Source organism: Muntiacus reevesi, chromosome 4 (genome assembly GCF_963930625.1).
Source record: "Muntiacus reevesi chromosome 4, mMunRee1.1, whole genome shotgun sequence".
NCBI classification, from domain to species: Eukaryota; Metazoa; Chordata; class Mammalia; order Artiodactyla; family Cervidae; genus Muntiacus; species Muntiacus reevesi.
The window spans coordinates 153,973,953-154,118,131 of NC_089252.1; the positions used below are offsets into that span (position 1 = coordinate 153,973,953).

The window sequence follows — 144,179 nt, forward strand, 5'->3', positions numbered from 1 at the left end:
CAGTTGGATGGCAACTGCGAGTCCAGGAGGGCATCCAGTATGCTGAGGTAATCAGACCTGGGAGGACAGTGTTCTTTTTTAAATTTATTTTTAATTGAAGGATAATTACAATATTGTGTTGGCATCAACATGGATCAGCCATAGGTATACATATGTCCCCTCCTTCCTGAGCCTCCCTCTCTCCTCCCACTCCACCCACCCCACGCTTATGGGTTGTCACAGACCCCCGGTTTGAGTTCCCTGAGTCATAACAGCAAATTCCCACCGGCTCTCTATTTTACAGATGTTAGTGCATATATTTCCATGCTACTCTCTCCATTCAGCCCACCCTCTGAAACTGTTCTTTTCTTAACAACGTTCAGGGCATATGCAAGCTCCTTATTTAAAAAGAAGAAAAAAGGTGCTATGAGTGTTTTCTTGATTGTTTTTTTGAAGCAGTTACTGTAGAGGCCTGGGAGTCGAGAAGAGCGCATCCGCAATCAAACCAGGGTTAGAGTCCTAGCTTTATCCTTTTCTAATTATGTAACAGAGGCAATCACCTAACCTCTCTTGAGCCTCAGTTTCTTTTCCTCCGGAGTAAGGGCAACAATCCTTGGTAGAGCATTCGTGTGCACAAAACCAAGCGGCTTGAGCACCTAGCAATGGCGTTCGCTGGTGGCTCCCGCCTGCCCCCGGGGATCCTTCGGGCCGAGACTCGCCAGGCCCGGAGAGCGGCTCTACCTGGAGCCCGCGGCCGCGCACTCTGGTCCGGAGCCGAGCTGACCTCCGAACGCCGGCCCACCTGGGACCAGGCTTCGGGCGGGATGGCAGAAGACAACCCCGGCACAGGGGCTCGGGGGACGCCCAAGGGAGGCGGGCGGCTCGGGGCAGAGAGGCGGCGGCGGCGGCCACCCCCACGCCGCCGCCGGCGAACTCCCCGCGAGTGCTGGGCCGCGCTGGCCGCGTTTGAAGTCTCCGGCGCGGCCGCGGGTTGGCTGGCGCGGGTCACGTGGCCCAGGCAGGAGTTTCCCCGACAGCTGGAGGCTGCGTGGGATCCGGCGGCGGCTCCCGAGCTCGGCGGTGCGGCCTTCCCCACCCCCTCCCTCCCTCCTCCCCCGCCCGCTTCCGCCCGGCTTATTATCCTCCTTATTGACAAACAGCGGCTGCGGCGGCGACTCTCGGCGTGCGTTTGTAGCCAAGTCATGGGAGACAAGAAGAGCCCCACCAGGTAACAGCGCCCGGGCCCCCGGGCCCGGACTGTGCGGGCGGCGGGGCCCTTGCGCCGGGCTTCGGGCGGCCGCCTCGCTCGCCGCCGGGGCAGCGGGGCGAGAACGGGGGCGGTGCCGCCGCTGAGCGAGCGCTGCCGCGTGAAGGGCCGGCGCCGGCCGCCCCACAATGGAGCCGCGATGGCGGCGGCCGCGGGTGTCCAGCGGCGGCCGCTGCTGCTGCGGCCGTGCTCGCGCCCCCGCCTGCCTGACTCCCCTCCCCCGCCGAGCGGGAGCCCGGCGCGCCGGGGACCGGCGGGGCGGGGGTCGCGGCCCGGGGCCGGGGGCGGGGCGGGGGCGGCCGCGGGGCCCGGGCGCGGCCCGCTGGTGACCCCGCGCCGCGTCGTGTCCGGGTTGTGTCCTGCAGGCCGAAGCGGCAGCCGAAGCCGTCCTCGGATGAGGGTTACTGGGACTGTAGCGTCTGCACCTTCCGGAACAGCGCCGAGGCCTTCAAGTGCATGATGTGCGATGTGCGGAAGGGCACCTCCACCCGGTGAGTCCCGGGCCTGCCCCGCGCGCCGCCGGCCCCCGGGGTCCCGGCGCCGAGGTCGCCCCTGCGGCCGCCGCCCCCTCCCAGGATACTGGCAGACCCGGCGGGCCGAGGCGAGACTGAGGTGGTGGCCGCGATAGGAACTGGGTCAGATTGATCACGACCCGAGCGATGCTTTGCGGTGAGGGTAATTGAAGAGGCTGTAATATTTTTGCTGCCAGGAGAGAATAAATTATTTAAGAGAGGCATTAGCTCTACCGCGATTTAATTCGTGTCGCTGGGTGTAATGCCACCCCCCCCCCCCATCCGCACCACATTTTCTGGATGAAATAATGCTGGCTGCATTGTTGTTAGTGTGTAGGAATCGGAGAAAAACCATGAAAACCTCTTTAGGAGCAAACGATGTTAATTTAATTTCGTTCCTGAAAAAAAGTATCTGATTAGAGGATACACAATAGATTAACCTTCCTTTTTTAATATAGACTCTGGAAAGGTCAAATCAGGGGTTTGTGTAGTGTTTTAAATCTCAGTTCTTTAATGTTTTATAAATAAATAGTTGGAGGTGAGCCCAGTCACAGGGACACATTTTTCCTGAAAGTATCCGAATATCTTTAGTTTGATTAAATGGCAATTTATTTTACTATACAAATGAGATAAAATGATCTCTGCCTATTTTCAGTCTTTATTTCATTCTCAGCTTACAGTATGATAACAGTCTTTTAAAAAACCACTTAAGTGTATTAAGTGGATAAAGAAGATCATTCAGGAGATTCAAAGTCAGTGACATTCTTGAACTGCCAGCACTTTTAGTTGCTGTGATTTGTGGCCTGATATTTAGATGGCATATATTTTTGATTAAAGTTTCTTGGAAAGTGAATTATCACGAGTGTACTAATGCAATATGCTGTTGCTTTTGAAAAGGGCTGTATGATGTTAACCTTAGGGGAATATATTCGGTAGAAGTTATTCTAAAAACGAGATATCTTGATTCTAATTAAATTTTAAATGTAGAGACACAAATGGTTTTAAAAATCTTGAAATTTTAAGATTTGCTTATTGAAGCTAGCTGCTTTGGACATACCTGTCTTTTTGTAAACCATAATATGCTTTTTGTATAGTCTCATTAAATTCAATAAATTGTTAAATATTTTCCTGATATCTTTTAAAAAACAAACTTTAGAACAACTACTAAATTCAAGGGAATGTAACAGAACATATGAAAAAGGAAAAAGCCCCATTTGCTGAAATGAACGTGGTAGCTATTTTTGGACCCGTGATTTAAGTATTTGGAAAAGCAAAGTATCTTTATACCTTTTGGTTTATATAAGGTTTGATTTGGTTTAGATTATGTTTGTTTATCAATGTCGTACTTTTTAAAATGCTCAATAAGCAATGTTAAGAAAAGGCAGGAACTTTAATGTGGAGACAGTTACAATCTTAATCTCTGGTACGGTATTGTTGGTTTGTGTTGTTCCCTCTCTATGTTCTTGTGGCCATTAGAGAAATACTGAAACTAGAAGAGCCTATATGTTTATTTGCAGGGACAGCAAGGAAGGGGGGAAGCTGGTGGCCTACTCCACAGCCAGTCTTGGGGTTAGAGGAACCCTGAGAAATAGAGTAGGTGGTGGCAGCTCAGAAGAGAAGAAACAGGCCGAATACCTGGCACCTGGAAGAAGAAGGAATATAGTGCACAGGGGAGTTGGCCCAGGACAGAGAAGTGGGCCTAGTTTAAAAGAGGTTTGAGGCCCACGTTGGGGGCCCCTGACATTTTTTACCAGTACATCTGAGCTCTTATAGATCCAATTTTTAGTGGTGGAAACATTTCTTGAGAAGGACTCAGAGAAGCATTGTCATTTGGATTGAAACTGAAGAGGCTCTGGGCAACTCACCAGAAGTCTAAGGGACACTCTGTTCCTAAAAGTAAGTGTTCTACACTACGACCCTCTCAGCTTCTTCCTTCCTCTCTCTGAATTTGTCTCTTCTCTTTTGATTTTGGCCCTAAGTTAAACCTAAGAGCTCTAATTTCTCTGTTATTTGTTACTTTTCTCCCACTGTTTCTGAAATGCAGAGTGGACTCCATGTTTGGAGAGAACAATGGAACAGGGCATTGTTAATAGGGCAGATATTGATTGCACCACGAAATATTTGCCTCTCTGGTAATGTTAGAAAAACAGAATTAAAGGACTACATAATACTTGGAGGAGCAGAAGTTTCAGTAGTTGGAAGAAATAATTCTTTACAACTGACATGTTAATTAGCAGTTAGGGTAATTTCAAGAATGACGTTGTCGATTACCAAGGCAGGGACTGGATGGCTGCAGAGCAGAAGGAGGCAGTTTGCTGATGGCTCGTTTGTGAGACTGACAGACGGGACTTCAGTCCCTGGGGTCAGACTGATCTTTGAACTGATTCTGTCTCAGTTGCCACATGTGAGACCATGTCTAAGCCAATCCCAGACATTTGAAAAACTTTTCTTTTTAAACCTCCAGAGAAGATGGAGTCTGTGGTCTCCCTTTAAAGTCTTTCTGACAGTCTTTCTTGTTTAAAGGGTATCTAGTTCAAATCCTTTTATATTGCAACAGAAGATCTTTTCCTTTGACAATATCCCTGGTAAGTCATGTTTTTCTGCAGAGTAATTGTATGAAATAAAATGGGGTTATGTTCATAGCAGTGTTTCAAGATGAAATGCAATTTGAAGTAACTTCAATTCCTAAATTGTTAGCTTCTTTAAATGTATGCCATTTCCCCAATTGAATTGCAATTTTGTACTTAGTGGCCTTAATTAGTTTAAATTTGATTAATTTTTAAAAAAAAAACTAAAATCTAAAAAAAAAACTAAAATCTAAAAAAAAAAAACACTAAAATCTAAATAACTAGATAGTTCCAGTATGAAAATTTTATACATTGTGCTTTTGTAAGAGAATCAATGACAAATGTCAGTCTGACAGGAAAAATTGAAAAAGTTACAGTGACAATTATTATTAAAAGTACTACACATTTTCCTTCATCTTTATATTTCACATTATTTTAAGGCAATAGTGTCTCAGGTATAAGTCTAAGAAACTTTAAAAAAATCAAGAACAATTCTGAATTATCAGAGAAAAAGAAGTAATATAGTGTGTGTGAGGTAGTACAATCAATGTGTTGAGTTAGAGTGGTATCTTACTGCCACTTCATATAGGAATGGAAATTAATGTGTAATTCAGGTTGTAGATATTTGAAAATGAAAGTGATAGAGCTATTTGGTTTTGAACTGTGATCTAAATGAATACTTATAAAACACCTAGCCTAGATCAGGCTTTCAAATGTAATTTCAAGTACAATAGATAGTGTTATATTTTCTCAGGGTAAATTGTATGAGTTCCTCTGGGTTTCTAAGATGTTATAAGATTGATGAGAAAGATTTCATATATTAGCAAGAGTACTAGGTGTTATACTAGGAGTTTGACCATGAATTCTTATTTTTAACCACTTCAACATTCAGCAGTGTTTATTAAACATCTTATTTTGTACTAGGGTTGAGCTAGGTACTAGACTTACAGTGGTGAACAAAATAGATACTTGTTTCTTCTGTAAAATTTTATGATTTGCTGTCAGTTCAGAAACACTTTGAATTGTACCCAATTCTATACAGGAGGTAGTATTAGTAATTCTTTATGTCTGAGCAGAGGAGGTGAAATTTTCTTATTTAAAAAAATAGTGTTTATAATTAAATATAGCATTATGGTTAGGATTTGACCATTGGTAAAAAGAGTGATTTATTTTAGTTTCTATAAAATGGAAGTAAATGATATAAAATTCACATTTTTTTGAAGAAACCTTAAACCAGTTATCATCGATAAAAATCTTTTCAGTGTCATTGTTGTCATGCTTGCTTTCTGTCTTCTAATTTGAGGCTCGGCACAGGTTTCATCTAGACTCTTGTGTGAGAATGTGGAGAAAAAAATGGAGGACCATCTCAGGCAGTCTGTTTTTCAGAAATGCAGAGTTCTGAGCCTCCCGTACCTGAGGAGCCTTTCCCACGACCACACAGTTATTGTTCATAGACTTCTTATTCTAAGAGGTTGGCTTGTTTGTTTCCTCCTCTACATCTTGGGTTAGATAGTCACACGGGTTTGTTGTTTACAGAGGAATTTTAAAAGTGATTAGTGTTTGGATAGTGGTGGTTTTCAAAGTGTGAACCCCAAGAGTCCCTAAAGACTTCTTAGGGAGTCTGTAAGGTCCAAACAATTTTCATGATCATTCTAAGATGTTACTTGCCTTTTTTAGCATGTTGACACTTGAGGTGGTGGTGCAGAGTTAATGCTAGGTAACATTGTTGGCTTGGGGCTTTGCTGGTGGCTCAGTGGATAAGAATCCGCCTGCAGGAGACACGGGTTCAATCACTGATCCGGGAAGATTCCACGTGTTTCGGAACAGCTAAGCCCATACGCCACAACTACTGAGCCAGAGCTCTCTAGAGCCCAGGAGCCGCACCAAGAGAAGCCCCCACAATGAGAAGCCCCCTCTCGCCACAACTACAGAAAAACCTGCACAGCAGTGAGGACCCAGCACAGCCAAAAATAAAACAGATAAATAAAATTATAAAAAACCCAAACCTGCTAGCTCTTCCAGTGGCGCCACATTGCTGTGTTCATCGTAATCTTCACCACCATGCACATGTCGTAAGAATAATGCTAGTTTCACTTTAGAATATCCTTCACGAAGCAGTAAACAATGATTAGTTTTAGAAAGTCTTGTGTCTTTTAAAATATTCTGTCTGATGAACTGGGAAGTACAAGTAAAACATTCCTGCTGCATACCAAAATCATGTGGTTGATTCACGGGAAAGCATTTTTGTAGTTGTTTGAGTTTTGAGCAGAACTAGCTTTTCTGATAGAACATTATTTTTATTTGAGAGAATACCTGGCAAACTGTGGTTATTTAGACTTGGATACTCATTAGATATTTTCTCAAAAATGAATGTAGTCTGTCACTTCAAGGAAAACAGTTGATGGTATTTGTTGTCAGTGAAGAAAACTGAGCTTTCAAGTGAAAATTTTTGAAAACTTGTAACCTCTGTAGTGAGTTTAAGAGCTTCTTAGTACTTTAAAGATGAGATTGGATGGTTATATCCACAAATATAATTTCTGATACTTTATCATAAAGTTTGTTATCATTTGGAAGATTTGCATAACTCAGTAAATCAGTGTCTCCCAGTTACCAGTGTATCATGTTATAAAACCATACATAGATAATCCACTCCTAGTATAAAAGAGCCAGTGGATTTTAAGGGAACCCTATGAAAACTTCGTTGATGTGGTTCCAGATTTCATATGCAACTAACCTTTGAGAAACAACTCCTCGTTGTGTTTTTATGTATGTATCGAAGAATATCCACAATTATCTGAAAAGGCTATTAAAATATGCCTCCCTTTCTCAACTACAAATTTGTGGGAGTCAAGATTTTCTTCATATTCTTAAAAATACACATCGCGCCAAATTGAATGCAAGAGGAAATACCACAATCCAGAGGGCTTATGTGAGTACCACTAAAAATACACAAGTACACAAAGTTATATTTGTTTTGGGAAATATAGTTTTTTTTTTTTCATAAAAATATATTAAAATGAACTAGTATATATTTAAATTTTTCTGTTTTTATTTTCAGTGTAGTAACTTATTTCTTGGTTTAGATAAGAGCTAGATAAACAAAAGCTCTTTTAACTTTTGAGAGTATAATGAGATCTTGGGACCAAAATATTTATGCACTGCTGGCACAGAGTTTTGCTACCTTGGGTTTCTGTATGCAGTAAATGTCCTTCATCAAGCATTCTTTCCCTTTCTTTTATCCTTAGTTAAGTGACAGCTCTCAGATATAACCTAGTGACCCCTAGTGACCTGGTTGTTAAACTCAGAAGCCTAACCTCAGTCTTTTTCATGACACTTCAGCAGTATTTGATGTTGGCAGGCTTTCCTAAAAATGTAAGTTCCCCTTCCCTGACGTCTCTAACACTCCTTTTTCTTGGTTTTCCTAGTACATTTTGAAATTAACTTCTGCTTACCCAAAATTGACTTCTCTCTATTTTGTATGGGGCATAAACTTTATGGAACCTAAACTAGAAACTTTCGTTGTCTCAACTTTGATTTCAATTCATCATCCTCCCTCATGTCCAGTCTTTTGGCTCTTTCTCAAATCTGTCCTTTTTACAGTTTTTGTTGATATAATTAAGAAGCCAGTATCATTTCTCTCATGAGGTATTGGACAGATGGGTCTCTTCTCCAGAACACTGCTGATGTTATCTTCAGCACTTTTTTTTGAAACCTGTGGGATTATTTTGATTGCTCTGTATTAAAAACAAATTGAGATCTTTTTAGTGACTGCTGAGTAAAGATTGAGCTCTTGAGCATGGTGTTCAAGGCCATGACCACCTATGTCTAGATTGCCTTGCTAGCTTCAGTTCTTGCTATGTATCCCAGCCAGGCCTGTGCTGCTCGGCCCTCAAGCATTGCTCTCAGGCGGTGCTTCTAAAAAGAAGTCCTGGGGGATTGCAGCCATCCCTGCACCCACTCCCACTGTCATATTGATTCAGTGTATCTTTGTATGTGTATGTGTGTAGAATTAATTCTGCAGAACACAGTACTGTGTAATGTTTGCCCTCCCCAGCAAGGACTATCTTACTTTGCTGTCTCCGAAGCTAGTAAAGTACTTGGAACATTTGAGGCATTTAAACCTTGTCAGTTAATGTTCTTTTAAATTTGCTACTGTTTGCCACCTGGCATTGCTTTTCCAATAACTTTAGAGGTTATCTTTGTAAAAATATGATCGGATTATTTTGTCATAATTTGTTAATTTGTTAAGCATATATTAATTCTTTGTGCATTTTAAAAAATTTTTGCAATGTTGCCATATAGTAAAAGCACTATTTTTACAGTTGGATTAGTAGCTGAGATGAGTAATTCTGAGTATTTGTTTAAACATGGAAATAGTATTTTTATAATACAATATTTATTTCGAAGATCAGATAAAAACAAAGAGCTTAGCACATGTCTTATTTCTATTACCATATTTTATTTGTTCTTATACACATTCTTAAAAGCATGTATGTGTACAAGAGAAAATACAACTTTTATCTCAGTTTTAGTACATTTTTAGCTTTATCATTTTTTGTATTGACATATAACATATGTTTCATGTTTTAACATTATTTCAAGGATGGTATTATATATGAATACCTTAACATTTTTAAGGTTTAGTTTTGGAAAATTATGTGTTTATTATCTCACAACCTTTTATTTAGGTCTTGTTATTCACATTACTGAAATTTGCATAGTATAGAAGTACTTCTTGACTATTGACTATACTGAAGTCATAAAAGATAACAACATATTATAAAATATTTCTATTACTCGATTAAATTGTAAGTTCTCCGTTGAATATTCAAAGTTAAAATAGTTGATCTCAACAGCCTATCAGAAACTAAAATATACTGAACATAAATTTGCAATATTTGAGATTGTTTAATCGAAAAATAATTTACAATTCAGATTTTTGCATTTGTTTGAACTGTACTGAATTTAAAATTAACCAATGGAATGAATTAAATTTAATTATAATTAAAATGGCACTGATTTTTACCTTCTGATTGAGATAGCATTGTTTTATCTATCAACATGTTACTTTTAAAGATAAATCAGTTGTACAAATTAGCAGACACCAGTGTAACTATAGAAATCAGCTGTTTTTCAGCCACTAGGTCATGTCCAACTCTTGCGACCCCATGGACTGTAGCACACCAGCTTCCTCTGTCCTCCTCTGCCTCCCGGAGTTTGCTCAAATTCACGTCCATTGAGTCGGTGGTGCTATCTAACCATCTCATCCTCTCCCTCTTCTCCTTTCCTGATAGAAATTAGGCAGACATTAAAAAAAAAGAAATTTCTGTCATCCTGTGCTTCTTTACTATTTCTGATTTTTATGAGTCAAGCTAAAAGAACTAGTCATTGACATCTTTCTGTAATTTGTTACTTTGCGTGCCGTATTAACTGCTTCTTTAAGATCCGGCTCACACACACAGTCTGTGTGCCATTCCCCGAAGTCCATCCAAAGCTTGCCTGCCTTTGTGTCTTCGTTCGTACCTCTCATTGTGCTCTCTAATGAGCATTTCCTCCTAAACCCAGGATTGGTTTTGTCTTTCTCCTGAAGCTGAGTATTTGAAAAAGTTGGAATTCTGATACAGGTTAAGTCAATACTTGGAAAAGAAACCTTCTGTATACATGTATGAATTATTGGAAATAAATCATCAGAAGTGAACAAAATCTAGTTTCTGAAATCTTCATTTGCACAGCAAACATCCTCCTGTTGTTCGTTGGGCAACATGTGGTCATTGGATATGTACCATAAGCCAGAAGTGTTAGGCCTATAGAATTGTGGATGAGACACCAGTTCCAGCTTCTAAGAGTTTGAAATCTAGCAAAGAAGGTCAATAGTATTTGCTAATGAGTAAACAAAAGAAGGAATGTAAAATTTTACAATATTGTCCTAGTGTTTGGAGTTCTATATTCAAGTTGAGTATAAAAGCAGTTACTGTAGTGGCCAGTAGTAAAGTGCTTTTGGTACAAAGTGTGCTTTAACCTTGTGGCCCATTTCCAGTTTGATTACCTTTCTCCTAAGAAATTTCAGCCAAATGAAGCTGCCACTTCATTGTTGGGTAAAACCCTCTTTCTCTTTATATGTGTGTATATATATGTATGTGGGCATATATATATGCATATATGTATAAATATGTATGTTTTTTAAAAGGGACTGCTGTTTTTAACAAGATGTTTAAGGAGGAGAAGGGGTTGACAGAGGATGAGATGGTTGGATGGCATCACCAACTCAATGCACATGAATTTGAGTAAACTCCAGGAGATGGTGAAGGACAAGAAAACCTGGTGTGCTGCAGTCCACGGGGTCACAAAGAGTCAGACATGACTTGGTGACTGAACAGTGAACAGCAGGAGGATGTTTCCTATGTAATTGAAGATTTCAGAAGACTAAGATGATTACTATGAAGACTGTGACAAATTTACATAGGATGGATTGGATGAGGTTTATATATATTTTGTACTTATCACAGGAACCATCTGTTTTGTTTTTGAAAGTAAAATAATTATAACAGGACTGCATTATTAAACTTAATGTCTCTCTTCTCAGCTGTCTTATTGGTTATATTGGCAGTGATCTCCATTATGCCACTCAGTTTTTGTTTTTCTAGCTTGTTTGTTTTTCCTTTAAAAGTGTTGTTGAGAAAATTAAATGAGTTAATTTCTGTAAAGCCCTTATCATTGTGACTGGTACAAGTAAGTACTCACTAAATATTTTTAAAAGAAAAAAAAAAAAAGAATATTTATAACTTATTGCCACCAAATTAATTCTTAGTTATTATAGGTTGTTTCTGTGGGTAGGAATTCAATAAAAGCAATATCGTTAAAGTATTTATAATTCGTGTAGTGCTTTACTGTGTTCAGAACGCTTTTGTTTATTCTTCCATTTGCTCATGAAACCACCCTGCATTCAGGAGAGGGAGATGGTCATCTAATCATAGTTTTATTGCTAGAAGCCTAGTTTCTTTTTTTTTTTTTACTTCTAAATAAACCAAAGAAACACAGGTTTGTTTGACTCAACCTTCTGTCTCTGATAAAGAGGTTTATGAAACTACTTTATTTGGATGAAAGGTTTCTTTGCTATTCCTCTTTCCTTCGAGGTTAGATATCTGGCCAACATACTTTGGTACAAGGATTAGCATTCTTTGGGGTATCACATTTTCATTCATTGAAACCTGGTGTTTCTTTTTTTTAAAAGACACATTTTCCTTAAATAGTGATTTTAATAAGTTATAAAATATTATGTCATTGTGATTTTGAAAATAAATTATTCATTTAACAAATATTTACTGAACACTTAGCTGTGTTTTGTTTATTGGCTTTTATTCCTGCTAAAATCTCTACCTTTTGTTACATGATATATGATCTATGATTGATCAGTTTTAAAAGATTCAGTAGAGATTTCATTCTGTAATATTGTTATGGAAATTTACAGAATTACTGAGAATTTTAAGAGCTTCCATAGTGTTTAGTGATTTCCTGAGAGAGAGGCTGGTTTTTATTTCTTGACACCTTGATGGTAGAGGGCTTCCCAGGTGGCTCAGCAATTAAAGAGTCCATTTGTAATCCAAGAGACGCAGGAGACTGGGTTTGATCCCTGGGTCGGAAATGTCCCCGGAGGAGGAAATAGCAACCCACTTCAGTATCCTTGCCTGGAAAATCTCATGGACAGAGGAGCCTGGTGGGCTACAGTCCACGAGGTCAAAAAGAGCTGGACATGACCGAGCACTCATGCACCTAATGATAGAGAGAGAAGGTAGTCTTCAGAGGGAAGTTCTTGAGGGGTATGGGGCAGAGATGTTGGTATTAAAACTTTTGAAATTGTCAAGGCTATTATTGTTTCCAGATCCTTTTGTTTGACATTTTCAGCTCAGTTTAGAGGATTCTTGTTGCCCTGAAGTCTTAGTGAACTGCCAGGTAACACATAGCAATAAGCTGGGTGAGGTCTTGTCTTTGTGTTGGAACTCACGGCTCTAGCTTAGCTTCTTGACAGGTAAGAAAACAGGCCTGGAAAGTTTGTGACCTGTTCAAGATCAGTAGCTGGTTAGTGCCAGGTTCAAATGTTTGGATTTCTTTAAGTCTTTTTTATTACCTTGCTGTGGTAACTTTAAATTTGCTAGCAAGTAATTTCTTAAAGAGTTGTTCTTATAAATTTTCTATGCCTGTAGCTAGTATTGTATTCCTTGAAAACGTCTAACATTAAACCTACTACTTATAACTAATACAAGAACTTATGTTAAAATTTGGGCTAGCATTATACTGAATGAAGAACAAAATGACCATTGTTTTCCCTATTTTAGGTAATATTTTTGAAGTTAAAATGTTAAACTTCATTTTGATGTCTTTTATAATAATGGTTATTGTGCTATATATTCTGACTTCTTTGATACCATAGTATTTCTTAGGAGAAAAATCCTAGTAAATATTATTTACTAGTAAATATTTACTAGTAAATAATATTTACTCTTTTATTTGTGATACAAATACTAAGAATCTCTAATAGTATAACTAATAATAAATTTGAATGTCTGTGTGTGTATGATAAAAAAATTTGTACAGTTCTCTGATAATTTTTAGGCATGAGTTGAGAGTCACTTCATCTTTACATATTTTATAGTCTGATCAGGGCTCTTTTATACAGTATCATCCTTTATAGGATATGCTAATGATGATAAACCTACAACAGCTGCAAGTAGATAATATTCCATGCCAGAGAAATAGTTGCTCAGGAAGTAGAGCTCCATGTGTATTTTCAGAGTAGGCAGAAGTTGTTTTAGTCGTTTTTCAGCTTTTTCCATCCTTTTTCTTTATTTACTTTTTGTCTACCCAAGGCCCAGCATCTACTTGATAATAATAATTTATAGCCTGCTTTCTGAAATGTTCTGATTCCTTTATGTTCTTACTCCACCAGCAGTTATTCCTTTATTAGAGCTTTACTGTTTTAGGTAAATCTAAATAAAATAATACTTTCAAGTATGAGTGTAAATAACCTGAGCATGGGGGATAGAATTATTTTTTTTTCTTTAAGAGAATAGCTCTTTTTGATGATAAAAGTATTACATATTCATTGAAGATAGTAAAGTACAAGGAGGAAAATAGGAATGCCCACCCATTATGACATCTCTCCAGCCAGAGAGACGTCAGTACAGCATTGAATGCACAGCCATGCATTCTTTGAGCTGTACCGCTTGTTCAGGGCCAGCTCTGAGAAGCGTCCTTCCTGCAAGTTGCAGAAAATAGGGAGTAAGGAGGAGATGGGTTTACCGCTTAGAATCAAGTAACATGTTCCTTGGCGTAGAGAGAGCTGTTTTTTCCTTTAGAAGGGTGCAGAGGTTTTGACTTGTGCTCTTTCGAGTCCTGAGATCTCCTGAAGTTGTCTCAGTGGCTGCCAATAGAGCAAACGCGTGGGGCTTTGTGTTCCCCTAGTCCACTTCAGCCAGATCATCTGTGCTCTTCTACATTTTGTTGTTGTTCGGTTGCCCATTCATGTGTGACTCTTTGTGACCCCATGCATTGCAGCACACCAGGCCTCTCTGATCCTCACCATTCCTGAAGTTTACCCAAGTTCATGTCCATTGCCTCAGTGATGCCATCCAGCCATCTCATCCTCTGTCATCCCCTTCTCCTGCCTTCAGTCTTTCCCAGCATCAGGGACTTGTCCAATGAGTCAGCTGTTTGCATCAGATGACCAAAATACTGAAGCTTCAACTTCAGCATCAGTCCTTCCAATCAGTATTCAGGGTTGATTTCCCTTAGGATTGACTGACTTGATCTCCTTGCTGTTCAAGGGACTTTTGGGAATATTCTCCAGTACCACAATTTGAAGGCATCAATTCTTTGGCATTCTGCCTTCTTACAGTTCAGCTCTCACAACCGTACGTGACCACTGGGAAGACCATAGCCTTGACTTACACATTTTACTTATTAGGATTTCTCTTAATTTTTATTTCCTAAACTTGTTCTGCTATCAAAACTTTTTGAAAATCATTGCCCTGTTCATCCATTCTACCGCTCAAATTCTGTTCGGCACAGGCTGAATTAATTGTAACTAGGCTTCTTAGCCTCACATTTTAGAGGGAAGAGCTAATATTGACTTCTGTATAGTGGTGGGGGAATTTGAAGCTTTTCCCTTTGAAAAGCCTTTTTCTTCCTCCCTCCTTCCCTGTTCCTTTCCTTTTCGTTCACCCATCTTAGACATTTTTGTTCTTTCTTTCTTTATTTTTTTAAGACCAAGGCTGGTAAGGCCCAGAGCTCTGTAATCATTGATTAGATGCATAATGAGCAGGACAACTTACAGGTGAAAAATAATGTTAAGTTCATAATGTCATCAAGTTGTACTTTATGATAGAACTTAGTGAGACTGTTTCGTCATCTACATGAACACAGTTGTTAGATTTGCTCAGTGTGCTAGTTTTTTCATGCCTGTGGTTTTTCATGCCTGTGGTTCGCACAGTATTTTTTGCTTCCTTGGTAGTGTACATTTTAATTGTAATCTTGCCGTCTTCCACTTGTGTAGAGTTTCATTATACTTCTTTTTAGTGCAGGAAAATGTAGTTTTGTTTTTTTCAATTGTGTATTTGTTTTTAATTTTTATGTGTACTTATTATGATAATGAAAAACAAAACAAAGAAAAGAATGTTGATATTTATGAGTTGCTTGCGATTATGTGGTATAGTGGTGAAGAGTTTTGATTCTGTAACTCATCTTCTTGGACTTCGATATTAGTCTCCACTTATTGACTATGTGAACTCATGAAAGTGACTATGAACCTGTTTTTTCATTTGTAAAATGGAGATGATAATAACAACCAATGGTGGTTGTGAGGATTAAATGAGATAATTTTTGTAAAGTACTTGGCACAGTGCCTGGCATACAGTAAGTCCTCAGAAAATATTAGTTGAAATAGTTAAATACATGAGTGGTGATATCATAGTAGACTTGTATATAGGGGTATAACAATTTGTATTGTCAAATGTGTGGGTTCCAGTGGGGTGACTGACAAAATCCAGAACATAAGGGTAAGTGTCTTCTACTGAAAAATAATATTTCAGCAGATTGCCTCAGGGATGTTTTCTCCTCTTTACTCCTTCCATCTCTCCCTCTTTCTTCTCTTCCTTTTGTGTGTGTGCATGCACACGTGTGTGCGTGTGTGTGTGTGTGTGTGTGTGTGTGTGTGTGTGAAGCTGATGTGGACTGTCATAGAAACATTTGGGCCTCACCAGTAAAAGTTTTAACCTCCAGGAAGTACTTTGATAGTATAATAGTGGTAAGCAATTTATATAGACTTAAGAATTGAATAGTTAAAAACAACTTTTTTTAAAAAATAAAGAGTAAGTCTATTTTCATGTATTTGAGTGAACCTCAGGAGATAGTGGAGGACAGAGGAGCCTGAGTGCTGCAGTCCACGGGGTTGCACGGAGTCCGACATGACTTCGTGACCGCACAACAGCAACAAGTCTGTTTTCAAGGTTGGATTGTCAGACAGCTCGGTCATGGTCTTTATTAGGCCACTGTGTCTTCTTGTTTATTATATTACTTCCTGTGCTTCATACTCTCCTATTCACGACAGTTTCTTTTTTATTCTTTATGACTGCTCAAAGCATCATCTCTCTCAAGAAGCATTTCTTTATCCATTAGGCTAGAATGAATGTCCTTTCAATTAGTCTTAAAGTATGTTGTGCAACATGTGATGATCGTATTTACACAGTGTACTGAAAATATTTCATTGTGCTTCCCTGAACTGTATTTCCTTGAGAATAGTGCCACTGATACTGGAATCACATTTTAGTTTAAATCTCTAATATGCCATTTATGGTCTTATAACCATAGGACTCTGTGTTGATGATTAAATGTGATAATTGATATAAGAAACTTAACGTAATTTTTAGTTAATAACAATGATAATAATTGTAAATGACATTAATAAAAGATCCCAATGTCTGTCATTGTGTCTTGCGTGAAAGTGAAAGTCGCTTAGCGGTGTCCGACTCTTTGTGACCCCATGGACTACACAGTCCATGGAATTCTCCGGGCCAGAATACTGGAGTGGGTGGCCATTCCCTTCTCCAGGGGATCTTCCCACCCCAGGAATCGAACCCGGGTCTCCTGCATTGCAGGTAGATTCTTTACTATCTGCGCCACCAGGGGAGCCCATAGGTACTGACAATGCTTAACTGCAAAGGCTCTTCATCATTTTTCTGGTTCTGTCGTTCCTTTAAACTGCCACTTATTTTTAAGGAACATTTATATCATTTCATTTCATTTTTTGAACTTTTGAGTTGGGTAGAGTATTTACTTCATAAAAGAACTTGTGTCAACCTAAATTACTTTCATACTCAACTTTTTCAGCAGTTTAAAAATGTTTTCTTTTGCCATCAAAATAATGCATACTAGAAAGCAGAGCAGGCAGCATTTTATTCTGTTTAAGTCATACTTACTGTTTGTTGAATCTTAACTAGAGATAGAGAAACCATTTGGTGGGATTCATTGCAGTATGCTAGGCAAGAGATAGTAGTGGCCCAAACAAGGTTAGTGTCAATAGGAGAGAGAAATGAATGGATTCTAGATATGTTTAGGAGAAAATGTATAGGCCTTGATGGATGTTTGACTATGGTTGTGGAAGATAGGAAGTTGGGTTTTAGAGAGGAAATTTAGAGTATTTAGCGAGAAATTGAGGATAAATCCCAGGATTCTGGCTTAGTTATACAGCTAGGTAAATGGTGGTACTTTTCACTGAAAGGGCACAGAAGGAAGGACAGGTTTTGGGCAAGGTAATGTTCATTGGAAGGACTGATGCTGAAGCTGAAGCTCCAGTACTTTGGCCTCCTGAGGCGAAGAGCCAACTCATTGGAAAAGAACCTGATGCTGGGAAAGATTGAGGGCAAAAGGAGAAGGGGGCGGCAGAGGTGGAGACAGAAATAGTATCACTGACTCAATGGACATGAATTTGAGCAAACTTTGGGAGATAGTGAAGGACAGGGAAGACTGGCATGCTGCAGTTCATGGGGTGAGAAGGAGTCAGACGTGACTTGGCGACTGAACAGCAACAACTGGGTCACTTTTAGATTTGTTGAATTTCAAGCATCTGAGAGAAATATGAGAGGGTAGATATATGAGGCAGTTGGATATGTGGTGCTTAAGCTTAGGGAGGAAATCAGAGCTATTAATGTATGTTCAGTAGTCATCAGCATACATGACCAATTGAAGCCAGGAGAGTGAGACAGATCAAGGAGAGACTAGATTGAATAGCGTGAGAAAAGAGAACCTAGGATGAAACTGAGAAACATCATCACTTCCTTAAGGTAGAAGAAAAGCATCATATAAAGAAGAAGAAAGAAATGGAGGAGAAAGAAAAATTAAATGGGGAATAAAAAGCCCAGGAGAGAGTAATGTTATAGGGAGAGAAGGAAAAGAATGTTTTCAAAAGGAGAGGATGTGGTTGGCCATGGCAAAGGGCTTTTACTTTTGTCAGAATCTTAATTTTTCCTTTGCATTCTGTGTAATGTTTATTTTTAACAAGTGTTGCATTAACATTTGTATTTCAAGTTGTAACAAGAATTTAATCCTGCATAGTGCTTGGGCTAAGCTTTCCATGATAGTTTCAACAGTTCTGAATTATATCTATAGATTACATAAAGGAAATTGATGATGCTAGATCAAGAGACGAGTAAAATTACGTTACTCTTTCAAGGAATAATGCTCTAATTATCTAGTTAAATCTGTAACTAAGCCTCTGCATTTATAGGTAACTCCTGATTGTAGCTATAGAAATGAGTAGAATTAATTTAAAAATTGGGTCCATTGGACCCAATTGGGTCCAATATCAAAAATATTTTAAATGGTAAGTACATTAACTTGGAACACTTTTTTGGAAAATTACATTGTTAATTGTGGGGGAGCTTGTATAGTTTGAAGAAGTCCTTACCTTCTGTTTTTAGAAGGAATGAATGATAGTTTTAGATTAGCTTAGTAAGCAAATCACAATACTTTTCATACATTTCTACAGTTTGTTTGGTCTCTAAAGTGATAGCCATTGTATGATATGTTGATTTGATATGATCCATGATTCAGATTTTTTTTTTTTTTTTTTAGGCAAAATAATTTTGTGACCTTTTAATAGATGCCCTAGAGAAGGAAACAGCAACCCACTCAAATATTCTTGCCTGGGAATTCCCATGGACAGAGGAGCCTGGAGGGCTACAGTCTGTGGGGTCGAAAGAGAGTCAGACATGACTTAGGGACTAAACAGCAACAAGCAGATATGTGCCAGACAAGCTCTAATAAGCCCATTGGTGGGGTATCTCTTTTGAGAATGTACGTTCATTTCACTATGATTCAGATTTTATGAGTGCTGAATTAACAATATTTAGAATACAGTCAGTAGGTTGCAAACTATTCCTGTTGACCTCAGACTATTTGAGATTTATTGTTAGAAAAGTTTGCCATTGTTTTATAAAATCAATTTTACACTGAAAATATGCACTCATGTTTTAGAAATGGTTATTAAAAATTGATTTGAAAACAAATACAGGGCTTAGAATCTTCTCAGATTAATTTTAATATTATAGTCAGAAAAGGTGAGAAAAAAGGATGAAGTTGCAGAGTAAAGGTTAGACTTCTTTATCATGTTGACATAATTGTTGGCATTCAGAATAGTTAGCTGTTTGTTATTTTTGTGTATTTAACTTGGATACTGATTATAATTAGCATATGAAGGACTAAAGCTCCTGATGTTTTGAACTAGGATCAGGAAAATATTTCCTTAAACTAGAAACTATTAAGGATAGAAGAGTGAGTGAGTGAGTGGGTGAAAGTTGCTCAGTCCGATTCTTTGGGACCCCATAGACTATACAGTCCATGGAATTCTCCAGGCCAGACTACTGGAGTGGGCAGCCCTTCCCTTCTCCAGGGGATCTTCCCAACCCAGGGATCGAACAGGGGTCTCCTGCGTTGCAGGCAGATTCTTTACCAGCTGAGCCACAAGGGAAACCCAAGAATACTGGAGTGAGTAGTCTATCCCTTCTCCAGCAGATCTTCCTGACCCAGGAATCAAATTGGGGTCTCCTGCATTGTAGGCGGATTCTTTACCAACTGAGCTACCAGGGAATCCCCAAGAATAGAGGATGCTGGGACCCTGATGCTGGGGAAGATTGAAGGCAAAAGGAGAAAGGGGCAGCAGAGGATGAAATGGTTAGATAGCATCACTGACTCAGTGGACAGGAATTTGAGCACATTCCAGGAGATAGTGAAGGACAGAAGGGCCTGGCATGCTGCAGTTCATGGGGTTGCAAAGCATCAGACATGACTTAGTGATTGAACAACAACATATTAACTTTCTACAGAAGTACCTCTTTTTAAGATGTCATTTATAAAATGTGATGCTTAGTTAAAGGACTAGGGTGTTTGTCAAATTAGGAAGATCAAAATATTGTTGAAGATCAATTAGTGTGATTAAGGTATCCTTAGAAAGAATGACTAGAACATAAAATGATATAAAAAAAGCAAAACCACATAGCACTGGATAATTGGTCATGTTTAGCATAGTACAGGAGGTGGTAGGAAGTGAGAGATGTTATTTGGCACTTGCTAGAATGGCGCCTTATTCTGGAGTTCTAGTAATGTAGGCTTCTTTATATTAAGTTAACTGCATCTTAAACCTAAAAATTAAAAAACGTAGCTTGTAGATAACAGCATCCAGTGTTCAGGGCTGCTGCACACTTAGACTGTGCACCGTGCACTTCTTGGAGGCTTTGACTCTGTCTAGGTTTGTTGATGTGGGGAAGGAAACACACCTGGAAGATGACGTCTGATTTGTTAGCAGTTTGAGGAGGTTTGTAGGTATAATTCAGTTGTGTCTTATCTGCTTTAGCCTTAGGGTAAATTTTTGAACCTAAAACCCAAGAACCAAATTCAGAATTGGGCCTCCACCCATTGGCTCATATTTTCCTATGAGTTCCTTTTTAGGCACTGAATTGATACTCACTTTGCAACTTTTAGCTTAATGTTAATTACTTTGTAGCGCTTTCCTTATTAGTTACCTATTGGTGTATAACAAACTACCCCAAGATTTAGTGGTAGAAAACAGTCAGCATTTATTATACCTCCTCCCTCTCCCCTCGCAGTTTAGCAGGTGGTTCTGGCTCAGGATCGCTCAGGCCGGACTAAGGAGGGGTCCGTGTCCGAGCGCTCGTGGTTTTCAGGGGCCTTGGAGCGCCTGCTCCAGGTTACTCACGCAGCTCTTAGCAGGCCTCTGTCGGGACACTGCCTGTCACAGCATGGCAGCTTACTCACCCCAAAGCAGCACATCTGGTGAGAGTCATGGAAACAAGAGCCGCTGTCCTTTTATAATCTGATTTGGGGAGTGACATCCGTTACTTTGGCAGCTTCCCTGGTGGCTCAGATGGTAAAGAATCGGCTGCAATGCAGGAAACCTGGGTTCACGCCCTGGGTTGAGAAGACCCCCTGGAGAAAGAAATGGCTCCCCACTCCAGTATTCTTGCTTGGAGAATTCCATGGACAGAGGAGCTGGTGGGCTACAGTCCATGGGGTCACAAAGAGTCGGATATGACTGAGCGACTGACACTTTTCATTACTTCTGCGAAATTCTGTTCCTTAGAAGCAGGTCACTAAATTCAGCCCGTACTCAGGGGAGGAGGTCACAGAAGGGCATGCATGCCAGGAGGTGGGATCACTGTGGACCATCTGAAAGGCTGCCCACCACAGTGTCCTTTAAAGTTGAAAACCTTTTTTTTGTTGTTATAGAATTCATTATTGAAAGGAAAGTTCGTAGAGGAAACCCAGAATATAAAATGGATAAATAGAGAGCTGTTCTGTCCAGAGCAGGGGTTTTAGGAAGCTAGAGCTAACCTACTAGCATCCCTCCCCTTCAGCTTTTCTGAACAGTTTGAATATGAATATTAGTATGTTTACCATCTAATGTCCATCAGGAACATGAATATATACTATTTTCGTCAACCTTTCCTTTTAGAATTTGCTAGCAGTTGCAGTGCTAAGATTCTAGCTTATAACAATCAGGTTTTAGAACATGAAAAATGATTTGTGTAAATATTTCTGGCATTTTTAATAGTCTGGGGAGCTTTCTTTACTAGTAAATCTAATGGAATACCTGATTTTGTAATATTAGCAGATATAATTTATATATTGATAGGATAATGATAGTGATTTACTTAATAACTACTGCCTAGAATGTTTTCTTAACTATTTCCAAATTGTATGTATTTTTTAAAAAATCACAGGTATATCAATGATATTTGCACTTCAGCTTCAATGTTAATATGCTTTGTATCTCTTTCATGCTGCAAATCATGATTCCTAAGTGAAGTGAAAGTCACTCAGTCATGTCCGACTCTTTGGGAACACGTGGACTATACAGTCCATGGAATTCTCCAGGCCGGAATACTGGAGTAGGCAGCCTTTCCCTTCTCCAGGGGATCTTCCCAACCCAGGGATCGAACCCAGGTCTCCTGCATTGCAGGCAGATTCTTTACCAACTGAGCTATCAAGGAAGACCGATTCATGATTCCTAATGAATACCATAAATTACTTATTTTCTTTCTCTTGCAATATAAAGAATATAGTCTCAAAATAATAGTACAGTCATCCCTGTGTATCCATGGGGGATTGGTTCTGGGACCTTCTCGGTTACCAAAATCTGAATATGCCACAGTCCCTTATATGTAGGTTTAGGATTATAAACGGCATATTCCACAAACCTACACATCCTCTTGTATATTTTAAATAATCCTTAGGTTACTTATAATTCCTAATACAATATAAATGCTCTGTAAATAGTTGTTAGCATGAGAAATTCATGTTCTGCTTTTTGGAATTACTTGTAATTCCTAATACAATATAAATGCTCTGTAAATAGTTGTTAGCATGAGAAATTCATGTTTTGCTTTTTGGAACTTAGTGGAAATTTTTTCTCAATATTTTTGACGTGTAGTTGGTAGAATTGTGGATCCTGAATCCGTGATACAGAGAGTCAACTGTACCAAAGTTAATACAAACAATAAATCTCTAAACTTAGAATTTTTTTTAGTATTTCTTTGCAGATATATAAAATCATTTGAAAATAATTCCATTTCTGGGTGGATATGTTACAGTTTGATAAGATGGTTAGATTCCAGGCATGGTTTTAAAAATTTTTTAACTTAATCCTCATAACTGTTCTATGAAGTAGGTTCTGTTTTTACCCCTAATTTACAGATAAGTGTAGTTTTTTCATCTTGATTTTAGGTTATTTATGTTAACAAGAAAATGATGCTGTTTTTGTTTGTTTCTTTTTGAGTTCATTTGGAGCTAAAGGATAAAGCTGAAGGAAAGGAAAATTTAGTTAACAGATTATCTGATGAGCTCATTAAGGAATAAAGAAAGATGACAGTTTCCGTAAATAATATTATTTAATAAGTAAGTTTACATTTCACTTTTGACCTTGTTTTACTTAATTGAGCTACACACCTCCCCCCATACTTATGAACTATTATGATGTCACTTAAATATATGTATAATGTTAAATTTTATTACACTGCTAAAGGATTTCACATTCTGGATTTACCATGAACAACTTTCCACAACTATAGTACCTTACATTAGAATTGCAAATCTTATTTAAAAATTCAAACATGTACTTGGAATCACAAAACCAGTTGTAATTTAAGTTGATTCTAGCCAAAACATAATATCTAGCAGTAGTGGAAGTGAAAGTTAGCTAACTTATTTTTTTTTCTGAGCAGGTTTTTCAAAAGTTCAGATTGTTTTTTTAGAGTAGATTCTCATTAGTGAAATGCTTTATTAGGTTCTTAATTACTTGTTATCCTTTTTGTGGACTGGCATTATAATTATTGGAACTTACAAAGGATATTTTTGAGTAGAGTATTCTAATTTCTGCAATTTCTTTTCTAAGCTATTCTAATAAAACCCATTTTAGTTAGGCTTATGGCCTAATAACAGCAACAGATAGCTTTGAATGCTGGTCTCTTAAGTGACCTTTTAGGTTACCTTAAAATATTTTCAAGATATTTTAATTCTCAAATTGTTTTAAAAAGTGCATTTGATTTTATTTTAAATTCACAAGATCTTAGTCTAAATGAAGATTGTATGTGTTGCCATAAAGTAAAGTTGGAAATTATTATTTAGTTCTTAATGAAAAGTTTTATACTAGCTTTTATTGTAAGGATAAAATATTTGGGTTATTGCTCCTATATCAGTTGTGTCAATCCAAACACATAGGACTTTCATGCCATGTACTGCGTCACATTTCAGGAAATAACAAGTTAACTAGGAATCTAATTTAAACTAGATGATCCTTTTGGAATTTATCTCTATTTCAGTTAGAAATTGAGGTCTGTGTAGTGCCCCTCTTTGCCTGAATGAGTCATTTAAAAACTAATGCACTAATTGCTATTATTTTTTAAAACTCAGATTTATGTAAAATGGATATAGTTTATCCAAAACAATTTGTATCTTTAAGTGGGAATCTAGGAAAAATCTTGACATGGTGTCCACCTTTACTATATAAATATTACCTCATAACAAGATTAAAATGCTAGATTTTCACTAGCGCTACATTTTTTTTTCCCCAGTGGGTTTTGTCATACATTGATATGAATCAGCCATTAGTTACACGTATTCCCCACCCCTAGCGTTACATTTTAAGAATGTTTTTAAGAATTACATTTTGTTTGAGAGAGGGAGGTAGGAGGGGGGATTGGGATGGGGAATGCATGTAAATCCATGGCTGATTCATGTCAATGTATGACAAAAGCCACTACAATATTGTAAAGTAATTAGCCTCCAACTAATAAAAATAAATGGAAAAAAAAAAGAATTACATTTTGTTTTTGATGAATTAATGATTTTATATACCATCTTACCCTGTTTACTCTTAAAGTAGAAGCTATGTATTTAATTTTTTACATAGAAAGAAGAACCATGAAACCATATGTTTTTTGAAGGTAGGAAATAATTATTAAATAGCAGCATAATGAGAAAAGGAAGACTGTTATTGAAATTTGTCTGTATCTTCAATAGGAACTAGTGTTTGAAGTCATCACTACTATAGCACATCAAAATGAACATGTACCCGATGAATATGTACTGCTGCTGCTGCTAAGTCGCTTCAGTCGTGTCCGACTCGGTGCGGCCCAATAGACGGCAGCCCACCAGGCTCCGCCGTCCCTGGGATTCTCCAGGCAAGAACACTGGAGTGGGTTGCCATTTCCTTATCCAGTGCATGAAAGTGAAAAGTGAGAGTGAGGTCACTCAGTTGTGTCCAACTCTTAGCGACACCATGGACTGCAGCCTACCAGGCTCCTCCGTCCATGGGATTTTCCAGGCAAGAGTACTGGAGTGGGGTGCCATTGCCTTCTTCGAATATGTATTGAGTTAAAGGTAAAGGCAATCTTCATGTGTACCTGAAGATAAAGTTCTATTGAGGATATCCTTCTTTTGTTAGAAATAGTTTATTTTTTTTTTAATGACAGGTCCAATTTAAAAAGTATAACAGTTAATCGAAAATATTACTGTACTACTTTGTACAAGTGTTTACGTTAAAATAAGCATTATTATTTATCAGTGGCCTGGCATTCGTAAGGGCTTCATAGGTGGTAAAGTGGTAAAGAATCCGCCTGCCAATTCAGGGGATGCAGGTTTGATCCCTGGGTCAGGAAGATCCCCTGGAGAAAGAAATGGCAACCTACTCCAGTATTCTTGCCTGGAGAATCCCCATGAACAGAGGGCTACAGTCCATGGGGTCACAAAGAGTCAGACATGACTGAGCATAGCACAGTGGCATACTTACATATATGTATGTGGTTGGTTGGTTATAGGTGACAAATGGTTATTTTAAAGACTTATTGAGTGATGAATGGGAATTGCATTGATGCTTTATCTGAAGTGTTATAGAGTATTAATCCACTGTAGTGGCCTCTACACCCAAATTCAGCCTATGTTAATGACAGTGGCTAGTTAAGAAACAGTAGATTTTGATCAATTAATTATCCTTTACGGGTATTAAAAAATGATGGTAGTACTTTAGCGAGACAAAATAGTCTGATAGCTGATATTTTTATAAATTAAAATGTTGCTGTTGTTACAGTAGAGATTTTAAAATGAAGCTATTCAAATCATTTTCTTTTTCTTGTGTTTCTAATAGTGCCAGAAGTTTCTGTTGACTTTATGGTTAGTACATTGCTTCTGTATTTACTTTGGTGCATTCATGTATAGTTATCTAATTAATCTGCAGCCTTTTCCCCTGTAGTTCTTTATGTATTAATCTCAAATAAATTTAAATAATTTTCTTATTCTGATAGAGAAGAAAAAGCTGGATCACTTACCAGTAACTGGAGTTCTCCTATTGGGTAATCTCCACAGATCCACATTCCTTGAAGTTATTGTGAATGCCTCGTGGACCATGGGACTGTTGAAATTTCCAATTTCAGGAAGGTAAGCAAACACACTGAAGCATGTCTCTAGCATCTCCCAAATCCCCTTCCCTCAACTTTCTTACATATGCGTCTGTACTGCATGCCCCCTCAGTTCCAGTGGATGCCCGCCGGGAAGATTCCCATGCTGGACAGAAGGGCAAGAGAGGTGGATCTGTGAGGGAAAAGACCCAATAGGATAACTCAAGTTACTGGTAAGTAATCTAGTTTTCACAGAATTGAGATTTTTTTCGCCTATTTCTTCTCTTTAGGGGTTCATTTAATTGCAAAGAGAGGAAATGGTTTGGGTTAGTTTCTTTTTGTAAGTTTGATGTGGATTATAGTATTTATTGTATAGATGATAAATGCCTAGTCCTTAATGGACATGTGAATAAATGTGACATTAAAGTACATCATTTACATAATAGTTGTTTATAAAAATTATGTATTTACTACCTTTTGGTAAATAGTGTAAAGCATTTGGTAGCACTATTTGGTAAATAGTTTTAAAGCAATATGAGGAGCTGTGTGTTGAATTACTTTAGTTCTTTTATTTGTGATATTGCTTTTATTGAAGTAGATACTCATACTGTAAAATTTCTGCTTGTGTCTAATTTAGCCAAATTCTTTTGGCATTCTACTGAACAGCAAGAATAGTTTTACATTAACTGACTAACACTTCTTACTGATAGAATTTTCAGTGTACCTTAAATTTCATTGAACGTATGTTTGGAAATAATTTAAGGTATGTTGCAGTTATATTTACTACTTCATTGTTTATAATGGATAGCCTTATTAATGTGAAGGGCAGCACAGTTGGTTCAGTGTGAGCTCTGCCTCAGTTACTAACCCTGCTTATTTGTATAAATGTTAGAATAGCATAGAGTTCCTTGCTTCCCATTTCTCTCTTACTCATTCTGTATTGTTACCGGTTACCATTTCTAAAAGGCCACTTGCATCACATAAAGAGCCATAGTGATGCCACGCTCTTGCTGTTTTATAAAATTTCATCCATAGCTCAGTACTTAGGGCCTCTCATAATCCAGTCCTATCCTGTTTATCCAGCCTTAATTTCTTCAATTTGAAACTTTTGTTTTGGTGTTACCTTGGTATTTATGCTTTAGCTTGTACTTCTCCGTTTTCTTGAAATGACCTTGGAAAGATCCATTCTGCTTCTCTATATTTTAAAGTTGAAGTTAAGTCCTACCCCTTACGTATATCCTTTTATGCTGACATCTCTGTTCATCTGTTTCTTCAGTGAAAAAATGAGATTGCTATGAGGCTTGAATTAATGAATTCATGAAATGTACTTAGAATAGTGACTAGTGGCACATACTAACTTCTCTTATTAACTGTTATTTGACCATAGATTTATCTTAAATATTTTTGTGATTGTACGTATAATTCTTATCTGTATGACAGAGTTTAGTTTCAAATATTAGTATCAGGTTATACCAGTAGGTATTACTTCTGATATAAAACTCTTACTCTGACTTGTATGGTCTTTGACAGCAAGTATAGGCTTTTATTGGGCTTCCCTTGTGGCTCAGTTGATAAAGAATACACCTGGATTGGGAAGATCCCCTGGAGAAGGAAAAGGCTACCCACTCCAGTGTTTTGGCCTAGAGAATTCCATGGACTGTATAGTCCATTGGGTCACAAAGAGTTGGACACAACTAAGAGACTTTTTTTTTAATAGGCTTTTTTTGTCTGTAACCTTACTTCTTAAAGTTAGTGACTTGAGATTAAATTATACCCATTGAAAAGTTAGTTTTCATGTAGAATGACATATATACTTACCAGTTTTTTCATTTGTAAAGTAGGTTCATTTGGCTAATCAATCCTGTTTGTACTGTTTGTTTTTCTTAAGAACAACTTTCCTTCAAAGCTGATAGACATTGTAAACTTCTGTTGCACTTGAGAAAAGACAGTATAGTTTTGAGAGTGTTAATTAGATTGTATTCACTTTAAGACTGTGTGTTATTGGAAAACAATCTGGAAACTTAGTGGTTGATTTTTGAGGCCTGAATATCTTAGGAGATAATTGATTGATTTTTTTCCAGAAATGCTTGGATTTAAGATACCTGTCTGATGAAACAGTAAATAAAATCTGATTTCAAGGCCATTGAAGGAAGGAGATGCTCTATGACAGATTGGGTGTCACTTTTATTTTTTTGTGGTTGTCCCATGCACCGTGTGGGATCTTACTTCCCTGACAAGGGATCAAACCTGTGCCCCTGCACTGAAAGTGTGGAGTCTTCCCTGGGCCTCCAGTGAAGTCCCAAGTGTCACTTCTAAATAATCACCAGAGAACCACTTCAGGTCCAGTTAGATGAGCCAAACTGAAGAATGTTCAGTCGTTTGACATCAGTGTTTGATTTGAATCTGCCGACTGTTCAATCTCCTGGTTTTTCAGTGTGATTGTGGTATGGTGGTTATATTGAGAATGGCCTTATTCTTTAGAGGTGCATGCTGAAATACTTAGAAGTGAAATGTCATGATGAGTTCAGAAAAATCACATGTAGGTATCTGAATGTGGGTATATGTTATGTGTATGTAAAGAGAGATAAAGGGAGAGAGAAAGCAAATCTGGCAAGTTTTAACAGTTTTGGATCTAGGTGAAGGGTATAGTGGTATACATTGTACTTTAAGCTTTCCTGTGGCTCTGATATTTTTCAAAGAAAAGTTGTGTGTGGGGGAGAGTATTTTAAAAAGAACTTTATTGTGCTTCAGTTTCTCTAATTCTAAAATGACAATAATAGAACTTATTCTTCCCATGCCTTGATGCACGTAGGCACAGTGGGATAACATTTGGTAGAATAGCAGTCAGGAGAGCTTTTAAGAAGTAATTTTTTTTTTTACATTAAAAAAGAATTTTATAGTGGAGAACTTTTCAAAGAACATTTCACCTAAAAGTATATTAGATTAAAATATATCTGTTTCCTTTTTTATTATTCAGAGCACATTCCATTATAATGGAATAAAAGCAATCAAGAAACAGTAAATACATGTAGATATATAAATTAACCAATTGAAATCTTGAAAATGAAAATATCTAGTTATAAAATAATCATGGGCAAAACAGAAGATTAGACATAGATAAAGAGAGACATTGTTAGTTCCAAGATAAAACCAATAACTCATCCAGAACCAGAGCCCAGGGAGATAAAGAATGAAAAATAGAGAATAAAAACTGAGACACTTTAGGGCTAGATTGAAAAGCTTCAATGTAATGTCCAGAAGAGAGAATATGGAGAGTGCTAGAGAAACAGTATTGAAGGAAAATGACTAAGGATTTTCAAATATTAAAAAAAATAGTGGAAATTAAGAAATAACTAGAGTGGAATCAGAAAAATGTTGTATCCAAATTTGAAGGATGTAAGAAAATTGGCACTTAGGGGTAAATTTATAACCTTAAATGGCTGTGTTAGATTGAATAAAAGTAAGTGAGCCATATATACAACTCAAGAAACAAAAAATGGAAAAAGTAAAACCAAAGACAGGAGAAAAAAGAAAATAAAAATGGAATTAGATGAAATAGAAATAATCAACAATAGAAATGATAGCAATTATCTTTCAAATCATAGCTATTTCTCTTCAGCTGATTAAGTACCAGAAATACCAAGAAGCACATTATACAATAAAATTATAAAATGGGATATAATTACAAATAATAATTGTAATTTAAAAAATCACAAGAAATCACTATTAATTTATATGTGTATAAATTTTAAAAACTGGATGAAATTGTCTGTTTTCTAGGCAAAATATCATTTAGAAATTGACTGTACAAGAAAAAGATAGTCATAGAAAGTAAAAACCATTAAAAAATTGAAGCTGTAATAAATTTCCCCAAGAAGTTTTTTTAAAATATCAGCTTAATTGTGGTATATGACTATACCACCTACCCACTTAAAATGCACAATTTAATGGTTTTTAATATTGTTACATAATTGTTGAATCATTACCACAGTTAATTTTTAGAATATTTTCATCACCTCAGAAAGAAACTGTGTACCAATTAGCAATCAGTTCCAATTCTCTGAAACCCTCCAGCCTTAGACAATCACTAATCTACTCTCTGTTTCTATAGGTTTGCCTGTTCTAGATCTTTCACATAAATAGAATCGTTCAGTAAATGGCCTTTTGTGGTTTGCTTCTTTCATTTAGCATAATGTTTTTAAGGTCCAGCCATGTTGAAACATGTATCATATACCTCATTCCTTTTTATGGCCATGTAATATTTCATTGTGTAGATATAGCACATCAGTTGACGGATATTTGGATTTTTTCCCATTATGAATAGTCCTTATGCTGGCATTTGTGTATAATATTTTGTGTAAACATAGTTACATGTTTTCATTTCTCTTGGATGTATACCTAGGAGTAGAATTGTTGGGTCCTGTGGTAACCATGGAACAACAACAAATAGGAAAAGGAGTACGTCAAGGCTGTATATTGTCACCCTCCTTATTTAACTTATATGCAGAGTACATCATGAGAAACGCTGGGCTGGAGGAAGCACAAGCTGGAATCAAGACTGCCAGGAGAAATATCAATAACCTCAGATACACAGATGACACCACCTTTATGGCAGAAAGTGAACAGGAACTAAAAAGCCTTTTGATGCAAGTGAATGAGGAGCTTGAAAAAATTGGCTTAAAACTCAACATTCAGAAAACTAAGGTCATGGCATTTGGTCCCATCACTTCATGGCAAATAGATGGGGAAAGTGGAAACAGTGAGAGACTTAATTTTCTGGGGCTCCAAAATCCCTGCAGATGGTGACTGCAGCCATGAAATTAAAAGATGCTTGCTCCTTGGAAGAAAAGTTATGACCAACCTGGAGAGCATATTAAAAAGCGGAGACATTACTTTGCCAACAAAGGTCCATCTAGTCAAAGCTGTGGTTTTCCCAGTAGTCATGTATAGATGTGAGAGTTGGACTATAAAGAAAGCTGAGTGCTGAAGAATTGATACTTTTGAACTGTGGTGTTGAAGACTCTTGAGAGCCCCTTGGACTGCAAGGATTTCCAACCAGTCCATCCTAAAGGAGATCAGTCCTGAATATTCATTGGAAGGACTGATGTTGAAGCTGAAACTCTAATACTTTGGCTACCTGATGCAAAGAACTGACTCATTTGAGAAGACCCTGATGCTGGGAAAGATTGAAAGTGGGAGGAGAAGGGGGTGACAGAGGATGAGATGGTTGGATGGCATCACTGACTCAATGGACATGAGTTTGAGTAAACTCTGGGAGTTGATGATGGATAGGGAGGGCTGGTGTGCTGCAGTCCGTGGGGTCGCAAAGAGTTGGACATGACTGAGCAACTGAACTGAACTGAACTGAACTGTGGTAACCCTTGAAGCTTTTAAGGAACTGTCAGACTATTTTCCAGAGCTATTTTCTAGTTTTTCTACACCCTCATCAACATTTTCATTATATGTTTTTTTTTTAATTAAAGCATTCCTAATGGGTGTGAAGCAGTATCAGAAAGAATAGTTTTAATTGTGATTTTGTTATCATAATTTCAGACATACTTTTGGGGAACAGGTAATCCCAGTTTTATACAAACTGACCTAGTAATAGAAAAAGAGGGAGAGCTGTTCTGTTGTTTATCAGAGAAACTTATCCTGGAAACCTAAACTGAAAAGAATATGCAAGGGAAAATAATGGTACATTCAATCTCATTTATGAACAGAGGCAAAATTTTTAATTAGGATAAGAGTGTAAGCATAGCCCAATATTTGAAAATTATTAAGGTAAGATTTAGGGGAAAAGATCTTGAAAGATTTGGTAAAATTATGATAGAACTCAATACTCATTAGTTTTTTTTTTTTTTAAAGTAACGTTTAAACCATGATGAGAAATAAACATGTTTCTTCCAACAAAGGCTCTTTTTAAAACTTAACTGTCTAAATCTTAGAAACATTCCCATTAATATCAAGAACAGGACAAATATATCTCTACTAGTAAGATTAAAAAAAAAAAGGAAATAAAGTACAAAAGGTTGGAAAGGAAGAAAAATGAGATGAATGTATCCATAGGAAATTAAAAAATCAACAGACTAGGGACTTCCTTGTGGCTCAGTGGTGAAGACTCGACATTCCCAATGCAGGGGGCACAGGTTCAATCCCTGCTCGGTAAACTAGGATCCCACATGCCATGTGATGTGACCAAAACAAATAAAAAAATAAAATCAACAGAATAGGGAATGCCCTGGCAGTGCAGTGGTTAAGATTCAGCACTTTCATTGCTATGAGCCTGGGTTCCATCCCTGATCAGAGAACTCAGATCCCTTAAGTCATGTGGCTTGGTCAAAAAATCCCTCAAAAAACCATCAACAGACTAAATATATTCATAAGAGAATTCAGTGTTGCTGGATACAAGATCAACATTCAAATTGGCAGTAGCCAATTAGGAAATAAAAATACCTCTTTTACAGCAAATTCTATGAAGTATCCAAAGTTTTATTGAAGGACATAAAATTAGACATGAATAAAAGACAAGATATAATTAGTAGTGGGAAGTATAAATATTGCTAAAAAATTAACTTCTCTATGACTTACATGTAGTTTCAGGCAAAAACCTAATAGAATTTGTTTTCTTTTTTGGAGGAAATGATCTTCATATACAGAAGTAAAGAACCAAAACAGTTGTGAAAGAAGAAAAAGAATGAGGAGGAGGGAGTTGACTATTGAATATCTAGGTTAACCTTAAATTTTGGTATTTGGAATAGAATCCTACACAGTAATGAAAAATATTAAACTGCTACATACAACATGTGTGTGGCTTTCTTGGTGGCTCAGACAGTAAAGAATTCACCTGCAGTGTGGGAGACCTGGGTTTGATCTCTGGGTTGGGAAGATCCCCTGGAGGAGGACATGGCAACCCACTCCAGTATTCTTGCCTGAGAAATCCCATGGACAGAGGAGAAGTCCGTGAGGTCATGAAACATCGGCACACACAACATGAATCTTCCAGACTTAGTGTTGAGCAAAAGAAGTGGGACACAAAAGAGTTCATATAGTGTGGGTTCATTTTTAGGAAGCTCAAAAGCAGAACTGATCTATGATGATTGAGATCAGAATAGCAGTTCTCTTGGGAGCATGGTACTAACTGAGAAGGTGTATGAGGGAGATTCTGAGGCATTGTAAAAAGTTAGTATCTCAATCTGAGTTGGATCAGACAGGGGTTTACATAAAAATCAGGTTGTACACAGTACTTTTATTTAAAGTAGTATAGTCTTAATATACAAAAAAAACAGATTCATATAGCAGAATAGAGTTAAGAAATGGATCCATATATATTTGAGAAGTAGGTTGGTGCTCGAGATGGCATTTTCTGTCATCAGGGAACGGAAATGTGAATTGTTGAATTGGTTTTTCTATATAGGGGAAAACTAAATTTTTACTTCAGGCCATATGCAGAAATAAATTCCAGTTGAATTAAATACTAAACGTGATACCTGTTTTTTTAAAAAAGGAAAGTATAGACGAATATGTTTCTTCAGAATATGTGAGGCCTTTTTTAACAAGTCAGGAAAAAAAGAAGAAACCATCAAGGATGAAAAACCATCAAGGATTTGACTACCTCAAAAAAAGAAAGAAAAAACAACCTTAGGTTTAATGCAAGACCCCATAAACTCAAATAAAACATAATGTCACAACTGGGAGATATATATAATGTCTGTACATTATATATATCCAGTGGTTTTGTGTCCAGAATATGTAAAGATAAAAAGAGGTAAGATAGGTAATACAAATAAAATGAACAATGGCTAGTATGGCAATTCACAGCAAAGACTGGCAATAGTACTGAGATGATTAGTTTGTTTGTAGGGATTTTGTTTAAAAGTATTAGTTGCTCAGTCATGTTTGACTCTTTGTGACCCCATAGATTGTAGCCCGCTAGGGTCCTCTGTCTGTGGAATTCTCCAGGCAAGAATACCGGAGTGGGTAGCCATGCCCTTCTCCAGGGGATCTTCTCAACCCAGGGATTGAACCTGGGTCTCCTGCATTGTAGGTGAGTTCTTTATTGTCTGAGCCACCAGGGAAGTCCCATTTTTAGGGTAGATGCAGTTAAAAACATACGAGTCATCAGTGTTAACCCATTAAGTTGCAAGGCTTAGGATCAGGTAAGTGTTACACACATTAAAATAAGTGTTACACAATTAGAAATGTGCATACACGGTTATCCAACAATTTCTGTTTAAGATATTGTCTAGAGAAGCTTGCACATTTGCCCAGGGTGATTTGTGCAGGGATGTTCATTTGGGAAACAGTCTCAATGGCTGCAATAAGAGTCATGGATATATAGGATATAAAATAGTTATTTAATTAAGAAGTCCCTGAATCTATGATTAGGTTACAGACTTCCTTGGTGGCTCAGATGGTAAAGAGTCTGCGTGCAGTTCCATCCTTGGGTTTGGAAGATCCCCTGGAGAATGAAATGGTGACCAGCTGTAGTACTCTTATATGGAAAATCTCATGGACAGAGAAGCCTGTTGGGCTACAGTCCATGGGGTTGCAAAGAGTTGGACATGACTGAGCCACTACACTTTCACTTTTCACGATTAGGTTATTATCAGTGGTTTAATAATTTACTTATTTATGGCTGTGCTGGGTCTTCATTGCCAGGCACAGGCTTTCTCTAGTTATCGAGAGTTGGGGCTCCTCTTTGCTGTGGAGTTTGGGCTTCTCTCTTGGTGGCTTCTCTTGTCGCAGAGCACAGGCTCTAGAGCAGGGGCTCAGTAATTGTGGCTCGTGGGCTTCGTTGCCCCATGACATGTGGAATCTTCCCAGACCAGGGATCAAATCCGTGTCCTCTGCATTGGTAGGCTGCTGCTTCACTTCTGAGCCACCAGAGAAGTCCAGTGATTTTTTTTTTTAATACAATAAATAAGTGGTACTGTCTATAACCAGGATTGTTTTAAGCTTTTTATAAACATTAAATATTTTAGTCCTCTTGAGAACGTAGAAGTAGGTACTGTCATTGTCTCCACTTTTTAGATGAAATACTGAAGCATAGAGGAGTAAATAACCCTGCCTATGCACATGGGTAGTAAATAGCAGAGCTGGGATTCAAAGTTGCCTGGTTCCAGAGTCCACTATGCCATGCTGCCTTTTGATGTTTAAAAATACGGAGAGGCCTCCTAACTGTAAGGAAAAGTTAATCCCTTACATAAATGTAAGGGTAAGTCTCATTTACACCAAATTCATGGTAGTTGTTACCACTGAATGGGATTGGGAGGTGAGGGAGATCAGTGATGGTGATAAAAGGAAGCTAGCATAGGGAACTTTTCCTTCAAGATTATGTACATTACTATATAGCTTTTAAATACTTGCACTTACTGTAGATATGTGCTTATTCTGTAAAAGGAGATATTGAAAATATTGGCCTTTATTTTAATCTTTATTTTTCTTGATATTGGTTATATAGAAAAAGAAAAAAGCAGTGGCCCTAGCACAATGGCTATAATTTAGTCTAGTTCTGAGATAGTGAGCAGCAGATAAGTGGCAGACCCTGGATTAGAGTGCTGGAGATAGGATGGTTTCTTCCCCAATGGCTCAGCGGGTTCAATCCCTGGGCAGGTTCGATCCCTGGGTTGGGAAGATCCTCTGGAGGAGGAAATGACAACCTACTCCAGTATTCTTGCCTGGAAAATCCCATGGGCAGAGGAGCTTGGAAGGCTACAGTCCATGGAGTGAACAAAAGAGTCAGACATGACTGAGGGGCTGACACCTGATATCCTCTCTCTGTAAGGAGTTCAGAGTTGTACAAGGAAAGAGATAAGAAAAATAATTTTATTTCAGTATGTTATATCCAGATCTCTTCTTCTTCTTCCCTATTTCTCTATCCCCCATCCTTTCCCCTCCATATGCAGATAGGAGAAAGGGGAAATGTCTTGAGTTGGGGCAAGAGAAACGGGCAATGAAATATTGATTGTGATCCTACTTCCTATTCTTTTAAAAACTACCAGGGAGTAAAGTCTATAATGGTCAGTGATTGTGGCTTGTTCGCCATCTCCGGAACTTGGTATAATGCCCTGTGCGTAACAGGCCCCTGGATGTTGGAATGAAAAACTGATGCATTTGACATTTCACTCTCAAATGACCTAGCACCTCAACTCAAAGTTCTTACGCCATCTAGGGTATCTTTCATTGACTAATAAAGTTTAAAGCAATTTACCTGAGAACTTTATATGAAGTCTGTGTCAGATTGTTTTGTGCCAAGGAATTCTGACTTGAGAAATATTTTCATCTGTAGGAAATTTTGGATCTCTAAAATCTAGTATAATTTTCTTTGTGCTGAGTCCATGGACTATTTCCAGGTGGTATTAGTATTTATAATCTGAGAATTCTAGTGTCTTTTAAAATTTATCTTTTAAAGTAACTACCATTTTTCAGTCTCACCAACAATGAATGAGAATTCCTGTTGCGTCACATCTCTCCAGTGTTTGCTGTTATCGGTGTTCTGGATTTTGACCATTCAAAGAAGGGCAATCAAGTAATTTTGGTTTTAACTTTAGTAAGATCATGTTATTCCCTTATTTAGAACCTTCACATACTACTTCATTTCCCATCCTACTTAGAATAAAATCCCAAGTTATTTCCAGTTGTATGAGAGGAAGGCTTTGTATGATCTGGTCCTTGGCCACCTCTTTAAACTAGTTTTACCATTTTCTCTCTTTTTCATTGCAATTCAGAAATGTTGGTCACCCTAGTGTTCTTTGAACATGCCAGCCTTCTGCTTCAGGGCCTTTGCAGTTGGTCTTGCCTTTCCTGGAATGTTCCGCATCTAGATACCTTCAAGGCTTACTCCTGTATTTCACTGAAGACTCTGCTTAAGTATAACCTTGTCAGAGATGCTTCTCTGATTTTCCTGCCAAAAAATAGCACTTCCGTGCTTCTTCTTATACCCTGCTTTATTTTTCCTCTACTGCTACCTCATAATATATATGTGTATGCTTGTTTATAATAATATATATAAATTATATATACACATATATATGTAGCCTATCTTTATGAGAATGTATGTGTGCTTCATGAAGGGATATTTCTGTATACCTCTAGAGTAGAACCTGGTACACAGATGGTGTTTAATAAATATCTGTTGAGTGAATGAATGATTGTATTACATCAAAAAATGCTTTAATGTTAGTGATTTAGAATATTATGGTAGGACATAATCAGATACATAAGGAAGGCTTAAAACTTAATAATTAATAATTAAATTGTTTAATTTCACAACATGTAATCTATGCAAGGCTAGGAATTTTTTCTTCCTTGCTATATTCCCATGCCTAGAATGTTTCCTGGCAGTAATACACTTTTGATTAAGTATTTGCTGAATGAATGAGTTTATGTAGCATGTCTTTTAAATAAACTACCAAATTATGCTATATGTAAAAGCAGTGTTGAATAGAACTAAAAGTAGGCCACAGAGCTCCCAAATTGGGAGAAGGGTACGGGGATGAGCGATAGTACTACCTTGATTTAAATTTTTGGATCGAGCTTCACCATTTGCCAGCTACTCCAAGCCAGCACCGTTGCTTGTCAGGACCACTCTAATCCTGCACCATTTGTTCTTCAGTTCCGCATGTGTCATGTTTCATTCTCTATGTTTAAAATTTAAAAGTATTTCAGGATACTTACTGTACCTAAAATAAAACCGAGATTCTTTCTTTAACTTGAAGACCTGATGTGGCCTTTTTACCTCTTAATCTCATTTAATTCTTCCCTCTTGCTCTATATCCTTCAGCTTTTCCTTCCGTTGCTATAGGCCACCAACTTCTCTGCTGCATTTATACACTCAATGCTGACTTTCTGCCCATTATAACTTTTCTTTCACTATGTCATTGAAGCACCTTCTTTGTGTTATTTAAGTCTGAGTGTGTTGAATCTTGTGAGCAGTCTTCCTTGAAAACCTTATCTACCCCTGCTCATGTTAGAATTGCTTCTGATATTTGCATGGGGTGGGGAAGAACAAAACCACAGTTTGTAATTATGTATAGTGTTAGTCGCTCAGTTGCGTCCGACTCTTTGTGACCTCAGGAACCGTAGCCTGCCAGTCTCCTTTGTCCCTGGGATCCTCCAGGCAAGAATACTGAAGTGGATTGCCATTCCTGTCTCCATTATTATGTATATATGCTGACTTTTCTTTTTGTTGTTCACCTTTGTGTTCTTGGGCTTCCCTCGTGGCTCAGACCCTAAAGCGGTAAAGCGTCTGCCTGCGGGTGAGCTGGGTTTGATCCCTGGATTGGTAAGATCCCCTAGAGAAGGAAACAGCAACCTACTCCAGTATTCTTGCCTCAAGAATCCCATGGACAGAGGAGCCTGGTAGGTTACAGTCCATGGGGTCACAAAGAGTCAGTCATGACTGAGCTACTTTACTTCACATTGTGTTTTTAATGTTAAGTATGGTGCTTGGCACATAATAGGTGCTCAGTAAATATTTAATATGTGACTAACTGCATAACGAAAGATGGAATGTAAAAATGAGCATTAAAGGAAAAAAGACCCCAAAACTAGAAAAAAGATCATATGTGCTTATTAAAAAAACAGAAATCCATGACATAAGCTCAGCTGTTAAGCAAGACTCTGATAAATCACAAAACCCAACTACATGCTTGATGTTAGAAACAATTAGAACAAAATTTCTGAGGGAGTTGTAGGTAAATGTATAATCAAAACAAGATACTAGGCAAATAAAAACAAAAAATTGCCAAATGATATTACTAGACAAAGGTGAATTAAAAGTGAATGAACATTAGGTGGAAAAAGATGCATGTTGTAGTATGTATATACATACATACCTATCTTATCTCTCTCTCTATATATATATATACACACACATATATATAAAATCAAGCATATAGTTAGTAATATGAAGAGAACCACAAATCTTTATTTTTTGAAGGTGAAGCATTGAAATGTTTAAAGTAAAAATTTTAAATTCAAGAAGGAAGAGAAAGAAGTCTAACAGTAACAGGAGACTTTAAAACATCTTTCAGTTCTAGCCACGTCAGAGATAATAAAAATAAGATATGGAGATCTGAATTATGTAATTAATAAATCTCATATAATATATTTTGTTATTATAAAAAGAATAGCATATTTTTAATTCCCCATGGGACATTGTCAAAAATAAATACTAGAAAGAAAGTTTGGGGGGAAAAGTTATTAACTACATGCTCTACAATGAAATTTTAAGTTAATGGAGGAGTTAGAACCAGAAACCAACCACAAAATCTTCCCAACCTCAAAACAAAAACCTCAACTAACTGAGTTTAAAAATGTAAAAACATTCTCCTAAAAAATTTTAGATCAAAGGTCTAAAGGTACCGCAAACCAGCAATTGTGGTCTCTCTAGAAAATAATTACAATAAAAATTAAATACAAGGACTTCCCTGGCAGTTCAGCGGTTAAGACTGTACTCCCAATGCAGGGGGCGCAGGTTCAATCCCTAGTTGAGGAACAAAGATCCCTCATACCACGTGGTATGGCTTAAAAAAATAAACTACATAAATTTATTTTTAAAAATTAAATATATAAATATAGGACATGGGTAAAATTACTTCTAAAAGTTTCATTACTAAATGAAAATAAACAAGTTAACATTCAAAGAATTTATTAAAGGAGCAATAACGCAAACCTAAGGGAAGCTGGAAAAAAATAATAAAGCACGACATGGCAAGTAATAAGTGAGAAAACAGAGCAGGTAGTTAAGATAAATGCAGCCAACAACTGGTTCTTTGATTAACACAAAAATAAGACTAGCTAACTTTTTTTTTTTTGTAAGCAAAAGGATAAAGTACAAAAATTAAAATGTAGATTATGAAGAAGAAAACAAGCATAGATGTAAATAATACAAACATAAGAGAATGGTTGGCACAATAAATAAATTAGAAAGCATTGAGAAAACATCATCTTCTAGGAAAATATACATTATTCTATACTCAAAATTGATCCAAGAAGAGACTGAAAACCTAAACCTACCAAGCCCAAATGGTTTTACAAGTGGTTTCTTTAAAGCCTTCATGGAACAGATAATTTTACATATATTTAAATTGACCTAGAGAAAATAAGGAAGTATTGAGGCTTTCCTATTATTTTTATTTTTTAATTTTTTTCCCTATTATTAAAAAAAAAAAAACTTCAGCATAAGTCCTTCCAAAAAATATTCAGGACTGATTTTCTTTAGGATTGACTTGTTTGATCTTGTAGTCCAAGGGATTCTCAAGAATCTTCTCCAGCACCACAGTTTGAAAGCATCAGTTCTTCGGTGCTCAACCTTTTTTATGGTCCAGCTCTCTCTTTTATGGTCTCATCTCTCTGTACGTGACTACTGGAAAAATCATAACTTTTGACTATATGGGACCTTTGTCAGCAAAGTGATGTCTCTGCCTTTTAATGCACTGTCTAGATTTTTTCCATTGCTTTCCTTCTAAGAAGGAAACGTCTTTTAATTTTGAGCCTCAGTCACCATCCACAGTGATTTTGGAGTCCAAGAAAATAAAATCTATCACTGTTTCCACTTTCCCCCCTTCTCTTTGTCATAAAGTGATGGGACCGGATACCATGATCTTCGATTTTTTAGTGTTGAGTTTCAAGCCAGCTCATTCACCTTCGTCAGTAAGGTTTTTAGTTTCTCTTCACTTTCTGCCATAAGGGTGATGTCATTTGCATATCTGAGGTTGTTCATATTTCTCTCAGCTATCTTGATTCCAGATTATGTTTCATCCAGCCTGGCATTTCACATGATGTTACTCTGCATAGAAGTTAAATAAACAGGGTGAAGATATATAGCCTTGTACTCCTTTCTCAGTTTTGAACCAGTCAGTTGTTCCACGTCCAATTCTAACTGTTGAAGCAAAAGGCAAGGGAGTAAGGGAAAGGTATACCCAACTGAGTGGAGATTTCCAGAGAACAGAAACAGTGATAAGAAAGCCTTCTTTAGTGAACAATGAAAAGAAATAGAGGAAAACAATAGGATAGGAAAAACCTAGAGATCCCTTCAAGAAGATTGGAGATATCAAGGGAACATTTCATGCAAGAATGGGTATGATAAAAGAGAGAAATGACAAGGACCTGACAGACAGAAGAGGTGGTAAGAATACACAGAAGAACTCTACAAGAAAGGTTTTAATGATGCGGATAACCACGATGGTGTGGTCACTTACCGAGAACTGGACAACCTGGTGTGTAAAGTTAAGTGGGGCTTAGGAAGCATTATTGTGAACAAAATTGGGGGAGGTTATGGAATCCCAGCTGAGCTATTTAAAATCCTGAAACATAATGCTGTCAAAGTGCTTCAGGCAATATGCCAGCAAATTTGCAAAACTCAGCAGTCGCCACAGGACTGGAAAAGGTCAGTATTCATGACAGGCCATACAGTTACACCCATTTCACATGCTTCCAAGCTTGTGCTCAGAATCCTTCAATCCAGCATTCAGTAGTATGTGAACTGAGAACTTCCAGATAATTCAGTGTATCAGTAGATAAAAGAAGAAAAGCTCTGTGATTATCTCAATAGATCTTGAAATACAGTTAATAAAGTCAGACATGTATGCCTGGAAGCAGTCTTTAGTAATAACATAATTAAAATATGTACCTCACAATCATACTCAGGAAAGTGCTTCAGGGAGATATATTAGAAATTAAGTGATATTAATATTAGAAACAAGGCAAGGAAATTCTCATCACTATTATTTAACTTTGTTCTAGATGTGCTAACAGTTAAAGAAATTAGAGAAGCATGATATCGAAGTAATCCCAAACACTTTGGATAACATTCAAGTGCTTTGTTCTGGGCATTTCATTACCATGTTCAAGAGCTATCCACCTTGTTAAATTTTTAGCCACATTTCAGTTATTTCCACAAATGCAGTCACAGTGTTTTTGATTAGCTTATTTTAGTGGTTTTGCCATTAAAAAATCTCAAAAAATTTTGTTTGGAGCTCTAATGAGTAAAGTGAAAGCGGAGCTACTTTTGTTGCAGAGGGATTAGGGAGCACTGTAGTCACCTCTTCGTCATCCATGACTCCTCCATTAGCTTCTGGGAATGCTCTGTGCAACTGTAAGATTTACAACCCTATTCTGCTTCATGGAATTTTTTTGTGTCACAGTTGTTAATAGTGATATAAAACAATTTTTGTATAAAATATGACTACCGATTTGATAAGATCTTATTATTCTTGGCAATTTTCAGTCCTTCTTTGGTTATGGTAGATATTAAATTAGAAGCAGCTTGGGGCTTGGAGTTGTGATTGAGATGACTCAGGTTGCCCAGAGCAGTTATACAGAGAAGTGGTAACTGATGCCAAGATGGGGCACAATAAAAACACCAACTAGAATGAGGCAGCATTCTGGAACTGCCATTTCAGATGAAGGCAGATGTTCTAGAACATCTTAATGGCTCCAGGATACCATGCTGCATGAAGATCTAAAAGATGGTTCTGAGTAGAAAAGACAGAACAGCCTTGTGCCATGTGGGAAGTATGGGCTGTGGAAAGACAGATACTACATGATGTGGAATATATGTGGAATCTAAAAAAGTTGAACTCATAAAAGCAGGGTGAATGGTTGCTTCCAGGGGCTGAGGATGAAAGAAATGGGAAAATGTTGGTTAAATGGTACAAAGTATCAGTTATGCAGAATGAGTAAATTCTGGGGAATCTAATGAATTAGTCCTTGTGTTCAGTTCAGTTCAGTTGCTCAGTTGTGTCTGACTCTTTGCAACCCCATGGACTGCAGCATGCTGGACCTCCCTGTTCATCACCAGCTCCAAGAGCCTACTCAAACTCATGCCCATTAAGTCGGTGATGCCATCCAACCACTTCATCCTCTGTCATCCCCTTCTCCTTCCGCCTTCAGTCTTTCCCAGCATCAGAGTCCTTTCAAATGAGTCGGTTCTTTGCATCAGGTGGCCAAAGTATTGGAGTTTCAGCTTCAGCATCAGTCCTTCCAATGAATATTCAGGACTGATTTCCTTTAGGATGGACTGGTTGGATCTCCTTGCAGTCCAAGAGACTTTCAAGAATCTTCTCTAACATCACAGTTCAAAAGCGTCAGTTCTTCGGCCCTCAACTTTCTTTGTAGTCCAACTCTCACATCCATACATGATGACTGGAACAACCATAGCTTTGACTAGATGGGCTGCAGTCACCATCTGCAGTGATTTTGGATTAATCCAAGTTAATACATGGTTAACTATGGTAACCATGTACAGCATGGTTGCTGTAGTTAGTAATACTCTATACTGGAAAATTGTCAAAAGATTACATCTTTAATGTTCTCTACATCTTTAATGTTCTCACCACTGCAAAAAGGTGATATTATGTGATGGATATATTGTCTGTGTAACTGTTTCATAGTATATATGTATATCAAAACATTACATTGTACAGCTTAAATTATATATAGTTTTGTCAGTTGTGCTTTTTTTGGTTTATTTTTAATTGGAGGATAATTGCTTTACAATATCGTGTTGGATTCTGCCACACATTAGCTTGAATCAGCCATAGGTATACGTATGTCCCCTCCCATTTGAACCTCCCTTCTACCTCCCACCCTGTCCCACCCCTCTAAGGTTGTCACAGAGCACTGGATTTGAGCTTTTCTTCCAAGGAGCAGGTGTCTTTTAATTTCATGGCTGCAGTTACCATCTGCAGTCATTTTGGAGCCTAAGAAAATAAAGTCTCTCACTGTTTCCATTGTTTCCCCATCTATTGACAGGAAATCATGGGACCTGATGCCATGATCTTAGATTTCGGAATGTTGAGTTTTAAGCCAACCTTTTCACTCTCCTCTTTCACTTTTATCACGAGGCTCTTTTGTTGTTCTTCGCTTTTTGCCATAAGGGTGGTGTCATCTGCATATCTGAGGTTATTATTATTTCTTCCAGCAGTCTAGATTCCAGCTTGTGCTTTATCCAGCTTGGCATTTTGCATAATGTACTGTGTGTCCATCTAGTCAAGGTTATGGTTTTTCCAGTGGTCATGTATGGATGTGAGAGTTGGACTGCGAAGCAAGCTGAATGCCGAAAAATTGATGCTTTTGAACTGTGATATTGGAGAAGACTCTTACGAGTCCCTTGGACTGCAAGGAGATTCAACCAGTCCATCCTAAAGGAGATCAGTCCTGGGTGTTCACTGGAAGGACTGATGCTGAAGCTGAAACTCCAGTGCTTTGGCCACCTCATGCGAAGAGTTGACTCACTGGAAAAGGCCCTGATGCTGGGAGGGATTGGGGGCAGGAGGAGAAGGGGACGACAGAGGATGAGATGGTTGGATGGCATCACCGACTTGATGGGCATGAGTTTGAGTAAACTCCGGGAGCTGGTGATAGACAGGAAGGCCTGGCGTGTTGCGATTCCTGGGGTCGCAAAGAGTCGGACACGACTGAGCGACTGAACTGAACTGAACTGAACTGTGTATATAAGTTAAATAAGCAGGGTGACAATATACAGCCTTGACGTTCTCCTTTCCTAGTTTGGAACCAGTCTGTTGTTCCATGTCCAGTTCTAACTGTTGCTTCTTGACCTGGATACAGGTTTCTCAGGAGGGAAGTCAGGTGCTCTGGTATTCCATCTCTTGAAGAATTTTCCACAGTTTGTGCTTATTCACACAGTCAAAGGCTTTGGCGTAGTCAATAAAGCGGAAGTACATATTTTTCTGGAACTCTCTTTTTCAGTGATCAAACGGATGCTGGCAATTTCATCTCTGGTTCTTCTGGCTTTTCTAAATCCAGCTTGAACATCTGGAAGTTCACAGTTCATGTATTATTGAAGCCTGGCTTGGAGAACTTTGAGCATTACTTTGCTAGCGTGGGAGATGAGTGCAGCTGTGCTCAGAATGTGTTTAAACATTCTTTGGCATTGCCTTTCTTTGGGATTGGAATGAAAACTGACCTTTTCCAGTCCTGTGGCCACTGCTGAGTTTTCCAAATTTGCTGGTAAATCGAGTGCAGCACTTTCACAGCATCATCTTTTAGGATTTTAAAGAGCTCAACTGGAATTCCATCACCTCCACTAGGTTTGTTTATAGTGATGCTTCCTAAAGCCCAGTTGACTTCGCATTCCAGGATGTCTGGCTCTAGGTGAGTGATCACACCATCGTGGTTATCTGGGTCATGAAGATGTTATTTTTTTTTTTTTAATAGTTTTTCTGTGTATTCTTGCCACCTCTTCTTACTATCTTCTGCTTCTGTTAGGTCCATACCATTTCTGTTTGTTGTGTCCATCTTTGCATGAAATGTTCCCTTTGTATCTCTAATTTTCTTGACGTGATCTCTAGTCTTTCCCATTCTATTATTTTCCTCTACAATGTAAAATTGACATTGAAGTCGCTCAGTCGCGTCCGATTCTTTGCAACTGCATGGACTGTAGCCTACCAGGCTCCTCCATCCATGGAATTTTCCAGGCAAGAGTACTGGAGTGGGTTGCCATTTCTTTCTCCAGGAGATCTTCCCGACCAGGGATCGAACCGGGGTCTCCCGCATTGTATGCAGACACTTTAACGTCTGAGCCACCAAGGAAGTCCACAGTGTAAAATAATTACATGCAGTTTAGGGGGTCAAGCAGAGTGATATGGTAAGTCAGTGTGCATCCATGCACATGTTTTCATCTACCCAGCTAGTCTATGTCTTTTGGTTGGTACCTTTTATTCATTTACTTTTAAGGTAATCAATATGTATGATCCTATTATTACCACTTTCTTAATTGTTTTGGGTTTATTTTCTGTAGGTCTTTTCCTTCTCTTATGTTTCCTGCCTAGAGAGGTTCCTTTAGCATTTATTGTAAAGCTTGTTTGGTGGTGCTGAATTCTCTTTAACTTTTGCTTGTCTGTAAAGCTTTTTATTTCCCCATCAAATCTGAAAGAGAGTTCTGCTGGATAGAGTATTCTTGGTTGTAGGTCCTTCCCTTTCATCACTCTAAATACATCATTCCATTCCCTTTTGGCTTGTAGAGTTTCTGTTGAGAAATCAGCTGATAGCTTGATGGGAGTTCCCTTGTATGTTCTTTTTCCCTTGTTGCTTTTAATACTTTATCTCTGTCTTTAATTTTTGTCAGTTTGATTACTATGTGTCTCAGTATGTTCCTCTTTGGATTTAATTTCCTGGACTTGGTTGACTATTTCCTCTCCCATGTTCAGGAAATTTTCGGCTATAATTATCTCTTTAAATATTTTCTCAGATCCTTTCTCTCTTTCTTCCCCTTCTGGGAACCCTGTAATCTGAATGTTGATGCATTAATGTTGTCCCAGAGGTCTCTTAGGCTGTCTTCACTTCTTTTCGTTCTTTTTTCTATATTCTTGTCTGCAGCAGTGATTTCCACCAATCTGTCCTCCAGGTCATTTATCTCTTCTTCTGCCTCAGTTATTCTGCTATGGATTAATTCTGGTGTATTATTCATCTCTGTTTGTTTGTTCTTTAGTTCTTCTAGGTCTTTGATAGACATTTCTTGCATCTTCTCAATCTTTGCTTCCATTCTTTTTCCAAGATCCTGAATTATCTTCACTATCATTATTCTGAATTCTTTTTCTGGAAGATTGCCTATCTCCACTTCATTTAGTTGTTTTTCTTGGGTTTTATCTTGTCCTTTCATCTGGGACATAAATTTCTGCTTTTTCATGTTGATTAACTTTATGTAATATGGTTTTTGTTTTAATTGTGAGATTGTGCTGCTTCTTGCTTCTTCTCTCTGTCCTCTTACGGATGAAATTAGAGGCTTGTGTAAGTTTCTTGCTGGGAGGGACTGATGATAGGAAAAACTGAGTCTTGCTCCTGGTAATCTTGATTCCAGCTTGTACCTCATCCAACCCAGCGTTTCTCATGATGTACTCTGCATATAAGTTAAATAAGCAGGGTGACAGTATACAGCCTTGACGTACTCCTTCTCCTATTTGGAACCAGTCTCTTGTTCCATGTCCACTTCTAACTGTTGCTTCCTGACCTGCATACAGATTTCTTAAGAGGCAGGTCAGGTGGTGTGGTGTTCCTGTCTCTTTCAGAATTTTCCACAGTTTATTGTGATCCACACAGTCAAAAGCTTGGCATAGTCAATAAAGCAGAAATAGATGTTTCTCTCGAACTCTTTTGCTTTTTCGATGATCCAGCAGATATTGGCAATTTGATCTCTGGTTCCTCTGCCTTTTCTAAAATCAGCTTGAACATCTGGAAGTTCACGTTCACGTATTGTTGAAGCCTGGCTTGGAGAATTTTGAGCATTACTTTACTAGCGTGTGAGATGAGTGCAATTGTGCGGTAGCTTGAGCATTCTTTGGGATTGCCTTTCTTAGGGATTGGAATGAAAACTGACCTTTTCCAGTCCTGTGGCCATTGCTGAGTTTTCCAAATTTGCTGGCATATTGAGTGTAGCACTTTCACAGCATCATCTTTCAGGATTTGAAATAGCTCAACTGGAATTCCATTGCCTCCACTAGCTTTGTTCATAGTGATGCTTCCTAAGGCCCACTTGACTTCACATTCCAGGATGTCTGACTCTAGGTGAGTGATCACCTGTCATGATTACCTGGGTTGAGAAGATCTTTTTTGTATCATTCTTCTGTGTATTTTCCACCTCCTCTTACTATCTTCTGCTTCTGTTAGGTCCATACCATTTCTGTCTTTTTTGGGGGGTTTTTAATTGAAGTGTAATTAACATACAAGAACACACACAGGTCCTAAATGTTCAATTTGATTACATTTAGCTTCAAATATTAATGTGATAACTTAGTAAAATCTATGTTAAGAAAGCTCTTTAATAAAAAGTTAATGTTATTTTTGAAAACTGAGTTGATTTGTAGTCAGTGTTGACTTGTATTAACTTAGTGTCAATGTTTCTTCATAAATTTTACTTTTTTATGGCCTTGAGTACCAAAAATTTCTGTACATAGCTTCCATTTATTAGTACATATTACATGTTAACTAATTATTACATGTTAGCTAACTATTACATGTTAACTATTTATTTAACTATTTAACAATTTATAACTAACATATTACATGTTAGGGCTTCCCAGGTGGCTCAGATGGTAAAGTGTCTACCTGCAATGTGGGAGACCTGGGTTCGATCCCTAGGTCGGAAAGATCCCCTGGAGAAGGAAATGGCAACCCACTCCAGTACTCTTGCCTGGAATATTCTATGGATGGAGTAGCCTGGGAGGCTGCAATCCATGGGGCTGCAAAGCATCGGACACGACTGAACGCGTTCACTTTTCTTTCTTTCTTTCTTTCACATGTTAACTGGTATAATCTTGTGTAAGATTATTGAAGGTTGTTTTCTCATATTTCTTTTTATCATATTTGGCTTAATATACTTCTGTTCTTCCTTATACTTTTATCAGAAAGAGAAGATCTGCCATGATCATGTAGGCCTGCTAGTAGATCACTTCTTGTTGTTGTTTAGTTGCTGCTGCTGCTAAGTTGCTTCAGTTGTGTCCGACTCTATGCGACCCTGTGAACAGCAGCCCACCAGGCTCCCCTGTACATGGGATTCTCTAGGCAAGAATACTGGAGTGGGTTGCCATTTCCTTCTCCCATGTTCAGTTGCTAGGTCGTGTCCAACTGTTTGGCGACCCCATGAACTGTAGCCCTTCATGTACCTCTGTCCATGGAATTTCCCAGGTAAGAATACTAAAGTGGATAGCCATTTCCTCCTCCAAGGTATCTTTCCAACCCAGGGATCCAACCATTGTCTTCTGCGTTGGCAAGCAGATTCTTTACCGCTGAGCCACCAGGGAAGCCCCATAAGTTATTTATAAATTTGTTATTTCAAACATATGTTTGTGTTTTAGCTCTGTATCCTAAAGTAAGTTTTGGCAAGTGAATCAGATGGGGAACTATGGGATGAAAGGGAAAATTACAACTATTTCCTCAGCTGATCTGGAAAATAAATTTAACTTAATTCTCTTAGGATCATTAGAGAGAGAGAGAGAATCCTGAACTGTTGCCTTATTGTATTTGGAAAGAGAAGCTGAGATTTTACTTGTGTTTGGCTGAGAAATGCTGAGAGTAGAGGACATCTGTTTTTCCTAAATTAGGACTCTGTTCATCACTAGAAATCTCTCTGGTAGTCTTCTCCTCCCCTTTTTTACTTTAGGTAAGCCTCTTTTTTGTTGCATGTTTCTTTATGTTTGATGTCATCAAACCCCAAGTTCCCCTTTTCAGTTATTTTGAAACATATCATTATATCCATTCATTCTAAATTAATTTAACTCACTTCTGTACAACTTCCAGTGATCACTCCGAACTGTTTTGTAATATACTTTAGCTGGAAAAAAGTGAAAGTGTTAGTGCTCTGTTGTGTCTGACTTTCATTAACCCATGGATGTAGCCTGCCAGGCGTCCATGTCCATCGTCAATGCCCGTAGCTTGCTTAAACTCATGTCCATTGAATGGATGATGCCATCCAATCATCTCATCCTCTGTCGTCCCCTTATCCTCCAGCCTTCAGTTGTCCCCAGCATCAGGGTCTTTTCTAATGAGTCCGTTCTTCACACCAGGTGGCCAAAGTATTGGAGATTCAGCTTCAGCACAGTTCTTCCAATGAACATTCAGGACTGATTTCCTTTAGGATTGATTGGTTTAATCTCCTTACTGTCCAAGGAACTCTGAGGAGTCTTCTGTAACGCCACAGTTCAAAAGCATCAATTCTTTGGCGCTCAGCTTTCTTAATGGCCCAACTCTCACATCCATACATAACTACTGGAAAAACCATAGCTTTGACTAGATGGACATTTGTCAGCAATGTAATGTCTCTGCTTTTTAATATGCTGCCTAGCTTGGTCATAGCTTTTTTTCCAAGGAGCAAGAGTCTTTTAATTTCATGGCTGCAGTCACCATCTGCAGTGATTTTGGAGCCCAAATAAATAAAGTCTGTCACTGTTTCCATTGTTTTCCTCATCTGTTTGCCATGAAGTGATGGGACCAGATGTCATAATCTTAGGTTTTTGAATGTTGAGTTTCAAGCCAGCTTTTTCACTTTCCTCTTTCACTTTCATCAAGATGCTCTTTAGTTCTTCTTCACTTTCTGCCATAAGGGTAGTGTCATCTGCATATCTGAGGTTATTGATGTTTCTCCCAGCAATCTTGATCCAGCTTGTGCTTCATCCAGCCTGGCATTTCACATGATGTGCTCTGCATAGAAGTTAAATAAGCAGGCTGACAACATACAGCCTTGTGGTAAACAAAAAACAAAAAACCTGTTTCCCAATTTGGAACCAGTCTGTTGTTCCATGTCCAGTTCTAATTGTTGATTCGAGACTTGCATACAGATTTCTCAGAAGGTGAGGTACTCTGGTAGTCCCATCTCTTGAAGAATTTTCCACAGTTTGTTTTGATCCACATAGTCAAAGGCTTTGGTTTAGTCAATAAAGCGGAAGTAGATGTTTTCTTGGAACTCTTGCTTTTTCTATGATCCAATGGATGTTGGCAATTTCATCTCTGATTCTTCTGGCTTTTCTAAATCCAGCTTGAACATCTGGAAGTTCACAGTTCATGTATTATTGAAGCCTGGCTTGGAGAATTTTGAGCATTACTTTGCTAGCGTGGGAGATGAGTCCAATTGTGCTCAAAATGTGTTTGAACATTCTTTGGCATTGCCTTTCTTTGGGATTGGAATGAAAATTGACCTTTTTCAGTCCTGTGGCCACTGCTGAGTTTTCCAAACTTGCTGGTATATTGAGTGCAGCACTTTCACAGCGTCATCTTTTAGGATTTTAAGGAGCTCAACTGGAATTCTTTCACCTCCGCTAGCTTTGTCTGTGGTGATGGTTCTTAAGGCCCACTTGACTTTGGACTCCAGGATGTCTGGCTCTAGGTGAGTGATCACACCATCATCATTATCTGTGTCATTAGTATCTTTTTTGTATAGTTCTTCTGTGTATTTTTCCCACCTTTTCTTAATATCTTCTGCTTCTGTTAGGTCCATGCCGTTTCTTTCCTTAATTGTGCCCATCTTTGCATGAAATGTTCCCTTGGTATCTCTTAATTTTCTTGAATTGTTCTCTGGTCTTTCCCATCTTTTTGTTTTCCCCTATTTCTTTTCATTGATCACTGAGGAAGGCTTTCTTATCTCTCCTTGCTATTCTTTGGAACTCTGCATTCAGATGGATATATCTTTCCTTTTCTCCTTTGTCTTTTGCTTCCCTTCTTTTCTCACCTATTTTAAGCCCTCTTCAGACAACCATTTAGCATTTTTGCATTTCTTTTCCTTGAAAATGATTTTGATCACTGCCTCCTGTACAACGTCAGGACCTTACAGTGTATACCTCCGACCATAGTTCTTTAGGCACTCCATCTATCAGTCTATCAGCTCTAATCCCTTGAATCTACCTGTCACTTCCACTGACAAATTAAGGGATTTGATTTAAGTCAGGCCTGAATGGTCTAGTGGTTTTCCCTACTTTCTTCAATTTAAGTCTCAATCTGGCAATAAGGAGTTCATGATCTGAGCCACAGTCAGCTCCCAGTCTTGTTTTTGCTGACTGTGTAGAGCTTCTCCATCTTTGGCTGCAAAGAATATAATCAATCTGAAATCGGTATTGACCATCTGGTGATGTCCATGTGTATAGTGGTCTCTTGTGTTGTTGAAAGAGGGTGTTTGCTATGACCAATGCGTTCTCTTGGCAAAACTCTTTTAGCCTTTGCCCTGCTTCATTTTGTACTCCAAGGCCAAACTTGTCTGTTACTCCAGGTATCTTTTGACTTCCTACTTTTGCATTCCAGTCTCCTGTGTGAAAAGGACATCATTTTTGGGTGTTAGTTCCAGAAAGTCTTGTAGGTCATCATAGAACCATTCAGTTGCAGCTTCTTTGGCATTGGAGGTTAGGGCATAGACTTGGATTACTGTGATATTGCATGGTGGAGTAAAAGGATGTGCACTCATCTTCTCCTGTGAGAACTCCAGAATTGCAACTTCCTGCTGAACAACCATTAACAGGAGAATGTTGGATCCCACCACAAAAAAAAAAAAAAAAAGATAATCAAGATATATAGCCATTAATCCAAATTTTTGGAGAACTTTATGAAGGCTGGGTTAAATCTTCTATTAGCAGACAGAAAATAATAATCATTTGTTGATATCTTATGTCTCTGTGAAGAATTGATACATAATATAATCAAAGGGAAACGACTTAACAGTGATTAGTATTACTAGGTTCAGTGTTTTAAAAATCTTTCTGATTACAGGACACTATCTTTTGAAAGAATACTCTTTAAATTAGGAATCTCTGTGATTGTAGAGATCTTGAATTAAGTAGAACAAACAACCTGAAGAATATAACAAAAGTTGATTTTATGGCATTTATGTTAAAGAAAAGACAATTTTGATCAAATTTGTGATTAATGTTTTCAAAATTAAGTGTATGCACACATCTAATACATACATACACGTGTGTGAGTGTGTTAGTCATTTCAGTTGTGTCTGACTCTTTGTGATCCCATGGATTATAGCCTGCCAGGCTCCTGGGTACATGGGATTCTCCAGGCAAGCATGTTGGATTGGATTGCCATGCCCTCCTTCAGGGGGTCTTCCCAACCCAGGGATCGAACTCTGGTCTCTTGTGTTGCTGGTGGACTCTTTACCATCTGAGCCGTGAGGGCAGCACGTATATACATATCCAAGGCCAGATAATAAAGTTTAAGCACATCTCTGCTTTGTGGTGTCATCATGCTCTTATGCTTCAGTTATAAATGGTGACATCATTGTTCATTCCCCCCCTCTGTTTCAACACTTCCAAATAAAAATAGATTTCTGATTATTTTCTCTACATATGCTCTCGCATGTAGCCCATCTAGTCCCTGAAGCTCTATTTTAAACACTTCTGTAGTAACGATTTCTTAATGATTTCCTTTGCTTTCAGTCTAACCCCGAGCCTCTTGCATGGTCAGCAATGAGGATTCCAAAACAGTTTCAACTTTTAAACTTTATTTATATGTTGTTGTTGTTATTCAGTAGCTAAGTTGTTTCCCACTCTTTGTGAGCCATGGACTGCAGCACGCCAGGCTTCCCTGTCCTCCAATATGTCCTGGGGTTTGCTCAAGTTCATGTCCATTGAGTCAGTGGTGCTATCTATCCTTTTCATCATTCTGCCCTCTTCTTTTGCCTTCAGTCTTTTTCAGCATTGCTGTCTTTTCCAGTTGGCTCTTTGCATTGGGTGGCCAAAGTATTGGAGATTGAGCTTCAGCATCAGTCCTTCCATTGAATATTCAGGGTTGATTTCCTTTAGCATTGACTGGTTTGATCTCCTTGCTGTTCAAAGGAGTCTCAAGAGTCTTCTTCAGCACCACAATTTGAAAGCATCTATTATTTGCTTCAAAAGCCTTCTTTATGGTCCTACTCTCACGTCTGTCCATGACTACTGGAAAAACCATAGCTTTGACTATATGGACCTTTGTCAGCAAAGTGATTTCTTTGCTTTTTAATATTCTATCTAGGTTGGTCATAGCTTTCCTTCCAAGAAGCAGGTGTCTTCTAATTTCATGGCTAGTCACCAGCCATGGTAACTTTATTTATATAGCATTATATGAAGTTTCAAACATATAATAGAAAGAATATTATATGGATTGAACTTGATAGCTCCTTATTCTTTCAGAATAAAATCCAGACTCCAGACCACTGAATATATATCAGTCAGAACTGTCCATACCCTGGTTTCAACTTGCCTTTCCACCTTTATCTCTACACGTAAGGCTGAGTTTAAGTACTCTCTCCTTAGCAGGGCTTCCCTGACATGTTTTCTTTTCAACTCTGACTCTCCTAGCTGCAGGTATGCTCTTTTACTGTATCCTACTCATATTTTTTTCAACAAATATTTATTAAGGCTATACCAAGTTCTAGGCCATTATTGAATTCCTCCTGACAGTTTCTTCTACTAAATTGAGTCTCCATGGCATTAGGAACCACGTCATCTTCATCGTTTGGTCTCTTCTTCCATTTAGCGCCGTGTCTTGCATATAGGTGAAGCTTTGGCTTCTGTTTGCAGGTCTCCTCAGTGTCTAATTTCCGCCCTGACACAAGTGGGCCGAGGTGGCTTTTTGTTTAGGTTCGCTTGTTCCGTAGTGCTGTGGGGAGGGAGAGGCGCTGCAGACAAATGTCACTGGCCTGTGTGGGGAGCCCTCGCAGTGTTCCGGCCACATTAGGTTTGCCCCCGCTCACGGCGTGTGCGCTCTCCCCGTCTACACTGCTTAGGCTCCAGGCTGCTCTCCAGGGAGCGGGCCCTGCGTTGTGTGCACGTCCCAGGCCTAAGCTGCTCAGGTTCAGGTTCTCGGGTATTCCACAAAGGCGCAGACTCGGTTGGGCCTGCGTTTCGTGCCTTCCCCGTCCGAGCAGCTCAGGCCGCCAGGAGCTTGAGGAGAGCAGTCTCTTCAGGTGCAGCGTGACTTTTCCCGTCCCCCGTGAACCTCAGTTTCCGGACGCGCCAATCCAGTGCTCCTTGTGTCTCTTCTGGGGAGCTGATCTCTGACTGTGACCCTCCCGGTGGATGTCAACCATCCAGAGCCTCAGGAAGTCTTTGGTTAGAAACGGGAAGCCTGTTTGGTAGGGGATGCCGTCTCTGGGGCCGAGTTTGCCCCTTTGCGGCTCTGGCTGGCGCCCGCCTCCCCCCCTGCCTCTGGCGGGGGATGGCCCGGTCCACACCTTAACTCTTCTCTGGTATTGCTCCGTTCTTTGTTCTGCGAACGGGCAGGCTGTGCCTTAGGTTAGGGCTTTTTGCAGGTTAATGCTCTCTTGCTATCCCACAATTTAAATTGCTATCTCGCGTAAGCTCCCTCAGATTGCCCTCGGGGCATTCAGGTCAGGTTCTTACCCTAAGCAATGCCGCCCGCTCCTCTCCGTTCAGGTTCAGCCCCTACTTGCTGGTGGCGGATGCAAGCGTCTGGGGTACTTTTCTGCTGGGAGTTGCTTTTAGGCTTGTAATCTGTGGGTTTTATTTATTTTTCCTCCCGGTTAGGTTGCCCTCTGAGATTCGAAAACTTCCCCCAGACCTGCCGGTGAGAGGGTTTCCTGGTGTCTGGAAACTTCATCTATTAAGACTCCCTCCCCGGGACGGATCTCTGTCCCTAACTCTTTTGTCTCTCTTTTTATCTTTTATATTTTGTCCTACCTCCTTTCGAAGACAATGGGCTGCTTTTCTGGGTGCCTGATGTCCTCTGCTAGCGATCAGAAGTTGTTTTGTGGAGTTTACTCAGTGTTCAAATGTTCTTCCGACGGATTTGTGGGGGAGAAAGTGGTCTCCCCGCCCTATTCCTCCGCCATCTTAGCTCCTCTAGGTGAAGCTTTGAAGTCAGTAGTGATCTCAACAGTTGACCTTCAGTTATCTTCAAATAGATCATTACCTAATAAAATTATACACATGAAATTTAGGAAGTCCTTAGAATTAAAATTAAAAAGTTTTTAGGATTACAAATTTCTCTTTTAATTTTTTCTGTTTTTATTTTTAAAGTAAAATAGATTGTTAAAAGTGTGGAAAATATAGATAAGGACAAAAAAGAAGATTAAAATGATTTTTGAAACCTAGAGATAACAACCTAAAACATTTTTATCACTTTGATTTATTCTGTTCACTTGACTCAGTCTCTTCCCCACCCCCACCCCCTTCTGTGTTCCTCTTTCCCACACCAGAAACCACTGTCTTTTCACCAGGATTTTTGGTAAACAGATTTATATATTTCTGTGTAACAGAGTATTCCAAAACATTTGTTTCCTTACAGCTTTTGTGAGTCAGTAGTTTCGGAACAGCTTGGCTTGGTAGTTCTGGCCTTGGGTTTATCATGAGGTTGCAATTAAGATGTTGACTGAGGCGACAGTTGAAGGCTGGATCCGGCTGCCGCGTCGGCTCCCAAGATGGCGCACGCACACGGGCTCTCGTGGGCGGGAGGTCCCGGTGTCTCGCCGCGTGTCCTTCCCCACAGGCCCGGCGTGGATGTTCTGATGACGTAGCAGCTGGCTTCCCCAGTGTGAGTGATCAAGGGTGAGCCAGATGGAAGGCAAGTGTTGTTTATGACATAGCCTCGAAAGTCCCACTTATATCCATTTCTGCAGTGTCCTTCTGTTGGTGGAAATCAGCACTGTTCATCTTAGGAGGAGCCTGGGAAGGGTGTGAATGCCAAGAGGTGTGAAACTGTCTTGAAGGCCAGCGACAGTTGTCTAATCTAGCTCCAGAACTGTGAAACAGAGGGGAAATGAGGAAGCCAAATAGCTTTTAGTTTTTTCCAAATTGAGATTTTGTAGTGTAGAAGTGATTTTGATTTTTTTTTAAGATGACAAAGTATGAGAAACTTAAAGTCTTATAAAAGTATGTGTTCCTAAGTCATACTTTAGTTCTGCCTTCACATATCAGCTTTCAGATTTCTTATGTACTCAGTTATAGGTTGCTGAAATGATAGCAAGCAATGGCTTGCTCAGATATTTCTGAATGTTCAAACTGAACATATCTCCAAAGTTACAGATAGTTCCTTAAACTGTTTCTTGAACTCTCAAACTCTTGATCAACTTTGTCTCACTAAAATGCTAAAAGTTTGCATTTTTTCAAATTGAGGCAGTGGTGAATGTAATATTAATTAGCTTCCTGGTTATTTTTTAGTGAGAAAATCATCTCTAGGTGATCAACACTACCATATCTGACTTTTTCTTAAACTAAAAATTAAATTTATTATTTTGTATCCTAAATCACCATATTTCATGCTACTCAAGATTTTAAACATATTGCTCAGATATTTATATTACTTGAACAAGTCTCTAGAAGCCATAGAAATGATCATTTCTAATGTTATCAGTGTTTTAAAGAAATGTAAACACTTTTTACTGCAACAGTTCATATTGACGTGCACAATTCAATATATTCAATGTTTTCTTTGTATAGGAAAACCATTATGACCATTCTGATCACATTGAATCAAAACTGGGAAGTATATTTTTGTTTCTTTTTTTTTTTTTTGAAAATTTTTTCCATTTATTTTTATTCGTTGGAGGCTAATTTCTTTACAGTATTGTAGTGGTTTTTGCCCTACATTGACATGAATCAGCCATGGATTTACATGTGTTCCCCATCCCGATCCCCCCTCCCACCTCCCTAAAACTGGGAGGTGTATTTTTGATTGCCAGCTATATACTGAACAGTAAAGCAATGTGAAGGTTAGGCAATCAACTGCAACCTCTTTTGTAAGTTGGTATCTATACAAATGGGCTTCCCAGGTGGCGCTAGCAGTAAAGAACCTGCCTGCCAGTGCAGGAGACGTAAGAGACGTGGGTTCGACCCCTGGGTCAGGAAGCATGGTAACCCATTCCAGTATCCTTGCCTGGAGAATCCCATGGACAGAGGAGCCTGGTGGGCTATAGTCCAGAGGGTTGCAAAGAGTTGGACACGACTGAAGCGACATAGCATACACACATGCATCTATACAAATATCTGGTGTTCTATCAGTACTGACTCTGACCCACCTTTTGCAACTGATACTGTAGTTCACAGTTTTCAATATAGTGTCATTCTACTGGAAATAACTTTTTTGTAGCTTGGGATGTCAGTGATAAATCAAAATCATTGATCATTTCTCTTTCAAATAGATTGCTTATAATGACATAAGAACTGCTTGGTTTTTTTCACATTTATTTTTTTCCAACTGTAAAAGAAAAGTATCTGCTAGCATGCACATGTACAATACATAGTATTGTATGCTATTAACATTATATGATGTCCAACTATATCATATTACAAGAATTTTATGCCTTCTACTTTCCCTTTAAACATATCATCGACTTTGTGAATTTTTTAAAAAAGCTTCTAGTTTATGATATTTTTGATATTGAGTATAACTATGAATGCTACCTTTATAGTTTTAGACTTAGCTGTTTTTGATGACAGAGTTCATTGATTTCACACCAAAGAGCATATCTTGCCTTCATTTTGTAAAAGCTTACTTGTTTGCCAGAAAAAAATTACATTTAAAAAAATAATTCAGAAGCTTTAATGCTCATGCCACTATTTGAAAAAAGATTATACCATGATCATGTGAGATGACAGGATGCTAGTTTATTAAAAAACAATTTTCAGATATTTGTCAGGTATTTTTCCATTCACACTTTCCTTTTCCAGGTACTGGCGCATACACATGAAAACTTGTAGATTCATTTACCTTTCATAATGATTGATAGTCTGTATTCTCTTGAAGTGAATTCTGGTATTTCTGGAATTATTTTCACCTCTTTTTTTATGAGTTTGAATTACACATGACAAAATAATAAGGCTTTTGTGGAAATTTGTAATTGATCTTACCTTTTAAGTTTATAATTATACCAGGCTGCCTGTGGATACTTACTTAATAGATGACCGGGACCCTGGTGGTACACAAGCCAAACTTTGAAGGTGTTGCACTGAGTTGTTCCAGGAACAGGTGTTACAATGGCCACAGATCTGATTATTACATAAGTAACAGGTCTGGCTGGTAAAAAATAAAGGAGAGATAAAAATGAAAGTAGAAGTTATTAATGCCTTTGATGACTCTGAAAACCATTGTCTTAACCCACACCAGGCCAGGAAGCAGAGGAGAAGCAATAGAGCAAGGAGTAGGATAGAAAACACAAAATAAACTTCATAACAAGAGGAACTGATGGCGCAGAATAAAGGTGAACCCTACAGAGGAGTGAAAAGACATACCAGCTGGAACTTGTGAGAACATTAAGTGAAGAACAAATCAAGTATTTACTTGAGTAACTTCAAGCACAGGACAGCTTGTCCCATGCTGAAGGTGCTGTATCTGATAGATGATTTGTTATAGTCCAGTGGTGACCCAAGTCCACACCATAACCTCTGTGTAATATATAAAGATTCGGTGAATTCAGAGCTAGGTGTATCAAAGAGGCTGTTATCATCCAATATGGGTATCAGATTTTCTGTAATGAAGGATTATGTCACAATACCTGGAATATAATTGGTTTCAGTAAGTATATTATCTATTTGTGCATAATAAATTATCTCAACGTTTAGCTGCTTAAAAACACAAACATTAATTGCCTCACTGTTTCTATGGGTTAGGAATCTGGGGACAGCTTAGCTGGGGCTTCTGACTTCGGGTCTCTCATGGGCTGCAGTCATCTCAAGGCATCGGTGAGGGAGGAATTGCTTCCAGGCTTCCTTAGGTGGCTGTTGGCAGCCCTCCTTTCCTCACTGAGGGCTGAACCATCTTCTTTGTTGTGTGGACCACTTTATATAGAGGGACTCACAACAAGGCAGGAAGATGTGAACAAGATGGAAGATAGAGTCCTTTGGTATCCTCATTTTGGAAGTGGCATCAACCAATGTTGCTGTAATCTGTTTGTTAGAAGCACTTTACAAGATCCAGTCACCTCCAGGGACATGAGATAGGGCATGAATACCAGTGAGTGGGATTATTGGGGACATTTTAGAAGGCTGCCACAATAAAGATGTTCATGAATGAGTAGATGAATGAAGGAAAACTTAAGAAAAATAGCTTGTACTAGTAAGTTCTCTACAAATATGGATTACTAGAAGAGAATTTGAGCCATAAAACGATAATTAATCTCTGGATAAGACTTGTTTTAGCTTAAAATAGACATCTTGATCAATAAGTACACTAGGAGTTCATCAATATCATAAAAGAAAGACTTTGAAGATATAAGTGCTATTTCCTGCAGACTGTAACTCAACATCTTTTTCTTTAAGATTTTCTTATTTAGTTTTTTGACTGTGGTGGTCTTCATTGCTGTACTCAGGCTTTCTGTAGTTGCAGGGAGCGGGGTTGCCTTTTCATTCCGGTGCATGTTCTTCTCATTGTGGTGGCTTTTCTTGCTGCTGGGCTCAGGCTGTAGGTGTGCGGGCTTCAGGAGTGGCTGCGTGTGGGCTCGTGGTTGTGACTCATAGGCTTAGTTTTTCTCACCATCTTTTAAATGTTGTCAGTTTCTATGTTTACAAAAGGTAGTGACTTTTGATGTGTTTCAGTCATTGGTTCCCAGCTCTCCTGTACATTGGAATCCCTTTAGGAACTAGAAAACCAAACTAAAAAAGAATACCAGGGCTCTATCCCAGGTTCAATAAATCACAGCTCCTAAAGGTGGGGCCCAGACAAGGATATAGTGTCTTAAGAGCTCCTCAGGTGTTTGTAATTTGTCAGGGTTTGGGACCACTGAATTAAGTGGTTCTATTTTTTGGGGAGAGAGGGATTGTGTTGCATCCATAGATCAGATGAGAGGGATTGATATTTTAAAGAAATTGCTTATGTTTGGCTGTGCTGGGTCTTTGAGGCTGCGTGGGCTTTTCTCTAGTTGTGGTGAGCAGGGGCTATTCTGTAGTTGTGGTGTGAGGGCGTCTCATTGCGGTGGCTGCTCTTGTTGTGGAACCTGGGCTCTAGGGCATGCAGGCTTCAGTAGTTTCGGCTCCCGGACTCTAGAGCACAGGCTCAGTAGCTGTGACGCACAGGCTTAGTTGCTCTGCGGCATGTGGGGTCTTCTGGATGGGTGATCAAACGAACCTGTGTCTGCTGCATTGGCAGGCAGATTCTTCACCACTGAACCACCAGGGAACCCCTAAGTGGTTCTTAAAGGAAAGATTCGAGCATGCACCCTTTCTCAGGATTAGTGCAAATTGAGAAAGGAAATAATTTTATTAGCAAGCTTTCTTTATTCAGCATGTTAATTGCGTCTAGTATGTGCATAGCACATGTGGGGGATTAAAATACATATAAGTAGTTTAAAAATGGGACTAAGCATTACTTCGTGGTATATATGTATTTACTATGATTACCTGATAGTCCTCATGTGCTGTGGGGTTTTCGAGAGGGGAGACATGCACACAGGCTACAGTAAGAAGGCTCTTTGGAAGAGATGGGATCAGGTGCGTTAGAGAAGTACAAGGTGAAAGGCAGTAATTTGCTTCACTTGACAGATCTTAGAATCTGACTTGGAGAAATTTGACAGTTTAGCTAGCACTTTGATCTTACTCTGTAGTGGCTATATAAGAAAGGCAATGGAGGAGCTATGAAAATACCACGTTTCACTCCTGGAGAACTTTATCCAGTCGGTCTGAGTGGAGCCTAAGTATTGTAATTTGTAAAAGACTTCCTGTGTTGGCTACTGTGCAACTAGCGTTCAAAAACTGCTATAGGACCACCTAAGGTCCCTGGAAATTTTCGAGGAGGAGGGTTTCAATTCACCCATCTATTAAAAACACATTAGGGTGGCTTTTTATTTTGTTTTTTATGCTATAGGAAGAGGGCAAACAGCAGTGAACAAAATAAAACAGGAAAAAGTCCTTGTTTACACTTAGGGAGTGGACGGCAGCTTATTCTTTTCTGGTAGGGGAAGACAGGCCATAAACTAATAATACACGATGTGGTAAGTAAAAACAAATGTTTGGAGGGAAATAAAGCATGATGAGGGAAACAGGAATGGGCACAGAATGGGGAGAAGGGTCAGAGAAGAGAGTGCTGTTTTATGTCAGGTTAGGGGAGACTTCCCTGCTGGTGGGCATGTGAGCAGAGGCATGGAAGGAGGGAGGGAGTGAGTAGGCAGAGGAGGTCATAAGGGAAACCTCCAGACAGGCAGAGGCCAGTGAAGGTGGATGCCACATTGTGCAGAACGCATACCCATACCCATTTATGTATCGAAGCCTTAATCCCCAGCATGACTGTTTGGAGACAGGGCTTCTAGGAGGTCATGCAAGTTAAATAAGTTGTAAGTGAAGTGAAAGTCGCTCAGTCGTGTCCAACTCTTTGCCATCCCATGGACTATACAGTCCGTGGAATTCTCCAGGCCAGAGTACTGGAATGGGTAACTGCTCCCTTCTCCAGGTGATCTTCCCAATCCAGGAATCAAAGTCAGGTCTCCCACATTGCAGGCAGATTCTTTACTAGCTGAACCAGCAGGGAAGCCCAAGGTCATAAGTATGAGATCCTAATGGGATGGGATTGGTGACCTTTTAAGAAGAGGAAAAAGAAATCTCTCTCCCTGTTTGCCATGTGAGGAACAGCCCAGAGGCCTCTGCAAGCCAGGAGGGGGAGCACTCACCAGAAGCTGAATCCTGATAGACTTGATGTTGGACTTTCTGTCTCCAAAACTTTGAGAAAATAAATTTATGTTGTTTCAGCCACCCAGTCTCCAGTATTTGTTATGGGAGTCCTAGCCAACTAAGACAGCATATTAAAAAAGCAGAGACATTACTAAGCCAGCAAAGATCCGTATAGTCAAAGTATGGTTTTTTGAGTAGTCATGTATGGATGTGAGTATTGGAGCATAAAGAAAGCTGAGTGCTGAAGGATTGATGCTTTTGAACTGTGTTGTAGGAGACGACTCCTGAGAGTCCTTCGACTGCGAGGAGATCCAGCCAATCAATCCTAAAATAAGTCAGTCCTGAATGTTCATTGAAAGGACTGATGGCTGAAGTTGAACCTTCAATACTTTGGCCACCTGAAGTGAAGAACTGACTCATTAGAAAAGACCCTGATGCTGGGAAAGATTGAAGGCAGGAGGAGAAGGGGATGATAGAGGACAAGATGGTTGAATGACATCACCGACTCAATGGACTTGAGTTTGAGCAAGCTCTGGGAATTGGTGGTGGACAGGGAAGCCTGGAGTCCATGGGATTGCAAAGAGACAGACACAACTAAGTGACTAAACTGAACCAACCGAGACCCCAGGAGCAGAGGCTTCAGAGGGGAGAGTATAGGAGATGGAGTGGAGGAGGAACTCAGTCATGTAGGGCTGCAGTCCAGAATAAGGATTTTGGATTTTCTTGAAGGTTGCCATGTGTTCTTTTTGCCTGGGGAAGGAGTTTGGGTAGGGAGGAGGAATCCATTGAATTGTTTCAGGCATAGGAGTGGTATACTTTGATTTACACCTAGAAGGATCAGCTGGCTGCTTTGAGGGAGCATAGTCTTCCTTCCAGGGACATTAGTTATCTTCATAACTGTTGCACATGTGGGAACAGTGTGAAATCATCCAATTCCAGATATAGTTTGAAGGTAGAGTGGAAAGAAATTGCTTGTGAATTAGATGTGGGCGTGAGAGAAAATGGGGCATGAATACTGTGTCTTAAGTGTCTGGTCAGAGAAACTGAAAAAATGGAGTGCTATTAACTAAGATAGGAAGACTGTCAAAGAATGGAAGAATGGGAGGAGGGTGCGATTAAAATTATAAGTTATTTTGAGTTGCTGCTAAACATCCAAATGAAGTAGGTAGTTGGTTTGTAAGACTGGAGTTTAGAGGGGACATTGGGGCTGGTGATAGAAATTTTGGAGTATCATTGTATAGATCAGTAGTTTTCAACCTTGGATGCCGTTTATAATCAGCGTGGGAATTTTCAGAACATTTCTAAACCTGGTCCCACCCCTATATATTCTCATTTAATGTGGGAGTGGGGCTCAGGTATTCCTGTTCTAATTTCGCTAGTGGTTAGATTAAACATTTTTAAAACAACTTTTATTGAGGTATAATTGACACCCAATATACTACACACAAAGTATGCAGTTTGATAAGTTTTGGCACGTGAATACACCTGTGAAACCATCACTACAATTATGATAGTGAAACATATCCATCATCAGCAGAAGTTTCTTTATATCCTATTTCAGTTCTTTCCTACTATGCCTCCCTCCCATCTTCAGTCACTAGGCAACTGCTGATCTGCTTTCTGTGTAGTTTAGCTTGCATTTTCTGGGATTCTATAAATGAAATCTTAACAGTATATATACTCTTCTGTGTGTCTTCTTTAAGTATAACTGTTTTGAGTGTAACTCCTTTAGTATAATTCCTTTTTGTTACCGAGTAGTATTCCATTGTGTGAATTTCTTTTTTTATTCAGCTGTTAATGAACATTTGGGTTGTTTTCAGTTTGGGGCCACCACAAATAAAGCTACTGTGAACATTTGTGTACAAGTCTTTGTGTGGACATATATTTCCTTCTTTAGATAACTATCTTAGAATGGAATAGCTGGCTTGTATGGATCAGATTTCTTCATATATTTCAGCGTGAGGGATTTTGTGTATGCATGGATATATGTGTGTCTTTGAGGAAAACTTCATGCCCAGAAGTTTTTCAGACACTATTTTCATTATTAAAATTAATACTCAGTGTATTAATTTAAATTTAAATATCTAATTTTTTTCTTAAATGTTCATTTTGACAGATCTTATTCAATTTAGAAAATTTAGAAAAGTTTAACTTCTTTTTTCCTAGGTGCAGTTATTTTTAAAAAGCATCACAGGTTAATTTTTTTGTGGAGCCCAGGCTGAGAACCATGAGAACAGATAGTATTTAAAGCCAAGTATTGAATGAGATCACCTAGGATAGTCATTTTTCAAACTTTTGTTTGCAAGCAAATACACATATTCCTGGGGCAAATTCTGAGAATTTGTATTTCTGCAAGGCTCCCAGATGCTGATACCCTCAGCTGAGCCGCTGGGCCATACTTTGAATAGCCCATCCTAGAAGGTTAATGTAGACAGAAGAGATAACCTCAAGGCTGATTCCTGGCCCTTCCAAAGTTTAGAATTTGGAAAGAGGAGTAGAAAATGAGGCGGGGGAAAAAAAATGAGGCGGTATTCTAGAGGCATCTGAAGATGATTATAATTCTGTCAGGAGGTAAAGTGTGATAAACTCTAAAATATTGCTTGAAGAAATGGAGTGAAATTCGAGCTATAGTTGACTAATGGACATGGTAAAATGCTCATTGAAATTCTTTACTTGAAAGAAATGCTTTTGGTAGAGTGGTAGGGACAAAAGCCTGATTGATGACAGCCCATGAGAGAAGGGAGGAAATTAAGTACAGACAAATCATTTAATGCTTACTGTGGAAAAGAGAACAAAGAAATGGGGCAAGCGACTAGAAGGGGATGTGGAAGTAGGGATGGACTCTCTTTTTTTTTTCTTTTTCAGGTAGGAACTATCATAATGTATTTGTATGCTGACAGGAATAACTTAGTAGAGAAGGTAATATGGTTGGAGCAGGAGTGGTGTCCTGGGAGAAGAGATCTTGTTGGCAGATAGAGGCATGACCTTAATAGGATTATGGAGAGGGAAAATTAGACTCTCAAATAGCTTCTCTTGTCTTTCTGAAGTGAGAATCAAGGTCACTCCATGATAAATAAAGAGAACACAGTAAGTTTTGTTCAGCACTCTATCCTCAGTACTTAGAACGGTGATTTGAACATGTGAGGGCTTAGTTAATATTTGTTAACTGAATGAACGTAAGGAAGAGTGACCTTGGACTGGAGGGGAGGAGGCAAGGAGTCAAGTCAGGTAGTATAGAAGGTGGTTGGCTTAGGCCAGAGTGGTGCTTGTGGGAATGATGAGGAGAACTGTTCCAGTAATATTGGAAAAAAGAAGTGAAAGGAGTTGATTTTAATTTGACTAAGGGGATGGAAAAGTTGAGAATGACTTGTCTATAGCTCTGGAGCATGTCTTTAGTCTTTCAAGTGAAGTGGACTGTGATGTTCTTTAATTATGTGAGTGATTTTTCGAAGACTTAACTGCTGAACACTAGCATAGTTTTTATTAAGTTGATGCAGTCATCTTTCTTGTCTATACTTACCAGAGAATGTCTCAGTAGCTCCTGAGCAGTCAAGTCTCTCCTGCCACCACCTCTCAGGAATTTAGGGGGGGAATTTAGGGGAAAATTGTGTCCTGGGCCTCTGAGGAAATGTTTGATGTTGAAAATTAAATGTATATAAACCTTGGAATAAAAATTCTTCAAAATACTCAGCATGGATTCGTAAAATGATGAAGGATAATGTACATTGCATTCTATAAGCAAACTAAGGCAAGGGACAAGACAAAGTGCATCGAACCTGAGGTGTCAATTTAATTGGTTTGGTGTGAATACTTTGGATCAGCAGACAGAATTGTTTTCCTCACAGCCATACCTCAGGGTCAACTGGGAGATGCAAGCGTGAGCACTGAACAAGTGGGGGCTGCGGAGTCTCCACATTAACTTCAGTAGAAGTTAGTTTGCTCTCGAGATTGATTCAGGATGGTGGCTAGAAGGACATGTGTTCATCTCCTCCTGGGGGAGCACCAAAATCGCAACTGGCTGTTAAACAATCATCGACAGGAGGATGCTGGAACCCCCCCCAAAGAAGATACCCATGTCCAAAGATGAGGAAAAAGCCACAACGAGACAGGAGGAGGAGCACAATCACAATAAAATCAAATCACATTCCCACCAGGTGGGTGACCCAAGTGGAGCACAATAGTACCAAAGAAGTTCTCTTGCTTTTGGGAGGGTTCTGAGCCCCACATCATGCTTCCCAGCCTGGGGATCTGACAAAGGGACTGGGAATCCCCAGGGAGTCTGACTTTGAAGGCCAATGGCCTTTTATTACAGGACTTCCACAGGACTAGGGGGAATAGAGATTCCTCTCTTAGAGGGCACAGACAGAATCCTGTGTGCATCGAGTGTCCAGGGGAAGGAGCAGTGACTCTACAGGAGACTGAACCAGACCTACCGGCTAGTGTTGGAGGGTCTCCTGTGGATGCCTGGGTCACCGGTGACTCACCACTGGGATGGGGCGCTGGCAGCAGCAATCCTGGAGGGTGCTCCTCGGCATGAGCCCTCCTGGAGGGCTGACCCCTTCCCCAGAGCCACAGACCCCAGGACTGAGAGCCTCAGGCCAAACAACTAACAAGGAGGGCTGACAACCCCACCTGTCAGCAGATGATTGGATTCAAGTTTTACTGAGCATGGCCCTGCCTGCCAGACCAAGACCCAGCTTTCCCACCACTAGTCCCTCCCATCAGGAAACTTACACAAGCCTCCTAACCTCATCCACCAGAGGGCAGACAGAAGAAGCAAGAAGAACCACAATCCCACAGTGGCTAGAACAAAAACCACGTCATAGAAAGTTAATCAGATTGAAAAAGTAGCAGGTTATGTCTCAGATGAAGGGACAAGATAAAACCCCAGAAAAGCAATGAAGTAGAGATAAGCAACTGTCCAGAAAAAGAATTCAGAATAATGATAGTGAAGATGATCCAGGATCTTGGAGAAAGAATGGAGAAGATGCAAGAAATGCTTACCAAAGACCTAGAAGAACTAAAGAACAAACAAATAGATGAACAATACACTAGAAGGAATCAATAACAGAATAACTACAGCAGAAGAATGGATAAGTGACCTGGAGGACAGAATATAGAAAAAAGAAAGAAAATGAAGACATCCTAAGAGACCTCTGGGACAACATTAAATGTACCAACATTTGCATTTTAGGGGTCCCAGAAGGAGAAGAGAGAGAGAAAGGACCCAAGAAAATATTTGAAGAGATAATAGCTGAAAAGTTCCCTAACGTGGGAAAGGAAATAATCAACCAAGTCCAGGAATTCCACACAGAGAGTCCCAGGCAGGATAAACCCGAGGAGGAACACACTGAGACACATCATAATCAAACTGATGAAAACTAAAGACAGAGATAAAATATGAAAAGCAACAAGGGGAAGATGACAAATAACATACAAGGGTACAAGCCAGAAGGGAATGGCAAGATTATTTGAAATGATGAAAGGGAAGAACTTACAACCAAGAGTACTCTACTCAGCAGAACTCTCATTGAGGTTTGATGGAGAAATCAAAAGCTTTCCAGACAAGCAAAAGTTAAGAGAAATCAGTAGCACCGAATCAGCTTTACAGTAAATGCTAAGGGCACTTCTCTGGCAGGAAGCACAAGAGAAGGAACAGACCTACACAAAATAAACCCACAGCAGTTAAGATAATCACCTGAAGTGTAAATGGATTAAATACACCAACCAAGAGACATAGACTGGCTGGGGATGAAAACATGTGCATGTGTGCACTTCCACTTAGCACATCATTCTATTTGACCCCCCAAATTGTATGTAATTACTTTATATTGTTAGCTTAATCATGTTTCCATTATGGTTTGGAGTTGTAATCTTTTATTTTTTTGTCTGGCTATTGAGTGTGAAAACTGATAAACATCTTTTACTGTTGTGGTTATGTAACTATTATTTGCTTAATACTATTGTATCATGATTGGTCAACAAAAATTAGAATTCTATATCACTAAAACTATCATTTAATAGAAAAACCTATCTAAAATTCAGGTGCATATCAGAATCATCTTGAGATTTTTTGAGAAATACAAATGCCCAAGTATTGCTTTTTTTCTCCAAAGCTCCAGATGTGTTTCTAACGAGTATCTATGTTTAAAAACAATTGGACTATATGATGGTCTTTCGCTTTTATCTAGTATGTTTCACTTTTTCTGTTTCATATTCAGTGCTCCCTTTTCATTTAGTTTGTTTTCCAATTTCTCCATCTCTTTTTTCTTGTGTTCTTTCTCAATCCTTTATCAAGCATAGTAGAAAAGCTTTAGTATACATATGTAAATATAATAGCATACATAATATAAAGAGTATGTATAATATATATATTTTAGAAAATTTAGGAATTTTTGCCTAGCTAAAAAATTTATGACATTTTGATTCTACTTATTTGACTTAATATGAACAGAATGATAGATTTCTGATTTATATTTACTCAGAACTTTGATATAATTCCATGTATTTTGGTATCTAGTATTACTGCTGAAAGTTTAGAAAGTTTATTATCTTGGTAATTTTTGAAAAAGACAATTTGAATGAGGCTTGAAACCTCTAATCCAATTCTGAGAATATAAAGAAATACTATATCATAAAAAACCAGGAAATTAAATGTGATACAGTATTGTTAAAGTACAGATTTTGTTCAAATTACAAAAAATCTTACGCTAGTGTCCATTATTTATTTTCATACCTTATTCAAGATTCCACATTGTATTTAGTTGCATTGAGCATCTCCAGTACATGCAACAGATTCTGGTAAGTTCTTTTTAAATTTTTATTCTGGTACAAATATTTTCTAATTTTCCTTGTTGTATCTTCTTAGATATACCCATCATTTAAAAGTACACATTTAATTTTCACATATGGGACTTTAAGTTATCCTGGACATTAAATTTCTCATTTTGATATTGATTGCTCATTTAAATGCTTTCTTCTCTGCAGTCACCCTCTGTTTTTTCAGTCTCCTAACTTTATTGAGGCTTTCAGTGGCTAAATCAAAGATCTCTCTTGGTAAATGTCACATTGCACTTGAAAATATGTTGGTTATTCTCAAGTATCTTTTGATTCTGATTTTTAACAAAATTCCGTAGTGATAAGAGAACAGTCTGTATGATTTCAGTGTCTTGTTGTTGTTGTTCAGTCACCTAGTTGTGTTGACTTTAAAGAACACCAGGCTTTCCTGGCCTTCATCATCTCCTGGAGTTTGCCCAAGTTCACGTCCATTACATCGGTGATGCCATCCAGCCATCTCATCCTTTGTCACCCTCTTTTCCTTCTGCCTTCAATCTTTCCCAGCATCATGGTCTTTTCCAAGGAGTTGGCTGTTCTCATCAGGTAGCCAAAGTGTTGGAGCTTCAGCTTCAGCATCAGTCCTTTCAGTGATTATTCAGGGTTGATTTCCTTTAAAATTGACTGGTTTGATCTCCTTGTTGTCCAAGGAGTACCACAGTTTGAAAGCATCAATTCTTTGGCGCCCTACCTTCTTTATGGTCCACCTCTCACAACCATACATGACTACTGGAAAGACTATAGCCTTGACTATACAGACCTTTGTCGTCAAAGTGATGTCTTTGCTTTTTTAATAGACTGTCTAGGTTTGTAATAGCTTTCCTGTCAAGAAGCAATTGTCTACTAATTTCATGGCTGCAGTCACCATCCACAGTGGTTATAGAGCCCAAGAAGAGGAAATCTGTCACTGTTCTACCTTTTCCCCTTCTATTTGCCATGAAGTGTTGGGGCTGGATACCATGATCTTAGTTTTTTTAATACTGAGTTTTAAGCTGACCTTTTCACACTCCTCCTTCACATCAAGAGACTCTTTAGTTCCTCTTTGCTTTCTCCCATTAGAGTGATACCATCCACATATCTGAGGTTGTTGGTATTTCTCCCAACAGTCTTGATTCCAGCTTATAATTCATCCAGCCTGGCACTTCTCATGATGCACTCAGTGTATAAATTAAATAAACAGGGTGACAATAAACAGCCTTGTCATACTAGTTTGTCAGTCCTGAACCAGTCAGTTGTTCGCTACAGGATTCTTACTGTTGATTCTTGACCAGTACACAGGTTTCTCAGCAGACGGGTAAGGTGGTCTGGTGTTCCCATCTCTTTAGAGTTTTCCACAGTTTGTTATGTTCACACAGTCAAAGGCTTTAGCGTTGTCAACGAAACAGGTAGATTTTTTTCTGGGATTCCCTTGCTTTCTCTGTAATCCGGCAAATATTGGCAATATGATCTCTGATTTCTCTGCCTTTTCTAAACCCAGCTTGAACATCTGGAAGTTCTCTGTTCATGTAACGTTGAAGCCTAGCTTGCAGGAGTTTGAGCATAACCCTACTAGCATGGGAGATGATTGCAATTGTCTGGTGCTTTGAACATTCTTTAGTACTGCTCTTCTTGGGAATTGGGATGAGGATTGAACTTTTGCAGTCCTGTAGCCACTACTGGACCATGAAATTTTTGCACTTTGTTTTATGTCCCTGGATGCGTTCTAGTGTCTCCTAGTTGATACTCTATGGGAACTTAAACAGAATTTGTATTCTGCTGTTGTGTGAAAATTGTATAAATCTTAATTATGTTAAATTGATTCATGGTGCTTTTCACGTCTACTAAACCTTCTACTTTTCTGTCTATTCATCCTATTAATTTTTGAGAGTTTAATATTGAAACTCCAACTAAAAATCTTAATTTACTTAAAATGAATTGTAATATATAATGGAAATATATGTAACTTTGTTCTGTATTCTCTAGTCTCCTGTGTTATCATACTTACAATTTAAAAAATAAAGAAAAATATATAAAAGACGTTAGTTTGCTTTCAGTTTCTTTGTAAAGATTTTATTTGCATGATCTACTGTAGAAACAGTAACAGAAAACATTTGTATATCTCTAGGGTAGGTAGCATTTGAGTTTTGCTGAGAAGTTAGATAGTGCTGGTATTAGCAGAGTAGATTATTTCGTTGTTTGGAGGTGGGGAAAGCCACATAGAAAGGACTCTTTAATCCTTTGATTTAGTAGTCACTATTTATGCAGAGCAGTCATTCTTTAAACCTTTCATTCCGTTTTCATGAAAAAGGAAGTAAATGGCTCAGAAGGAAAATGGCATCAGCAAATTTTTCAAGAAAATGAATTCTTGGAAGTTGGCACCTAGTTAAATCACTATTTACAAAATTAATTTATAGTTGTATTTATGCATCATATTTAACAGGCTTTTATGATTACTACTGTTAAGAGATGTCTGTTGAGCATCTAATACTTGTAAGTTCTACTGTATATGTTTTTGTTGGGGATAGAAAAATAGGCAATATGTGATCTTTTGCCACGTAGGAATTAGAGCCCCATTGGTGAGGAGCTAGAACGCAGCCATAAAAGGACCAGCAGCATTGCAGAAGAGTGTAGAAGACCACAGAGCCGCTGCAGGGGCTCCACAGACATGTGACATACATTTCGTTTAAAAAGTTTCAGTAACCTGTTCTGTAAATGTCTTCTATGCACTAAATAGGGCTTCCCAGGCGGTGGTGCAAAATCCGCCTGCAGTGCAGGAGACGCACAGGGGTTATGGCTTCAATCCCTGGGTCAGGAAGATTCCCCTGGAGAAGAAAATGGCAACCCACTCTGGTATCTTTCCTGGGAAATCCCATGGACAGAGGAGCCTGGCAGGCTACAGTCCATGGAGCTGCATAGAGTCTGACATGACTGATCGACTAAGAAGCAGGATCATTGTGCACCAGATATTCACGTGCACGGAAGGAAGATGATAAAGCTTACTAATTTATTTTGCTTATTAGTTCACTTCTTCTTTTTTTTTTTTTTTTTTTTACAACTTCTAGAGTAGCAAATCCTTCATTTGTATTTCTCCAGCATAGTGAAAAGACTCACATGGCCCTAGCAACATTTTTTAGTCATCATTTTCCCTCTTCTACCTCTGCCCTCTCATAATAGTTTTGCTCCCAAGCTACACTCATCAAAACCTCTGTAGCCTCAAAAACTGATCTGTCAAAAATAAGATCTGCCCTAGAAAGCCTGGGGAAGGAAGATACATTGAGCAGGCCAGGCCACAGAATGGACTTCCCTGGGCCCTGGGAGGGGAAATCCAGGGAATTTCAACAGAGTACCTTACCCACCTTCATGCTTGTTATTCTGCATGGGCTTGGGCTCTCTGACTCCCAAGTTTTCGTATGACAATAATCCTGGATGAGTTTTTCTGCAGATTTAAGAATTGTTACATGAACAGTCTTTTAAGAACAGAAAGGGATATGGTTTCTCACACAAGTAGTCATTTAACCCAAAGGACTCTGTCATGAAATATTTTGCAATAGTGAACCTGAATCATCTTGTTTTGCAGTAGAACATGTGATAGTATTCTTTTTTCATCTTTGACATTTGGCACTGAAATTTATTTGTTATGATTGGTAAGTGGACAGCTGCTGAAGGGTCAGAATGTACACCTAGTCTAGAAGTGACAATGTTTGATGTTTTGGGAGCAAAGAAAATGGTTGGCCTCTTCAAAAAATTGTGAGCTGTCTGGCTTTCAGATTAAAAGTGTTTCGATGATGCAATGCAAGAAGTGGAAGCAAAGAGAAGCCAGAGTCTATTAGAGATGTATTTGAGATCAGGAGTCACTATTTACAAGGTAAATATGTTCCTAGGATTAGGCCTGACAAGCTGATGAGGAATTAGTTACATTAGTCTGTATCAGGTCTGTATACCTTCAAATAGAATAAAAATTCGGGTTTACTACTTTTTTTAAGTCTTATAAAATTTTTAATATTAATTGTTCCTTTGTTTTTTACTTCTGTAAATTATTCATAAAATGATTTTAAAGAGGAGGGTGGCAGTCCATGGTGATGGCTGTTTTTCTTGGTGTACTGACCGTTTAAACATGAACTAAAGTTCCTTCCATCATGTGGAAAGTTCCTTCCATCCATTTACTACACGTAAATCCTCTTGTCTGATTTTTGAAATCACAGCACATCCTTTTTTCCTTCTTGGCGCTTTTGACAAAATTAACTTTTATTTAGTTAGTTATCCTTTGTGTGGCTTCTCTCCCATACATTAAGCAAACACTTTGAGGGTGAGAACTGTGTCTGTCTTGTTCACAGTGAATCTCCAGCACCATGTCTAGTGTCTGACATGTGTGGATGTGCAATATATTTGTTAAACAGTGGGGCTTGTTTATAAAATCTTCCTTGGTCATATTTTTGGACTTTTGTTAGCAGTGTATCAACAGACTTGCAACAGGTTTAGATTTTTTGTTTAGTCTTTTAACTGACTTAAATTTATTATATTGCTTCAATTTACAATATATATATTTTAGTGTTTTGCAACAGATTGTCTTTCTCAGCTATGAATAATGCTGTCTCCTTTAGAAAAGAATGAATAATTGCTTTATATCTTATTGTTGCCTATACAGCTCAACAAAGCTAATTTGTGATGAGATTAATCAAGCTTAAAATGTTTATTTCATAATAGTCAGCACATAGAATTTTTGTTGCAGGGTGGTTGGGGTGGAGGGCAGACACATAGTTAGACATGGTATATATCAAGTCACCAATAACCAGTCTCCTACCCACATGAAAAGTCAAGCAGCTCCTAAAAGTACTTTGTTCTGATGAATAGGAGATATCCATAAATGTTTGTTGAAATGTTCCCTCCTCTTTTTTTATGTTACAGGAAATCAATTTTTAGGTTACAGGAAAGCAAAAGAAACCTGTCAAACTTTACACTGTTTCTGACCGTTTTATGATGGCTACATAGAGACACATGGAGATCCCCAAATTTTGGAATGCTGAATGTTACAAGTTACATCAAATCGTGACATATATGAATAATAGAGTACAGTTGAGATATGTCTGGATAGCACTTATTTTTCTAACTGGGTGACCTTTTTGTCCTCCTGGTCACAGAACCTTCAGGGTTGTAGGTGTATTGTCAAAAATCATGAATGATAAATTGCTGAACATAAAAAAGGCATACTGTATAAATACCCTTTCCCTTATATCCTATCTCTTACCTCTAAAATCCCCTGCTCTCTCTAGATTTTTCTCACTTAGTAGAAAAGGGATCACAGTTAAACCTAAGACCCCTAGAGATAGGAGAGCTTTCTTTTGAATAGAGCATGGTGAAGGTGAGTCAGTTCATGATAGGCTGAAAAGATTGTCAGGAGCTGTGTTCCTCCTGCCTTCATTGAAGGATCTTTAAAACTCATTCAGCCATTAGAGAGCAGCAGAAAGCTTGTTCAATAGTTAAGCTACATGTATACACATGTTTTGTGCTTCTTTTCATCCATAGTTGTACCAGATCAAATAATCCTACAAAAGAAGAGCAAAGATGTAATTTTTAAGTGAAAATCAACCATCTAATTAAAATAAGAATAAAAGAATGAATTAATAGACATTTAGGAAAATCTCGGATTAAAAGAGAAAGAGATGTAACTACTGGAAAACAAAAATAATATTTTTTGAGGCAGAAGAGAGCAACTGTAGAAAATTTGTTGGTGCTTAAAAACTAACAAAAAATTAACAACAGACAGTGCCAAGTACAGAAATTACTGGTTGCTTACGCGATCACTAGTCTCACATTTCCACTTGCTCCAGGGACACCTTTTCTTAAATTTTATAAAATCCACAAACCCAACATGACCAGCACCATCATTTCTAGTTTGATGTGATGGTCTTCTAGCTTGTCTCCCGATTCCCCTCTTTCACCTGACCAGGCCAGCTAGTCTTTCTTTCTGTGTTGTTTTTACCTTGTAGAAGAATATACATTTATTACTTTTGTTCTTACCTCTGAGACTATGACACTTAGAAGAAATCTAGATTCATAACTAGTTTTAAAATATTGATTTATTTAACTCAACCTCATGGTTTTATGGAGAAAATCATGCTCTATTGACTGATATGCTTTCATTTTCAGATTTATGGGCCATATAAAAAGGGGAAATGGTTCTAGAAAGATTCTGGAGAGAGAACTTGTTAACTGTGAAAAAGACTTGGTAGCAGTTTTATTTTAACGTTCATGAAGTTGGGAATTAGTTTTCTTTCTTACGTAAAAGTGGGAGTGATTGAGGAACTGTGTCTCATAAGCAACATGTACCAACTTGGAGACAGATACTGATGGGGAAGGGGAGTGATTGATAGTGTTGTAAAAATATTCAGTACCTAACCACAACACAGCAGTTACATTCCTAAAAAGTTGGTGATCAAAGAATCCATGATTGAGACAGTTACATATTAAGGGAAATACTGTGTTGAGGTTAATAATAAATCCAGAAAAACCTAGAAAAATCTTGTTTTGCTTAAAAACAGCACTAAATAAAGAGATATACATGATTATATATCTGAAGTTAGTGAGAATGGCCTCTAAATAACTCATGTCAATTTATTGATTGGTGGAAACATCAGGATTTCTACTCTAGAATGTGATTTTTTTTAGTTCCGCAATTTATTGTAATTCAGTTTAAAATTTTTATAAATTTATTTTGTATTCAATTTTAGGTTTAAGGGAGTGAGTACAAACTGTAGTAAAGGAAGTTGTCAAACTCCCATTGGTTATGGCAGGAAGAGATTCAGAGACCCATAATGCCTTGGGATGACTACACCTCGGTTGCATTATATAGCTTGGAGTGACTCGCAATTTTAGGTGACTCACTGGTTCACCAGGCACTAACTAGTCTAACCAAACCTTTTCACAACCTGCCACACCTTTGAACTTTCTTTCTCTTTACATACCCTAGAATAATGAAAAGAGGAATTAGTTCCTGCTGCTCTTGCCTTTGACTGCTTGCTGGCTTCTGTGTAGTGAGTGGTTGATCCTCTGAGTGAGCATGAGACAGTGTTCCTTTCCTTTAAACACATCTTTGTGGGTGAAGGGTGGGAGGGAGGTTCCGGGGAGGGAACATACGTGTACTTAGGGCTGATTCACATCGTATGGCGGAAACCAGCGCAGCATGGTAAAGCGGTTGTCTTCCAATTAAAATTTTTAATAAATGCAAAAAGCTTTTCCTCGTCAAACCGGATTTTATCATTCATTCATTTTCCAACAAATGTTAGGTGTCCAGTATTTTCCAGTACTATGCTAGGTACTAGTTATCCAGTGGTGCATAAAACTGATACCATCTCTCTCTTTTTTTTTTTTTTTTGGATACCATCTCTTTCTTTGTGAAGTTTATACTCTAGGTGAGGAAAGAGACGGTAAAATTAAAATTGCAACTCCTTCCTTAAAACTCCCTGTGTTCCTTACTTTTTTTTTCTTCCATAGCATTTATCCACATCTAAGACTTTATTTTTTGTTTAATTTCATCCACAGAATACTGGTTACATGAGAACAAGCATGAGTTTCTGTACGTTTTGCTAAGGGATTGTATTGGTTGAGAAGTGAGAAAGGCACATTTAATTAGTCACCATGTTGCCTTGATTCTGCTTCTTCATTCTGTCTTTAAATAACCCCACGTCTGCTTCATTTTAGTTCAAGCCCTTTTTATTTTTGCCTGATCTATTAAAGTAGCTTTCCCTGCCTCTGTAGTACCTTTCTCTTCCAGATTGCTGCCAGTAATTTTTGTAAAATTCAAGTCTGAATTTCTTCAGTGATCTCCCATTTTTAAAGAGTAAATCAGACTCCATAGCTTTGCATTATCAGGTTCCTTCATATCTTTCTTTCATTTCTCTGCCACTCCCTGATCTCCATCTTAAACTCATTGTTGCAGTAATGTTAATATATTACACTCCTCCAAGCTTCTTTGCAAAATGTGGTGGCTAGACCAGAGGCTTCTGCTTAACTGGGAAGCTATTAAAAATGCAGATTTCAGGCTCCATCTGAGACCTACTGAATCAGAACCCTGGGAGCAGAGCTAAGCAAGCTAAATGAGACTTTCTAGTAATCCTGACGTACCTTAAATTTGAGAACCACTGCTTTAGTCCTTTTTCTTTTAAAGTTTATTTCCTGAACAAGCTCAGCCAATAATATTTTCATCTATGTAACTCTTAATATGCATTATTAACTCTGGTATCTGGGTCAGCCCTACCTTTTATGTTGTATTCTGGATATCTTTCCTGGATATCCTGTCTGTACTTAAGACTCTGTAGGTTCTAAACAAAATTCAATATCCATCTATTAAGATGTTTTATATACTGCATTTCCTGTTTCCTCCTTCAAAGGATTCCTCCTTGCAGCTTTGAAAGCTAGATTGTGCAGTATTTTCTCTTTGGTTTCTATTTTGTCTTGTTTTAGAAGAACAGAGGAAAAAAAAATTTTTAACAGCTCTAATGACCAAAATAGGGTCAGGATTTTCCAGGCAATAGATTACTGTTGTTTGTAGGCCATCTGTTACATGATTTATTTTTATCTTGTTTTTCCCTGTTTTGTCCCTCCCATCTTTTTTCCCCTCTTTAGTAGTCTTTCTCATTTTAAGAGACTATTAACTTTGAATCTTGACCTCAGCCACCCACACTGTACCATAAAGTTGGAGGGATCCTTGACCCTGGGCTAATAGAGTGACAACTGGTACCAAAGGCTGTAGTCAGGAGACATTTCATCTCTCTCGGTACAGTTTTGCAGTAGGTTCTCAATACATTTTTTCTTTTTTCTTTTTTAATAAGTAAGCTAGGCAAGTCTCAAAAGACTGGGAAGATCTTCAAGGTCAAAAAAGCACAGTGAAATTGTGGCTAGGTAGGTAAGGAACCTTAAAAACTTTAACAATAAGGAGAAAATTTACTGAATGAATAAACAAATGATTTTTAAAGAAAAGAATAGCCACTGTCATAGATGGTGAGATATTTCCTTCTCTGAGAGAGGAGGGATACATTTAGATTTTATTTCAGTGTAAACTTTCAAGTTTAATTTAAAAATTTCATGTTTGTTTATATGTCTGCTTCCCCATGAGGACAGTTGGATATACGGTTTTAATAATTTTCATGTTGATTTATGTGACAGTTACATTTTAATAGTTTGACTATATATCTTGGGCAATAACTTTGAACTGTTATTATAGTTCTATTTTTGTTGACTAGGAAAGATAATAATGTATATGTGTGTGTGTATACATATATTTATCTGTTAAATTGCACATCTGAATTACCTTACATATGAGAAATTTTTATATGTGAATATCACAGTATATATCTATTCTCATAATTTGAGGTATTCTCATGAAAAATCATGTTGTTAAATTATAGTAATAAGAAAACCTTTGTTTTTAACATGCACACAGGAAGCCTCGACCTGTCTCCCAGTTGGTTGCACAGCAGGTTACTCAGCAGTTTGTACCCCCTACCCAGTCAAAGAAAGAGAAAAAAGACAAAGTAGAAAAAGAAAAAAGTGAAAAGGAAACAACTAGCAAAAAGAACAGTCATAAGAAAACCAGGTAAATTTGAAGAGTGTTTTAATGACACTTTCGAAATAATAAAATTAACCATTTAATATTGTCTTTTAACACTGATATATAAAGTAGAATATGAAATATATAGAAATGAAAGATTTCATCTGTTTTACTGTGTCATGAAAGTATTTTTTTCAAGTTGAAGCTATATTAGAAATTAAACACGGAGGTCAGAAATACAGGCTTAAGTGTAAGGACACTCTGCTTTTTGTTTTTGTTTTACTAGATTAAAAGACATCTGTGTTTGAACTATTTCTTTTTCACTCATTAAGCCAGGAGTGATATTCACAGTACTGAACAGATACTTGCCTGAATTTTAACCAATCAGAATGGCCTTGGGTCCTGGCAGGGCAGTCACGATGCCCTTATCCTAAGTGCACATCAGTGGAGTGGCAGCCCTCCATCTGACTCAGCCTTAGCTGCTGTTAGCTTCCTCTGTGACGCAGCTGTGACTGCTGTTCGAAAATCTTTACTGTAGTAAAATTGATAAGCTGTCTGAAAAATTATGATAAAGTTATAAAAGCACAATTAGGAGACCATTACTCCCAGTGTTTTTTGTCATGTTGAGGAAGATTCATAAATGATTGACTTGATTAATGTTAATGATTTCAAGCATTTAATTATATTTTTGTGTTTAGTTACACATGAAAATAGAGCTTTAAAGATAGACGTACTTATTTTGTCATTTTTACTTTAATATGCATGCCATGCTCAGAGACTTGGTAGATAGAAAAGCTAGTTAAACATTTTTATCATCTTTTGTGTTTAGGCCAAGATTGAAAAATGTGGATCGGAGTAGTGCTCAACATTTGGAAGTTACCGTTGGAGATCTGACAGTCATTATTACAGACTTTAAGGAGAAAACAAAGTCACCGCCTGCATCTAGTGCTGCCTCTGCAGATCAACACAGTCAGAGTGGCTCCAGCTCTGATAACACAGAGAGGGGAATGTCCAGGTCATCTTCACCCAGAGGAGAAGCCTCGTCACTGAATGGAGAATCTCATTAAAGTTTATTTTCTCCAGTTTCCGTCACTTCTGTCATACCATGCAAATATACGGATTATGCCAAGAAGTACCACATTTTCATGACAAACATATTCACGTACAATCCATGATTTGCATTTTAATTAAAATAGAAATTTGTTAGAATTCGTTAGATTTTAATTGCAATCTGTGCCTACCAAACATTTCCAGACTTAATGTTTTGGTCTCCACAGTTAAAGATGCCATGAAAATGTGGTTGAGTTATTCATTATGCAGTGTTATTGGTAAGTCTATTTTCACTTTTAGTTTAGTGAATTCTAACACATAATTCTTGAATTCTCTACTATTGGCATGTAACGGATTTAAATTTTTATAACATAGTGCAAGTTGCCTAAATATGTATTATTTGAGAATTGTGAAACAAATAGTTATATGTATACAAGTCAAAGATCAACTTAATCAACTATTGCTGCAACAGAATTTTCTTAATGGTTATCCTCTTAAATACACCTGCTGGTACTTGGTGTGGTTAAATAGGAAGATTGTTATTAAATAAAGAATTTGTATGAACCATTGCCAATGTTTTTGACACATTTTACTAAATTATTGTTTCTGAATTATGTTTTAGGTTTTATCTGTTTTGGGGGGGTTTGCTAATCTTTCAAAACATTCATTTATTGTAATGTTTACTAGCAGACTAGTAAACAATAAAACATTGATTACGTAGCTTTATAATTCAGGTTTAGTGCTATTGTCATTGAACACTGGTATTTTCTGTATTGTATAGAACATTAAAATTCAAGTAATTATAAGCATTTGACGAAAACAGAAGAGGAAAGAAAGCTGTAATTTTAAGAGCTTAATTTTGGAAAAGCTTTAACTTAATAATAGTTTTATCACTGTTTCCTTGCCCCAGACTTATCCAGGGTCATAGGAGTATGAATCTAATTAATACACAAATGGGAACTGTTGCACAGAACTAGGAAATAACTAATATTTAATCAGCTTAATTGGCCTCTTTATTAAATATAACAATTCTTATAAAAATTATAGTACCCTATTTTCAGAGACACTTGCCAGTTTATGCATTTATCAATATCCTTAAATTAAAAAAATATTTACAGCCCCACTTACTATTATGTAAATTTACCAATAAAATATTTTTATGACTACAGATTTTGCATTTTTGTTTACAACTAATAAAAGTGTTTTATGTTGTCTTTAAAAATCCAACTTAGAAACCACACAGCACTTAAATTCTAGGGTCTCCCACTTTCTCTTAGCCATTTGTTTAATACATATTTACCTGTAGGAGACTTTTGAACTATAAATGAACTTTAAATCATAATGTGGGTACAAAATATCACATAAAAACATCACGATAGCATTTGAAGAAAGGAAACTGTAGACTCTGACAGTTGTGATATTTGGTGGTTTCATGTGGTAATGTAATTTTTTGTTTAATTGCAGTACTTTTTACAGGCACTATGGTACTGTCTTTTTGTAAGATGCAAGTTGTGAAATACAGTTAATTGCATACAGTAAAAGTCTGTGATTAAAACATTTATATACCTCATTCTTTAGTGTTGTTAAGTGAAACAATTTTGTTTTTAAGATACTTCCAGTGGAACCCCAAATAACTGGTATGTTCTTTTAAAACATGAAATTTTTAAATTTTATTCTTTTTCACATGTTTCAAATGTTTTATATATATGCATATATATTCATTTTTTAGACGTAGTAAAAATTGCAAGTATTAACTGTAATAGGGAAAATATTATAATATTTAAATTAGAACTACTCTTTGGAGATACTGGGTCTTCTGATGATGATTAAATACTTTCTAGATGTATTTTAAATGGACTGCAAGAGAGAATAATCAGACAGCAGACGGGATTTTACCTGATCGGAGCACAGTCATCTTTGTAAATAGTAAGGAGACACTGCAGCATGGATATGAAGATGCTAACTGGCGTCTGGCATTTTAACCTCTTGGAGAACCTAAGTTAGCTTGAGTGAGTCACTCCAGGTCATAATCATGTCTAGCTCATAGTGTTGTTGGATTAAATGTCAATCCGTATACAGTTCTTAATAATTACCTGATACATACCCAATGCTCAGTAAAGGTGAGCCTTTACTATCTTTATAGGTAAAATCCTACTTACAGAAACATAATGCTTTTTGGTTTTTTTTTTTGGTAACAAAAATTATTTCCATGCCTTCTTGCATGACTGAAAGGAATTGTGTTCTATAGGTTAAACTGAATTTTTACACCAGATGTTTGCTCTGATCCCAGACAGCTATCTTTCTATAATTAAGGAATTTGATGATACGCATTATGAGTCAAGAGAAATGAGTTGAGTTGGCTACTTTGACATTTTGTTTTCCTTCCGTTAATTATAGTTACGTTTATCTGCCTTTGTTTCACCCTACCTCAAATACACTTCCAAACCAGGAGACAGACCCCAATTCTATAAATACTTATCTCTAATGTTCAAGTATGCAAAAAGATTCAAAGCCTGGGCTTAAGGTATATATTTAGCTCTGTTTCATCAGCTTACCTTGTGGTTTTAATAGTGGATTCTTTTAGCCAAATTCTACACAAAAAGAGCATTTGGATGTTTTTCAGAGTTTATTAGCTTATTTTGATATAAGTAAGAGTGAAGATATAATTTGAGGCATACAAGAATACATATTCTTAAAACCTTTTATATTACACAGAAATAGTTGACTTAATAACTTAAAGGTTTTATTTTTATTAAATGCTTTCCTAAAATTATAGTGATTATAGACAAAGTGAAAACATTTAAAAAGAAAAGACCTCAGCTTTTCTAAGTTGACATATTTATTACCTCTTTTTTTAGACAAAAGTCCTCATCGCCTGACAACATTGTAGTTTATTCATAGTATATGCATTTATGCTGAGTGGTCCAGAATTTTTAGTTTCCACTGACACTCTTATTTTTACCTGTTTCCTTGGTCTGCCACTTATCTCTTTCCTTAAATCTTTTAAAGACTTGAAGTAGGAACTGGGCCATTAATAGAAACTTCTGTACTGTACTTTGAAAATTAAGTGAAAACAGTGAACGTGTGTGTGAAGAATAATCACAGAGTAATACTTTGACTTAGCACTGGCTCCCCCCTTAACCACAGGCACCTTCAGGTGTCTGGAACAAGTGAAATGTAGAAAAACTGAAGTGTAGAAACCATCAGTGACAAAATAGTAGAATTGGGAGACAGCGAAGGTTACAGAATACATGATGTGACTGAGCATTTTGTGAAAGCAGAAGGAAAAAACATTCCCTGGCTATTGAGGGTGATGAAAAAGAAGGTCCCCTAATAACAAAGGCAAGGAAGTGTAGAAATGGGAAAAAAAAAGGGAGGCAGAAAGAGAAAAAGCAATAATAGTAGGAGAAATTAGAAAATGGGACATTGGAATGCAGTTGATGATGGCAGAGGAGAATCACTAGGAAGGGAGAAAAAGGACAAATAGAAGAATTTGTCTTGGGAAGTCTCTTGGAAGAAATTTTAAAGCGTGATAAATCATCTTCATAATGATGCAGTCATTGTTCCAGTTGTGTTTACTAAAGCAGCAATATGTGTAATAGCTATAAAATGATTTTATTCAAAACCAGTTCACTTTTAGAAGCGTCATAGAGATTTACCTTGAATTATGTGAACACTTTACTGTCTTGAATGCACAACCCTGCTAGCCTGGATAATCTAAATGTTACACTTTTTAATACGGCTTTGTATTTAGCCAGTGCAGGTATTCCTGCCTTTGCGGAATGGGCCAATTCTGGAGCATATGAAATGTCATGATAAGACCAGGTCCATACATACTATAAAAATCAGGTAGAGCTCTGAAAGCTTTCAGTTCTCTGGGACATGTTTCATGTTCTGAATTGCTTTTCGGTGGTGATTTCTCTCCCCTCCTTCAGTGAAAGTTGTAGGCTATAGCAGCTGTTTTATTGCCACTCTCAGTATTTTCCTGATCTTGATTTTCTTTATGTTGGTATTCAATTCAACGAACATTTATTGAGTTTATTTGTGTCTTAGGCACTGATCTGGGGGTTGGTTTCAAAGACTAAGATGTGGAACTCTCATACTAGAGGAGAGATCTGTAAATATAATGCCATTACTTCAATACTAAAAATACAGAAGTAACAGAAGAGGGAGGGCTTGCCACTTCCTTTTCCTCTCTAGAAAATTCAGGCTTAGCCTGAGTGCCCACTGTGAGTCCACATTGAAGATATTAGGATCTCACCTTGATACCTGCAGCTGATAATATTGGATGTTAACCAGTAACTTTAGCCAGCTACCATTTCATCACCCCAGCTTGGATTTTCAAAAGTTAGACCTTAAGCCATGTAATGTGAGATTATTATTTTCTTGTTCTAATTTTTAAAAGTCAGTAAACCATTGAATGAGATCTCCTGTTGCCCTTTTGTGAGGATATTGAGGAAACATTACATCTCTCAGAATCTAAATGAGAAATTTTATTCAGACCTGTTTCAGGAAGAGCTTTACTTCAACCTGAGAAATCAATTTGCATGTTTCTTATGAACAATGCAAATCACTGACTGTTTCCAGCGTTTGCTTTAGTTGTGAGAAATCTCAGATTAAAATCAGGCCTACTTTTAATAATTAGGTAGAACTCAATCATCTGTGTATTTGTATTCTGACGTGTTATTTTTTATCCAACTATATTTTTCTAGATTACAACTTTTATCTACTTAACCTTTTTCCTTGTGTTCTAAAGTTCCTTAAATCTCTTCTGTAAATAAGGCTAAATAGTAATACTTTTAAAAAAAACTCAAAAAAGCTGCTTAATTTTAGTTGTGAGGATAAGCTCCCATGTGAAATTTTCAGGGCAAGTATCCAGTAAAATGCATCCAACTGAAATTCCTGTGGAGTGGAAATAATACATAAGTTTGGTGGGTCTTCAGTTACATCCAGGGAAACCTGGATCTGCTGATTTACCTAGATATTAATATGTTCATCAACTCTTACCAAGAGAATTCAGAAGCTAAACTGGGTACTAAGATCTATTAATTTAAACTTTTTCATGTGTATTATTTTCACTGTTCTAGTTCAGACTAATAGCAACAATGAGATTAGCCTGTGTTTAGAGTTGGGATATTGTTCTAAAATCAGCTGGGGAGTAGACTCCTAAAGGACAAAAATGTAGTGAGAGCATTAAAAAGGAAAGGAAAGTAGGCTGGTTTCAGAATTAAAGAACTGAGTGATCTGACCCTAGGTTGGAGAGAGAGCTTTTGGTCTTTAATAAGAGATATATGAAAGACTATGATGATTTCAATATACGATAAGGTAAATAATGTAAGGAACACTTAATTAGAACAAAAATAGTCTTTTACCTTTATTTAAAATACAGAAATGAGAAAAAAACCATTTCAACATATAAAACCTATTAAAAGAAAAACATAGACTGTTTAGGATGTATCTTCTATATAGAAAGGAACAATAGATAACAAGAATTCTGACTTTATTTTTCAACTAAGCACTATACTTCTGAAGTGTAATGGTATTCTTTATTTTTGTCTTTCAATTTTGAGGAATCTGGGTCCAGATGGCATGAATGTTTTAATTATAATTTTCCCCATAACTAAATTTCCCTGCAAATCTAGACTTTTAATTTCACTGACAGTACTTTTTAAAGAAATAATAAGAGATTGTAATCTATTAATGGGAATGGAGAGTTCCTGTAGATTTAACCAGGGAGAATTAATAAGGATGGCCCATAGGATATTTCTTTCTCCCCTCCCCACTCTGTGTCTTCATACTGTCTCTCCTTTGTGGGCAGAAATAAACTAGCTGAATTCTGGGATTATTTGGGAGTGAAAAGTGAAAGTCGCTTAGTTGTGTCCAACTCTTTGCGACCCTATGGACTATACAGTCCATGGAATTCTCCAGGCCCCAGGACTGGAGTGGGTAGCCTTTCCCTTCTCCAGGGGATCTTCCCAAGCTAGGAATCGAATGGGGGTCTCCTGCATTAAAGTGTCACCACTTATTAGTTTTCCACTGCCACTTTTTTCCTAATCTTTTTGCCTACAGCTGAGTTTTTTGAGCATGAAAAGAATCACTTTACTCTTTCATCTTCCCTCTTACCCTACCCCTTTTCCATATTTGCTGGTCTGAATGAACACAAAATGAAATTTTTTGCTCCAACTGACAACATAGTCTTCCAACTTTTTCCTCCAGTCCAACAAGGTCTCTAAAAAATAACTTGTGAAAAATGAAGAAATTTCACTAGAGGCCAACAAGAGGAGAGAATGATTTTCACTTTCAGTGTGAATTTCTGATTCTTTGTGCTCTGCATCTAATCTGATTTCTATTTCTTTGATTGTAAATTTAATTTGTCTTATTCCTTAAGATCAATCTAAGAGATTTCCATGTAATATCTTTTTTCTTCTTTTTTGCTTTTACTTTTAATCTGCATCACGTAGTTTAGCATTTATTTGTTCATGGTGAGATAGCATGGTATAAGGGAAAAAAACAAATACTGTGAATCCTCAAAGTTTTCCATTTGAATTATGGATCTTCATTATTGGCCATGTAGTTAATGAACTTCTCTAAATTTCAGGTTCCTTGTTTTTTTTTTTTTAAAGAATAAAATAACATCTATTTCATATAGCTGTTATCAGGATTAAGTTAGATTATGCAGACCTTTATAATGTGAAAGTTATGTTAAAAAAAAGTCTTTGAACTTTACTCTGAAAAGATATAGAATTTACCTTGTCCCTCATAGGATATCTTTTTTTAAAGAAGTACTAAAATGTAGAATTGGAAAAGAAATGCTGAGCAGAAGCATTTGCTCTAGAATGACTTGGGAAAGATTTTTTTAAATGTCATTAACTGAGTGTCTATTATATATCCAACATGTACCAGGAGCTCCATGAAAAATCAAGATTAGTTTTTTTAGTATAAGATTTTTGAGATTTGGATTATCCTGAATCTGAGAGTTTTCCAGGTCTGGAGAAGGTCTCTATCTTCATAATTTAACCAACAACCAATGTTGCTGCTTTTAAATTTCTTTTTGTCCACCTAAACATAACCTTTCTGACAGAATGCAGGGAAAATCAGAATTGATTAAAAATGTGAATATAGCCAGCCTGTCATTAGAGAATCAAGAGGGTAGTCTAGAGATGCAAAAATAGACTTAAGAACATGTACATACACAAAGTAAATGAAATAAATGCCTAACCATTATGACATAAAGATATTTTAGATCATTTTCAGTAACTTATAGTTAATTTTAGAAATATCAATATGTGTGAATCCTGGAAATGATCAGAAGTATTCACACAGCTCCTTACACTCCAGGATAACCAGAGTGTGGTTATCAAATTTGGTGGGTAATACAAAAGTCATATCTAGTTTTGGAAAGCCATATATACTTTTTCAACAATTTCCTTTTTAATTACAGGATTAAAAGAGATCTAAAGGTCCAGAACCCTGATGTCAAGTAAAAGGATGATTGTTCTTCTCGATATGCTCTTCCCATATATTGTGCAGAAATGAATACTGCCATTCCAGTATTTTAACGTTCTCTGGGTCATTAAATTATTCTTTATTTATACTACATTTAGTTTGTTGCAATAGAAACAATCGTAGTTAGCATCTCTTTAAACATAATTTGAGTACTAGCTCTTACTCTAGTTTCTTGTTACAATATCCTTTAGTTTTCTCTCTGAAAATCTATTTTCTGTTCTTACAGATGCTTTTATTATCCATCTTTGTATCTCATTAAGTTTCTATTTATTTCTCTAAGAATTGTAAGGTGTAGTGAAAGGATTATTGTCGCTGTTTTTACTTGCCTGTCTCCCCTTTTGGGGGCAGTACAGAATAGCCCCTTGTCTGGCATGTAGAACATATTCAATAAATGTTTATTGAATGAATAAGTGTATGTTTTCATTCTATTCATACATCTTAACAGCATGCTAGTTTTGCTTTTTTGTCAAGTAAGGCAAGAAATTTAATCCTTATGGGGGAGAAACTGAGGCTTAAATTTGGTAGTAACTAGTTCCCATGGTCACAGAACCAGCACTTATTTGGTGTAGGGATTCCAAATGAAGACTACTGTTAATTACACAGCATTTCCCCATCTTGTTTTGCATGGCCAAACTTTTTAAAACTTCAACTGCAATTTGAACAGTTTAACAGCATAATTTTTCTCCATGGAGAGAGAGAGAGAAGAGGGAGTGTGTGTGTGTTTAAAGCCTCCTTCCTTTCCCTCACTTTTTGGCACTGTAGCTGCTTTCTGGCTCCAATCTCCCTCTGTCCCAGCCTCCACACTGCACCCAGAATCTGCCCTCCAAAAGGCAGATGTTATCATGTTACTTCCTAACTTAAACCCCCTTCACTGGTTCACCGTTGTCTGCCAGATTACCTTCAAACTCCTTGGTGTGCTGAACAAGGAATTCAGATATCTGGCCCCTTCAACCTCCAGTCTTATCACTCATCATATCCTCTCTTGCATTCGCTTAACTGATGGTATCAAACTTCTCACAGCTCCCTGAACATCAGAGCCTGTTTCACTGATTCCTCAGCCTGGGATCACTTCCATTACCCCATCCAAGACTCTAGGGCCAGTTTTGCTATACTCAAAGGTTCACAAAAAACAAAAGTAAAACCTATGAATCATTGAAGCAGTTACCAGTAAAAGTGTATCGTGCACACAACCAAAAGACAACAAACGTAACACTCAAACCAAAATATGCAATGAGGCTTAGGGTATGTTGTTATTAAGCAGTGTGTATAGTGCGAAGGCAGTGAGTGTGTTGTCTTTTCAGTGATTGGTTAAAACATTACAATTTTTTCTTTTTTCTTTTTTGCAGTTTAAACTTCAAACATTGAATATTTTACTCAACTGCTTCTATTTCTTATTTCTACCTTCTTTTTATTATACAAGTTTCAGGTGTATAGCATTATAGGTTGCACTAGTAGTAAAGAACCTGCCTGCCAGTGTAGGAGACACAAGAGACCTAGGTTCAATCCCTGGGTTGGGAAGATCCCCTGGAGGAGGATTTGGCAATCCACTCCAATATTGCCTGGAGAATCCCATGGACAGAGGAGCCAGGTGGGCTATATAGTTCATGGGGTCGCAGAGTCCCTCACGACTGAAGCAATTTAGTACACATATTCTGCAAAGTCATCCCCACCATAAGTCTAGTTATCAACCATCACCATACAACTGACCCTCTTCATCTGTTTGCCTACCCCCTGTGAGAATTTACTTAAAAGGGAATTGGGTTAGTGGTTACCTCATACCACCCTTATGGCAGAAAGTGAAGAGGAACTAAAAAGCCTCTTGATGAAAGTGAAAGAGGAGAGTGAAAAAGTTGACTTAAACTCAACATTCAGAAAACTAAGATCATGGCATCTGGTCCCATCACTTCATGGGAAATAGATGGGGAAACAGTGGGAACTGTCAGAATTTATTTTTGGGGGCTCCAAAATCACTGCAGATGGTGACTGTAGCCATGAAATTAAAAGACATTTACTCCTTGGAAGGAACGTTATGACCAACCTAGATAACACATGAAAAAGCAGAGACATTACTTTGCCAACAAAGATCCGTCTAGTCAAGGCTATAGTTTTTCCAGTGGTCATGTATGGATGTGAGAGTTGGACTGCAAAGAAAGCTGAGTGCCGAAAAATTGATGCTTTTGAACTGCGGTGTTGGAGAAGACTCTTGAGAGTCCCTTGGACTGCAAGGAGATCTAACCAGTCCATCCTAAAGGAGATCAGTCCTGGGTGTTCATTGGAAGGACTGATGCTGAAGCTGAAACTCCAGTGCTTTGGCCACCTCATGCGAAGAGTTGACTCATTGGAAAAGACCCTGATGCTGGGAGGGATTGGGGGCAGGAGGAGAAGGGGACAACAAAGGATGAGATGGCTGGATGGCATCACCGACTCGATGGGCATGAGTTTGAGTAAACTCCGGGAGCTGGTGATGGACAGGGAGGCCTGGCGTGCTGAGATTCATGGGGTCGCAAAGAGTCGGACACGACTAAGCGACTGAACTGAACTACCTCATACCAGTTTTGGGGACTTAAATATTTAAGTTCTGATTATGATTTTCAGATGTATAGGCAAGAAGTGACCCAGATCTAGTTAAACTCTTATCCTGCAAAATATGCTAAATTAAGCTTTGCTTGTATGACTGGTTTTGTCTGGTCAAGGAATTTTCAAGTCTGGTCTCTGTCCTGCATTTTGACATTATGAAGTCTCTCCCGACCATGCCTGCTGGTAGAACTGGTTGCGCCGTTCTGTGTGTGTACCCACAGCTTTACAGGCTTCGATCCTAACGTCTGTATGGTTGTACTGCACTTACAAATATTCACTGTCCCACCTCCATGCCCCAGCTAGGGGTTTTTGTGCCCCAAGATACTCACAGTGCTTGGCACATAAGTGATGATCTATAAATGTTCAATAAATGAATGGCGTGGAAATAGGGCCGAAGAAGAGGAAGAACTGGAAAGCTCTCTTTAGGGAGATATTATTGCAAATGCTGAGTTGTGAGCTGGTTCATAAAGGAGTAAAAGCTTGGACCTTAGTCTTACAGGAACTTACAACCTCGATGGGAGGCGGAATATGCATCCTCAACAGCATCGGGCATCTGCATTCTATATCCGCGTGAGAACGGCTCGAACCAAGTGTATTAGAGAACGCTAGGGGCTAGGGAAGTCGCTGCTGGATGAGGTTGGAGCGGAAAAGCGGCTTAATCAAGTGCCTTCTAAATACAAGGCGTTTTTCGTGCGTTAAGCAATTTAATCTTTACAACCATCCTATGATGAGGATGTCGTCTCCATTTTAGAGACGAGGAAAGCCGCTCAGAGAATTTAGGTCGCTCAGCGTCCCAAACTACGACGTGGGAGAACCATAATTTGAAATTGGGTCAGTTGCCTCCAACGCCCGGCTCATTTCGCCACACTTCTGCAGCGGAGTTGGGAGTTGCAGGGCTTGGGAGTCGCACGACTGGCAGTCCGCCGCTCCCCGAGCTCCAGGCCGCCCCAGCCCACCAGGCGCGCCCCGCCCTCGCGCCCAGTGCGCAGGCGCGTCGGGCCGCCAGGCCTCCGGGCGGGGCCCGCGGCGGAGGCGGGGCCAGGGCGCCGGGGCGGGGTGTCGGCGCGCGGGTGAAGGTGGTGGGCAGGGAGCCGAGTGGGGCGGCTGCGAGGCCGTGGCGGAGGAGGAACTTGTTGCGCTCGCGGCTGCGCGGTGCCGCTCCTTCGCTTCCAGTTCGCCCGGGCGGGCGCGGCGGCGACGGCGGCGGCAGCAGCGCTGGGCCAGCGCGATGCGGCGCTACCTGCGCGTCGTGGTGCTGTGCCTGGCCTGCGGCTTCTGCTCGCTTCTTTACGCCTTCAGCCAGCTCGCCGTGTCCCTGGAGGAAGGAGCGGGCGGCGTTGGCGGGAAGCCGCAGGCCGCAGCGGCTTCCTGGCTGGGGGGCGACGGACACGGCGCCGGGAGAGGGGTGGGCAGCGCGGGCCCTGCGGCGCATCACGGCCGGTCGGACAGGTACGGGCCGTTCCCTCTTGGGGGGCCGGGGTCGCGGCGGCACGGGGCTCGGGACTCGGCCTGGCCCGGGCTGCCCGCGAGTCCGCCTAGCGCCCCTGGCCGCCGGGCCCGCATCTCCCGCTCCTTTGCAGCGACTCTGACCCTCTCTGCTCGCTTCCCTCCTTCCCTTCACCCCAGGGGTGAGCTCCCCGCTGCTCTAGCCCGAGAGCAAATGCGTTTTGCGTTTGTCTTCTAACCTGTTCCTTAGGCACAATTCAGAGCAGTTAGAAATTAATTTTCAACGCTTACTTGACAGTTGCGTCTTCCTTTTCTTTCTTTCTTAGGATTTGTCGAAAGTAAGGGGGTCTTACAAAAACCTTCTTGCTGTCTGACTAGTGGGAATTCCCTCTTGTTTCCATGGCGTTCCAGTTGAGATATTTAAACAGCCGCCTGGCGCCCTGGTTCAGCTTTCCGCCTCCCTCCTAAATGAGGCGTCTAAATTTCCTGTTAACGCTTAAATTTTTCATTATTAGCCGATCAGTTAAATCTGGAGAGAGCCTTTTCTGCGGATTGTGAATTTTTCTTTAGGGAAACAATCGGTCTATTGTGAAACTTAGAGCAAGTTAAGAAAAATAAGGGATACTTAACATACGTCTTTTGTGAGTTGGGATAGAGGTGTCTTTCTTTAAAAATAGGAATTTAAAAAGCACGGTGACTTAAGTGGATTTACACAAATCACTGTCAGAGTTGGAATCAAGATGAGATTTAAATGGAAAAAAGAATGCAACGCATTACGAATGCTTAACAAAATCTGAGCGCTCCCACTTCCTTGAAAAAAGAGGCTCCTCCATTTGTGGGCAACTCTCTTGCTCCGAGTACTCTCTTAGTAAGAGGCAAAGGCTGCTTTGATCGGATAAAGTATCGGATTGGTAGGAGGAGGGAGCGCTGTAGACTGTTGAAGGTTCTTCTCAAAGTTGATGGCCAATCCTAAAATGAAAAGGAACGTTTGGGCAGAGGAGCAGCACGGAAAAGCCCGACTGTCTTGGCACTTGATTACAAGGGCTCTGTTCATAAATGCAGAACTTCTTTCCAGGGCCAGGTTTGTCGCTGCCATTATCTGTCCTGGGAGAGGCAGTGACAGATCTGGAAGAGCTCATGAAAAGCTGATTGAAGTCGGTTTTGTTCTGTGAAGCATTTAAAGTTAGGGAAGGAAACTGTTTTTGTATTGTGTAGAATTGAAAAGAAGAAACATTTTTTCGTCAAAACATTGAATGAAATTGAACTATGATATTAACATTTCAATTTGATAGAGTAACATGCATTTTTAGTGCCTTGTCTGAGATACTTAAATATTTTGTGACAAATTTTTATACATTGGATTTGCTTGGCTAGCTAATTTTAACAAAATTATGTTATTTGAAATTGAGAAAATAAGCGCCTCAGTTTTAAAAGATAATTTATAGAGCCATTACTGAAATCTGAAGTTTGATGTGTCAGAGCCAACTAAGAGCTTTGTATTATAAGTCCTCTGAGCAGCATAATTCCTCATTTTAAATGAGGCATATATTTGAGTTAAAACTGAAGGTGTATCATTCTTAGTTAAAATGTTGTGAAATACATTTCACCATATGTGCATGCATAAGAAGGGTGAGAAGAGGAACTACATGGAAAAGCTGGATTGCTTGGATCACATGGTTTGATTACGGTCAGGAGAATTCCGAAAAGATATCAGGGCTCTTTTCATTTTAGATATTATCATTTATAACATCTTTTTAGACTTCTCACAGAGTTCAGTCAATTTTTTTGGCTATCATGGGAAATGGAGTTGGTATTCTTAACCTGCTTCCAATGTGTAAATTATTTAGCCAAGATCAGAGAGCATCAGTACTGGACCAGGATTAGAAACTATGTATCTTTTGCTTGTTCATACTTCTTCTATAAAGCTGCTGTGATAAGACCCCAGTCTAGATAGTGTTTAATCAGTGAAAAATGGGGCTATGAGGCAAGCAACATCTGTTTTTTCTTAGTAGGACTTGATTATCAATTACGTTCTTACTTTTTTTGAAGCAGTCTTAGCTCAGAGATTAAAACTACTATTTCTCTCTCTCATTTAAAACATGGGATTACAGTTGTATCTAATAGGTTCCAATGGTCAAATCTTAATAGAAAATATTCATTGCACAGAATTCCATGATAACAAAATACTTGGAAATGTCCTTCCATGTTCTCAAAGTAAAAAGTTGAAAATGATGGAAACAGTTTTTCAGTGAAATTTATTATTAATTAGTCATTTTGTTTGAATCCATTATTTTGGATTCCATTTAGAAAATGGGTAGATCTTAGTGTCAGACAAACTTGTGGTGTCTTTCTGGCCCTGATTGCTGTGAAACCTTGACCACCTTTCTGCTTCACTTTTCTCACCTGTAAAATTTATATTTTAATTTATATTAAATAGTTTATATTTACCTTAACTAGCTCAAGTTGGTAAAGAATCCTCCTGCAATGCAAGAGACCTGAGTTTGATTCCTGGGTCAGGATGATCCCCTGGAGAAGGAAATGGCAACCCACTCCAGTATTCTTGCCTGGAGAATCCCATGGACAGAGGAGCCTGGTGGGCTACAGTCTATGGGGTCTCAAGAGTCGGACTTGACTGGATGACTAAGCACAGCACACACAAAATCAGAATTCTTAGTTGTCAGTCATCAGAACCCATTAAAACTGACTTAATATAGTATTATATATAGACTACAGACTGTATATATATATATATATATATATATATATATATAATAGTCTCTCTATATATATTACATATAGACTATATATTATATGTAGTATATATATATAGATTATATATTATATATAGTCTATATTATTACATATAGACTTAAATGGGTTGTTAGAAGGATAAGAATTAAAAGAAAAATGCCTGGACAGCCATAGGAAGCTCAAGGACTGAGGACTCTTTCTCTTTTGCTGTAGACAGGCTTTGTTCATGCATCTTTCCACTTCTTAATAGTGTTTCATCTGTAATCTCAAGTAAAAGTTCTGGAAAAAGACTCTTTGGACTTGCTTTGCATCATGTGCCCATCCGTGGGCCCGCTGTTGTTGACTGGAACGCGGGCCTCTGCTTCTGTGGGCTGTATCCCTTGCACATCTCTGCTGCAGGCAGAATCCCATGGCCGGTGTAGGAGAGGAGTCCTGCCTCCGTGGAGGGAAGTGAGAGACTGAAGCCGCTGTGGACAGACTGTATTTCAAGTATTCCATCTACAGCACTTAATATTACCAGGTGTCAGTAATTCTCCAGAAGGAATTAAACCATTTTGTAACTAGATTCTCAGGATGAGTAGTTTCTCACATTTCACTGATGAATCCTGGTAGTGGCGAACCAAGAAACTCCTAAGTGCTTCAGTGATACCTTTTCTGGGCTGTCCTACCCTTAGTGTGAATGACTTGCCTTGGGAGGTAGACACCTTACTTTCCTTTGAAGATCTGGTCAGGCCATCAAATTATGGTTTCTGCTGGGTCCCAGGAACACCAGTAGGATGTCCTGGAAATGTAGAGTGGAAAGAGTCAGGGTTTGCCCCTTATTGACTGTGTTAACCTTGAACACGTTTCCTCATCACTTACAAAGAGGTAAGAGTATCTATGATAACTGGGCTTTTTTGTGGGAATTGAAATAAAATGGCATGTGTGGATTACTTGGTGGTGTCTGGCACAATAAAATTACAGTTAATTCAGTGATGGTTTTGATCATTTTAATTTTAAGTGATTTTTTTTTTTTTTTCTTTCTGACCTTTGGAGAAAATTCAGACCCCAGTCCACACCTGCTAAACCAGAGTGCCAGGTAGTGGGGCCTGGGAATCTGTATTTTAGATATGTGCTCCAGGTTATTGTTATAAAACCAAAGATTGATTAAACCACTGATTTAACTGAGAATCATTTGACCACTGTTTTTGCACTGTTGTTTTCTGGGGGAGAATTTTCTTCCTTCTTCCTTGTGCTTAGTTTTGAAAAGGAGAGGAGTTAGGTAGTAAACAGTGAAGAAGGCTGAATTATTTAGTAAAGCCACTTTAACCTCTGCTTTGTTAATGCAGTGGCATCTTATATAAAAACCAGTAACTTTGCACCTTGTATTTCAGTTCATTGAAGATTACATTTCATGTATTTGTAAAGTGCTTAGCACAAACCTGACTAGTAATTAGTTATTGTTCTGTGCTTTTGAAAGGGGAAGATGGTTAGGCGAGTGAAAAAATGTGTACTTTTGACTTAGAAATCCTATTTTAGAACCTTAAGACTATTATCTATGTGTCATACCTGTTGGAAATACTTCCCCCAAACATGTTGACTTAAATCTGTTTTTGGAGTGTATACCACGTGAAGTTTAAAATTTTGCTGTATTCAGATTGGCAGTTTTTTCCTTTATTTTTATTTCTGTCGTGTAGAAAAATTTTCTATCAGTGGGATTTTCCTCCCCTTTTTTTCACATTTAAATCTTTAATTCAGGTTTTTTTTTTTTTTTTTTTTTTTGGAGAGAGGGTAGGTTGTACAGTGTGATGCTAACTTATTTTTTTTGAAATAACTTCATTGCCATTTGTATGTAAACAATTCTTTCTTAACTTCCTGGGTATTCCTGAAACTAGATTTTTAAGAAAAAGAAAACTGATTAGAGCTAGAAACTAATCTAAGTTGTCTGAAGACAATTTTTAGTTAAAAATGAGTTGCGCAGGCACTGTTCTTTAAATAGTGGCGATCAGAACCATGGGAATGGTCTCCTAACTTGGCTGTGAGCATCTTCGTTCCTCTTGCAGTCATAGTAAAGGTATCCGTTCATGCCTTAAGGTGCATCATTGATGAGGCACCTCATTCAGACTTCCACATTGTTATGCTGGATATGCCTAGACATATCCCCAACTCTCCTTAGCATGCATGGTTTTCACTAAAGCCTCATGGTTATCATGGATGTTTTGAAATGACAAATACCTTTTCCAGTTGAATTTAAAAGTATAAATGACTTTCCACTATTGGATTTAAGTAAATTTGAAGTTTGAAAACTGTTATCGTGGAGAGCATTATTACTGTTTAATGCTCTGTTTAATCTCCAGAGCATGATGCCTCAATTTTTTAAAACATTTTTCAAGTACTGAAATTTATGACCTGTTTGTTTTTTTAAAACTTTTGAAGTAAATGTGAAGTTTACAGGAAACTTCATGGACATCCCATTTAATCTTCACTCAGTTTTTCCCCAATAGTGACATCTTACATGAGCTTAGTATAATACCTCTGTATCTGGAATACATGTGTATGAACGTAGTGGAGTACTAGAACCCCAGAAATTTACATTGTCCAACCCATACACCATCTTCAGACATCACCAGTTTTACACACTTGTGTGTAGGTGTAGTTTTATGATATCTTATCAATAGATAAAATTCATGTCACCACCCCCACAGTCAGGATACAGACTATTTTATCATCATGGAGAGTCCCGTGCTATCCCCTGATCAGTTTGCTTCTAGACGAGGCACATAGTTAGAAACATTAAGCCTATGAAGTAGGAGGATGAGCCTTAGTAAAGTCTTATTTCTTTTTTTTTTTTTTTTAAAGTTTTATTTCTGTCTGATCCACAGTGGAAAAACTTTACATTTATGAAATTTACTCATTCTGGTTATTATTACTTACTGAAGACATACCCATTTGCCTCAGCTACAGTTTTATTCCATTAAAATTACTGAAGTTATCTTTTTGAATTTTGTATATCTAATGTTTCATTTTTCAGTAGTCTTAAGGAAGAAAAGCAAAAGCAACTAATAACTAGAGCTTGGATAAGTACCTTTACTTTTCCAACATTTTTAAGATTTTTTTTTTTCCTGGCCTGAAAGTGCAAGTGCTGTCATCTCTAGATGAGTTGCTTTTCCTAATTTATTGTTTGTAGTGATGGTTACTGGTATGTAATGAGTTCTCAGTATGAGTTTCTACTCTCAGTCTTTAACACCAAGTTTTCATAAGTGAGAGGATGTAAGCTTGGGAGATGAAACTTTAAATAAACTTTGTCTCCTCTTGCCAGCAGCACCTGTGTTTTATGTGTTTTTTAAATTTTTTAATAGTAAGGAGAATGTATACTCACTAATGCATATGTTTTATATTTTCATTAAAGAAAGAAAGAAAACATTCTTCCTATAAACTGTGTTTTCTGACTTTGAGTTATGGTCAAGAAACTTACGTAAAACTTGACATTTTTTTCCCCCTGTAGTTGTATCTGCATTAATCAGTTTACAATGATTACATGATCCAGCAATTCCTATTGTAGGGATACATGCTCACACTCAAGAGAATTGCAAACATATGTTCACATTAAAACTGTACATGAATCTTCATAAAAAGCATTATTTATAATAGCCAAAACTATCAATGACCCAAATAGTCACTAACTCAAGAATGGATAAAGAAAATGTGGTATATACATTCATTTATAAAATGGAATATTATTTGGCCGTTAAAAGGAATGAAATGTGCTGATAAGTGCTACAGTGGGTGAACCTTGAAAATAAGCTAAGTGAAAAAAAGTGAGACTCAAAAGGCCACATACTAATCATTCCATTTATCTATGGAGACAGAAAATAAATGTGTGATTCCCTAGGGCTAAGGGATTGAGTAATACAAGTTAAGGCAGAAAATGATGTTAATACATAATTTCAGATAATCGTTTTTGCAGAAAAATTTACTTATTCATTTTCTTGAGACTTCATTCTCATTTTCTACTTTGGAAGGTTTGACAGGAGATGGAATAACCAGCTTCCTTCCTGAAATAAAGGTGTTGATTATAAATAAATTGTGGACTTGAAAGAAAGGTTTGATAATGTCTGTATCTGAAAGATAGGGATACCTATTTGAAACAGTTCTGTTGTGAGGCTTAAATGGATGTGAAAACTCTTGAGTCTGAAAAAAAAAAAAAAACAAACCTAGTTGTTGCCATTTCCACTGAGCCTAAGGAAATGCAAGACTTAAAAACTACACATGACCACACCTGGAAGGGGACAAACATAAATTTCCTTATCAAGTTGTACATTTTACTCGTCTGTACACATTTTCCTTTTCTGATTTATCAACCATTTAAATTAAGATATGTTAATGTTTTATGCTGTGCTTGAGAATGCTGTCCCTTTCAAGAAAAACCACATTACAATGTCAGTTTTTTCCCATTGATTTAAAATTCTGATCTAGTTCTTTGTGCAGTAGTATACAGAATTACTTAGGCAGGGTTTAAAAACTACTAGTGCCTGGCCCTGTTTTCAGGGTTTCTGATTTAACAGGTCTGGTGTAGGGGTCTCTGGTGATTTCACTGTGTGTCCTGGATCTGAGACCCCCCTGTCTTAACCTGTTGGCATTCGTGAGAGGTGGACTCATAGATCTTGCAAATATGACATTTCATAGACCTTTCACTGTAAGAAGTCACTTAATTGAATTCATGGTGATGGGACATGGTTTAGTGACTCTGGCTTCATACTTGCTTACTTTAGTAAACTCAGGCCTCCACTGTCCTGAATTACCAGCTAGACTATTGTTTTGAGAAGAAATAACAATGAAAATACATATATTTTGTATTGTAAGTAGCTGCTGTTGTGTGTGGTGTTTTTTTTTTTTTTTTTAAGCTCCAACCTGCAGTCTAAGAAGAAATTTGATCCTCCCTTTTAGCTTGTGAAATACAGTGAAGCTGAGATAACTGTAGATAGTGAAACTGAACCATGAATATCAGCATGATTTGTTAATTCCCACATAAAACATCATATGTGTAGCTTGAATTCAAGACTCTCTTAAAAGCATTTAAATATCTTCTTTTCCCATTCTACCAGCATTTGTGGCTTAAATTTTGCTTCAGAATAAGCAGATGTTTTGTTTGACTGCAATGGATTTTATTCTAGGGGGAATGTGTGCAGTTCATGAAGGAAAATTTTAGAAGTATTCCAGTATTTTTTGCGTCATCTGAGAAGGAGATCTTATTATATTAGAGAATTCATGACTAAAAAACTTTTCCAGTCTCTGTAGTATTTTCTGCCTAAAAGTTTCACAGTTCTGTTTAAAATAGTGGTACCCTAAGTAAGGGAGAAATCAATTTCTAGAAATCCTCATTACCATAGCAGGTTGGATTTGCAGTTTTGTTGCTGTAAAATAGAACAGTAAGTTTTGATGTTATTGAGTAAATTCCTTGTTAGTTTTAAGCCTGAATACTCACATAGGTTTCTGTCTCACTCTGTTAGGTGTAAAGAGTTCTCTCTGTGTTACTGGAATCCCTATTGGATGCTGCCCTCTGATGTTTGTGGAATGAACTGCTTTTGGGAAGCGGCCTTTAGGTAGGCACTTAATATTTAATTGGTAGATCAGTGTAGGTAAGATCAGATAGTAGATAATAAATTTTAACTGTAACAGGTCAGAAAAAGGTTTCTTTTCTTGTAGTCTAACATTATCATAAAAGTAAGTAATTCATTTTCTGATTAGGTTTTCTTTTTTTTCCCACTTTGAAGTAGACTAATTTTTAAATCCATACTTTGTGTGAAATGCTCTAAAATTTTTAAGCTGTTATTAAGATAAACCATTGTTCATAGAACAATTTATGGTCTACTTTTAGGTAATAGGTGATAAAATGATAAACAGATATTCAATATAGACTTCCACTGACATTTACAGACATATAGCATTTATCTAATTTAAAGCTGGTATACTGAAAAAAACATTTGTAGGTAGATGGAGGCAATGGGGAAGGGTTAAGTTGGTCATTAGCAGAGGGATTGAATATTTGGGGATGGGAGGAAAAAGACAAATGTATAATGAAGAAGCAAATGATGTGACAATGTTTACTGACCCTTTTAAAAAAAGTTTTTGAAGAGTGTGGCTTTGTTCACTTATCAGGATAATAAGGCACAGGGTTGGCTGACTGTCGGGTACTTCCTGCTTCTAAACCTCAGTGAGGGAAACAGGTGTTGGTAGAAATGGAATATCAGACTCTGAGATAGTGGCAGGGGAGAGTGAGGTAATAGCCTGAAGTGCCCTCCCCAGGAGTAACATTTTTTAGTGATTCATTTGAATTTTAATTCTACTCATTCCATTTGCCAGGCACAGTGCTAGATGGTAAGAATCAGATTGAGTCTGGTTAACATGGCCCTGTCCTTCTGGAGCTTACATTCTGATGGAAGCTTCAGACCTGAGATTATAGTAGAGGGTGACAAGTTATAGCCAAGATGCTGGGAGAAGCAGGTGGTCATCAGATGGGATTATCTTAAGGCATCAAGGAAGGCTTTTTGGACGGGTTGACTACATGATGAACAGGAAATTAGCCAGGCTTAAGGATAGGAGGTAACATATTCCAGGTGGGAAGAACTGAATTCTTAATCAATACTAGTAGTGTGTATTTTAAAATTCTTATAGTCTAGATATATTATGCAGCCCACAAACAACTGGGAAGAAGTCATTGAAATCAGATATTCTAATCTGGTTGCTATGGAAAAGATTGGGTGAATGAAATTCTAATGTGAGTCTGTCAAGTCAGATTATGTAAACTTTTAAAAACTAACTTTTTAGGATAATCTTACCATTCAGCTTGTTCATAATTTTGGAGAGTAGGAGCTCCATATTTTTCCTTTTTTAAAGAGTTTGCTTATGAATAGAATATTGACAAGCTCTACTGTATTATCTCTGGTCTTGTGACATAAATCTATTCACTCTGGAAGCTGGGTAAGCTTGAAAGCCCCTGTATTCTCCAATTTATACAACCCAGACCCTTTTGTGAGTTCTGGCATGAGTAATAATCTTCCTACTCCTTTAGTGCAGGAGTAACCCAGAGAAGCTGACCTAATCTGAATCCTGGAGCTCTGCTTAATATTCCTTTTGTTTGAGCATCTCCAACTCATTATTTTCCCGACGCTCCCATGTATTCCCTGGAAGGAATTGCCTGTGGATGGAGGCATGATATTGCAAACCTTGTGCTTTTTACTGTCCTAAATTGGAGATTTTAAAAGTTATACATCCAATGTATAATTCTGAAACCGTTTTAGATGTATGTGTGCATATTACTGTATGGGTACATATATGTATGTGTACATATTACTGTAACATGCTGTTACATGTATCATTATGTAAAATCTCTTGGTGTATGATCAGGCCTCCCAAGATGGCTTGTTCTCTTGCTCTCTGTACATTCCCTCTCCACCAGTGCCTGCTTCACGTTCACCCTCCTCACGTGACTGACCTTGCTACATACCTGTCCCTAAACGGACTAGTGAGTGTTCTAACATTTAAATCCGAACATCTCCTCCCTGATAGTTTATCAAAGGGATGGTGAGGGGCCCACCCCTCTGCTGGTTTCCCTGGTAACCAGTGAGCCAGCCTGAGGTCAGTTCTCGATAACTGGTGATCTCTGCTTCCCCAGAAGCACACGCCGCTGCCCTGCCCTCTGCACACGGTGGGCTGTTGCTGCAGGCCTTTGCCTCCTGTGTGTAAACTCCCCTTGTCCGTGAAGCCGCTGATGTCCCTGTCGCCGGACTCCAGCCTCCTCCTCCCGTCTTGGAACTGAGCGAGTGCAGGGCTTGCAGGCCTGTATGCTGCCGTCCAGCACACGTAGTTTCCTACTTGAAACTTGGGAATCCCTTCTTTATTTGGCCTGTTCAAACTGGCCAAGACGAGCCAAAGTGTTGTGCAGTTGCTGTGTCATTCTCCTGCTCCATTTCAGTATTTAATTAACACCGTGTTTTGGCCTGACTCGAGAGCTGCTCCACCCACCTAGGAAAGCATCTTGGAAATCCCCTCTGCCAACATGAGGACTCCCGTTTTGTCTGGCAGCAGTGGGCCCTCAGCTGGCACCGTTTTCTCCTCCTCAGACTTGTCCCAGAGTTCCCAGTTTGAATTCTTTATAGATTTTGATCTTCTCTGGAGGGTTCATTCCTCCCAGTTGATTTATTATACACTGATCATAAAGTAACATCAGTTCAGTCGCTCAGTCGTGTCTGACTTTTTGCTACCCTGTGGACTGCTGAAAGTAACATAAAAAGCCCAAATCGCCGGGACACCCGCCACCAGTGCTTTGTCCATTTCGTGCGTGTGCTTTTGGCGATTTGTGCCTGCATCTGAGTGTCTGCGGCCGACCGCGCCCCGCTGCTCACATCTCGTCTCTCTTCTGTCCTTGAAACAAGCACGAAGTCCCGACGGCACCTGCTTCCAGCCCTTTCCCTTCAAACATCCTTTCTTTATTTTTTCTCTTCACCAGAAAGCGTTTATACGAGTTATCTCCCGGCTTTACTTCCTTAAAAACAAATCAAAACCCACCTTCACACCTCAACTGTGAGCAGCACCCGCTTCTGACCCGAGGTCGCTCGATGTCGGGATTGTTCCGAGGCTGGTCTGCTTCCTTGTCACCTCTCCCTCCGTCTTCCTTTCAGTGCTGTCTCCATCTCTGGCTCTCGAGACCAGTGTCCCAGGCTTCGTTTCTCTCTGCCTCTGGACTTCTTGGGACTCTGCTCTTTGCCTGCTCCCTGGATGGTCATGGGATCCCCTGTTTAATTGGTTTCTTCAGTCCAGGGCTCTTTTCTGAGCTCCCGAGCTGTGTTTCCAGCTGCACTGGGGTGATCTTTACCTGCTCATCACACCTCCCCTTGTCTGGGTTTTGTACCTTCATTCGCGGTGGACTTTTCGTGTGTCGGTCCACAGTGGCTATTCCTGCTCGTCTCCTCTCTTGCCCGCGCTCTTGCCGGCCCCCTCCTTTCTCTGCCTGAACTCCCATGCCATCACTTCTCATCCCACCGCGGTGATCTCACTGCCTGCCCGCCTCTTCTTCCTTCTCTGTATCCTCTCACTTAACCGTACCTGCTGCATCTCTTGTGGTTGTGAATTGTTACCCATTTCAAGAAGTGCTGGCTTTGCAGATGGACACCAAATGTTGCTCATTATTTAAGCCCGATTATTTAGCCAGGTGCCTGGCAACCAGTAAATGACTAGTAATAATTTCCCCCAGCACTTCCAGACTTAAGGTTAGATGTTTGTGTAGTAAGCCCTCTTAGCAACCTCAGTTGTTTTCTAGTGAAGCAGTTACCATGCTTTCTGTTTAAATCTTTTAAAAATCTGTTCTTCACAACAGGCTATAAATTGTATGAGGTTCAGATCGTGGCTTTCTGGCTTATCCTGTGTCTAGCATGTGAAAGGAGTTCAAATATCCATTACAAAGAATGGATAATCCCGTGTGTTCTAAAAATCATACAGATTTAAGCCTGCAGCAGCATTGTGTGTCTTCATAACTTTAGCATTCATTATTGGGAATTATAATTTTGCCATCTATTAGAGTAAAATGATATTTTATTATTGATTTATATTCATTGATTATTTCTTGAATATATTTCTGTATTTGTTTATCTTTTAAAAGTTTTGTTTGCATTGTCTGTATTGATATTTACCTGTTTGGTTTTTAATACTTACTTTATGAACTCTAAGAAGAATATACTCTACTTTTGACATTGATTACAAAAGTTTGCCTAATCGGTTTAATTTTAAAATTTTGGTTATCTTTCATTATATAATCTCTTAATTTTAATATTATTAAATGACGTGAGCTTTTAAAATATTTAATCTTTCTCTTTATGATTGGAATTGATTTTCAGTTCATAGTGTCCGTATATTTACTACCTGAACTGTTATCTTGAATGGTTCCATACTAGTTTTAAGAGTTATATTTTTACAGACTTTTTCAAATTGTATTTTAACAGTTAATACTTACACTTCATATTGAATTTTTAGATTTTTTAATGCTTTACATAAAACCTTGCAGAGTTTTTTTGCAAAGAATTATATTTTGTCCCAAAAGTGATTTATGCATGCTGCATGTTAAGTTGCATCAGATGTGTCTGACTCTTTGTGACCCCATGGACTGTAGCCTGCCAGGCTCTACTGTCCATGGGATTCTCTAGGCAGGAATACTGGAGTGGGTTGCCATGCCCTTTTCCAAAAGTGATTTATATACAACCTTTAAAGTAGTTTTACCTAGTATGATAGTTCACTACAACTTTTTTTCTCTATAGTAAGAGGAAAAACTTTTTTTAAAAGGTTACACATTAAGGAAATTATCATTAGTGTTTCTGAGTATAGTTTTCCAGTTTTGTTCAACTGCAGATTTTAAAAATTAGTCCATTGTAGTTATTTTTTTAGTTTGAGGAGAAGGTTACCAGAAATTTAATTTGCTTACCTTGAATTTATGTACTTCGTTACAATGCTAATTCCTAGTCTAAATCTTATTGTACACTGTTTTCTTTTATAGAGAAAACACTAGTTTAATTATAGACTGGAAGCTTTCAGTGCAGCCTAATTTTTTAAAAAGAGAGGGAAAGTTATTATTCCTTTATAACAGGAATGTTACTTAAAATGTTCTTAAGGCTTGTAAATCTATTTATAGTATTTATATTAGAATTTTCATCTAAAACATTGTGTTAACTTTTTTTTTCTAGATTCCTCCTCTCAACTTTTTACTTTGATAAGTTTTCACATCTACAGAGGTTATAAGAATAGCATAGTGAGCACTCTCACCCTTCACTAGATACTTACTTATTATTAACATTTTGCTACTTTGTTTTTGGGTGAACCATTTGAGCAACAGTCTTTATGACACATGGGCTTCTCAGGTGGCTCAGTGGTAAAGAATCCACCAGCAATGTGGAAGATGTGGGTTCGATCCTTGGGTCAGGAAGATCCCCTGGAGAAGGAATTGGCAACCCATTCCAGTATTCTTGCCTGGGAAATCTCATGGACAGAGGAGCCTGGCAGGCTACAGTCCATGGAGTCGCAAAAATCAGACACAACTGAGAGATTAAATCACCACCACCACCACAAATATTCAGCATGTATTGCCTAAGAACACGGGTGTTCTCCAATTTCACCATAACAAAATTGGCACTTCAGTTTATTTAACACTGACTATATGTGTATGTTAGTTGCGCAGTTGTGTGCAACTGTTTGTGAACCCATGGGCTGTAGCCTGCCAGGCTCCTCTGTCCATGAGATCCTCCAGGCACGAATACTGGAGTGGGTGGCCATTTCCTGCTTCAAACACTGACAATATTATATTTATATACTACATGTATATTTATAATACATTTATATATATTCATATCTCCTTATTTACCTATTAATGAATTTTATATCTTTTCTTCCCCATTCAGAACCCAGTCAAGGAAAATACATTGCATTCAGTTATTTAAATCTATTTAGTCCCCCTTTTCTCTAGGACAGTTGGCAGACTTCTTTTTTTGAGGGGGGGCAGGGCAGGGACATGATATTTTTGTTTTGCAGAATGTCCCTTTGTTTGAACTTGCCTGTCCGCTTGGGGTCAGATTCGGGATCTTGGGCAGGAGTGCTGCCCGGGAGGTCCGGTGCCCTTTGGGCGTGCTGTTGGGAGGCACCTGGTGGCAGACGGTTCACATAATTGGTTGTTTGATCAGATGGTTATGATGGTGGTATCACATTTCTACACTGTAACAGTATCATTATCCCTTTTGTAATGTGTGGGGATAAAACCTTGATACTGTGTGGTTTTAGCATCCATTAATTATTCCTGTTCAAATCATCTACTACAAGAGTGAATGCAAAATAGTGCTTTTTGTGGTTTTCTCATTCCTTCTACATTTATTGGTTGGTATTCTTCTTTAAAGGAGAGCTCCTCCCCCCGCCCTCCTTACCCTTTACTTAGTATCATTTTGGACCCATTTTTTCAGTTTTTTTAATAGAATGTGTTACCATTCGTTACTGTCACAATTGCTGTTTGTGTTCAGGTGATGCCAAATTTAGTCATGGGGACCCTCAGGTATTAACTTTGAATTATCTGAAGGATATCTTCTGATCCTCTATCTGTAGAAGAACAGAGTTGACTTCAGAATGTCCTTTTGGATAACATTTCTTTAAATCCACAGGGGTTTTTTCTTATTCTCACTGTGATTAATATATAGCATATAGCACATTTTTGTAGATCCTGACAATATTAACACCATTCAGTTGGGATCAAAATTCCTTGAATAGCTCCTTTCCTATGACTTCTTCGAAAGTTTTAGTCATCCCTTCCTCTAGTGTAGAAGCTTGCTTTAGATTTCGTCCCATTGCAGTGACTTCCCATCCCTGGGTCTAGGGACAGGGTGGTGGGCAGAGACAGCTTCAAACTATGTTTTGTCTTCTCAGTTTAGATGTTGGAGTCTGTACTGTGTATAATGCTTTTTCTGAAAAGAGACACATAACAGGAAAGCAAATTTCATAGAAATTGGTGGAAGGAGTGCTAACAGTATGATTAGAAGAAGCCTTGCTGCAATGCCTGATAGCCAGAGTCCCTGGGACTGACTCAGAGGGACTTTTCTTTCATGAAGAACAGCTGACTTGTTTTTCTTGAGAAGGTTTATTCTGCTTCTTGTCTCTGTATGTAGAGAGTTCTCTGGAAAGTGGCACGTGCCTGTGACTGCTTACTCTCTTAAGTCTCTAGTCTTTTTATCTTTGGAGCAGGATCAAGTTATGGCCAGGTGGGTAATTCGAGCCCATTATAGATTCTCAAATCTGGGTCATCATGAGGAACAGGATCTGGAGGCATTTATCAGAAAGATGAGACAGTTTAGAGCTCTGTGAAATTGTTGTGTGTCTTGATTGCCCTGACTTCTGCTTGTGTTGTGTGAATTCCACTGCTTAGGGATGAACTGGGTTCACATGCCCTTGTTTAGACGTAGAAAGTGTGGATGGTCTCCCCTCTGATAGGGATCCAGTGTTAAACACTGAACGGCTCAACAGAAAAGAGGGCAGTGGATAGAGGGTGCAGACAAGGAAGGAGGTGCTGTGGCTTCTAATTGCTGTCAGTACAGAAGAACAGAGCTTTCAAAAGACCCAGGCTTAGGCTACACCTTATGTATGAGAGATGTGGCATAGCAGGTGGGTAGGAAAGCCTGGACTCTGTGATCCTGTAACAGAAGGGGCTTGGACAACTGGATAGCCACATGCAAAATCGTGCAGTTTTCCCCTCTTCAGACCACTCATAAAAATCATTTCTTGGTAGATTGATACAAGTTTTAAAGGCAAGATATGTACCTGATATCTTAATCTTATTAATGGTCTTAATAACTTGATGAATGAAATATCAGCACCTTTTCTTGAATAGTAAATATTCTTCTTCTAAGAGTATCACTTTATATGTGACTTCTCCATTTATCACCTTTAACAAAGTGGTGTAATAATGTTTAACTTTGTCAGTTATCTGGGGGAAGTTTCATTTTCTTAAAAGTGGTTTTTGTTGTTTGATTTTAAAGAGCCTCACCTTTAGAATAATCAGCCCATTAAGGGTAAGTTGTCAAGGTTATGAGTTTCAGTCTCCCAGTTGAGGGATTAGGGACGGAAACCACCCCTTTGTTTTCTAGGAGGTGAGTATTCTGTGCTGAAGGCTGACTGTTACCAGTAATTGTGTATACAAGAGAAATGAACCTGTGTTCAGGCCTCAGGAACCCAGTCAGACCAGAGAAGCGTCAGTTTCAACTGCTGTCTTAAGTGTCTCTAGGCCCTTAACAAACAGGCTTGTTAATAGGAACGGACAGATCCACAGTAAAAGCAGGATATATATACACACACACACATATGTATGTATATATATCTCCAGGCTTAATTTTTTATTATGTTAATATAAATAATTGGTATAATTATTAAAAAGGATAAAAAATAGTATAATTCCAAATGTTTAGTGTTAAAACATTAAGATGTATGAATTTAATATTTGGGCCTACCTGGCTTAGTGGTAAAGAATCCACCTCCCTGAGGCAAGAGATGGAGAAGACACGAGCTCAGTCCTTGTGTTGGGAAGATCCCCTGGAGGAGGAAATGGTAACCTATTCCAGTGTTCTTGCCTGGGAAATCCCATGGACAGAGGAGCCTGGCGGGCTGTAGTCCATGGAGTTGCAAAGAGTCAGACATGACTGAGCACGCACACATGCATGCATGTTTTATATAGTCAGTTGTTTGTATTTAATTTTATTTAGCATATTTTCTCTTTTCTGATATCCTCGTCAGTTGAGGGAATATCCATGAACAAGATTTTCTTTGGAAAATAGTTCTGGGTCCACTCTGACACATGCACACGTGAATACTCAAGATTCCAAAGTCCTGTGCTAATAAGCACTGTAGCTGCAATAATTTTTGCCTGTAAAATTAAGAAAAATGATTGATCACCTGTCCCTGCTACTTAGTAATATATACATAGAACTATTAATGTTAAACAATATAATTTCTAATCCCCTTGTACATTTTACAGAAAGGATCTCTAACCAAAAATTGAAGTCAGCAAAGTGATTTTGTTATATACATATATTCCTTTCCATATTCTTTCCATTATGACTTATTACAGGATATTGGATATAATTCCTTCTGCTTTACAGTAGGACCTTATCGTTCAAACCTCAGTCTTCGAACACAGTCAGAATACCGTGTTGTTAACATGTTACCCTGTACTAAAACTGTGGGAAAATGTGGTTATCTTTTCTATCAGGTATGGTGTGAAAATGCAGCCCACTGAGAGAGTGCACCTAGCCGTAGTTGCCTGCGGGGAAAGACTGGAAGAAACGGTAACCATGTTGAAGTCAGCGCTCATCTTCAGCATCAAACCTCTTCAGTTCCATATTTTTGCTGAAGATCAACTGCATGATAGTTTTAAAGGCATAGTAAGTATTTGAGACTTGGTCCGGTCTGTAGAGTTGAATATTTAACATACACTATAGTAAAATGTTGCTGAACAAAAATACTTATCCTGCAGCTCTGCCCACTTAGAGTGGGGACCGCTCCCTGCTGCCGCTTGCGCCTGTGCGCCCAGACCTGGGGTGTGAGAAGAAGGCTTGTCTCTCTGGAGGAGTCAGGCTGCTTAGTCCTGCTTCGTCCTTTGCCAGGCGTGGAGGTTTTGTTTTGCTAACTAGTTCCAGGATGTTTTGACTGAGAAGTCCTGTGTCTTGAATTGTGTTCCCATCCTCGACTTGAGAGTGCCTCAGTCAGGGTGTGCACAAGGTTTTGATTCTGTTTTGAGTGGAGGGAACTTTTAATTGATAATATGGAGGGAAGTGACTTCTTGCTCTGAGAGTAAGGTTTTTTATTTTGGTTTTGCATTAGTTGCAATCAGTTTGGCTGTAATGGCAGAAAACCCAAAATGTCTTAAAAAGACGTTAAAAAGTTTATTTCTCTCTTATATAAAAGCAGGCAGCCTGTGTTACGTGACAGCCCCATATTTCCAGGGATTCTGCTCTTTTTTCTCTCATGCGGCTGAGCCATCTTTAACGTAAGAAATCTAGCTTATGATCCAGAATGGCTGCTCAGTCTCCAGTGATCACACTCATATCCTAGCCAATATGAGGGAAAAAGGAGTGAAGAGTGTTCTCCTCCTTTCTAAGGAGACTTTGCAGAAGTCGCACAGGATGTTCCTGCCAGTATATCATGGTCTGATCTTAGTCATGTGACCATATCTAGCTGTTTGTGAAGACTGAAAATATACTCTTAATCAGGACCACTGCATTATCTTAACAAAAACAAATTACTATGCAAGAAGAAGAGAACAGATAAATATAGAAGGGAGAACATACACAAAAAAGAAAATTCCCCAGAAATCTCATTACCTTGTGTTCTGAAATGGTGGTAAAAGTGATGGTGATTATGCCTTCACCATCTCTGTCTGTCTGTGTCCATTCAGTTAAGCTTTCAAACTGATTTGGATTTTTATGCTTGACCTATGTAGGAAAAGCTTATTTGATACTTTCTCAGGTAATTTAGTTCATTTTTCATATTAGTTGAACAATACTACTTGTGACTTCAAGTCTTAGTTTCCTGCTAAAATCTTTGATTCTAAGAGGCATAAAGCTTTACTTACTGTTTTACAAGGAATGAAATTGGAACATTCTCTTAACACCATACACAAAAAACTCAAAATGGATTAAAAACCTAAATGTAACACCTGAAACCATAAAACTCATGGAAGAAAACATAGGAAGAAGACTCTTTGGCATAAATCACATCAGTGTTTTTTGGATCTGTCTCCTAAAGCAAAAATAAACACATAGGACCTCGTTAAGCTTAAAAGCTTTCACACAGCGAAGGAAACCATTGACCAGCCAAAAAGACACAACCTACTTAATGGGAGAAATACTTGTAGATGAGATGACCACTATGCCTAGCATGCAGGATTTACTAAAAATCCTGCATCCTAGGCTTCAGCATTACGTGAACTGGGAACTTCCAGATGTCCAAGCTAGGTTTAGAAAAGGCTGAGAAATCAGAGATCAAATTGCCAACACTTGTTGGATCATAGAGAAATCAAGGGAATTCCAGAAAGGCATCTACCTCTGTTTCATTGACTACGCTAAAGCATTTGACTGTGTGGATCATAAAAAACTGTGGAAGGCTCTTAAATTAAGAGATGGGAATACCAGACCACCTTACCTGTATATTGAGAAACCTGTGTGCCGGTCAAGAAGCAACAGTTGGAAACCTGTGTTGAATAGCTGACTGGTACAGGATTGAGAAAGGAGTATGAGAAGGCTGTATATTGTCACCTGTTTATTTAACTTACATACAGAGCACATCATGAGACATGCTGGGTTGGGTGAGTTACAAGCTGGAATCAAGAAAGCCGGGAGAAACATGAACAACCTCAGACATGCAGATGATACCACTCTAATGGCAGCAGAGAGGAATTAAAGAGCCTCTTGATGAGGGTGAAGGAGGAGAGTGAAAAAGCTGACTTAAAACTCAGTATTGAAAAACTAAGATCATGGAATATGGTCCTGTCACTCCATGGCAAATAGAGGGGGAAAAGGTGGAAGTAGTGACAGATTTCCTTTTCTTGGGCTCTAAAATCACTGCAGATGGTTACTGTAGCCTTAAAATTAGAAGACGATTGCTTCTTGGCAAGAAACCTGTAACAAACCTAGACAGTGTGTTATAAAGCAAAGACATCACTTTGCTGACAAAGGTCTGTATAGTCAAGGCTATAGTCTTTCCAGTTATTATGTACAGTTGTGGGGGCTGGACCATAAAGAAGGTAGAGCATGAAGAATTGATGCTTTTGAACTGTGGTATTGGAGAAGACTCCTGAGAGTCCCTTGGATGGTAAGAAGATCAAACCAGTCAATCTTAAAGGAAATCACCCCTGAACACTCATTGGACTGATGCTGAAGTTCCAACACTTTGGCCACTTGTTGTGAATAGCTGACTCATTGGAAAACACTGATGCTGGGAAAGATTAAAGGCAGAAGGAAAAGAGGGTGCCAGAGGATGAGGTGCCTGGATGGCGTCACTGACGCAAGGGACATTAACTTGGGCAAACTCCGGAAGATGGTGATGGACAGGGAAGCTTGGTGTGCTGCAATCTATGGGGTCACAAAGAGTTGGTCACGATTTGGCGGCTGAACACCAACATGACCAGTAAGGGATTAATGTCCAAAATAGATGAACAGCTCATACAACTTAGCATCAAAATACAGCCTGATTAAAAAAAATGGACTGAAGAACTGAATAGACATTTCTCCAGAGGGGACATGCAGATGACCAACAGTCACAGGAAGCATCGCATGTTAATCATCATTAATCAGCATTAATCATTAATCAGCATTGCATGTTAATCATCAGGGAAATGCAGATCAAAACCACGGTGTGATCTTGCCTCACACCTGTCGTAATGGCCATCATCACGAAGACCCAAACAGCAAATGTCAGGACATGGAAAAAGGGAATCCTTGTGTGCTCTTGGTGAGAATGTAAAGTGGTGCAGACAGTGTGGAAAACATTATGGGGGTTTCTCAAAAAATTAAAAATAGAAATACCATATGACTTAGCAATGCCCCTCATGGGTTTATATTTGGGTAAAAACCTAAAAACACTCATTAGAAAAGATACATACACCCCAATGTTCATAGCAGCATTATTTACAGTTGCTAAGATATGGAAGCAACCTAAGTGTCCATCAACAGATGAATGGATAAAGAAGAGGTGATGTGTATACACACACACACAAACAGTGGAATGCTAACAAGCCATAAAAAAAGGAATATTTTGCCATTTGCATCAACATGGATGGACTTGGAGGATATTGTGCTAAGTGAAATAAGTAAGACAGAGAAAAAAATACTGTGTAATGTTACTTATAGGTGGAATCTAAAAATTACAGTGAGCAAGTGAATATAACTAAAAAGGAACAGACTCACAGTTTTAGAGAACAAACTAGTGGTTCTCAGTGAGGAGAGGGAAAGGAGGAGGGATAATACAGGGTAGGAGATAAAGAGATGCAAACTATTATGTATAAAATGAGCTACAGGATATATTGTACAACATAGGGACTGTAGCTGGTATTTTATGATAACTCTAAATGGTGTATAACCTTTAAAAATTGTGTATCACTGTATTGTATACCCATAACTTACAAATATTGTACATCAGCTGTAGTTCAATAAAATAACCAAAATAAAAGCTTTACTTACCATTTTAAAATATTTATAGTTTCTGTGTTTGTGATATGTGCTTTTGTGATCCTAAGGTCATTATCTGGGTTGTTTTCTGAAATATTAACAGAAGAATTAATCTTGCCCTAGCAGTTCAAAGACTAGCAACAGATTGCTACCAACTGTGGAAGCCTTTGAAAATATAATATGAAAGTAAAATAAATTTATTGCTTCATCTTATATGCAACTCTGTGTTGTCTTCAGATCTGGATGAGTTATTGCTTGTGTAGTATATGTTATACTTTTAAGCTTAGTTTTTCTTTAACTATCATAGTTAACTCTGAGAATGTTTGGGTTTTCTTTTGATGAAAGAGAATCAAATATTTCCTGGAATGTGATTTTACTGCAAAAAAGATGACTAGATACTAGATCTTTAAAAATGATTAAGATTTCATTTTGATGTTGGTATTTAAAGGATCTTTAATAAGTGATTAATAAGTCATGCAAGGGAAATAAAATGCTAGTGTTTGAAACTAGTTGATGGAGACATCAAAGCTGTGTTGGATGTAAAGCTATTCCCTTAAACTACGTTGAAAGGCATGTGTTCCTTCCAAACATATGTTGGAAGGAAAGAAAGAAGGAGGATGTTTCTAAAAATTACTTGAACACAGGCATAATTCAAAAAGAGATCTTCAGTCTGTTATTTTTTTCTTCCCCCAGAGATTGTGAATGCTCTGTGGGAAATTTACGTCAACAATACTGTTGAAGCAACAATGATAGGTAATAATTTCTGAATTTGAAACAATTCAGAGTCTCCAGATGCATTCAGGAAACTAAAAAGTAAATGTGTTCATTATAGATTTTCAGATGAGAAAATCAGATTTTGCTTTTTTTGTAATGATTTTTTAAAAATTGGCACTGGAAGAACTTCCCTGGTGGACCAGTGGTTAGGGCTTGGAGCTTTTGCGGCCAAGGGCCCGGGTTCAGTCCCTGATTGGAGATGTGAGATCCCATGAGCCGCACAGTGTGGCCAGAAACAAAAACTCAAACAAAAACTAGATATATATTTATTGAAATATTTTATTATGAGGAATATCTATGAATATAGAAAACACATTGATAAATATTTTCTTTTTTAAAAAATATATTTTGGCCATGCCTCACAGCATGTGGGATCTTAGTTTCCCAACCAGAGATGAACCTGATCCCCCTGCAGTGGAAACATGGAGTGTTAACTGCTGAACCACCAGAGAAGTCCCAGATAATATTTTCTCATCTGTTCTTTATGTTGGTCTGACTTGGATTGTAAACATTTTCTGTTATGTCATACATACGATGGTAATAAAATTAGTGCTTAATTTTTCTGAGTTTAACTTGTTTAAGGATTGAGAAGATTTGTACATCAGGTCAGGTTTGATGGATTTGAACAGTTTGTATGGTTCTTTCAACTTCCTGGTTTTTTGATTGATACTCTCATAATTTTAATTGTCCCTTAGATCTTTATAGTGAAGTCTTCTCTAGCTATTAGAATTATTTTAAGATTTTGAATGAAAAAAAAAAAAAAGATTTTGAATGAAAACAAAATGGCGGGAAAGAAGAATCTCAACTTTGTCTTAACTGTGTATGACATAACGATATATAACATTTTAATTTTTAGCTTTTGAAAAATAATCTTGGTTTATAATTTTGCAGAGAAAGTGAAACAAGTTTGAATTGAGTTCCTTTATTTTTTTATTGTAGCTTGACAGCTGGTCATTTCTGCAAACATTTACTTATTCATTATACCCGATAACTTTTCCAAGTGAGAATGCAGCAGAGTGGAAAAAGCTGTTTAAACCGTGTGCTTCCCAGAGATTGTTCTTGCCAGTAAGTTTTTCCCCAGCGTTTTTGTTTGCATCTTGCTTTTACACACGAGTTAATGAAGAGTTTCATGTAAATCAGTTAAATAAACACACACGAATTATTTTCCTTTTGAATATTAGAAGAAAGAAAAGACTTCCCATAGGACAAATAAAAGCTATGGTAAAATATGCTATTAAAAATGAAAAGTGTAAGTAATTTCTGTTGCAATACTATTTCTTACATTTTAGTTTATTCAGTTGCTATAAACTGTTTCTTCTCTGAGAAGTAATTGCCTGTCTGCCTGCCTGCTAAAGTCACTTCAGTCGTGTCCGATTCTTGCGACCGCATGGACTGTAGCCCGCCAGGCTCCTCTGTCCAGGGGATTCTCTACGATGGAATACTGGAGTGGGTTGCCATGCCCTCCTCCAGGGGATCTTCCCAACCCAGGGACTGAACCCACGTCTCTTATGCCTCCTGCATTGGCTGGCAGGTTCTTGACTGCTAGCGCCATGTGGGAAGCCCTAAGAAGGAGTTAGAGATTATCAGATCTTAATGGAGCCAAATCTTTGCCAGTAGGAATGCAGCGGTAGGATCACCTGCCAGTTGCAGGCTGCGTTTGTAATTCGGGAAATGAAACAGATTATTAAATAACTATTTCTGTTTTAACAGCAAGTGAGTTCACCTGTTCTAGCTGGTCTTTTTAACACAGAAACAGAATTTGAGGCACGTGAACTAAAAGGGAAATGGGAACCATTTATTCAGTGGGACTCTTCTTTGGTGGTAGTCTCTGGTGGTAAACCCTGATTATTATTTTTTTTAATCTAAAAATATTCAGGGACTTCCCTGGTGGTCCAGTGATTAAGACTCTGCCCCCAGTGTAGAGGGCCCAGGTTCGATCCCTAGTCAGGGAGCTAGATCCCACTGCCACAACTAATGATAGAGGATCCTATGTGTTGCAATTAAGACCCAGTACACTCAAATAAATAATAAATAAATATTTTAAAAAATATTCAGAAGCAAGATTACCTCTTCCATTTTGAATTTAACTCACCCATATTTAAAAAATTCTCAGTAGTTGTTAGAACCACTGTAATGTTTAAAATAATTATGGTAGTAGAAATATTGAAAGCTCATGAGTTCTGTTAAGTATAGGAATTATCGGGAAGAAACTTATTTGTTATTAAGTGGAGTAAGGCAGTTCTTAGCATATTGAGAATAGAGTTTGTCAAATCTAGGATGTCAGTGAAGATTTAAAATCATGTTACATTTTGATAGCTGAATCTGCCTAACCAGTAGGTTTATTGCTGAGCATAAAAAATCTTGATCCTACGATATCTTCCTTGTTATCTGCCTCCCTTGTAAGAAGCACACAAATAAGGGAGTAGGAGGGGAAAAGCCTAAGAAGTTTTAGATAGCTTCATGCAGGCTTTAAATTTTAAAAGTTAAAAAAAATACTTACGTTGAGTCATTGCAGTGCTACATCATTTAATTAGTAGTTTGAGTGCCTTTGTTCTGCCACGTATCTGTACTGAAGTGCTGGGTATATAGGAATGAATATATACCCAGATTTCTGGTTTTCATACAGCCATGGCACCCCACTCCAGTACTCTTGCCTGGAAAATCCCATGGACGGAGGAGCCTGGTGGGCTGCAGTCCATGGGGTCGCGAGGAGTCGGACACGACTGAGCGACTTCACTTTCACTTTTCACTTTCATGCATTGGAGAAGGAAATGGCAACCCACTCCAGTGTTCTTGCCTGGAGAATCCCAGGGACGGCGGAGCCTGGTGGGCTGCTGTCTAAGGGGTCGCACAGGGTCGGACACGACTGAAGCGACCCAGCAGCAGCAGCAGCATTGTCTGATATGGGAGATGAACATTTAAACAAACACATTATGACAGTAAATTAACAAGAATACACCACTGAAAAACAATGAATGGTGAAAGAAGCATGAGTTTACAACCATTGCTGTTCTGTTTAATCCAGCATTATTACATTTAATTGTTGATGTTGTGATAGGAAGTTTGCAAGATCATTTAATGATGTGATCTAGTTAAAAATTTGAAATACTGAAATTAAATACTTAAAACCTGTCAAATTGTTCTTGTACTTCATTCACTCTTAGTTCTGCATCTTTTTAACCAGATTCTAAGTAAATTGGTTCTTCATTTTTCTTAAATGAAGAATTTTCTTAAACTATTTACTGAAGTAGTTCAGTAAAAACCTTAACTATTTCTCCTCTTTTAAAATGGAGGGATTAAGGGACTTCCCTGGCCCAGTGGTTAAGAATCTGCCTTCCAGTGCAGGGGATGCAGGTTCGATCACTGGGCAGGGAACCAGTATCCCACGTGCCACAGGGCAGCTAAGCCTGCACCCTGCAGCAAAGACCCCTGTTCCACAGCTAAGACCTGACACAGCCAAGTCAATTAATAAACATTAAAGAAATTTAAAAAAAAAGGAGGGATTAATAGATCTAATGTAAGCTCTGGCAAATCCTCCTTCCTCCAAAAGGAACCATAGAAAAATACTGATGTGACTTATTTCACCTTATGTATGACTTCCAGATGGACTTCCCTGGTGGCTCAGTGGTAAGGCATCCACCTGCAATGTAGGAGACGTGGGTTCGATCCCTGGGTTGAGAAGATCCCCTGGGGAGGAAACGCCAACCCACTCCAGTGTTCTTGCCTGGGAAATCCCATGGACAGAGGCGCCTGGCGGGCTACAGTCCATAGTCACGAAGAGTAGGACATGACTAAGTAACAGAATACACACACACAACGTGACCGCGAGTGGGCAGTGGGTCCCGACGGTGACCTTGGAGCTCCCTGTAGTGTCTTCCTAGACTGCCAACAATACAGTGGTCTGTAAAGACACGTTTGTCTCGTGGTGCAGAAGCAAAACAACTTCATCCACTTTTCTGCCCCCCCCCCCCCCCAAAAAGAAGAGAGGGACAGACATACAGACACATACATACATACATACCCTTTGAATTGTAGTCCGTGAACAAGTGAACCTTGCCTACTCAGGCTCTGTGGTTAGCTGTCAGATCTTTTCCCTCAGCCTGGTATTAAATCACGGGGGGAATGGAGTGATTTCGGCTTTGTATCTGGTCTTTAAAGTGATGGCTTAATCCTAGCTGCAGGAGGAGGCAGCAGCTTTGAAAGGGAGCAGAATGAGGATCAAGATCTTATCCTCATTATATTCTTAACTAAAAAACTTTAATTTACGTTAACTGAATCATTGAGCCTTACTAGTACACTGGGATAGACAAATTTAAATTTGCAGGGGTCAGATTCTAAAGTCTTTGGGTGAGGCAGAAATAAAAACTTACGCTTGAAAATTCCTGTGAAAGATACATGTTGGAGGTTTAACCCCTGGAGTGGGGAAGATCCTCTGGAGCAGGAAAGGGCAACCTACTCCAACATTCCATGGACAGAGGAGCTTGACAGCCTGCATGCCACAGGGTTGCAAAGGGTCAGACCCAACTGAGCACAGCCAGGGCAGGCAGGAGGTTTAACATCTCTTGGGGAAGTGACATAGCCAGTCTTCCAAGACAAGTCTTGTTTTAGCCCTTGCTATTTAAGTGCAAGATCTTTGATTTATTAGGAGATGATCAGCTCACATATAAGAGCATGGACTTGAGCTTGGTGGTCTGGATTTCAATTTTGACTCTTACCAGTTGCTGGCTGAGGCCAGAATGAGGTAAAGGTACCAGCTATTAGTGTTACGGCAGAGGGGACAAGTTCAGATCTTCATTTGTATTGGCTAGTTTCTGTATTTATCTCAGGAAATTAAGATTTGCTATGTCATTTCACCAAAGGTAATGTTATTTTCCATTATGGAAAACATTTCCTCCCTAGTCTTTGAGGATACTGCTTTTACTATTTTCTTCCAGTTTTTAGTATTGAGAGTTTTTATTCGGATGTGTTTTTATAGCTTTTCTTTTTTAAAAGTTAATAAAAAGATTAGCAGAATATCAATATATGCTGTTGTAAAAATGACAGACTTGGGAAAAATTAATTTAAAAAATTAATGTCAAGTAGTTTATCTCTTAAGTATTTTTTAAAAAAATAGTGAAAGCCTCTTTGGTGTTTTATAATGAAATAGAGTTACTGATTCAAATATCTATCCCCACAGTTAATCCTGAAAGAAGTTGACTCACTATTGTATGTCGACACTGATATCCTTTTTTTACGGCCCGTTGATGATATTTGGTCTTTGCTAAAGAAGTTTAATTCCACACAAATTGCTGCAATGGCACCAGAACATGAAGAGCCTCGAATAGGCTGGTACAATCGCTTTGCCAGACATCCATACTACGGAAAAACTGGAGTGAACTCGGGAGTTATGCTGATGAACATGACCAGGATGAGAAGGAAGTATTTCAAGGTAAGTCACTGGTTCAGGTTAGCATTCCTCTCTTTTCCCTCCAAATTGTTTGGTTTCCAGTTTAGTTTTGTTTTATTAAAAGCTAGATTGACCTATTCAGAATTTTTTCTACTTACCTAGAATAATTGAAGCAAGTGTGTTCTTAGTATTCTGTTTATTCGAGCATTACACTAGGTCAAAGCAGATGGCATTACAGTCAAGTATCAAGCAGCAAGCATGAACATTCCTAGATCGGTATTCCAGACAAGAGTTATCATTTTGTAATTGTGCAGCCTCATAATACTTGACTCTAAAGTGTGATATGTCCTGGAGGAGCGCAGATTGTGGTTAAGAGTTAAGACTGTCATGTTAGCTTGGTTCAAACGCTGAGACCTTGGGTAAGTTTTGAACATCTCCAGGCTTTGATTTCCTCATCTGTGAAGTGGTATGATAGATAACAGTATGTATGTCATGGCATTTTTGTGAGGAATAAATTAGTTAGAACAGAGGCTTAACACATAGGAAATGTTGGCTGTTTTGGTGCTATTGGAAATTATAGTGACTTTTTAAAAAATCCCTACATGTTCCTTGTCTCAAATTTTGGGATCAGAAAAGTCCGGCTTATAGAATTCTCTGACTGTGCATTCTGAACACATTGTACTGTTTATCAGGTTCATGCTGATGAATCCTTAAGTCACTGTAGTCTGGGGCCATTGGAGTCAAGTGATTTGGCCTTATGTTTAACTTTGTCGCCTGTTCACCACAACTGCTAGCCAGCTAGTTAATTTTCAAATGTCAATTCTCTCAGCTGAAAAATAGAGATAATAAATGGACTCATGTAGGTTGTCTTTTTAAGAGACCCATTCAAAGTGCTTAATATAGGGCATGACAGAAATCAAGCACTTTCAGTTCAGTTCAGTTCAGTTGCTCAGTCATGTCCGACTCTTTGCGAACCCATGAATCGCAGCACGCCAGGCTTCCCTGTCCGTCACCAACTCCCGGACTTTACCCAAATTCATGTCCATCGAGTCGGTAATGCCATCCAGCCATCTCATCCTCTGTCATCCCCTTCTCCTCCTGTCCCCAATCCCTCCCAGCATCAGGGTCTTTACCAGTGAGTCAGCTGTTCACATCAGGTGGCCAAAGTATTGGAGTTTCAGCTTCAACATCAGTCCTTCCAATGAACACCCAGGACTGATTTCCTTTAGGATGGACTGGTTGGATCTCCTTGAAGTCCAATGGACTCTCAAGAGTCTTCTCCAACACCACAGTTCAAAAGCATCAATTCTTTGGCACTCAGCTTTCTTTATAGTCCAACTGTCACATCCATACATGACTACTGAAAAAACCATAGCCTTGACCAGACAGACCTTTGTTGGCAAAGTAATGTCTCTGCTTTTTAATATGCTATCTAGGTTGGTCATAACTTCCCTTCCAAGGAGTAAGCGTCTTAATTTCATGGCTGCCGTCACCATCTGCAGTGATTTTGGAGCCCAAAAAAATAAAGTCTGACAGTTTCCACTGTTTCCCCATATATTTCCCATGAAGTGATGGGACCAGATGCTATGATCTTAGTTTTCTGAATGTTGAACTTTAAGCCATCTTTTTCACTCTCCTCTTTCACTTTCATCAAGAGGCTTTTTAGTTCCTCTTCACTTTCTGCCATAAGGGTGGTGTCATCTGCATATCTGAGGTTACTGATATTTCTCCCGGCAATCTGATTCCAGCTTGTGCTTCCTCCAGCCTAGCGTTTCTCATGATGTACTCTGCATAGAAGTTAAATAAGCACGCTCACTGTCTCCCTTTACATCTGGTTAATGCTGAATTAAGCATTAAGGGATATTATATCTTTTATGATATGAATATCTATGTATGCATATTTGCACATATATATATTTAGGATTTTTCCATTGGCTGTGGTGGACCAGAGTTTACACCATTATTTTTATTTCTGTCTTCATGTCTGATTTAAATCTATTGTCCCTTTGTATCCTTCCAACAGGCTACTGTACTGCTTGTAGCCGTCACCACCCACATCTGGACATTTCAATCTTAAGGCAGTTAATATCCATCACTCTTATCTTCTGTATATCTAGCAGACATAGGGTTGGCCTGTTTGTTTTTTTAGCTTTCCCATCTTCTGTACCTTTCTGAAATCTTGATTTCTCTTCAGTTTGTCTCCCACAAATGAATGCATTAATGAAGTCAATGTAACGTGTGCTCTCATCAGTCAACCTCAGTTACCCAATTTGCTAATATATTTTGAGTTTTAAAAATTTGTCTACCATAACGTTTTACTAAGTAAGGCAGGTCTCATGCCATGAATTTTCTTCCTCTTCTGATGGTTAGACTGTGCACAGTAATATTATACCAGAAGATGGTGCTGTGAGATTATGTGCTAAGGAATGATGTGAGTGCTCAGGGACCCTTCATTTGAAATGCTCAGAATTATGAGAAGTGTTGTGTTGCAAAGAACCTTAGAGATAATTTAGTGTAACACCATTATTTGATTTTTAAGAACATTTCAAATTACAGCTATGTAGTTCAAATCTGTAATTATTTTTTATTTGCCTTTTACTTATTAGAATGTCATTCTTAAGTATGTGGAACAGTTTCTCCCCTTTCCTTTTAGTCTGTTATGTTCTAATCCAACTAGAGATGTAGATATGGGAATTGAAAAAATTTCCAAGCTTTCAAACTTGTTTTTGTCTGTGTATTAATGACTTAATGAAGAAAAATACGAGGTGTATGATTGTGTATTAATTAGTAGGTGCAATTTACTTCATACATACTATCCCTTTGTTTCAGGCAACTCTATTCTTGCCCATTGGGAACAAAGATTTGCTCTGTTTTTAAAATATTTTGTTTATGATTGCTGATATGTTTTGACAAAATTTATTGATTTTTTTTTTTGTTGTTCCATTTTATATCTCTCTATTTTTCCTGATTTCCAAACATATCTTTAGCAGACATGGCCTTGTTTTTTTCCTACTGACTTTATATAATTTCTGGCACAGATGTCAAATTTTAGAGCTCTAGTGATATAACTGAATTACTTATAATAACTTTTCAAACTGTTTCATAAAGGTCCACAAATGTTATCCCATAGTTATTATCACATGAAAGGCTGTAAGACAACCCAAAGGGCAGTGACCATGTTTTAAATTCTTAATATGCTTTGCTGTAGCCAGCTCCAACCATTCATAATTATTCAGTTCCAACCTTAGGTATTGTAATTAAATATTTTAAAATTTAAAATAGTATAAATTTAGTTTTTTGTTTTGTTTCTCATAATGCTTGGTAGACACTGATATAACCCTGGCTAAGATACTACTTTGTATTATGATTGTTTCTGCAGTGTTGAATCCCTGTTAGGATATTTCTTGAGCTTTTCCTATTTATTAGATAAAAACCAAAGACTATAGGCATCTTGAGAATTGTTTTCTTGTATGTTTGCTGTACCTTGTTTGTGTCCTGCCATTTATTATTTTGTAAAGTTTAATTTTGGCCTGTTTCTCCAGGTACTGAGGGGAGGGTATGTCTTTTATACAGCTTTGCTTTCAGAATATTTAGCATGGAGTCTGGCATAAAGTAACAACTCGGATAATTACTGGCAGAGGACAGACAGAAGTTTTAGAAACCAGGCAATTAATGAATTATTTTTTTTTTTTGCCATTGATGAATTATTGAAAAGTATAAAAAAATAGAATACTTACTGTGAGGTAGTTGTGATGATTGTTTTTACATATTTGAAATATGTGTGTGATGGGAGGCTTTTATTGTATTACATATACAGCTTAAGAAAACAATGTCAGTGAACATCTTACCAAAAGGGGCAGAACTTTTCAGAAATTAGTAATCAATCTTTGAGAACGGATGAGTGCTCAGTTTATAGCATTGTCAGAGCATAATATGAATAGTCATCTGTTAATTTTATTTTTACATATAACATAGACTGATGGTAATAATGAGTTTGTTTTCAAAAGCTTACATAATTCTAAAAATGAAACTAATTTATCTTAGCATAATACATGTGCATTTTTGGTAGATTCGCTGAAATGAATATTAGAGCTACATCTTTTTTTAAAAATTACAAAATAAATCATGCTTGTAAAAATTCAGGCAATTCATTGAGTAAAAAAACACTTTTCCACTTTACATTCCACTATCCCCAGTTTCATTCTTTTGCCCAAATGACATTATGTACTTTGCTTTGTATTCTTCAGGCCCTTTTAAAAAGGCATTTTGAAGCAGATATACATGTACATTACCATAAACATGTGGAGACCTTTTATACAGGTTCAGTTTGCTTTTTTCACTTAGCAAATATATAGTTGATTTTTATGTCAGTACATATAGCCTGTCACATTTAATGTGTGTGATATTGTGGAGAAAGAATAATTTGATTTGATTGTGTGTACTAGTATTAATATGTAGTTATATGGCTGCTGCTGCTGCTAAGTCGCTTCAGTCGTTTCCGACTCTGTGCGACCCCACAGACAGCAGCCCACCAGGCTCCCCCGTCCCTGGGATTCTCCAGGCAAGAACACTGGAGTGGGTTGCCATTTCCTTCTCCAATGCATGGAAGTGAAAAGTGAAAGTGAAGTCACTCATTTGTGTCCGACTCTTCGTGACCCCATGGATTGCAGCCTACCAGGCTCCATCGTCCATGGGATTTTCCAGGCAAGAGTGCTGGAGTAGGGTGCCATTGCCTTCGCCGAGTCATATGGCTACTTCTGCTTTATTGACTATGCGAAAGCCTTTGACTGTGTGGATCCACAATAAGCTGTGGAAAATTCTGAAGGAGATGGGAATACCAGACCACCTAACCTGTCTCTTGAGAAACCTGTATGCAGGTCAGGAAGCAACAGTTAGAACTGGACATGGAACAACAAACTGGTTCCAAATAGGAAAAGGAGTATGTCAAGGCTGTATATTGTCACCCTGCTTATTTAACTTACATGCAGAGTACATCATGAGAAACGCTGGGCTGGAGGAAGCACAAGCTGGAATCAAGATTGCCAGGAGAAATATCAATAACCTCAGATATGCAGATGACACCACCCTTATGGCAGAAAGCAAAGAAGAACTAAAGAACCTCTTGATGAAGGTGATAGAGGAGAGTGAAAAAGTTGTCTTAAATCTCAACATTCAGAAAACAAATCATGGCATCCAGTCCCATCACTTCAGGGGAAATAGATGGGGAAACAGTGGAAACTGTGCCTGACTTTATTTTTTTGGGCTCCAAAATCACTGCAGATGGTGACTGCAGCCATGAAATTAAAAGACGCTTACTCCTTGGAAGGGAAGTTATGACTAACCTAGACGGCATATTAAAAAGTAGAGACATTACTTTGTCAACAAAGGTCCGTATAGTCAAGGCTGTGGCTTTTCCAGTAGTCATGCGTGGATGTGAGAGTTGGAGTATAAAGAAAGCTGAGCGCCAAAGAATTGATGCTTTTGAACTGTGTTGTTGGAGAAAACTCTTGAGAGTCCTTTGGACTGTAAGGAGATCCAACCAATCCATCCTAGAGGAGATCAGTCCTGGGTGTTCAATGGAAGGACTGATGCTGAAGCTGAAACTCCAATACTTTGACCACCTATTGTGAAGAGCTGACTCATTTGAAAAGACCCTGATGGTGGGACAGATTGAAGGCAGGAGGAGAAGGGGATGGCAGAGGATGAGATGGCTGGATGGTATCACCAACTCAATGGGCATGAGTTTGAGTAAACTCCCGGAGTTGGTGATGGACAGGGAGACCTGGCATGCTGCGATTCATGGGGTCACAAAGAGTCGGACATAACTGAGCAACTGAACTACACTGAACTGATGGCTGAAAAATACCTCATGTATTTTGATTTTTACTTTCCTGACTACACCACCTATGTGGGTGAAAATCTTTTCATAATTTTTAGCCGTTTTTGTTTCCTCCTTTGTGAATGGCTGTGTGTCCATTTCCTTTGACTTCTACTTTGCTGTTTTTCTGTTTCTGTTGACTTGAACTCTTTTTGTATATAATGCCTCTTTATTAAACTCATTTTTCATGGCTTTTTTGGTGTTGGATATTCTACATTATATCCTCAACAAGTACTACTAGTGTTATTGCTTCTTGTCCAATATTTTTCTGGTAGGACTTTTCCTTTGTGTTATAAAGATTCCTCTTCACCCCCCATGCCCCCACCCCCCCTTTCCCCCTAAAACTGCCCTGGACTTGTTATTTATCTTTTCTTCTTTGAGTAGATGTGTTTCTTAGAATAGGTATGTTTTTCTTCTTCTTTTTTTAAAATAACTAAAATCTAGTGAAGACTTGAACATGACATGATACAAGGGTTATTCCAGCAGCACTGTCTATTGAATGCATTACTGGTCTTGGTCCTTGTTGATCAACTCATATTTTCCTTTTCAGATCCTAAGAGTATTTAGTTAACATGATCAATGACTCATTGCAGAGTTGTCCTTTCAATAAATTGTTTTCTTACTATTTTCTTAAGTAAAATTTGTTTCAGTCATTTTCCAGATTTTGTGTGTGTGTGTGTGTGTGAGATTTCTCATTGTGTATAGTCACTGTATTTACTGCATCCTGAGAAAGAAGGTAATACAATTACTATAGTAGATTATATTTAGTTTAAATATGTAGTTTTTTCCCCTAGGAATTCTTACTTTTCCTTCTCAAAGGATAGATTGCTTATACCTCCACTGAGTTTACTATATATCCTTGAATAGCTTGTAACAATTGTTTTCAGACTCTCTGGAGATAGGATCAGTGAAGTAGGATCAGTGCTTTTTTAAACATTGTTTGCAATCTGTCATGAGCCAATGGTTTTGTAAAAAATAATGTAAATAAGTTACTTGGAAAATGTTAAAATAAATAGACATAAAATTACTCTGTTAAATTGCTATAAAAGTTTCTAAATTTTACGCTCAATTTCTGTACTTAAATCTCTCAGAGGATATGAAAAATTCACTCATCAGCATGTTGCGAACTATAGTTTGAAAAGTACTTAGTTTAAACCTAGAGAGTTTCCAAGAGTCAAATTTGTATAAAAGACTTAGTATTCAACTCCACCCCGTTTCACCCTAGATTCAAATGATCCCCAGGCCTCTTTCAACTCTGTTGTTTCCTTACGTATCTGACTGAGTTTTAAAATAATGAGCTATGAGTAATTCCATAGAGGCTGAAAAGGCATCTGATTAAACTCAGTATCTATTTTTTATTTATCAGTTTCAAGTGATCTCTTTGAAATGCCAATTATAAAGGATTAACAGATCAGTCTAAAAATCATGGTGATCATGGTGATAATATAAGAGCTAAGCAACTCTCTGCCAAGTACTGCTCCTGTGTGTGTGTTAGTCGCTCAGTCATGTCCAGCTCTTTGCGACCCCATAGACTATAGGTTGCAAAACTCCTCTGTCCATGAAATCCTCCAGCAAGAATAACGGAGTGGGGAGACACTCCCTTCTTCAGGGATCTTCCTGACTCAGGGATTGAACTGGTCTCCTGCATTGCAGGCAGATTCTTTGCCGTCTGAGCTACCAGGGAAGCCCCACTTCTCCTAGTACTTTTCATTTATATATTAACATGTTTAATCTTCAGCGGCGTATTACAGAGACATAGGTGCTGTGTCTAGATATATGACAGAGGTACTAAAACTGTGTGCTTTTTAGGATGAGGGTACAGTCATAGCACTGAAACCACCTCCTTTCTCTTTCCCTTTCCTTCTGTTAGTTTCATCATGTCTCCCTACAGCTTCAGGTATCTTTTGTTCTCTCTCCACTTGAGCTGTTCATTCTTCCTCACTTTTAGGTTTATGTTAGGGTCACATTGTTTTGTAACAAAAAAGTTTACACATCTCCTGTTGCTCTGTAATCATTGCCAAGGGAAGAATAAGGAACTGTCACTATGCTGGCATTTTTAACCTGGAAGTCTTAGAAATTTGTTAATGTATTTACCCACAGAATGATATGACCACCGCACGACTACGATGGGGAGATATACTGATGCCATTGCTTAAAAAATACAAGCTGAACATTACATGGGGTGATCAAGATCTGTTGAATATCATATTTTTTCATAATCCAGGTAATTTTTAAAATTTCTTTTATTCTTTGTAAAAAAAAAACATAGTATTTAGTCAAAATTGAAAAAAATGCATTTATTTGATTTTGGCTTATATTATCAGTCTTTATGTTTAAGACAGAGTAAACTAAGTTTAAAATCTTTGCAGAATGTTAATTCTGTGGAATTAGCATGTGTTTACTTCTTTGTTTTATCTTTGCGTAGAAAGCCTTTTTGTTTTTCCTTGCCAATGGAATTATCGACCAGATCATTGCATATATGGAAGCAATTGCCAAGAAGCTGAAGAAGAAGGAATCTTTATTCTCCATGGGAACAGAGGTGTTTACCATGATGATAAGCAACCAGCATTTAGAGCTATTTATGAAGCACTGAGAAATGTAAGCTCTTTTTTTTTTTTTAAGTGTTTTTGTGAACATGCTCCCTGTTTTATAGAGGATTTGCATATCCTTTGCTCTAGTTCAGCAGTGATAAGCCCCACCACACCCTTCCCATACAGCTCTGGCACTTGGCTTTCTGCTGTAAGGAAGGACACTGCCTTTTGCCCACTTACTGACCTATGCATTATCAGTATGAACTCACTGATACTGTTCTTTTCAGCAAATTGTAATGCAGTGTTCAATGTTATTTATATTGGTGCTGAAGTTGTGCCAAATTTAGCGATTGAGTGCCCCTTTTGGCCATCTCTTGTGCTTATTTGACACATCCCCATCGTTATTTTGAGTACCTTCTCAAAGAGGAGGTACAAGCAAAATATCCCAGGCTTATCTTATTATGCCTTCCCTGCCCTTGCCCTGAAATTAGCTGTCTCTCTAAGGAACTCTGATGCTTATTGCTGCAAAGGTGTCTTCCCTTCCAAGCCCTTTCAGTAGCAGAGCTGGGAAATACAAAAATGCAAACACATACACACATAGAGTCCTCTGCCCGCACCAGCGCGCCCAGTTTCACTCCCCCAGGCTCCTTCCTTTCCTCTTCTACATGGTTCTGTTTTCTTCCAGTTAGAATCCTGGCTGCAAACTAGAACTTTTCCTCTTTTGCTTAATGCTATAAAACATTCAAAATAATTTCAGAAATGCTCCATTTGTGCTACTATCCCCACTCCTCTCCTTGAAAAACTAGCTGGCTGTAAGCATTCAGTTTGTTTACAGTCCTTCTCCCGCCCTCCCCACACCTGGATGAGGGTGCATGTTCTGTACTGTATTTGCCTTAGTTTTTATCTCCTCCTGTCAGTGTCATTATTTATTCATTTGCAATACTGTTGGATTCATGTATTTCCATATGGTTTCAGTTTTAAGTTTTTTTTCCCTCCTCTTTGTTGATTTAATTTTTAAGGACTTAATTGATTACTTTTTTGGCTGTGCTGGGTCTTTGCTGCTGCACAAGGGCTTACTCCAGTTGCAATGAGTGGGAGCTCTCTAGTTTCCGTGCATAGGCTTCCCCTTAGAGTAGCTTCTCTTGTTGCAGAGCACAGACTCTAGAGCAGGGGCCTCAGTAGTTGTGGCTCTTGGGCTTAGTTGCCCCATGGCATGTCAAATCTTCCAAGACCAGGAATTGAACCCGTGTCCTGCATTGGCAGGCAGAGTCTAAACCACTGGACCACCAGGGAAGTCCTAAGTTCTGTTTGATATGAGGAATATTAATATACTTCAAAAAGTCAAAGCTGTATTAGGGTTTACTCAGAAACTGTTCCTTCCCCATCCTTCCACCCCAAGTCCCAGCCCCATCACGAATTTCATTTTCTGGTTTGTCCTTCTTGTACAGATGAGAGGGTACACGTATATTTTGTAAGTCCCCTTTTCTTACATGAAAGGTACTGTTCATCTTTATTTGTTCTTTGCTTTTGTTTTATAATATTCTGTAAGTTTGGGCATTTATAAATATCTTCCTCATATGTTTTTTACGCAACTGTATGATACTCCACTTCGTGCATGTACTAGAGTTTATTCAACTAATCTCTTAAGTTTGAACGTTTTGGTATTCTCCAACGTTTTGAATAATAATGCTGCAGAATTCCCTGGTGGACCAGTGGTTAGGGCTCCATGCTTTTATTGCTGGGGCTCTGGTTAGATCTCTGGTTTGGGGACACTAAGATTCTGCAAACTGCACGGCGGGCCAATAGAGAGGGGGAAGGAGAGAATGAGAGAGAAAAGAAGAAAAGACGTGACGGAGGGAGGGAGGAAGGAAAAAGCAACGTATTAGTTAGGGTAAATTCCTGGACATGGGATAATTTTAATGGAAGTTACTGCCTGTTTTCCCTACATAGGGATTATTTGCATTCCTGCCAACAGTTCATGAGGAAGCCTGTTATGCACAGGAGTGTACTGTCAACCTTGAAAATTTTTTGCCATGCTAATAAGTGAGAAATGGAATCTTAGTTTAAATTTCACTTTCTCATATGAGTGAGATGAACATCTTTTTATATATCTAACAGCTGTTTTTACATCTTTTTGGTGTGAATTTCCTTTCAGATCTCTTACTTAGTCTTCTATTGATTTTTAAAAATGACTTTATTTTTAACATATTTCATATGCCATCCTTTTCACTCATAGTGTAAATTATTTGGTGGTTTTTAGCATATTTACAGAGTGGTATAGTCATCACCATTTGAGACTTTCTTACTTTACTTCCCACCTGCCCATCATTTGCTGCAAGTTCTTTGTGTATTAAAGATATTAGTTCTTTTTCTGTTATATCTGGTGTAAATATTTCCTCCCAGTTTGACTTTGTTTATGGCATTTTTTGTCATTCAGAGTTGTTTGTTTTTTTAAAAATTTTTGTGTAATCAAATTTAAAACCTTTAAAAAAGAGTCATAGTTAGAAAGTCTTTCCTTACCTATACTCAGCTTACAGAAAGGTTCACCTATATACTGTTTCACTTACTACGTTTAGTCTTCTGCTCAATTTGGAATTTACTCTTGAGTAAGGGATAGATCTGATTTGATCTTTTTCCAAGTGACCATCTTGTCCCAATTATGTTTATTTGAAAGATTATCTATAACCTGAAGATTTGAGATACTGACTTATCATATACTAAAGTTCCATTTGTGATTTCTGGGTTTTCTCTTTTGCTCCACTGGTCTGTCCATTTGTGCACTCACACACACTGTTTTAACTATGATGTCTTTGTGCTGTATTTTAATACCTGCTGGAGAGGGAGGCCTGGCGTGCTGCGATTCATGGGGTCCCAAAGAGTCGGACACGACTGAGTGAGTGAACTGAACTGAACTGAAGGGCTGTTCCCTGTTCACACCCTGTCCTTTTAGTGTTTTCCTAAAACACTAAAAGTGTTTTTTTAGTGTATTTTTATTTTTACACAGATAACAACGCATTTAACAAAAAGTTGTTTTTTCGTTGGGAGTGTGTCATCGTCACATGTCGACTTAGTGACTGCTGACATTTTGATGGTGTTGAGACATCTTAGGAGCAAGGGTTGTCTTTAGATTTGTGTCTTTCAGGAATGTTGACTAGATCTCTTCATACTGTGGATTTTGAACATATCTTAAGTCTATTCAGTTCTCTTTGTTGCCTTTGTAAATGAGGTTTTCTTTTTTAAATACCAAACTTTATGTTGAGTTTGGAAAAAATTACTCTGGCGCTGTCACCCCAGGTACCTGTTTCTGTCTCTTTTTCCCCTTGGTCTTAACAGTCCACTTTTATGTAGTTAAGGTGGATTGACAGGGGGAGATGATTATACTTCACGTACCTGTAGATTGATGCATGAATCAGGTCTCTGAGTATGTTGGGGACCAAGACTTGGGGCAAAGCCAAGTAAGGATTGGATTTATGGTTTTGCTTAATGAGCTGTATATCAGTCACTATCCATGCAGCTAATTCACCGATACCTAGGGAGAAGCTATAAGTGACCATTCATCTTTCAGGGGGTATGTTCACTGCGCTGCCGGACTGTGTCTAATCTATGGATGTGAAGACAGGTATCAGTATCAGGAGTGCTGGTTTGGTCTAAGTGTGGGGATCAAAAGATCTGATGTCCCTATTGGCGAGACTCTTAAGTATTTGCTAATGACTGATCTCAGTATTTGCTAGTACGGTCTCATTAACAGGAATGAGAATAAAGATACTGAACGAATCTCCTGAGACACAGATTGTATTAGGATGTCAAAGAGTGCAGCAGCTGTGCCCCGAAGGGCCAGGGAAGGCCTCATTGGTGAGGAGGCATTTGAAGTGAACCCTGAAGAATGGGTAAGAGTTTGCCAGGTGAGCAGGCAGAACCTACGCTGCCTGAGAAAAGGTCTTGAGGGTGGTGAAAACCCCATGAGGAGGTCAGGAGTTGACCTGTTTGACTGGGGTGATGGGTGCAAGTAGGCAGTGGCTGGATTGGGCTGGACATGGTGACGATGTGAGCTGTGTAAGGTGATGATCTGCAGCTGAAGTTTTCTCCTGGAAATGAGTGTTGCTCACACTTGGTGGTAGGGAAAGTGCTGGTGGCATTGTAGGCTACAGCTTTAGTGTTTTTCTAAGTTTCTTAATCCTATAAGCCTGAGAGAGAGGGTTTCTGAATAATCAGTTTATCATGATACAGCTACACTCACTGAAGAATGATAAAATTTAGTGTTGATGTTTATTTTCATGCAGCTGACCTTGTATGCCTTCAGAATCAGTATCATATTTTAATAATGCTTTATTATGGCTTGTCAAGAGGTGGTAAAAGTAACAAAAGGTACTTTTGGAGTTCTGATACTTTGCAGGGTAGAAAAGAAATGCACCCCTATAAAAATGTGATTTCTTTGTTGCCTCTGAGCATTAAGGAAAAAAACCCATTATTAAGGAATTAAATCTTACTAGTTTTATTTGATCTTTTCTTTGATCTAAGTATATACTTTAAAAAAAAACTGAGTATTTGTTTTAAGCTGATTAATTGCACTCGATTTTTAAGAAATAAATCTTATTTTAAAAACTGTTTCAAACCCTGAAGTAATTAATGACTAGTGGTTGTTTTCGGTTTGTATTAATTAGCCGTATCTACCCAGTTTTCAACTTAACGGAGTTAATCAGTCTTTTTGGTGCTTGGTTAGTGTTTTTATCTTCTCTTATCTATTATTCAATGGAAAGTATAATTTTTAAAAGAATTACTGTTCAGACAGAGGTATTTATGCAAGTTTCAGAGAGAAGCTTAGTCATAGCCATTGAATGTTGTGAACCATAGGATGTGAACCATTTGTAAAATGTGAACGCATGGCTATGTCTGCCAGCAAATCAGGCTTTACAGTCCATACATAATTGTTAAATATTAGTTGTTGAGTGAATACAAATACTAAGATTAAAAAGTGCAGATTCACAGTGGGAATAAAGCATTTTATTGCACTGTAAAGTATTTTCTGCTTCCTGTATTTCATTTGAATTATTAGATTTCGTGGTGTTTCTGTGTTAACATTGATTTACCTCATACCCTTCTTGTATCTGCATCAGATGCAGTAGATTTGCAGAGATTCAGGGGACTCAACATCCTCTCCTGCACAATCTTGTATGTAACTGGCACTTGGCATCTGAAGGATTGAACTGCCTGCCATTGTACTTGTATTTCTAAAACATGTTCTGTTTTTTGAAAATGCCTTGAAGTATCTCATTGTGGGCATCATAGCCTCACTGTTCGCTCTCTGCCTTCAGCTGACATTCTTATAAATAAAACATGACCTTCCTAAAAGTTTGTGTGCTGGGTACGGTGCCAGTGAAGAGGGAGTGATTATCTGTGTCAGGAGAGCTTCTCGGAGGAGCTGGCATCGGTCTGAGTTGGAAGGACGAGTACCAGGCAGCCAAAGGTGTGGACGAGTCGGGTAGCACGCAGTGGGGGAGGAGGGGGCCTGCAGTCGGAGAGGGCACCGTGGCCTCTGGGCAGCTGAGCTTCTGGATGCCAGGTGCGTGCAGTCCTGGGTACTGTGGAGTCTGTGCCTGGCGGAGGGCGACTGCTGGCTCTGTATATACAGGTGGGCATTTGGTGATTTCTCACCTTCTTTAAAGGTCAAACTTCTTGTGATATATGGTGGACTAAAAGAGCTGTAATCCTTGAGGCACTGTTTTTATTTCAGGAAAATATTCATCAAAAGATCTTCCCAGTGAAGAAAAAAATTTTTTTAACCACAAACACTGGGATTTAAAATCACAAGGAAATGAACTGAATCTCAAGTATTCCCCAGGAATTAACATTTAAACACCTTTGTAGCGTTTTCATTTTTAGTCGTTGTAGAGTAGGAAAAAGACCAGTTTGGTCTGCCCAGGATCACTTGCCTCTCAGCCACAGTTGCCCTAGTACATTTTTGTACAATGAACTGTTACCAGACCGTCACTCCATTACAGGTGTTACACCTTGATGAAGGTTCCCTTCTTCAGCATGGCTGCTACTTTTAGCCCCAGACAAATGTAGACACATCTGTATACAGCACGCCGCAGTTCACCACTGGTAACTGCGCTTCATCTTTTGAGCAGAGTTTTTGAAACCCACTTGGCACAGTTGCATTTGCTTTTTTGGGTTAGCAGTGCTGTGTGCTTTGAGCACTTAGAGCTTTGTAACTGGGAGAATTCTCTCTCCCTTCCTTAGTTGCTTCATTGTAAATTGTCATGTTTCATAAAGTTGGTGTGAGGTTTAAATGCATTACTGCATATAAAGCTCTTAGCCTGATGCCTGATGTGTAGGAAGTGCTTGCTTTTTAACCAGTCCAGCTTTCAGCAGTTTCTTCCAGATCCCAGAGTGCTGGCTGTTATTATTTTCATTACATTTCTTTCTAGTTAAGCCTCTTCTCCCCCCTGCCTTTTCTTTTTTTTTTTTAATACTTTAAGATGTTTATCTTCAGTGTATGGGATTAGGTTTGAAAAATTACCCAAGAAGGAAGGTTTCATGCATTAACGCTCCTAGTTTCTTGCACTAGAGCACCAGGGTTTAGGATCTCTGTGCAGCCCTACCACGGCAGTGTTCTGAATGAGCATTGAAGTTCAGCCTGTTCTCCATAGAGGGCTGCAGCTTCCTACAGACTCACTAATTGTGATTCAAGTGGTGCTGCCATTTCCTCTCCCTCTGTGGCAGGGTAGTAAACCTCAGGTCATTTGCAGTCCTCTTAGATTTCTGGTTCTGAATTTCCTTTAGAGTCTTCCATTTTTTACTGACTTTAAACTTTCCTGTAAGATATTTTCAAGCCCCATCAGTCTTTCTAATTGTAGTTGCAAATAATAAAAAGACACATGGCCGAAAATACTAAGAGCTCAGCTTTTTTTCCACTTACTACTGCTACAGTGTTTTCCAAAATATATTTCTTGAGATATTAATACATTTTGTAGCGAAAAAGGATTCTGAAAGTACATTTTGGAATTAGTGGGCCAAACAACAATCCAACAGGTGTATTTTCTGTTTTAATAGTTTCTCACGTGTCCCTGTGCATCTCGCTCAAGAGTGCGTGGTGTTTAGCCGTTCTCAAACATCTATCCTTGTGCAGCTGAGGTTCTTTGGGAAACCCTGAACTGTGCTCTCTCCATCTCACTCCTTCCCAGTCCAGCTTCACCAGTGTTACCAGAGTGATTTTTGGCATTTATTAGTCTCTCTCAGCCACCTTCAGACCTGTTGCTTGTCTTCTCACAGCTGTGAGAATCTCTGGGTCTTTTCTGCTCTTGACCATGTCCTTGCCTTGACTCAGGATTCTCTGCCTCCTCCCTCCTCCTGTGAGATGTCTTCTATTTAATTCGTTGAAATTATTTGTTGGGCACGTGCCGTCTATGAGACTTTTTAAAGTGGAGACTGTTGATAAAAAGTTGATTGAAGAAGTTATTGGGAATAGTTAAATTTTTATATGTATCTTTGTCTTTTTATCTTCTTTCTCTAGTGTTCTTTTGAAGATGACAACATCCATTCCTTATTAAAACCATTAGAACTGGAACTACAAAAGACAGTGCATACATACTGTGGAAAAATTTACAAAATATTTATCAAACAGCTGACAAAAAGCATACAAGACCGTTATGACAGACCGCCGAAAGAAAGGTGATTCTTGGTGACTGCTAAATCAAATGAATTAAAACAACAAAATATCAGAGACTATTGTGAAGGAATAGTCTTAGATGAAGTTTTCAGGAAGGAATTATTCATCTTCAGTAGAATTTCTTTCCTGAAGAAGTCAAATGAGCTGTATTTTCATGTAATGAAGAACAAGTTGAAGTCTTGGACCTCAACAAGAAGATATTTTTGATCTCTGATGTTTTATAATGTTATTTGGTATCATTCCAGTATTGACAAAAATGTTATTGAATGGTTATAGCCTACAGACTTGGGTTGACTCTTAACTCTCCAGTAGGTAAGGGCAGTGAGGATGTATCAATGGAGAAAATGTACCTCATACACAGTGGAAACACTCAAACTGTGAGTATAGCAATAATCTTATGTCAGCACTAACCTCACTTTAAATGTGTGAGAAAAAGAAGTTGTTTACAGAAACAGGAAAGGTTCTGTTTCTAAAGAAATGTGATGGAACTGATGTCACTATCGACAATCTGTGTGTGCCTTTATACATTTCATCTCTGTTTAAAATATTTTTGTGACAATCATGTTTAAAAGTGTTTTTAGTTTATACGTAAGCTGCACATTTAAGATTGAGCTCCATAAGAAAAACAGTGAAAGTTTGGATTTTAGTCTTTGTGTGTATTTGTGAAATGTAGTATTTTCATTTGTATGTGCTTAACTGTCTTGCCAAAAGTCAGGTCTAAGATTATTAAGCAAGTATTTTAGGAAAATTTTTTAATCACTTTAAATGAAAAATTTCAGCTTTACTGGGCATTCTGGAAGCAATAAATATGCAGATAATAAAGTGAGAACCTAAGAAGTATACTTCTGTCATGGTGGAAAATGTGATGGACCAAAATATAGAAGCTACGTCTTCTGTGAGCAGTGATTACAGTTAACAGTGGAGCAGGAAAAAGTGGTCCATTGAAACCTTTTCCCTTCTACCTCAAAATGGCTTTGCAAAATATCTTTGAAGAAGCAAATATACATATACAACCTTAATTTAAGTACATTAGAAAACTATCATGGATGATTTGGCTTAAGATTGTCACATCTGACTGTAGAAAACACAGTTTTGATTTGGTTAATGTGCATGTCCTCCTTTTTTGAATATCACTTAAGACAGCTATTTTTTTTTTTTTATCCTGACAGTAAGAAAAAATTACTTTTCTTAGTGTTTTTGACCTCTAAGTGATATAACTATAGATTCTGAGTACTTAGCGTGTGCTGTGCTGGGGCACATGTCTCTTTACCAAGTACTGTGAGGTTAACTTCTTTTTCTCCTTTTGATATTTTAATACTTAAATAGAGAAGAGAAAATCATGAAGGAAAGCTGCCATGGTAGTTTATGAAGTACCTGAAATAGTGGTGACTGGCTTTATGAAGGCCCAGAGCCCTCTGTGGGCGTTGGGAGAACAGCTGGCCTCTGTCTTGTGCCGTTGAGTCAAGGACAGGTTGAGAAAGGAAGGTGTGAGAAAGACGAATCAGAATTTGACAAGAGCCCGGCTCTCGTGGGGCAGAGCATTTAGGGAATGCCCCGGTGAACATGAGGACTCGTGAACGTGTTGAGATTGAATTTGCTAAATAAAAAATGGGATCCCTAGAATTTCGAAGTTTGGAGCAGATAGGATCATTTTTCATGGCCCCAGAGGAGACCCTTGGCTGCCTGGCCACATTAGGCTCTTGTGGAGACCTTGACGAGAATGGCCTGGGCTTCACCTTAGATGACCCTGGTGTGCCATATCCAGATGGGTCTGCACATTACTCAGAAGTGGAGAGAACAGCACAGTGGTACTCCTCGTCCAGATTGAACACGTCCGTGTTTACCACTTCTGTTATCTGTCCCTTTTTCTTTTGCTGATGGATCTTAAAGAAAATGCCAGTCATCATGTTATTTCACCTATATAAACACTTTGGTAGCACAATGACATTACACCCCCTTTGGCTTCAGTTAATATCGAAGGCACATTTCCCTTATGATAAGAGTGCAAAAATAAGTCACCTTATGATTCTATTTTTAATAAGCACCTCAGATGATTTTGGTGTCATTTAGTTTGGGAACCACTGGAAATCATTCTGCCAACTTGAAGGCTGAAGTTAGGACCACAATTCTCAGCACAGTTGGTGGATTATAAATGTGATTCTGGAATGTTAGTGGAAGTACTTGGGGTTATTTCCAAGATATGAATTTATATTATTAGGAAGCTCCTTAGGTTTAATTTTCCCACTGAACAAACTCTTAGCCCCGTGGGCTGTAGTATGATTGAGACTGGGTAGAGTGTGTCATAGTTTAACTGGACTGTGTGCTGTGGTCTCACACATGTTGTGCCTTATTTATACCATCACACACACTCTGTTGTGGGGTCAGTTGGAAGGTTCTTCACTTGGTTTATTCAGACCTGACCTAATTTTAGCATTTTACCATAAATTGGGTTATGGTGAAAACTCTCCACTGAGGGACTATTTTTACCTAAAATTTAGGATATCACAGGAAGTCCTTAACAATATTAAAATGAATTTTCTGAGTTTATCTTTAGATAAACTTTTCCCTTGAGAAGTTTCAAGAAATACAGTTTCTCAGCATTAATGAGGTTAAATTCTAGAGCAGCTTACAGAATGTTTTATATTTCTTTCCTTAAGACAGTATATCTATGCAGTGTATTTGAATTATATTATATATTCTTTGAGTCTATGTCTTAGAAAAATTCTGACCTCAGAATTATCTCTGGGCTACAGTGTTACCAAAGTGGAATGACTTTATAATGTAGTCAACCTTCATTTATATGAAGTTGCCATCTTAGAGGAAAAAACCTTGGGGAAAAAACCTTGAGAAAATATATATTATGATTTATATTTTAAGAAAATGCATACCTTGTTTTTCCCCCCTGTGAAGAGTAGTTCATAATGTATATACAGTAACCCGGTTATCTCTGGATACTTGTGAGCCTGAAACAGTATTACTGCTTCACTGCGCTCTCATTTTGCCTCAAGTCGAATGTTATTGGTATAAAGGAAAGAAACCCAAACTGAACTGGATCTGCATTCTCTTCTTGATCAGGGGCCAGGGCATGCCAGTCACCTTCTCGGTCCCGTAAGCTTGCGAGCAATCACTGTGCCCTGCCCACCCCATGAGACCCAGCAGTCTTGGGGCTGTGAGCCCTGGGAGAGAACGGGTTAGCTGCGTGGCTCGTCTCACGCCACTCCAGCCTTGCCGTTGAAGTTCTGTGCCGCGCTGTTGTCTCCTGTACAGATCATTCTGTTTTAGACTGAATGTTTGCAGACGTGCATTAATTATATCTCCAGTGTGAATTTGCTTAGCTTGTGTAAGGAAGAAGTTTTAAGGAAGAGAAAGTGAAGAAAAGAATGATGTAAACGAATGATTAGAGGAAGAAGGAAAAGAGAGGAAGTGAGAGAAGTGAGGAAAGAGAAGGGAATAAGAGAATGGCCAGAGGCAGAGTAAGAGAAGAGTGGCTCAGAGTGGGGAATGGAGAAGGCAAGAGGGAGGGAAGTGGTGTGGGGACAGTCACTTTTGACGCTGCGACCCCCTAGCCTGTCCTGCGGTCAGCTTGCCTTCCTCTGTTCATGGCCCTGCGGGGTCAGGCTTTCATGGAAGGGGCAGCCAGGCTACCTCTGTTGAATTTGTTTGTTTGATTTGTTGATAGTAAAGTCTTTTCCCAGTTACTCTGCTCACTGATCATTTAGTGCTATGATTCTACATTGTAGTTTTTTTTTCTTTCTATATATTGGATCCCAGTTTGTGACCCAAGACCTGTGGAAACACAATGACAAATATCTTCCTTTTTGACATCCTTTTAGTCCTCCCAGATACTGGATTATGCAGGACTGACCACATAGATCATATGGGAGGTTAGGGTGGAAGGGATAACCTTATTAGATCTGAAGGGCGCCCAGGAATCTTGTCTGGTTTTCCCAGATGATATTGATGGGAGTCCAGGTTTGGGAACCACTGCCCTACCTTGAGTGGCAGTTTAAACCACACATCACATCCATTGATTCCTCAGTAGGCATACTTCCAGGTGGAGTGTTAGGAAGGGATTCAAGAGAACAGGAGACAACAGGAGTACATTAAATGGAAAAACCTTGAAAGAGGGTAGTCAGTGTCTTCTTTTTCAGAAGTTTATATTGTAAGGAATAAACATCTTAGTGTTAATCAGTAGTGATTTAGTAAGCCCGCTAATTTTTTATTTTTAACTTTTTGATTTCTTAGAGTAAACAGAGAAGAAAAGTAGGGGCACAGTGTATCAGGAAAGGTAGGTGCACAATGTGTCCATGTAGGACCAGTTATCAGTTTATTAAATGTAACTTCAAGTGTCTTAAAACAATTGCCTTATTGCTTTCTAATATTTAATAAAAGTAGATTAAATAATGATTAGTACTGTAACAGTTATCCTTTTATACTTTGCCAAAGCAACCCGTTTTTGCCTATTAAAGCCTGGCTTAACTGTCCTAATGTTTGTTGTTTCTTGATTCATTGAACCTGAAACTAGATTTTTAAAGCTAAGTTATATGAACTTAAGGCAGGGGTAAATTGTGGTGCAAGAATTTTTTTTTTTTAACTAAAAATGAATATGATGTTAATTTAGATATCTAGCAATTATGAGAAGAGCATGGAATAGGATATTGGACTAAGCAATTTAAAAATGATTACAAATCAATGTCAAACTTACATCTAAATGAAAAATACCTATTTTCACCTCATTTCTACCAATAATTCTAAATGTCTAATGGGATTATTTTTTAAGAATTTTCTGTAACTCCAGTTTTCAAACAAAAGAGAGCCTTTGAAAAGATGTGGAGAGAAAAAGGAAAATCTCTCTCACTTCTAATGCTGTGAATGCTATTTGGAAGGTCTGGTCAGACTTTTTAATACAAACTTAACTGATGTGAAGCCTCTGATTATGTGTAGTTTACATATACTGTCTGAATTTGTAAGCATGTTCAAATATACAACATCATAGTTAGTCCTTGTAAAAACTAAAGAGAAGCAACAGTGTATCTTCCATTTAAAATATAAGTTGACTTAAACTATGATGGAAAATAGCTGTTTTCAACCTGTGTGTAAAATTTCTTCAGGGAGTGTTGGGGTGTTATGCAAAAATAATTCAGGTCTTGTAGCTTTGCTGTAGACTGTGTCATCCGTTTCAAACTCAACACACATGCATCATAGTCATAGTCAGTATTTGAGAGCTGGGTCAGTGGCTTTTGATGGATGTTGTAACAGAAGATCTGTGAAGGAGATGGTGGTTTGCACCTGTTCCTGAAATCAGAAACTGGAAGGTGTTTCCATTTTTCACAAGTATTTGCATAAATGTGTTAATATTTTGAGTAGTAATGATTCTAAAGCTGCAAGAAGGCATTTTGCTATACTGTGATACGTAGCGATTACTACTCTTAAACTGCTTTTTACCTTAAAATATTATTATTTTAGGATAAATTGGATATCCTCCTCCAAGTAGTTTGTATGTCTTGACATTTATTAAAGAGAAGGTGAGTGCAAGATTATAGATTCAGATATAACTTGAGAATAATGGCAGGTTGCTTTGTTCTGTTTTGGGGGGAGTTCATATCATCTTTTTCATTCTGTGGTGGTATTAAATGAACATATACTCAATAAATGTCTGATTTCTTCAAATGATGTGTCTGAATTATTCTAGAAGGCCAATACATGTTGATGTATGGCAAGAAACCATCAGAATATTGTAGAGTAATTATCTTCCAATTAAGTAATTTTTTAAAAAAAGTAATTTTGAAATCATTAGCCTTGGGAAACTTATAACTAAAAGTCCAGGCAGGCGGCAGTTCCTGGATTGACTGATTCACCAACTGGACAATGTCACTGGAAAGCTAGGTACCTTCTGTCTGTACATTACAGTTCTCACCATGTGAGCTAGTTTTCCCCCATTGCCCCCAAGTGACAGCCAGCATTCTGGGTCCCAAATGACAACCAGAGGCAAAAATACATCTTTTTATAAGAGGAAGGTGCCACAGGTCCCCATTCACTTGCCCTCATAGCCATAGCAGTGGCTGTCTGTGTCCAAAACCATTACTTTTCAAAGAGAATAAAACTTGAATGGTTCGCTCAGATCTTAATTTGCCCCACACTTAACTGTAGCCTCCCCTTGAAAAATGGCTACTCACGGGAAAGGAAAAGGAAGTAACATCAGGGCTCTGTTAGAAGTCTGTGGGGTAGAAGGGTAGATAACACCTACATGATTTTACTGGCCCAAGTATTTCTTAAAACTTCCCAGAGGATCAAATTTCAGATCTAGAGAAGAGCACTTTTTCTGTGCCAGAGTGTGTGTAATTGTACTTTAATGGGTCTCCGTAATGTTATGATCCAATAGTTCCCAGGTTTACATATTTTGTTATTTATACTATGATTTCCCGGTTACAATTGATAGCATAAGCATAAGGGTTTTAAAAGATACTGAGCTGAGGAGTACTTACAAGAGAGTTAAAATCAACAGTCTTTCGTTTTAAATCATTTGTAAGTTACACAATGTCCTTATTAAAAAAGATTCAAACAATACAGAAGAATTAAAAGTATATGAAGTAAAAAAAGACTCCTAACAAGCCACCCCTGAGAGCATTTGGTGTGTATCCTCCCTGTCTTGCTCTGCACATTTACACGTGATGCACCCACACTGGGCTGGTTTCTACAATGTCTGACAGCTTGCCTCATTTCAGATTATACATTATAATATCTTGCCTTGTTGATACATTAGATCCACCTCATTCTTTAGCTATGTATTATGTCATAATAATGTACTTAAGTAGAGATTAGCCTATGGACTTCTGAAGTATGAAACCAAAAATAATGAGTTTTAACTTGTTAGGGGAAGTAGTCATTAACTACTTTTACCATTTTTCTAGTTGTGACTTGACTTAAGTACATTAAGTGGAAAGTTTTTGTAAAATAATTTGTAATATACAATAAAATAATAAAAGTAAATAATAGTTATATCTTTGTGAGACTGACATGTCTAAGTACTGTTACTTCAGGGTTATTCTTTTACCTTTCCATTCTTAAAAAGACATTTTTGAATAGTAAAGTTTTAAAAAATTTATTTGTGAAAATTAACAAAATTGGACCATCAGTTTTACTTATGCTTTATCTACTGTTTTTTAGCGTTTAAAATATTTTAATAGGGTCACTTAACAGGTTAAAAGAGGTTTTTAATCTGTTAGAACAGTGCTGTCTGACAAATATAATACAAGCACATATATAATTTTCTAGTAGCCACATTAAAAGCAGTGAAAAGTACTTGCTACTAATTTTAGTAATATGTTTTGCTTAAGTATATCCAAAATTTTATCATCTGGGCATGTAGTCAATATAAAAATATTTAGTGAGATCATATTTTTTTCATATTGTACTAATAAGCATGTGTTTATCACATACAGCATTTGTCACATTTTTGTCATCTCATTTCAGCATTTGTCATCTCATTTCAGCTTTGTCACATTTCAAGTGGCCACTTGTGGCTCGTGGTTAACAATTTGGACAGCACAGCTCCACTAGAGTGCAAACTCTGGAAGCAAAATCAATTCTTTTTTCAAGTAGTGTCTGTCACCATGACTATACATGGTAGACACAGATTTGCTCAGTACATTTTAATTGAGAGATGTTTTATAAAACTGTGGAGGTGTTTTGTAAATTGGGACAAGTTTGAACTCTGGCCATTTTATTTTTAAAAACAAGAAATAAAATTCTATTTCCCAAAAATGTATACCCTCATGGATAGTGAAAGAAGTTAAACCAGAAGAGGTGAAAAATTCTAGTCTAATTAAAGTGTGTATGTCTGAGATAATGAGAGGAAGCTCAGTGCTAGCAAGGTTGTGGTGAGTCTACTGCACAGAACTTCAGGTGACAGTGTGAGGTCATGTGATTCACATACCTTCCTGGTCAACTTTTTGGGTCATTGATTATTCATGCACACACATTAATCTCAAATCTGTAATAAATCTGAATCTGCTCTGGTAGATTCTGGCTTCCCTGTGTTACTAAACCTCCCGTCTGAAGCCAGTTCTTTGACCTTGCACTGGATTTGTCATGAGGCTGCCGTTAGCATGTGCGGTGGTGAGATGTACCCACTCTGCCAACAGTCGCCCTTGCGGTGGTGTTCGTGGCAGAGAGTGGAGACAGTTGGAGCGCTGCCTTCTCCCTGGGGCCCCTCTGGCGGCCTATAGTTCATAGGGTTGCAGTCAGACACGACTGAAGCGACTTAGCACGCGTGCCCACCTCTCTCTTACTCATCTATGAATTTGTTTTTGTATTTAAATTTTCCAATGTTTTCTTTCATACCATCTTGTACTCATTTCAGAAATGTACTCTTTTCTTTTTTCTCCCGAAGGATATTAATGATTTTGCATAATCCCAATCACAGAGTTTCTTTTTATTCTTTGTTTTGGTCTGCCTCTAATGTTGGATGTCTGATGATTATAGTTAATATTGAGGTGCCTAAGAGCTGAGTAGAAGCTCTGCATGGGTGCGATTTATTATCTGATGGGCTTTGCTACAGGATAATCTGTGCTGTTTTAAAGGAACTCTTGATTCTCTCAGTATCTATAGGTCTTTTTCTTGGGCTGGTCAGATGCCTCAGAAAGGAGACCAAGTTTATGTGGTTTGAGCCTGCATTCAATTGTGAGAACTAAGGAGAGGAAGGGGGCTGTTAGCTATCATTTAATTCACCTCCCCCTCTTTTTCTTTTTTTGGAAAGTGAGTTGAGGCAAATGTATCCAGAGTCAGATATTTTTCTTTTTCTTTTTTTTAGATTCAAACTCTTTAGCCAGTTAAACTGCAGACTCTGTCGTCGTGGAGGAATGGTACTCACTGTACAGAGGTGCAGTGTTGGGGTGAGGTTGGGTGGGCTGTCTAGCAGCTCCAGCTAGCTCTCATCTGCTGAGGTTACCAGTGCTCCTACGTTCAGCAGAACCTTGTACTGCAGTTCCTGACATTTCTCCAGGACTCTTGATTGAAGCGGCCTGTGCTTCCCCGTTTCCTGTTTGTGCTGTGTGCTAAGTTGCTTCAGTCGTGTCTGACTCTGTGTCCCGCCAGGCTCATCTGTCCATCGGATTCTCCAGGCAAGAATACTGGAGCGGGTTGCCATGCCCTTCTCTAGGGAATCTTCCCAACCCAGGGATCAAACCCGTGTCTCCTGTGTCTCCTGCATTGCTGGCGGATTCTTTGCTGCTGAAGCCACGAGGGAAGCCCATTTCCTGCTTACATGTCAGCAAAGAAAATGATCAGCAACTCCTTGTTCCTTTACTTTTCAGCTTTCAATTTTTTGTTGCTGCTTTCATCTCCTTTCTTGTTTTCTTTGCCCATGTGGATGTATGCTTCTATTTTGCTATCACTTTGGTGGAATTTACTGAAGACACAAAGGTAATATGTGAGTTCAATTCACTATGTTTAATTAGGCAATTTGTTGTATTTTAGCCATGAGCCGTTGCAGGATCTTAGTTCCTCAACCAGGGCTTGAACCTGTGTCCCATGCTGCAGTGGAAGCATGGAGTCCTAAACATTGGATCACTAGGGATGGCCCAACATGAGGAGCTTTTTAAAAAAAATTGTTTATTTTTGTCTGTGCTGGATCTTTGTTGCCACCAGGAAAGCCTGAAGAGTTTTGCTCTTGAAACTTCAACATGAAGAGTTTTTCTTTTCTTTTCT

At 38.4% G+C, this 144,179-nt stretch overlaps 2 protein-coding genes across 9 annotated transcripts; both read left to right on the forward strand.

Annotated features, from left to right (window-relative positions):
- Nucleotides 1-934: 934 nt before the first annotated feature.
- Nucleotides 935-80,801, forward strand: YAF2 (YY1 associated factor 2). Of its 7 annotated transcripts, none has more exons than XR_010663063.1 (6): nucleotides 935-1,207; nucleotides 1,612-1,737; nucleotides 3,276-3,654; nucleotides 25,752-25,823; nucleotides 25,917-26,016; nucleotides 78,077-78,214. XR_010663063.1 is itself a non-coding variant. In XM_065934604.1 (5 exons), exons 1-5 carry the CDS (start codon nucleotides 1,182-1,184, stop codon nucleotides 79,249-79,251), a joined length of 615 nt encoding a protein of 204 aa, XP_065790676.1. In that variant the 5' UTR covers nucleotides 1,051-1,181; the 3' UTR covers nucleotides 79,252-80,801. The 7 variants fall into 7 exon arrangements, 3 of the variants coding, with proteins under 3 accessions (XP_065790676.1, XP_065790677.1, XP_065790678.1); XR_010663064.1 differs by lacking the exon at nucleotides 78,077-78,214 and adding an exon at nucleotides 62,099-63,636; XM_065934604.1 differs by lacking the exons at nucleotides 3,276-3,654; nucleotides 25,917-26,016 and adding an exon at nucleotides 79,014-80,801 and having other exon boundaries at nucleotides 1,051-1,207; nucleotides 78,077-78,229.
- A 9,652-nt stretch (nucleotides 80,802-90,453) lies between these two features.
- On the forward strand, nucleotides 90,454-138,954 carry GXYLT1 (glucoside xylosyltransferase 1). Of its 2 annotated transcripts, XM_065934607.1 has the most exons (8): nucleotides 90,454-90,766; nucleotides 99,004-99,096; nucleotides 108,279-108,450; nucleotides 113,947-114,072; nucleotides 118,184-118,435; nucleotides 126,372-126,495; nucleotides 126,697-126,869; nucleotides 134,316-138,954. In XM_065934607.1, the coding sequence occupies exons 1-8, from the start codon at nucleotides 90,546-90,548 to the stop codon at nucleotides 134,475-134,477; spliced, it is 1,323 nt and encodes a 440-aa protein (XP_065790679.1). In that variant the 5' UTR covers nucleotides 90,454-90,545; the 3' UTR covers nucleotides 134,478-138,954. The 2 variants fall into 2 exon arrangements, with proteins under 2 accessions (XP_065790679.1, XP_065790680.1); XM_065934608.1 differs by lacking the exon at nucleotides 99,004-99,096 and having other exon boundaries at nucleotides 90,457-90,766.
- The last annotated feature ends 5,225 nt before the right edge of the window (nucleotides 138,955-144,179 follow it).

Excerpts from the sequence above, each read along its gene's own strand:
- YAF2 (XM_065934604.1), top strand. The coding sequence starts at position 1,182 with ATGGGAGACAAGAAGAGCCCCACCAG. Across the intron at positions 1,208-1,611 it reads GACAAGAAGAGCCCCACCAG|GCCGAAGCGGCAGCCGAAGC; the intron begins GTAACAGCGCCC and ends TGTGTCCTGCAG. Across the intron at positions 25,824-78,076 it reads AAATTTCCAATTTCAGGAAG|GAAGCCTCGACCTGTCTCCC; the intron begins GTAAGCAAACAC and ends ACATGCACACAG.
- GXYLT1 (XM_065934607.1), top strand. The coding sequence starts at position 90,546 with ATGCGGCGCTACCTGCGCGTCGTGGTGCTGTGCCTGGCCTGCGGCTTC. Across the intron at positions 90,767-99,003 it reads CATCACGGCCGGTCGGACAG|GTGTAAAGAGTTCTCTCTGT; the intron begins GTACGGGCCGTT and ends TCACTCTGTTAG. Across the intron at positions 99,097-108,278 it reads TTTTGGGAAGCGGCCTTTAG|GTATGGTGTGAAAATGCAGC; the intron begins GTAGGCACTTAA and ends CTTTTCTATCAG.